Consider the following 144,179-nt stretch of genomic DNA (forward strand, 5'->3'; position numbering starts at 1 on the left):
CCAAAAAGTGAAACCCAGTGGACTTGAAAGTACCACTGGGGCTTCCCTGGTGGTGCAGTGGTTGAGAGTCCACCTGCCGATGCAGGGGACATGGGTTCGTGCCCCGGTCCAGGAAGATCCCACATGCCGTGGAGCGGCTATGCCCGTGAGCCATGGCCGCTGAGCCTGTGCGTCCAGAGCCTGTGCTCCGCAACAGGAGAGGCCACAACAGTGAGAGTCCCGCGTACCGCAAAAAAAAAAAAGTACCACTGATATTTAGGGAAGAAATACCTTGGGAAAGCAATAATTTTGTTTATTAATTCCTGGGTTATCCCCAGACCTATGCAAACATGGGTCTGATCCTAATTAGCATACCATAGACTTTAAGAAGTGTGCTAAGAAATAGATCTCTCATTAGGTCTCAGACTGATCACTGGGCTATACATATGCAGGATAGAAATGATAGCACTGCAAAGGCTTTGAAAACTGAACTGACATTGGAAACACAGCCTATACAAGGCTAAAATAATGATAAGCACTCTCATAGAATATAAATAAGACCCAAAGTCTCATAAATGTAATATTCAAAATGAACACAATAAAACAAAAATCACCTGGCACATGAAGAACCACAGATATTTCTACTCATATGGGAAAATGAAATCAAGAGATACCAACGAAAAATAACAGAGATGTTGGAATTATCTGGCAAGGACTTTAAGGCAGTATTGTAAGTAAAAATGCTCCAATGGGAAATTGCAAATGAACTTGAGTCAAATATTAAAATAGAAAGTATCAGCAAGATAATAGAATATATAAAGAAAAAAACACATATAGACATATACATACCTAACTTACATGCACCTAAATAAAATGAATAAAAAATGGACAGAACTGAAAGGAGAAATAGTTCATCAATAACTGGGGGAGGGGCTTCCCTGGTGGCGCAGTGGTTGCGAGTCCGCCTGCCGATGCAGGGGACACGGATTCGTGCCCCGGTCCGGGAAGATCCCACATGCCGCGGAGAGGCTGGGCCCGTTAGCCATGGCCACTGAGCCTGCGCGTCCGGAGCCTGTGCTCCACAACGGGAGAGGCCACAGCGGTGAGAGGCCCGCGTATCGCAAAAAAAAAAAAAAAAAAAAAAAAAAAAATAACTGGGGGAGACTTTATTACTCCACTATCAATAATAGACAAGTAGTCAAAAGATACACAAGGAAAGACTTAAGGAAACAACATAAACCAACAATCTGTATCTCACACTAACATATATCTTTAGAACATTCCACTGAACAGTTGCAGAATACACAATCATGTCAAATGCATAAGGAATGTTTGCCAGGATAGACCCATACTAGGCTTTAAAAGAAGCCTCAATTAATTTAAAAGAATTAAAGAGAATATTTTAATTTTAATAAAGTTCAGTTTATCTATTTTTTCTTTTATGTACCATGATTTGGTGTTGCATCTCAAAACTCATCACCAAAGTCATGCAGATTTTCTTCTTGATGATTCATAGTTTTCCATTTTACAGTTGTATCTCTGATCCAATTTGATTTAATTTTTATGTAATGTGTAAAGCTGCATATAGACATCCAAATTTTCCAGGACCATTTGTTGAAAAACAACTTTGAATATGAATTGCTTTTGTGTCTTTATCAAGATTTGTGTGGTGTGTACAAATGTAAGTCTACTTCTGAGCTCTCTTTTATGTTCTATTGATTTATATGTCTATTCTTTCATTAATGCCACATGGCCTTGATTATGGTCACTTTAGAGTAAGTTTTGAAATCAGTAGTATGAGCCCTCCAACTTTGTTCTTCTGTGTTATGTTGACTATTGTCAGAAGCTTTGACTTTACAAATTTGAGAATCAGCTGGTTGATGTATATATATTATTATTTTGCTAGGACTTTGATTGGAATTGCATTGAATCTGTATATCATTTGGAATCATTGATAATTTAACAATGTAGAGTCTTCCAATTAATGATCATGGAAAACATCTTTACCTATTCTTTAATATACTTCATTAGGATTTTGTTTTCTGCATGCATATTCTATACATATTTTATTAGATTTATATCCATGAATTACATTTTTATGCTAGTGTAAATGAATTTTGGAAATTTCAAATTCCAAATTCTCATTGCTGGTATGTAGGAAATCAATTGACTTTTTACTTCAGCCTTGTATCTTACAACTTTTATATACTCACTTATTCGTTTCAGACATTTATTTGCAAATTCAAGGGCTTTTTCATGTAGACAATTGTACTGTCTACAAAAAATAACAGCTTTTTCCCTTGTGTATGTTTGTATTGCTGTTTCTTATCTATTGCAGTAAGACTTTAAGTGCTACATTAAACACAAATAATAAAAGAGGAAATCCTTTCCTTGTTCCTGATGTTAGGGGGAAAGAATCCTGTGTCTTAGTTATAATAGTCGTTACAGGGTTTTTTAGGTGTTCTTTACCAAGTTGAGGACGTTCCACTTATTTAATTTTTGAAGAATCTTTGTCACAGATGGGTGTTGGATTTTGTCAAATGCTTTTTCTGTGTTAAGTGATACGATGAGATGATTTTTCTTCTTTAGCCTGGTAGACTGTTTTGATATTTGAATGTTAAACTAGCCTTTTTTAATGGAAATAAATTTCATTTGGTCATGGTATATAATTCTTTTTTATACAATGTTGGATTCAACTTTTTTCATATTTTGTTGAGGATTTTTATATGTATGTTCATGAGAGATACTGGTCTGCAGTATTCTTGTCTTGTAATGTTTTTCTTTGGTTTTGATCTTAGGGTAATGCTGACTTCATAGAATTAGTTAAGAAATGTTTCTTCTGCTTCCATTTTCTGAAAGAATTGTCGAGGAATTTCTTCCTTGAATGTTTGTCATAATTAACTAGTAAAACCTTCTTAGTCTGGTAATTTCTTTTTTGAAGGTTACTATTTATATTATCTTAAATTTTCTTAAACATGTTTTATGAACCAGAATATGGACTATCTTGGTGCATGTTCCTTGTGAACTTGAGTATAATGTATATTCTGCTTTGGTTGGGTGAAACACTGTATAAAAGTCAATTACATCAAATTTATTGATAACACTTTTCCAGTTATCATATCCCTTGTGATATTCTGCTGGCTTAATCTGTGAATTACTGACAGAAGGGTGTTTAAGTCTTTATATTATTGAATTTCTATATTTATTTTTTTACTCTATCAGTTTTACCGCATACATTTTGAAAACCTGTTAGGTATAGACATCTATAGAATCCTTATGTCTTCTTTGAAGGTGGCTTCTTTAACATTATGTAATGCTCATCTTTATCTTTGGTAATATTTCTTGTTTCAAAGTTTTCTTGTCTTAAATTACTATATACCTACTCCAGCATATCTTTACTTGGTGTCACTCTGATATATCTTTGTCTATCCCTTTACTTTTACCAATTGGAGTCTTTATATTTGAAGTGGATTTCTTTTACAAAATATACTATTGTCTCTAGTTTATATTTGTTTGTTCACTCATTTAACTTACAAAGTTTAATTGGTATATTTACATCATTTACGTTTTAAGTTTAGCTGATATTTAATCATTGTATTTCTTCCCCTCTTTTTTCCCTCTCTCTTTCTGCCATCTCTGATATTAATTAAGCATCTTATATGAGTGATTCCATTTTACCTCTTTTCAGAGTATATCAATTATACTTTAAAAAATTTTTAAATTTATTTCTCTAGAGTGTACAATGTACATTTTAAATGAATCTAAATCAACCTTCAAAAAAAAAACTATGCACCTTTCCATGTAGTATAGGTAACTTAGAGCATTCTCAATACTCCTTCCCATCCTTTGTGGCATTGCTGTCATGCACTTCACTTATCCATAGCCTATGATTACCCAGCATATTGTCACTGTAGGTACTTTGAGCAAACAGGTGTTTTTTAGATCAAATAAAAAATAAGATTTTGTTTTCCCTTCATTTCTTACTTCTCCAACACTCTTCTCTTTTTTATGTAGATTCAGGTTTAAACCTATACAATTTCCCTTCAGCATGAAGAACTTCTTTTAATTTTTCTTACAATATTGGTCTGGTGAGACATTCCCTCAGTTTACTTTGGCTGCACAAGTCTTTATTTCTCTATTTTGAATGATAATTTTTCTGGATATAGAATTCTAGTTTGGTGAGTTGGGTTTTTTATCAGTATTTTAAATATTTGACTCTTCTTTTTTATATGGTTTCTGATGAGAAGTCACTTAATTCTCATCTTTGTTTTTCTATAGGCAAGGCATTCTACCTACACCTCAAGCTTCCTTCAAAATGTTCTTTGTTTTGTATTTTCTGAAGATTGACTATAAACGCTTAGATCTGGATTTTTCTGGGGGGAGGGTGGAGTCTTTATTCTACTTGGAGTTCTCTGATCTTCCTGGATCTGTGATTTTTAAAACACCTGGATGAATTTTGGAAATGTCTTATCCACTATTACTTCAAATATTTTTTCTGCTCCATTTTCTCTTTCTACTGCTTCTGGTATTCCAATTATAATTATGTTAAACCTTTTGGAATTGTACCGCAATTCTTGGATCATTTGTCAAAATTACTACTTAAGTGTTTCTACAGTAAGGCCTATGACTTCATTGTCTTCTGCTTCACATTATCACCTCTCATCTGTTATATCTCTCTGGATGTACATTTCCAAACAGATTTCAAGGTGGCAATTTGCCTCATGACTCAGCTTTCTGATGGGTCAAAAAAAGTCATTGTTTTCCAGTTTGTCTAGGTTTTCTTTTTGTAAAGATGGGAGTCATAACTTCTAAACTCTTTACCTGGTTAGAGATGAAACAGGAAGTTCCCTCTCTGTTTATTCTCTGTCATATTTATCACAATCTAACAAGATGTGGATTTTATTTATTAATTATTAATTAATAGTCTTTTTCTCCAAATTGGCATGTAAGCTTCATGCAAGCAAGATTTTTTGTCTTTTTAAAAGATTGTTATTGATATATATTAAAGTTTAGAACACTATCAAACTCCCAGTATTACACAGTAATATTCCTGATTTAATGAGTTCATGTTCGTTATTTTAAAAATATAGACAAAAACTCTAAAGTGGTCAAAAATACTTCTTCCAATTAATTTTCTTTTCATATCCCCTTCATATGCCTTTATGTCCCCATAGCATTTCTACTTACTGGCAGCAATCCAAAGTAAGGGCAAACTTTCACAGAAAAGCTGTTGGTTTGATGGTGGATATTTCTGCGATAATTGATTTCAAGGATGAGAAATAGTTCTCATCTCACCTACAAATTTAGTAGATTAGTAGTAGTTGCTTAGAAGCCAGATATTAAGCTCAATGGAAAAAAGTTTCATAATCAATGAAATTTATTTTTCTACTTATTATTTAGAAAGAAAAGTTGTAGTACTTGCTCTGTACATGCCATCTCTGGCCAGTGGCACACAAACACCAATTAATCATTTTTAAATAGGTGGCAAAATGCTTTCCTTAGGCTGCTCTTAGATGTACTCTTTCTAATTTAGTCTAATTCCCAAAAATGTTTGTATAATTCATCTATTACTAAGTAATTATTTATTTACACAAATAATTTCAACTTAACTTTAGTTCTTTCTAGTGAAAGAAAACTCCTTTAATTTCCAGTAGCTAATAATCTTTCTACTAATATGAGTAACCTTAGTTCAGCCTAATTATATTTAACCCATATTGTCTACTAGCTTATATATATTAGAATTTTCCATTTGAGTCATCTTTCTATCAGCCTTATAATATCAGATGCACTAGGTTCAAATATAATCAACTTGAAATTTATTTGGATAGATTTGCTTTCTGGGAATTCAGATTCATATTAAGTGGTTGGAATTTAACATCTTTATTTTAGATGGTATGAACTTTCATATATTTGATGGTAAGAACTTTCAACAACTGGCACTCTGGAGTTATCAGAAATATTGCCACTTAAATTCCTAGGAAAGCCCACCAGATAGCATATCCAACTTAAAATAACAAGGTGGGTTTTGTCTTTTGTATCAGATCAATGTTAAATAAAGAGATTTTAAACATTGTGGTTTTTTTATATATATTGGTATAATACTTTCAATAAAATCATTGGGATAGAAAGCTTCTAAATTTAATTTTTAAGTCTAGAAGGTATTGAGGAAATTTTCTCTATTTTAATTGTGGAATGAAAAATTATGAGAATTTTCTCTCTCTTTGTAAAAGCCTTGACACAAAACCGTCTAGCTTTTGCTCACTGAGGTATTTATTACTTTTTGATGATTTTTTCTTTTTGAATGAAATGAAATTAATTAAAATTACTGATAACATTTTCAAAATTTGACAACCCTAAAATAACCTAGAGTTAAAATTCTAGGGAAATAAACATGTAATATCTGAACACAGGGTAGATTTGACTTGCTGAAAGATAGAGATGAAGCACAGGGAAGTACAACAGTATGCAGAGACATTGATATATTTGGACTGGATCCAGGTCTGTTCTAGAAATTCCATTATTTTTATCCCATAGAGTAGTTCAATATAATTGTTTGATATATTGTCCTTACTGTCCTTCAAAACCATGCCTTTTTGATACCTTGGGCTGGCATTAGAGGCTTGAGAATAAAACATGAAGTAAAATTAGATCTGTTTATCTGTTCTAAAATGCTTTAACACAATTAGCTATGTTATATCCCAGATTAAGAAGTTAGATTTTTTTTTTTAAATTTTAAAAGTCACTAGACTAGAGCTAATCTCTCTATCTTGTCTAGGGTAGAGCAAGACTTTCCTCTTCCCTTCTCTTGATTTGCTTTGCTTTGGTGCCATGGAGGTGTTAATTTTATTCCATCCAGTTTTAAAATATTAATTGTACCTGTCAAAAAATATTTCCTCCTGGAACTGGATGTTGTACATAAAGAAATGTCACATTGAAAGAAATGGAAGCATGAACTCTGAAAGCTTTAGTTAGCTAAATGAATATTGACTGGCTAATACTACATATAATGAACAAAGATTTAATAAGGTCTCAAGCAATAATATGAATTGCTCATCTCAGTTACCAATGTTTCATCACATCTTAAAAAGGTAAAGTTTAACTCTATTAAGATGGTCAGGATGATCTAAAAGTTATCTCTGACCTGTTTAGTTTACCAGATGGTAAATGACCAGAATAGAGTTAAATGTGCCGTTGTCTTCGTTGTATGGAGTTTGGGGTGATGACTAAAGTGCTAGAGTATAAGCATTCTAAACTATTTCCTATGCTGTACAAAGAAGAATCAAAGAAATTTGCATCATTAAATGATTAAATCCAACAATGGCATCATTGGTAAGATCATTCATGCAACATTCATTTAACAGTACTTTATGGAATATGTTATGTGTTTTAAGGAACAGGTCCAGGAAAGATAAGGGCAGGATTTACTGTGTTCCAAGGATTGTACTAAGCACTTTGCATGGACTATAGCATATTATCTTTAGAAGGAGCCCATGAGACAATCATTTTTATCACCCCCTTCCCAGGTGTAAAACATTGAGGCTCAGAGAGCTGAAGTAACTTGTCCCTTAGGGACACACAGTAAGTAAATGAGTAGACAAGATTTGGTTCAACCCAGGCATAATTACCCTCCTTCCTGCTCCCTACAACAATATACTACATTCCTACAAACATAATCAGAAGCAGATTGTTAAGGAGATATTTAAAGTATAGTTCCTCTACTATAGGTATTTAAATCTCCTTGTCCTGATTTATTTCTTTTGTTGTTGCTCATAGATAGAGACTGTGGTAGGCAGAATAATGGCTCCCCAAAGATGTTCTTGATCTAAGTAACAGAACCTGTGAATATGTTACCTTATGTGGTAAAAAGAAACTTTGCAGATGTGATTAAGTTAAGGATCTTGAAAGGGGAAGATTATCCTGGATTATCCCCATGAATTCAGTGTAATCACAAGGGTCCTTATAAGTGAAGAGGGAGGCAGGAGATTCAGAGTGATTGGATGTGAGAAGAATTCGACCAACTATTGCGGCTTTGAAATGGAGGAAAAGAACTATGAGTCAAGCAATACAAGCAGCCTCTAGAAGCTAGAAAAGGCAAGGCAACAAACAGAGTCTCTCCTACAGCCTCCATAAAAAACAATTCTGCCAACAGCTTGATTTTAGTCCCATACATGCCATTTCAACTTCTGACCCTCAGAACTGTAAGAAAATATCTTGTATTGTTTTAAGTCACAAAGTTTCTGGTAATGTGTTACAGTAGCAATAGGAAACTATCATATAAGCCCAAAGCAAAATATTTACAAAAAAATTCTTTCTTTCTTTTTCCTCCCTTCCTCTCTGCTCCCCGCTCCATATTTCATAAACGATTTGGACTATTTGCACAACACATATTCGGGTGAACTTCATTTATAACCAACCAACTTCTTTGAGAGATATTAAAAGTACCAGTTACTGCATTGACTTATTGCTTTGACTCCCCTCTACCTGTCTAATATTCCAGCTATTAGTTGGTTTAAGGCAAAGGATGGATATACATTACATTTTCCAATGCTGATTCTAATTGAATAGTGGTTTTATTTTTGAGTGCAAGCTTGAGAAAATTCTGAAGCCATGTTGAAACTTAGGAAAAAGCACTGTGATCAATTATCAATGTAAATATTTGCTATGAACCCAGGAGGAGAGAAATAATGCCATGTTTAGAAGTGGGAGAGACCTGGAAATGTCTTTAGAGATATGAAGGAGAACTGATTCATTGGGAACAGTCAGAGATCACAAAGAAGCTTGAAGGTATTGAGTAAATGCTGAGGGAAGAAATACCCAAAAGGAACAATCTTATTTCAAACATTTTTCTTGGGGGTCAACTTGGAATGACATTTCCTGGATCTCATAACTGCGTATGTCACAGTGAATTGAAATAATAGACTTTGATAGACTCACAGTGTTCTGGTGGACTGTAATCCATACACAGTAATAATTCCTTTGGCAAATGGAGATTTATAGACTACGCAAAGCCATGAATTGTTTTGCTCATCATTACGGTTGATAAAAGTACTCATAGCAACTTTTAGTAGCCTGACAAGTATCCCAAACTGAAAAGGCACCTGGCCAAGGGAAAACTGAGGGTTAAGTGGCATGATTATGAACTTTGGATTGTGTTTGATGAGCGCTAATTAAATATCAGATTAGAGACCTCCCTCCCTTATTTAAGAACAAATTACTTGAGAAAAATACTTGTTAGAATAATTTGTCAGATGTTCTCTTTTATCATTATAGCAATGCCTCAAAAGTAACTGTATGGAAAGATCAAAATTCTGGCTTTTGCTTTAAGTTCTCAATATACATTGACCAAGAGCAATACTTCCTATGTGTAAGAATGGTAGAGTCCATAGCTTTAGGGAATTTGATGGTCTAGAATGCATTTTTAAGCAACAGACATTTCTCCTCAACTATTAAACTCTTAAGTTTTCATTTTTATTTACATATAACTTAGATATTTCCTTGAATAATTTTTAATTATTGTTTTTATTAACTGAGATGGAAAAAACCCATTATCTAAGAATAGGAAGAGAAAAATCTCTTTTCAATTGATATATTTATCATTTTAACTGGGCATAGTTATAATTGTACACACTTGCCAAATGGATGTTTACAATTAAGTCTTCTTTACATTCGTTGTGACATTAACTTACTATGGCCAACTTAGCCTTTAAATCACGTGCTAATTTAATACTAGATATATACTGTAGTTGAAATAACTATAGTATATATCAACTAGTATCAAAATGTTGGTAGGTATAAAATAAAGTACCTCCTTTATGCAATTAAATCTACTGATTAGCAATCCATTCATGTTGGGTTTATGGCACACAGATTTGTCACCAATCAAATGAACAGTTGTCAGGTTAAAAAGAAAAAAAATGTTTTGAGTGTGGAAAAAATACAGAGATTCCTAATATATAATCATTGTTTAAGACAATATAAATGTCTGTGGTTAAGTGTAAGTAGGACATACACAGGGAAGTGGAAAGAGAGCAAAGTTTTAGGATTGATATACAGTGAATAGCCTTGCATGAAAAAATTAAGATTCTTCTGAACCTACCTTAAATAAAGCATCTGGCGCGTGATAGAGATGGATCACTTGTTCTCATAAATCTGGCATTTAAACTGAACTAGTTATGAATATTCGTGACAGAAAGATTTAGCCGTATGCCTCATCCCCCCACCAGTGACTGTATAATTAGTCTTTCCGTTAATCTTCATTACCATTGTCATCTTCCACCTTGTCCTTTGAAAACAAGATTGAAATAGAAGGATATCTCGAAATTCATATTGAGAAAAATGAGGGCTGTAAGCCATTCAAATGACAAAGGTGCTTGGAAGAGACAGCAAAAGTTATTTCATCTAATCTATAAATACACCAATGTTAAATTGATTAAAATTTCAAAGGAGATTTTGGTGCATGTTAATGCTGATGAATAGTCTATAGACAGCAAAGGGTAAGATGAAATGCAGGCTAGGAGGAAGCACTGAATTGTCTTTCACATTCCTTGTGCTCTGTCTTGTTCCTGCCCCTTGCCCTCCAACACAACTAGCTACCACTTCAATCTTATAGCACAAATGTGCTTCTGGAAAGGCATTTATGTGATAAGAACTAAGATCATGGATACGTTTTTAGAATGCCCTCATGAATTCTGTAAAAGAATAAGAGAGACAGATTGAAACTTATCCTTAAGAATTAAGTTCTCCATCACTGGGAAAGCAACTTCATTTAGGCACTATTGACTGGTATATCACCAGAAGTAGAAGTCCACTAATAGAAAAATAAAACAAATTATATTACTATTTATATAGCACCTACTAGGCATTATGATCATATGTTACCTGATTTTTCCCACAATCCTGCCCTATAGGTATTTGTCTCCTTTTTTTAGATGAGGATAAAGGTAGAATAATTTGCTCAGGGTAAGTGTAAGTTTGTGGTAGAACAGAACTTGAAACCATAGTGGTAAGATTTCAAGCAGAAGCTGTCAGATGGTCTCAAATACTTTTCAGGTGATTCAAGGTGATTCAAGGAGGGAGAAATGGTGCAGAGAAACATTAAGCTATATGGAGAAAAGCAAAAGTTAAAAGAGCAAAGAAATAGACTTGACAAGAAGGATATAGTGTCTTCTGAAGATTAGGTTCATTTTTACCTGAAATTAGGATGATAAGGCCCATTTTATTTATTTTAAAAACCTCTTTGGTTGCTCATCTGTCCAAGAACCCCAATTTTCTGTATACACAAGTTGCATTGGCTTTAGATCTTGACTGAAGTTATTGATAAAATATAATAGTTTCATCCACTTTTTCACCTTCAAAGACAGATAGCTTTTTTTAGGAAATCTTCTGAGTCCTTTACCTGGCCTGATGTGGAAAGGATCATGCCACTTTCATTGTTTGCAAAAGCACATGAACAGAAGCTTCATTGACATTCAACATGAAGTAATCTTCCCAGTGAAATTTAGAGAAGAGTCACCTTCCTGTCAATAATAGATTAAAGGAAGTTTTGTTTTCAATATTCCTGCATAACCTGAGCCACTTATTATTCGATGCATTCTTTTAAGACCAAGTATCTAAATCAAGCAAGAACATCTTGTATTGTCACCAAGTGATGAATTTATATGTGAAGGATAGAGTTGCTCTTTTGTTTTTCATTTATACATAAATAAATGCATTTTTCATCCTAGACATGAATTAATTCGTGCTTTTCTGTCCTAGACATCTACAACATGAAAAGAATGTAAATCCAGACCTATCGATATAATTAACATTGGAAACAGTAAGAGTTGGAAAAAAGAAATAGCCCGACAGTATATTTACGTACTTTAAATCCGTCATAAGCTAATGAAGTACATTTTGAATTAGAAGGATAAAGAAAACTCATTGGATTCCAGATTGGGTACTTTCTAGTTATGCTATGCTATCTTCCATGTTATCTTCCTGCCACTGTAAGCTGATACAACTGAAATAGGTAGTTAATTTCAACACACAAAAAATATGACATTTGAGGTACCCAATCTGGAAGAAATTGTTGCCTTCGTTTTTAGGTACTTCTTCTTTGTATGGTAGTGAAATTTCTTTTAATAAGATTCAAACATTAATTCATATCATTATGACAATAACAAAGAGCTTTGGCACCTTTTATTAGAGACATATATGGTTTGAAACTAAACAACAATGCAAAATCATAGCAGTGTGGGCTCTTTCAAAAGTCAGGTTCAGGGAAGCATTCAACCATTCCTTAAAATAATTTTAACTCAAACCCTGGACCACTTTAGAAAACCAGAAGAGTACATTAGGTGGAATTCAGATCAGGGGGAGTAAATAAAGGGTGCTCTATCATTCTCTCACCTTGAGGAAGATGCTGCCATTTGAGGCCCCATTGATTCCAGAGCTGGCTATAACCTCATTCTGGAGAGTATTTGATATCTTCCCTGGAATCATATTCACAAAAGTGTATTTTATTATTATGTTGTCAAGTTTTCTTAGAAAACTTGAAATAAAATTTATGTTTGTATTTGCTATACAATATTTTTAGGAACTAGTGTCTTATATATTAAGTCTGAGAAATTTAAATTCTTCCTCCTGTCTAATAAGGGCACATAACTTTGATTTCACTGCTGGAAACTTCAGATACAAATTTTAAGCAAGAATAATCATGTTAGATATGCAGAATCTTATCATCAACATATTTTTATAATCGTTTCCTTGGTTCTGATTTTTGTTTCTCTTTTACTTCATAATAAAAGTCTTTTCCTAGAAATCTGCTTCGAATACTCTGTGGGGAAAGGTGGGGTTATAAATAAATAGAAATTTAAAAATATGTATGGTGGGACTGCATATTATTGGATAGAAAGTTGTCCACTATTTTTCTATGAAGATGTTCCCACTAAAAAAAATTTAAAAAATAAAAGAACTTCTGTTTCAAGTAAGCATTCATATACCTGAGTACTAGAATTCTAAAGCTCATGCAACACAATAAATATTAATGATGAGATAAGAATTTGGGGGTCTGAGATTCTTGACCCCCAGAGTTAAATACACTGGTACAAGTGGATTTAGTCCTACTTAGCATGAACTGCCCAGTGTTTCCTTGCAGTTCAACTCTTGGGTCTTCTGTTTTCATGCTTCGGTTCCTTAAAACTTACCTACAACTCTTGCTGTGAAAAATAAACCAATTTTATTGTCATTTTTGTTTAAAACTGCAAATGACTTGTACTTAATAGTACAGTCTAGGTGGTGGAAAGATATTATAAAAGCCCAAATAAATAACTTCCATTTTGGGGAAGGAGAAAGAAAAACCTTGAGAATGTTGTGTAAAAAGTATGCAAGGACATAGAGTTGAGAGCATTAAAATTTGTTATTCAAAGATTAATTTACTAACATTAAGAAAGATATTTTATTATTGTGTTTTAGATCCATGCTTATTAAAACATTAAACATTGCCTTACCCATACTTTCAAGCTATAATTATATAGACTCACTAGAAATTTCCAGTTGAAAAAATAAAAGATTTCATTTAAGTCCAAGAAGATTTCTGGTTGTTTTTCAAAGCAGTGGGTTCCTTTTTCCTATTTAAAAATGGAAAACACTGCCTATGTTTTCTTTTCTCACGCATCTCTAAACTAACAATCATCTAAGACAGTAACGAGTGTGACCCATAAGAATTAAGTTGTACCCCTGAAAACCAGTCAGTTACGATCAGTATCTCACTGTTTCATAAACTGAATTTATATTCCTGTGAATTCTTGCCAGAGTTGAAAATTTCATATTATGAATTATTGCACCTATATGACCCATTTCCAAATGCCCCCAATGAGGAACACATAATCTCTCTACTTAACATGCATTAAAAAAACATAGATAAGAATTGTTATTAAATCTTTCACAGCTATGTCTTAAATTGAAATTATTTCCTTTAAAAAGAATAGTTAAATAGATGCAGAACAGAAAATTGGTTATCAGGGATTAGGGAAGGCAAGGAAGGTGTGATTGTAAAAGGGCAGCATGAGGAGTTCCTTTGTGATAAAGAAACAGCTCTGTACCTTGATTTCAGGGGTGGTTATAAGATATGTACACGTGGTAACATGCCATAGAACTATATATAAAAACATGCAAGAATGAGTGAATTCAAAAATTGCTGAAATCTGAGCAATACCTATCTATGGTCTGGTTTATTGAATTGTGCCAATCAGTTTCTGGTTTTGATAATGTACTATGGTTTTGGGAGATGTCAGGTTTGGAGAAAGATGGGTGATAAGGGACCAAGGACTTTTCTGCAATTTCATGTGAGTCTAAATTAGTTAAAAATCAAACATTTTTTTTAAAAAGCAATCAAATTAGCTGAAAGTGAGGCAGGTTTCATTGATTTTATTTTCAGAGTCACCTAATATATAACAAAAAGAAAATGAATTTATGTATCCAGCAGAAATAAATACATAAAGGAATCATGTTTAAGTATTTTTGAAATTGATTTCCTACATTTTGATTTTTATGCAATATTATAATTGCATAAAAGTTTATATTCAGTGTTTGCCATTATGTTATGACAGAAAATAGCATTTCCCATTTTCCTACTAATCTATGGATCTAGATGTGTGAGACCCCTTCAGATGTGACACCTAAAGAAAGTAAAAAGTATCTAGGCTCCATTCAACACTTTTTAAAAGGCTGCCTGGCTACTTTCACACCACCTTAGTGTATAATGGCAATTTATGGAGAGTCATTCCTGTCAAAATTCAACAGTGTCTTTTCTATGTACCTTAGGACAATAAGTAGGTAGCATCTATTGAGTACTTGTTATGTTAACAAGAACAGTGCTAAAATCTTTATAAATTGTCTAATTTAATATCCATTCTCACCTAATGAGTCAGGTTATTATCATTCCAGTTTTACAAGATTGTCCTAAATATGTCAGAAGCTTTCTTTCTAAACCTGGTACTGCTGGATACTGGTTTGAAAATTGTGTTTACTATTAATTTGTATCTACTGAAGTGTACACTTTGATCTTAGGGCCACATTGACAATTCTGAAATAGCCTCTTCTTCTCAGGCTAGCCACAATAAACTCACTTTTCAAAGTTCTCTAGGTTTAGCGCTAAATTCAACTCATCAAGTTCTTCCCAGTCATCAATGAACATAATACATCAGCCCAGTTTGCAGCTCATTCTCCCAGAAGAAAGTGCCAATGGTGTGTCAGCTCCCAGAGATGGGATATCCTGCATATACCAGTTAAAATTTCTGCTTTTGTACTAAGGGCTTAATGGGATTTGCATAATTGTCTTGATTTATGAAAAGCAATTTATTAATCCAGGCTTCAGGACATTAGTGATATTCCAGTTCAGTGTTGCATGATTAAGGCAGGTTTTGAAACACAAAACAAAAGAAACAAACACTCCTCTAAACTTTAAATGTACAGATTCTCAAAATTATAAAAGATGGTGATGAAGATGGTGATGATGATAATGATGATGATACACAAAGGATCAATTTTCTTTTGGTGAGGAATTTATTGCTTCACCTGTAGATTCTTTATGAATTAGGTTTTTGTGGTTTATTTGAAAGTACAACACAAAACATAGGGCAGCTAATTAAATTGTGCTGTTTCTTATTAATGTTTAACCTTAATTCATCTTTTCAAAGGTTAACTTTTCATAAGTTTTGCTCTTTAAAGTTCTCTGAAAGCCGAACTGTATGATTTACATTCCCACAGTAAATTCCTAGCACAGGGGGACCCAGTAAAATATGCAATAAATTGATGTTTGGAGACAAGGAGTGTAAATGATTTAAAAACAAACACTATAATATATCAAAACCATTCAAATTGTTACTTATGTTTAGAAAATTCTTTATTCACATTTCTATTGCTATATGTTTCTATATGGTATATTATGTTATGCATGATATATTCTATAAAATATTAAATATATTTATGTATGTATATGCATTCAACTGTCTCATCAAAATATTCAAACTTTTAATAAAGTTAAGTGTGATTAAAAATTAAAGTAGTAGGTTTAAAAAAATGGTATCTGGGTCAACTGCCTTTCAACAGACAAAACTGGCTATTATGTACTTATTTTTAAGAGGATTTTGGGAAGTTTCCAAATTTCTTAGTTTTATAAACTTCTATATAAATCAGCATAAAGGGGATAGATAGGGATGCAGAGAAAAATTGCCATGCAAATTATTCAACTGGGATCTAAATTTCTAAACAAATCAGCTGTCTCATCATTTTACATTGAGCCCCATTAAAAACAGTGCTACTACCTTAATTAACCCTTAGCCCTTAACCCTTAGTATTTATAAATACTTATAAATATTTATACTTATTAAGAAAGTATAAATACATACAGAAATGTATATGCAAGAAGTGAAAAGCACTTGGAATCCCAACACCTTGAGATAATTGCTATTAATATGTGGCATATACATAATGGCCCCAAGCTGGAAACAACCTAAATATCCATTAACTGGTGAATGGATAGATAAAATGTGGTATATCGATGTAATGGAATATTATTTAGCAATAAAAGAGAACAAAGAGTGACACCTTTTAAATCATGGTTGAATGTCAAAAACATGCTAAGAGAAAGAAACCAGAATAAAAGACCACATGCATGAGTCTATTTATATGAAAGGTCCAGAAAAGGGAAATTTATAGAGATAGAAAATAGATTGTCAACTGCCAGAGGCTGGGAATGGGAAGGGGAATTAATTGTAAATGGGCATAAGAGGTCTAACTGGGGGTATGAAATGTTCTAAAATGGATTTATGGTCATGGTTGCACTACCCGGTAAGTTATTAAAACCCTTGAATTGTATGCTTGAAATGGGTGAACTTTAGAATATGAAAAAACAAATCCCACTAAAGGTTGTTAAAAAATATGTGTTGGCATAACACTGTCCCAATTTTTTCTAATGAATATAATAAAAGGGATTGTAATCTACATTCTGACTTACAGTCTTTTTTTTATTGAGTATATATTATGGGCCTTTTTTATTTCAGCATGGAGCTATATCACCATTTTTGACAGACTATAATAATTTATTGTATGTGTACCATAATTCTTTTTCTAATTTTTCAACTTTAACATACATGTATGTGTGTGTATGTGTACATACCTTTACATATTTGGTTTGATTTTTTGCATAAACTAAATTCCTATAACTAGAAATTTTGAGTTTTGGTATGAAAATTATACATATAAATACATATGTAAGTATATATTATATCTGTCTATTTCTATCTATTTTTTATCTGTCAACAGATAATTCTCAGAAACATTGTACAAATTTATACTTTTATCTTTACATAATGAGAATACTCATTTACCCTTACCATTCACAGCAAATGGACATTATCACTCTTACTAATCCAAGTTAATATTTTGAACAATTTAACGATATTACTTTAATTGGTAGTAACTACATGGAGAGGTTAACATCTCTTCATCTATTATATGTTCATTTGTATTTCTTTTTCTTCGACTTGCCTGTTTGTTTACCTTGCTCATTTGTTTCAGTTGAGTTGTCTGTGTTTAATCTATTAGGTGATAAGATTTAGCTACTTAGTATTTGACTTTCACATATTTTGCAAATATTTTTTTTTAAATTTTTCTTTGATTTAAAAATTTTTATGCTTGTTTGTCATACAAAAGCTTTGCTTTTTTTTTTGTATTCAAACCTATAAAATTTTCTTTATTGGTTTTTCTTTTTGATGCTATGCTCATGAAATTCTCCCCTCCCCAAGATTATAAAAATAGTCACCTAAAATTTTTTTCAGTACTTCTTTGATTTTAATTTTCAACTTAAGTATTTAAATCACTTGTAATTCAGTTTGGTACTAGTAGTATGCTAAATATGCAGCTTTGCTTTTTATCCTTATGACTCCTCAGTTGAATCAGATTGAATAACCTGTTCATTTCCTAATCTAGTTTGAAGTTAGCACCACTCAGGAGTAACAGAAATGGATGGATTTCAGCCAATTTTGAAGAAATATATATATTTATGATAAATATTTGGCATAGTATTCTCATTCCTGACAGACGATTTTGCAGTCCTTAGTTTTTACATATCACCAAATCAATTAAAAATTGGGACAAGAACTGTTTCCTATTTGAAAGATGAATTAGGAACATTGTCCTTACAGATGTATTCTGACATAGTCAGCTAACTGAGAGGAGAGACACAATTCCCACTTCTGTTTGTTTGTTACTTCCCATAAAATTCTGTTTCATCATTGAGTGAATTCTCTCCATTTACTCCTCCTTCCTGGATAAAGTATTTTAAATTAAATTGAAACTTAAAAATCCCTATAAATTATGATAGATATAATAAAAATATAAATAGAAAATAAAATATTAGAATCACAGCACTTAAATATAGCATTTAGAGTATGCACGTGTTTCTATGATGTAAAATGTATCATAAAATATGTACAAATAGTTGAAGGTAAATTTTAAAGAAAATTTTGAAGAAAGCCCTTTCTTTCTAGTCCAGGGTAGGAAGCACCCTCGGCTTGAAATTATAAATGCTGATATTTATGGAGTGTTTTCCATTTGCTAGGCACTGTTTTAAGTAATTTATAAATGTTGAGTGCTTTGATTCTCACAATAACTCTATGATGAATCCACTGAAGCACCAAGAGCTTAGATAACTCACCCATGGCCTTGTAAAAGGAAGAGCCAAGATTCGCTCCAAGCAGTCGGTTCCCTAGTCCAAGCCTTAAGCACTATGCTGGCTCTCTCCAAAGACTCCAGTGATTTCCAGCTCAAAAGTCTTGTGCTCTCAGAGAAAGACAAATATCATATGATATCGCTTACATGTGGAATCTAAAATAATAGTACAAATGAACCTGTTTACAAAACAGAAATAGAGTCACAGACATAGAAAACAAACTTATGGTTATCAAGGGGGAACGGGGGGGAGGGATAAATTGGGAGATTGGGATTAACACATACACACTACTATATATAAAGTAGATAATTAACAAGAACCTACTGTAAAGCACAGGGAACTCTACTCAATACTCTATAATGACCTATAAGGGAATAGAATCTAAAAAAGAGTAGATATATGTATATGTATAACTGATTCACTTTGCTATACAGCAGAAACTAACACAACATTGTAAATCAACTATACTCCAATAAAAATTAATTTTAAAAAAACTTTTAAAAAAAGTCTTGTCCTCTCATACTGTCACCATCACAGATTTAGGTTTCAACTTTGATACAAAAGGTAAAATATAGACTGCTTTCTTCATAGAATAACTATGGGAATCAAACTGGATATACTGTTATATCAAAGCACAATGAAAAATGAGTTTTTATCAACATTACAAAAAATTTCCTGCTCATTTTTATTATTCATATAGAAACTTCAGACTGACTCTAGACTCCAGTTATATACACTTCATGGGATCATTCACCCATCATTCATTCAAATAAAAAATATATAACAAGCAGTTATTATGAGCCAGTCTATTTAAGTGTTCAGAATACATTGATGAACAAGGTAGTGAAGCTTCCTACTCTCATGGAGTGTCCAAGTGTTTTGGGGTAGGTCAGGAGGACTTTACAGAAAATAAGCAACATTTTAGGGGATGTAGAGCTCCAAGATGATGCTAATAACATTAGTCCAAAGGAAGTATAATTTTCTATACTTAACACCATGAAAATCAATTCAGCTGAAGAAACATTTCATGAAATCCTCTTCAGAATTAAAACCACATCGTGTTAGAAGGCAGAGTAATTCTCAAACATATGAAATCAGTTATTATTTTAATGTTATTACATCTCAAATCACTATTGATGGAAATTATATCAATCTACAAAAAGTGATTCTTAAGAATCAAACTCAGACTGAGTACTGTATAATATAAAGTGTATAATTCATTTTATTTTGGGCCTAGGTTTTTAAAAGCTAGCATTTGAAAACTAAGGTTTTGAGCCTTACTACTTAACCCAGGATACCCGCAACCAAGTACAAACTTTTACTTTCCAGTTTCTGGAAGAAGCACGCAACGGAACATCACCAAATACACAATTTAGCATTTTGTCAATACTTGAGAATTAAATACTAGAGTTAACTAATCTTAATAATTAGCCAGGAAAATCAGCAGAGCTTCCATCAAATGGAATAAACCAATAGGATTTGTTGTGCCAGGAGTTCTATTTTACCATGAGATCAGTAAGCCAGGACATTAATTTTAAGCTCAGTCTTTAGGTTTATTCTTGCTCTTGTCTTTTGGGTTGGGCTGTGTCCCAAAGCCAATGTGACCAGAAAAGGAAGAAGGTCGAAGTAGAAATCATGCTCCAAGGTGAATTGTAAGATGTGAGCAATTTTTAAAATATTAATATATTGTTAAGAGAGATCCTGCATGGTGGGTGATGAGTCTTTGCCCTTAGCCCTTGGCTTCCTTATTATAGTTTTTTGTATAATGCATTTATTTATGTACTTATTTTTTCATTTTTTTTAACCAGATACTAGCAGTAACATATTGGCACCAGAGCCTCATAAACAAAGTTAAGCTGTGAATTTCTAAATTTTAATATGAAACACATTTCACCAACTCACCTAAAACCACCCCCAAATCCCACCATAAGCCATCACTTGAACCAGATTAGCTGAGCCAGGTTCTTGCAAGATGCCAGATTTCTGCAGCTACCCTTTTCATATTCTCTGACCCTCAAATCTGAGTAAATTATATGCTTAGTTTGATATCGTAGCATTTTACACTTTCCTTGGTCTTGGCTTTTGGCATTTTCTACTAGAATGCCAATGCCCTCAGTAGTGTCTTTTTGTTTACCACTATATCACTATCTTACAGTAGGACTGATATAGAATGGGTATTAAGTAAATATTTACTTCATAAAATTTTAAAAAATACATATTTCTAGTAGTTAGATGAGTTATTTAGTAGATAAAATTACTGACAAATAAATTCAATCTGATAAAATGAGTAAGAGATTTCAGAATAGGAAGAACAACATTTGAAATGTTGGAGTTGTATGTACTCTGTTAATTTTCATAAAGTTTTGCAGTCACATGATGTATGGAATGCTGTTTAATGAATTAAAGTGCTTTCAACTTTAAAGGTGCAAAAATCCAATAAATATAATATTTACTAGGAAACTTAGACTGATATTGGCACTAATAGTTACTCCTCTACATATACACACACAGTGGAAACCTAGCATTCACAATTTCCAACCATTTCAATGAGGCTAAAAGTTTTAGGAGGAAGCTTTTCAGAGATGGAGCATGTAGAAACTTCATTCCTTGTCTTTTAATCAAAGGAAGGATATATTTCTAAAAGCTGTCCATCTGGTTCCTTTCATGAGCCCTGAATTTACGTGATAAAAAGCAGAAATATAATTAATATATTTTTTCAATAAGAGACAGTTTTAGGCATGTGCCTCAGCAATGAATTGTGAAAGCTTTGACACATCTAATTTTGAAATCTATGTCACCACCCTGGGAAAGGAGGAAGGAGAAGGCAGGGCCTCTGCAGCCTTTTGCTTCTGAGATGTTTTTAGTGATCTATAGCTGCAAACCAAGGGAAGAGAGTTTCCATTTTGCTCTTGAAAGATGTATCAAGCCCAATTGCCAACACATAGTCTTTCCTGTCACACATTTCACTGATTCTAAATCAGTGAAGGAGCTGTCTTCTGGCAGCATTACTGCATTTGAATCTCTTTCTTTCAAATCTAATCTACAGTTGCTGAACCAGGCAATCTGCATTCCAAAAAAAAGGCTGTGACTGTAATAACATTAGGCCACTAATATTTCCAATAAGTAGAGTGATGGAAAAAGAAACCTCTGTAGTGGAGGGAAAAGAAGTTGTGGGAGAACCCCATAGTATATTTTCAAAAGTGGAAAGTCTGGTGGGGGGACAAGCTCAGATTGTCAGTCTTTCAAGGTCAAATGCATTAATTTGATAGAAGTTCAGTCCACACTACCGGTTTGAGGCAGATTCATACAAAAAGAGAAAGATGTGTATAGTTGTTGGAAACTCAGGATCTCTGAATCATAAATACTAGATTCATTAATAATTTTTGCATGACAAACTACTTGATTTCAGCTAGCATTTTCTATAAATATTAGACATGGGTTGAATCGACCTAATGAAGTTCTTGTGATTAGTGCCTGAACTGCCACCTGGGAGGATATTACATGAAGAGGGCTTACCATTTGAGGGGTTTATTCTGGCTCCTTTTCCATAGATAATGGATGTCTATAAATTGAAAACTAATCATTCTTACTGTATAACCCTTCCCCTCTTGTCCAACATGGGTGCCCAGGATGCCAAGAATTTCAGGGTTGTGTTTTTGAATGTGATTGTGTTGGAAGTTTTCACATATACATATAAGGCACATAATGAACCTGAATCTTCTTCACCTGGTGGTATAGAATGGTACAAAACTTATGCAGATAACAACATTGTTAGAGTATGCTCATGGAAGGAATATGAATGTCATCTATGCCTACACAGCCATGCCAACTTCACATTGTGAGTTAATCAGAGTAATCCCAGTTGGACTTACCGACATGGGAAATGACTAGTGAAAGCAAGAAGGGGAGAACAAGAACAGGGACTGTTCACTTTTCCAATAATCTAATATACATTGTTGGTAATTAAAAAATGTTTGTGTAGAAACGTTCATGGAGTTAGCAGCTTATTTCCAGGTAATGGCAAGTTATTTTCTCATACAGCTTATAAGGTACATATCTAAGCAATCTTAGGCTCCAGTGCCCAGAGAAGGTTAACCGTCAGGTATGGAAAGAGACTTTTGAATATGTGCTACAGACCATCCAGAAAAGACACACATTCATAGAAATCTGAAACTAGTTAGCCTTTGGAAAGACAGACATTCATAGAAATCTGAAACTAGTTAGCCTTTGGCCAAGTGTAGGGAGAATTAATGCATAAAAAAAATAAGACATTGCTAAACACAAACTTATTTTACATATTAGTAAAGCTATCCTCTTGAAGAAATAGAAGGGTTTTTTTTTCTAATTTTTCCTAACGTTGTTTTAAAAATCTTTTTGAAAAATCAGATGTAGATTAACATATACATTCACATCAGTCCTCTGTCAACATGTGATCAGCTTTGTCTGTTTTGAAAGGCCTAACTCAGTCTTTTCCAAAATTGTCCAAACATAAACAGTACTTTAAATTCAATAAAAAAAAATATATTTGTTGGTTCCCATCCCATACATTTTGAAACTGAATCCCCCTGGAGGGGTGTGGGAATCTGTATTTTTTAAAAAAGAATCTCAAGTGATGTTCTCAGACATGTTCGGGAATCATAATCCCAAACTATTACCTGAACATAAACCCTTTCTGTGATATCTGTGAGCAGTCAGAATTCCACATATTAACTAAACCATATTTACTTTTCTGTATATTTCTCATTTTGAAGGCAATGTAGAGGGCTCATTCCTTCTAGGGAAGTAAGTGACAATCTGTGTTAATAATGATATTGTTGAAGACTGTCACAAATTCTGAATAATCTAAATTATTTGTGCAAATCACAAGAGGAATAATTTGGGTATTCTTTGGACTCACTATGTAATTTTTAGTAGATGTTCTAGTGACTTGCATTTCCCTGGTTAACCAAATTACATGAAAAATGGTAGATTAGATTGATGATCTGTCATCATATTTTAATAGCTCTTACTATACTTATGGAATATTTTTATAATCTTATGTTAATTACTAGCTATCCTATTCTTGGAAGAAAAGAGCTAAGAAAATGAGAACGAAGAATCATCTAGAGGTTTTGGTATTTAGTCAGAATCAGTCTGATGTTTGATCCAAACTGCCCTTATGATGGAAATACATTTATTTACTCTTATAAACAGATTTTAAAAAGTGGTAAGGTGGAATTTCTTCTTTCGATGAGCTATTTCCCAAACTAGCTTCATAATATAAAATTTTCCAACGTTGACTATATTTTCTTCCAAAAATTTATCTGGGTCAGTTACCACATGATGGAATTATTTACTCCTCAAGTCAGTGGTTAATTGAACACATGATTACAAATCTACTATGGGCTAAGACTGAGGGAAATAAGTCAGACTTGGTCTTTACCTCCCTGGAACTCATAGTAATGGTGAAGTCAGGGTGGAGCATAGGGTTTATTCCAGACTTGCAAAAGCCCAGAAACTAGAAAGAAAATGGTACTTTTACCTGATTCCCAGGGCCATGGATGGACACAGCTGCAGTTGCAGGAGAGAGCTGACCTAACTCCCTGCTCTCAGTGAGGGATGCTTCTCCTTGGACTGCACATCCCTGTTTATCACATATTCTTGTGGATGTCTCAGTCTTCCAGGTCGTTAGTTACCAGAACAAGCAGCCCTATCATGTTGTGCCCATCCCCCCATCCAGTGCTCCCACTTTTACATGCTCTCATCTCAGGGACCTCCAACCCACAAGAGCCATCCTTTTCAGGCCTGGATTCACAGGGACACAGCCTGTGCAGTTACACAAGGTCCCTACTCAGACACGCCTGATGCTTGGTTTAATGCTTTATTGTCACCATCTTGAAATTCTTAATAATTTTTAACCAAGGGGTCTTGCATTTTGTCTGGCCCTGCTAATTTTGTAACCCACCTTGATTACCCACTTTTGTCACTGCAACATTACATCCTTGTGACTTGCAGTCATTTCTGCTTCAACTTTTTAATTCAGCTTGAAACAGCTGGTCCAGTTTTTTGAAATCTTAGCAAAAATTTCACCTTCTCATAGATACTTTTAACCACCATTTCTTTCTTTTCTTTTTTGGGTCTTCCTTTTTTTTTTTTTCAGATCTAATTTTACCTATAAGTCCTGTTTTTCATACTTAACCACCATTTCTAAAAATTAAATCCTCTCTGCCCAGTTACCTCCATCCATGTCACTGCTTATTATCACTACAGCAACTATGACAGTATGGAACTATTTTATTTGTTTACTTATTTGTCTAATATAGGTATACTCCTTTCAGGAAGAAACCTTATTTTATCTTTTTTTCTTTCTTGCTTTCTTTTCTTCATTGAAGTAACATTGGTTTATAATATTGTTTCACACGTACAACATTGTATTTCTACTCCTGTATACCCTACAGCATGCTCACCACCAAAAATTTAATTTCCATCCATCACCTTATAGCTGATCCTCTTTACCTACTTCATCCTCCCCCACCCCTTCCCCTCTGGTAACCAGTACTGTTCTCGGTACCTATGTGTTTGTTTGTTTATTTATCTTGTTTGTTTGTTGTTTATATTCCACATATGAGTGAAATCACACAATATTTGTCTTCTTCTGTCTGACTTATTTCACTTAGCATAATACCCTCAAGGTCCATCCATATTTTTGCAAAAGGCAAGATTTCATCTTTTTTTCTTTTTTTAATTTGGTCTTATTCAATATTTTACCTCTATGTCTTATAACATTGAATCAATCAATAAGTGAATGTATGAAATTCATGAATCTGAAGCACAGGAAGCATGAGGGAGAGTGGTACAAGACAAAGCTTGTGAAATAAGGAAGGACCACGAGTTGGGGATGCTTGTCTTTATCCTCTCAAGGGAGAGAGATATAAGTTGAGGTGTAGAGATGTTTTTCCAATATACGAATGTTTGACGTTGCATTTCTATTTAAAACTGATTTTCCTGACAAAAATCTATTTCTCATTACAAGTCATTGTATAAACTGATATTTTACTTAAAGGAAAAAATAAGAATAATTGATATTTTTTAGTTTTTTGGACTTCAGAATATGTCAATACTCTCCTTAAAAGTGAAACAAACACTGTATTCCAAATATGTAGATAAAATAGACCAATTATCCTCAGTTTGGTACTACCTAACAAAATGTAGCTGCCATTTTGTTAATATTCCTATCTTTTTTTCAAGGGAGTATAAAAAGGAAGGAGAATTAATATCTAAATTAAAATCTCAAGGGTCATTGTGTATATTGCAAATGTTCAGGTCATTCAGCACATAAGACTGATAATGCAAAATTATACTATTTTTCTTGTGAACATCATTTTTTTTTCTGGGCATATATTCTTTTCACTGAAAAAAATTATATATTCAGTTAAAATGATCTTATAATCAAGTGAGTAGGTGTATAGAAATGTCAAATAGGAATGATAATATTTCCCACCTACCTGCCTTCACAGGATGCTGTGAGAATTGATATGAAAATGTCTTTGAAGTGTTTTGAACTGCTTAGAAGAAAGATATGATATAAATACAGAGCTGTATTTTTGGAATTATGATTCCAATGGCCTCTATGATAAATCCTATGATTTTAGAGTTAGAAGAGATACAGTCACCTTCTTGTCCTAACTCTTCACTATAGATTTGAAGCCCAGAGAGGTGAATATTTTTGGTGCCACTAACTATATAACAACTTATTTTTCAAACAAAATTAAACATTGATTCAGTGAACATTTAGCATTGATTTCATAGCTTTGGACATTGAAACAGGTGATGTCCTGGTAACTTAGTGCATTAGTTTGGTGGGCAGTCACAACAAGATACCACAGAAATTTATTAAACAACAGAAATTTGAACAACAGAAATTTATTTTTTCACAATTCTGGAGGCTAGAAGTCCAAGATCAAGGTGTTAGCAGGGTGGTGTTTCTTCTGAGGCCTCTTTCCTTAGTTTGTAGATGGCTGTCTTCTTGTGTTTTCACATCATCTTCCCTTTGTACCTGTTTGTATCCCAGTTTCCTTTTCTTATAAGGACACTGGTCATAATGAAGTAAGGCCCACCATAATGACTTTGTTTTAATTTAAGTACTTTTTTTAAGGCCCCATCTCCAAACACGGTCACATTCTGAGGTACTGGGGGTTGGCACTTTAACGTATAAATTTGGAGAAAACACAATTTAGCCCATAACACTCAGATACCTGTGTTTGGGCCTAGCATGAAGTCACTAACTAGTCATTCCATACACCCACATTTACAGCCTTTTAATGCTTCCATTGCTTTTTTTCAGATATGCTGATCTTCCTTCTGGTTCTGAAACATGCCCAGCACTTGCTCTCTTTGGTTCTTTGCACTCATCTTTGCCTGGTAGGTTCTTTTATAATCTCTTCATATCACTATGTGTCAGGTCTTAGCTTAATGCCATCTTCACAAAGATGTCTTTTTTTGGCCACATTATGTAAATCAGTCCTAGTGATATTGATTTTCTTATCTTATGTATCTTCTGAATAATCTATGAGGGAAAAAAAGCAACCTTGGATGCCTGGGAACTGATATGACATTTAAACCTAGACCTCAATCTCAATGTCATTACAAACTTATCTCCCTCTTACAGCTGAGCCATGTTGTTCTCCTGCAGAGCATGATGTCACAGAACATTCCCATCAGCAAAGTCATCGTGCACCCCACAGAATAACCACCATCTCCCCTCATTAAGTGAGTGACTAGAGCTTTTGAAAACCAGTTATAGCTATAACCTTGCCTTAATCTGCCTTCTCTGTAGGTAAGATTTATTGAAATAGCCAATCATAGACTTGTTCCTTCTTTATGACAACCCCCAATCTACCCCTAAATTCTCCCCAACATTACTCAACCAGAGCTCCAATCCTATGGTCAATTCTTTCTAATGCCCTTATTGAGACACACCACAGTTCCCAAGGTGTGTGTTCTCCCTCCTTGCAATGAGTGATAGATATAACTTGTTCAACTGCAGGTGTTCCTGGTAGTCTTTTGTTGGTCTATTTTCTAGATCATTACTGTCTGTCTTCCATGAAGGCATAAGCTACGTGAGGGAAGGAATCTGGGTTTGCCTCATCACATCTTCATTACTAGCACTGTTCACAACAATGTTCGCTGTACCCAGCACATAATAGGCACTCAGTTAGTATTGGATGAACAAATGAATTGGATGAACAAATGAATCAACCAACACCAGAATACTTATGACTATTTTATACCCTTTCAAGTGCCTCTGTTTAGAATGTTTTAGGGTCTTCATAGTGATATTAGGGATATATAAGAAGGAATATAGTCCCTAAGTAGGGAATGACATAGTGCAAATGGTATATGAGGAAGATCATTACTGTTGCTGGCAGCAGAAAAGAGTCCTGGGGAAGGGAATAGATATTATTGTGCTAGGTAATAATAGTAAGGTTTGGGGTGGACACTTGGATAAAGTGAGCAAATGGCCTTTTGAGAAATGTATCACACAGCAGTGTACCTTGAGAGTACATTAGTTATAAGGTACCAAGATAATAAGTTTGACAAAATACATTCAAGATTGTGAGTCTCCAGAATTTTTGTTTCAGTCATTGTTCTCATTAAGTATTCACTATTTGTACCTGAAATGGAGATCTATTAAAAAATGTCAATTGTTTTCTTAGTTATTGTAACCTTATCTTACACGCAGTAAGTTTTAATTCTAAATTTCAAATCTACTGATTCAATACTTTTAGGATAATCCTACAGAAATAGACTTTCTGAATTTTATAATTGGATTTTATTTTGCCCACAGAATTATACATTTTTGATTCCAAATATTGAAAGATGTGTATTATTTTATCGATTAGTATATTAATTAAATTTCTATGAGTAATAATAATGTGTATCTAGATGTTTCCAGTTACACATAATCCTGTTTCATGCTTCATGCAAAACAAAACAAGACCCTCTGATTACTAAATTTAGCAATGTATAATCCTATATAGAAATTACTGCTGAAGTAGTAAATAGTATTATATTTATGTTTTATAAGAATGAACAAAGACTCACTTATGAAGCATCTGCTTAGACTCCACTATTTTTTTTCTTTTAATTTGTGAGATCAAATTGTTTTAAGTGGCCAACAATTACAACTTGAAAGGGATACTTTGTTAATTATATTTCTCCTAATGTGGATATCCAAATGTTTCAATTCTAAATATGTAAGTTGAAAGTTTAATGCTAATTTTCTATGGTTTAAGTTTCTTGTGACTTTTCATCTATGAGCTATTGTACTTGATTTCACGTCTCTAACTCTTTTGAGTTCTGAGTTACACATCTAAATCTCTGGCAAAACATAGGCTTAAATTCCACTGCTCCTATCAGAAGGGAGACTTTATTTTATGGAGTGTGAACAGCTGTGCTAAACAGAGTTAATGTTAGAATTACCACTGAGAACAAAAGTGTGGAGCTTTTCACTGCTTAATTAAAAAAAATGTTTCAAGTGCCACCTTCAAAGTGTGACAAGGCAACAAAAGTAAGAAAAAAGAAACAGAGTAGAGAGTATATCTTCATGTTATTGGAAAACAATCTACCAGGAGGAGTTGGAATATACTACTGTGGGTCATCTCTTAGTAGAGTTTTGTTAATATATATCTGGGCATACAGCATGATGCACTTAAGTGTTTACTTATTTTTTTTAACAAGGTTTTTTCCTGGCTAGTTAGCTTACTGGTTCTCCCATTATTAAAAATTTGGAGGAGTGGAAAAAGAATTCTGGTGTGACTTTCACTTAAAGAGGCAAGCTTCAGGCAGCATCAAGGGTACACTCTAGTTCTGGCAGGAAGTGATCTTGAATGATGTTCATAGTCTCCAAGTCCTCTTGTTTTGAAACTAGCACAAAGAGCTCCTTAATATGGGAAAGAAAAAAGGGGGGTGGTGGAGGGAGATCTTTAGGACTGTCTCTTTGGTGAGTCTCCAGTGGAAGAAGCCTATTATTTATTTATTTTCACTGAAATATTAGGTGAGAATGGTTATAGTAGAGAAAGCTTGCTTTCTCTTATTTCTTTGAGAGTTAAGCATGGGGCATCCACGACCTAAATCTGGGCAGAAGGGACCAACTTTCCCCTTGACCCATGTTCTCCTTTCAGACCTCAGGTATTTTGGGGAAAGAACAACCAGTAGCCTTTACAGCTATGACTCAGAGTGTTTGTTAGAATGAAAGGCAAAAAATATTCATTATGATCTATTTAATCCAATTAAAAATATTGGTTTCAGGTCTTACATTTAGGTCTTTAGTCCATTTTAAATTTATTTTTTGAATATGGTGTGAGATAATGTTCTAATCTCATTGTATTACATGTAGCTGTCCAGTTTTCCCGGAACCACTTGTTGAAGTGACTCTGTTTTCTCCATTGTATATTCTTGCCTCCTTTGTCATGGATTAATTGACCGTAGGTGCACAGGTTTATTTCTGGGCTCTCTATTCTGTTTCATTGATCTATGTGTCTGTTTTTGAGACCTGAAACCATAAAACTCCTAGAAGAAAACTTAGGCAGAACACACTTTGACATAAATCATAGAAATTTTTTTTAGATCTGTCCCCTAAGGCAAAAAAAAAAAATAAAAACAAAAATAAACAAATGGGACCTAATTAAACGTTTTGCACAGCAAAGGAAACCATTGACAAAACAAAAAAGACAACCTACTGAATGGGAGAAAACATTTACAAGTGATATGACCAACAAGGGTTAATATCCAAAATATATACAGAGCTCATACAACTTGATAAAAAGAAAAAAGAGCAGAAGACTCGAATAGGCATTTTTCCAAAGAAGACATACAGATGGCCAACAGGCACCTGAAAAGATGCTCAACATCGCTAATTATTAGAGAAATGCAAATCAAAACCACAATGAGGTATCACCTCACACCAGTCAGAATGGCCGTCATTAAAAAGTCTACAAATAATAAGTGTTGGGGAGGGTGTGGAGAAAAGGGAACACTTGTGCATTGTTGGTTGGAATGTAAATTGGTGCAGCCACTATGGGAAACAGTAAGGAGGTTCCTCAAAAAACTAAAAACAGAACTATCATATGATCCAGAAATTCTACTCCTGGATAAATATTGGGAAAAAATGAAAACACTAATTCAAAATGATACTTGCACCCCCAGTGCTCATAGCAGCACTATATACAATAGCCAAGACATGGAAACAACCCAAATGCCCATCAACAGACAAATGGATAAAGAAGATGTGGTACATATATACAGTAGAATACTACTCATCCCCTCCCTTCTTATTTACTGATACCATTCTTGGAAATGGATTTTCCAACAAAATTAAATATGCATTTCTGAAGCATAGCCCATTAACCATTGGGCATCTTTTAAAATGCAGTCTTTTAAAATGTTCATGCTTATGATTAAAAAAAGAGACTAGATTCTTACTAAATAACATTTTCAGCTAAACATTTCATGATTCATGGATGTTCATCTCAATATTACTGATGTATTAGATCTGATGCATCTGTGTGCCTTTAGTTTGTTTCTTCAGTTCAACAGGATTTAATTTGATACTCCCTAATATGTTTCACACATAAGTTCTTTACCTATACTTTACAAAATGACAAAAGTAATCTCCTTTAGGCATAGTTCTCTGTATTGCATCACCAGAATTTGTACATTTTTTCCAGTATTTATGTGAGTTTTGGGATGGTTCTAAAAGCAAGAATATATAAGGAAGTTTGTCTATTCTGTCTTTCTGCTTCATCTAATACTTTTTAAGAAGTCTATTTGACAGTCTAATAGCAAATCAAATATTTTGGACACCTAGACTCAGCTAAAGTCTAGATACAAACCACATATCTGATAAGGGATTGATATTCAAAATATATGAGGAAGTCACACAACTCAGTAGTAAAAAAATGAATAGAGTTGACCCTTGAACAACACAGGGGCTGGGAGCACTGACCCTCCACACAGTCGAAAATCTGCATATAACTTATAGTAGTACTCCTTATATGCGACTTCTCCATATCCATGGTTTCAACAAATCTTGGATCCTATAAGTGTACCTACACAGTTCAAACTTGTGTTGTTCAAGTGTCAACCATAATCCAATTAAGAAGTGGGAAGAGGACCTGAATAGATATTTTTCCAAGGAAGATATTCAAATGACCAACAAGCACATGAAAAGGTGCTCAACATCACTAATTGTGAGGGAAATGCAAATCAAAACCACAATGAGGTATCACCTCACACTTGTTAGAATGGCCATCATCAGAAAATCTACAAACAACAAATGCTGGAGAGGGTGTGGAGAAAAGGGAACACTTGTGCACTGTTGGTGGGAATGTAAATTGGTATTGTCACTATGGAGAACGTTATGGAAATTTCTCAAAAAAATTAAAAATAGAGCTACCACATGATTCAGCAATCATATTCTGGGTATGTAACCAAGGTATATAAATCACTATCTCAAAGAGATGTATGCACCCTCATGGTCATTGCAGCATTATTTACAAGAGCCAAGATGTGGAAACAACCTAAGTGTCCATTGACAGATGAATGGATATAGAAAATGTGGCATACATGGTCACTGGAATATTATTCAGCCATAAAAAGAAGAATAACCTGCCATTTTCAATGAAACTTGACAGCATTATGCTAAATGAAATTAGTCAGATAGAGAAAGACAAATGCGATATCATTTACACATGGAATCTAAGAAAACCAAACTCAGAAACAGAGACAGATTGGTGGCTGCAGATGTAAGGGGGTGGGGTTAATGGGTGAAGGTGTCAAAAGGTACAAACGTCCAGTTATAATTTAAATAAGTTCTGGAGATAGAATGTACAGCATGATGATTATAGTTACCAATACTGTATTATATATTTGAAAGTTGCTAAGAGAACAGATCCTAAATATTCTCATCACAAGAAAAATATTGTAACTATGTGAGGTGATGGATGTGTTAACTAAACACGTGGTAATTATTTTGCAATATGTACATATATGAAAAAATTACGCTATACACCTTAAACTTATACAGTGTTATATGCCGACTATATCTCAATAAAGCTGGAAACAAAATTATGGTAATAACGTTTAGGACCATTTGGGGATTAAACAAAACCTTATATTGAATTAGCATATTGTGAGGAACTACAAAATGATATTTATTACTACATTTGACCCTTGAACAACACAGGGGTTAGGGGCACCAACCTTCTGAGCAAAAATCTTCGTAACAGCTTTATAGTTGGCCCTCCTTATCCATGGTTCTACATCTGTGGAGTTGACCAACCTCAGATAGCGCAGTGCTGTAGCAGGTACTTAGTAAAAAAAAATCTGCATATAAGTGGACCCATGCAGTTCAAACTCTTGTAATTCAAAGGCCAATATTGTTATTACACCTATATTTTCCATTACTTTAGAGGAATCTGATTTAAACAGTATAAATCATTCACATGAAGTCTCAAGATGCTTTATATAAACTAGATGGCAGAACAGGATGACGTTGGATCAAATTTCTAAGAACCATGTATTTCATTTTTTATGGCAATGGGACTAATCCTCTCAAACTTATAGCTCTTGATTTGTGTAACTAGGTCATTCCTATTGATTTTTGGAGAAAGAGTAACAAATGGGATTTGGTAGACTTTACAGAAATACATGCAAGGAGGAAGAAAAGGTATTTTTAAATCATAAAACATTTTATTGAGAAAGAGGCAAAGCTAAAGCCATACAAAAGCCAGCACTATCTCCCCTTTACAAATCACAAGCCTGGAGGAAAAGTATATCCTTGAAATGGAAGGGTCAGTTGCATCTTAAGTAGTATTAGACTATGTTAGTAGCCTAAAAGGTGTTTTCCCAAGGACATTTTGGCATGTCGTCCATGATTTTCACAGGCTTCTGATGTATTCTTGAAAACTCAAAGTTCTGTTCAGTATCTGATATTTGTAGTTGACTGTGTAAAAGATGAAGGCAAACCATTGGACTGATTTCCTCTTCCTTAGAGTTTTACAATATTCTATATTGAAGTGTGGTAATTCTACACGGAATACACTACTGCCTTAATTTCACTAAATGAATGTCCAGAAGGTTGAGAGCTCTTTCATCTTTAGCCTTCCTCCCTTTTCAGTCCACTCTTACACAGTGCCTTTCCTTCTATAACAACACCTGCCATGCCCCTTTCTGAGATTTTTAAAGGTAGACGTGATTAAGAGTAATTTGGAGCAGGTCTAGAAATGGCCTAGAGAAGTTCAGGATCAAGCTCTAGAATTAGCTGATTTTTTTGGCTGCCCTGGCAATGTGTGGGAAATCACTGTGTACTATAGAATTTTCTTTTTTATTCAAATACTTTGAGTTTATTACCTATCTTCCCATAGCTTCAGCCTTCTCTAATTATTTGTTCCCCATTTCAGTATATAGGATAGAATCTTATTCCTACTAAAATTATACTATGTATTTTATTAGTTATGAGGGAGCTAAGGTGGGAAGGTAGAAAACAATGCCAGTAGAGTAATAGTTTCATTAATAAGTAGGACTCAGTAATGAAAAACTTCTTTTCTGGAGAAAATTAGAAATCAGAAAACCAGTTTTCCATTCCAGCAACTGATGCTAAAAAGCTTTAGTCAGACTTGCCTTTAGAGTCCCTTCCAAATACCAGTGGAACTACTACCAAGCAGCTTAAGCAACCAAACTAAGGCGTTGCTGTCCCTGTGCTTGAAGATGCTCTGAATGTCACAGTGGGGCAGTAAAAAGATGTGTGGGTTAAGATCTAGTCTTTGTCACTCTATGATGTTGGGGAGTCATGTAGCTGATAGGTATCAATTTAGTCATTCTACAAGGAACATTTTAAATTAACAGCCCAATCAACACAATCCTTGAAAAATAATCAGATTTTTCCTTATTTACTTGGGGAGTAGAATTTTAAAAAACAAGAGAAAACAAAGGTCAGCCCTAGGTAAGTTAAAGCTTCAGGTAAAGAACTCTTTACACTGGAGGCAAATTATCAGGCCTCATGACTTCCTTAGGACCTGCCTGTTTATCTCAAACAATCTGTGCTCAGAGGTGTTTTTGTCATAAAGCTAAAATTGCAAAGTGCAACATTTTATATGACATAAGTTTTTCAGCTTTTTTTTTTACACGGGTGATTTCTTATATAATTGCTCAACTCGCAGGTAATTTGTAAATCAAGATATTACTATATAGCAACATAGGTAATAGGCCATCACAATAGAAATAAAATAGAGAAAGAGAGAGAGACTAATAAAATATAATTATATATTTTTTGTTATGGAAAGGCAATTTCTGCTTTCTATTGAAAATAAGTATAAAATTAGTAGTTAAATTTGATGATAAATGCTTCCTTAGATGCCTCATTTGTCCCTTATTATAAAAGTTATATGACCTTCAACAGAGATGTCAGGTTGCTGAAAAATACAAATAGTTTAAATATGTTTTTCATCAAACTGAAAATTTGTCTAAGGGGCCCTTTGAATGAGATGAAGCTGTTTGGGAGGATAATATATAAGTTTGCATTTAACAGTAAATAACATATAAAAATAAAATTCAGTGATTTCAGGGCTTAACTGCATTTATAATTAATGTTCTTACCCACGTAATTAAGTTAAAAAGATAGGTAGAAGATAAATGTGATGGGGAGAGCTGGAAAGAGAAAGACAAATGTAAATTTGTTTCAGAATATTTTATTTTCACCATGGTTATGGAATATTGCAAAGAGAATTATATCAATATGTTTATTCTGTTACTCAGGAACTGTAATTAATTTCACTTAAATGTAATTTCTTTTTATAATACATTTTCCAGTACATGGCTTTTTAATCTCAAAAAATACATTTTATTTGTAAACCGAAATGGTGATGGAGTTTGCTTTTCTTTCATTGTGATGGTTCAGAAACTTGAAATTACCTGATGGGTCTGACAATGAAGAGACAAGGAAGTAAACATTATCGTAGTTTCATTTTTCTGAAGTTTGCTTTCCTGATGTGTATTCTGATTCTTCTAGTTCTTAGCCCACTCACAGCTATAGAGAAGTGGCCATTTCCAATGAGTGGTCATTTGTGAAAGTACATTGTTTTGTGACAGGACAGTATGTGCTAGGACAGAGTCAATAGGTGGGGTGATAACTTCATTTATTGGCATATTATAGGTTTTGATGAAAAGTATGGGCAGTTGTGTAATCTGCAGTAGGAAATTAAAAGTAATTAGAGATTTAACAAAATTTTCATTGATGTGAATATTAAGGAAGTCAGAAAAGCCTCAGGTTATTTCTTTTTGTATTTATTATTATTATTATTTTGCAACGGTTAATATGTGTCTTTAGGTTTCTGACAGAAGGAAGACACTTACAAGGATCAGAAGGTAGTATTCCACCGGGGGAAATGTATTTTATACTCAGCAATAGAAATTCTACTTTCAGTTCTATGGAGAAAAAGGTTTACGTATTGATCCAACTGACCAGCTAGCGTGTATTTTTTGAAAGAAATTGAAAAACCTAAATATGGAATTCAGCTTTTGACTGTAGTGGGTAAACGGCTGCCACTAGGAACAAGTTAATTTTTTTTAAGTGGATTCATTTAAATAGAAAACAACCCTCACAGAATCTCTTTATTCTACATGGAGAATTAGTCATTGTGTTTTGCCTTTTGATGTGCTGTGGCAAAAAGGATCCACACATAAATTCCTCTTAGCTTTGCTAATGTTCTGTCAACTCTGGGACCTGCAGATGTAACCTATAGAGATAGTGCCGGCTCTTATTGCCAAAGTCTAGTTTTCCCTAAAAGCACACATCATGTTTCTATCTTCCACTCTTGGGTATTTCCTTTCTAGAAATGGCACCCTAATGAATATTAGACTAAAGTAATGGCATGGCAGTTAAAAATATATTGTTTCTTTTCAGATCTTCCGCTACAGAGACAAAGAGAGTGTGTCAATTTTCCTCCTTTTATTCTCACTTAAAAATTAATATTAGCTGAATCCCTGATAATCAGCACTCAGTCAAATAAACAAATAAACCAACAGGGAAATTATTTGTAAGATAAATGTGATCTAAACTGTCACTACGAAAAGCCAAAGCGGAATTCATTTTATGCAGACCTCAAGCAACTCAATTTCTGAAGGATGGCTTTAATGGTAGCCTTAACTAAAATGTATATTTTAACAAGGCATATTTACAGCACATAATAAATGTTTAAATTAGATTAATTAGTATGCATCGTTGAGGCTTTCTTACTGTTTAGAATTATTTGCCCTGCTGAAGTAGTAAATCTAGATGAGCTGAGCACTCAAATGATTCTAATAACAACACTTGGCATTTGTACAGTGCATTATATTTTCTAAGTACTTTATAATTACAATATTAATTAGTTAAGTGACATGTGATCTTGTGAAGAGGTCTGCATCTTATCCCCTTTCACAAATGAGGAAACTTTAAATGCAAAGGACAGTAATTCACATTGCAAGTAAATCAGGTTAAGATTAAAAAACGTTTTGTATGACTTGTGAATGTCTGATGCTGCATTTTACTAAGAACAATTTATTTCGATGTCATGTTCTTTGGATCAAGAGGTAAAGGTTTCATCCCATATACAGATTTTCAGAAAGCTAGCAGAATAAAGAAAGGATAGAAAAGAGAGAGTTCTTTAGTTTCCATTGCATTCTATCTCCTATACTAAACTTTCATTATATCCTTGAGGCTGAGTTGTTGAGCCTGGAACCTTGATGGTGAATTGGGTAGCCTCCTGGAGGACCCTTGGTCCCCTATCAGAGGAAGCGTCTGCTCTTTACTGAAGTATCTCTAGTGCTTCATGTCGGTGCAAAGGGGAACAATAACTTCAAAGGCTAATGAGGCTGGGAAATTCACTTAAGTGTCTTTGGTTTATAATCTCAATGCAAATTAAGTAGGGTTTCCAAAATATTATAGAATAATATGAGATTATTTTAAGCAAGCAACTTCAACAAGCATTAATTAATTATTTATGTTCTGTCTTCTAAGGGGAAACTCTAAAATTAATAGAACATGGCTTCTGTACTAAGAGACTTGGAGTTTAGTAGAAGGATATAAACATGTCAACAAATTAAAGCAATATGAAACAAATAGTTGTTAGGCACTTGTCACCCATCAGGCATGATTTTAAGGGATACAACAGTGAATAAAACAGGTAAAAACCCCTGCCTTCATCTAGCAGATATTCCAGTGAGTGAATAAAAAGTATTAAAGGTAGTGTGATAAAGAAGGGATAGAGTGCTTATAGATGAGGCATGCAAAAAGCGGTAGCCAATATTTACCTATCTGCAGGATATTGATGAATTGCCATTTGAATTTAATATTGTTAAATGAGTCAATGTTTATTTGAAAGCTATAAAGAAGAACTTTAGGGCAGCAGGGGGATTGGAGGATGGAGGGTGGTTGAAGTGACAAAGGGTTAGGTGTGGAGAAAATATACGAAGCCCAGAAAGTTTGGTGGACAAAGACTTGGACATATGAGAGTCTGGTAAACTGCAAGTAATTAGGCAAGGCTGGAACTTATGGTACATAGGCAGTTGGCTTCAAAGGTTAGTAGAAAAACTATGGACCCACATAATCTGGAAAATTAAGAACACGTTAATTATGGCTGTGTAGTATACTGGCAGAGAAGATGGCCAAGATGGAAGGTGCTGGCAGCTGCTTGGCTTGGTGGTGAAGGAGGATGAAGACACTAGTACTAGGTTAGGTGAGAAGAGCTCCCATCTTTACCTGACTTCAAAAAGGAAGCCTTAATTAATGTGCTCAGATAATAAAATAGAAAACCAAACAACAGCCACAGCTGCAAAAACCTTTCTAGTATTTTACCATTTATTTGATTCTTCCTCTTCTTTTCCCCTCCAATTACATGCATAGGGTGATCAACTGAGAATTACTGAAAGCAAAGCAAAGCCAACCAAAAACCCTTGAAATTCACAGGCTAACATCAAAAAAGATTCAAAATTAGGTAAATGGAATACCTTATACGAAATGGAATAAAATTCCAGGCTGTTTCACAAGTCTCCTTGTTTTACAGAGAAAACAATCAGGTTGTAGAAAGGTTGAGTGGGTCTCCAAGTCTTTACAGTATGGAGACCTCTTTAGTCAGACTTAACTATTTCAAATATTCACTGTGTCCACTAACAGACTATTAGAAATGTAATAACCTCTGTTTGTTGTTGTTGTTGTCATTATGGCTACCATTATTGCTCCAGCAACTACTCCAGTAGTTCAGAAACCACTATTTACTTTTACTTATATGTCTATCACCTAGTCCAAGTGAGTGTCACTTATTTGTTGAATGACTTGTAAACGTATTTCAAAACTTCCTGACAAAAAAGTACTGATGCTGAAAAGTACTGAAACTGATGCTAAGGGGAGATTAGCATCCAAATGAGGTTTTCTCTCCTTATATCTTACTTTTTGGAAGAACTGAGGGGGATTTATCAGAGAAGGAAAGCAAAACATTTTGGAGGAAATGAATTTTGAGGAGTGCTCACCTAAGCATTTGCTGTATCATTGTCCTCATGAGGAGGCAGTCTGTTTTAGTGTTTATCATTCTCTTAATCTGTGAAGTATATTTGCTTGTGAAATTTTTCAAACTACAAACCCCCAACCTCCTGTCTATAAATATCACCAAAATCTATGTGTACATGATTTTTACTCAAGTATTTTTTTTCCTTCCCAAATATAATAAAAATAACCAAAACAAGAACAAGAACATCATCGTCATCAACAACAAGGACAAACAACAAAGGGATTGATGAGTTGTATCAAATAACACAACATTTTTCCTTCTTTATATACCTTTGAGTAAGAAACAATTTGTCTGGATCTCACTTTTCTCTCATGTAAAAAAGAAGGGTACCAACTATCATCACTATTTTAATAATGTTCTTAGAATACTAGGCAATGCAATTAGACATGAGGAAATCATAATGTGACAATGTTGAATAAGAAAAAAATATTATTTTCAGATATTATGTATCTGAAAGGCCAACCTAGTTTACCATAAAACTATTAGAAACTTTAAGATAAAATATTAAGATTGCTCATTACAAAAGCAATACCAAAAGTTCATGGCTTTTCTATAAAAATAAAATGAAAAAACAAGAACCCATTTTTAATGGTAACATAAAAAATAAGTGCACTATGGGCTGAATTATGTCCCCCCAAATTCACATATTGAAGCTCTAACCTCCAGTGTGATTGTACTTGGAGTAGAGAAGTAATAATGTTTGAGTGAGATAACAGTAAAGAGTGCGGCCCTGATCCCTTAGAATTCCTGTCTTTAAAGGAGAGCCATCGGAGAATTTGCTCTCTCTGCTCTTTGAGGACACAGCAAGAAAGTAGCCATCTGCTAGCCAGGAAGACACCTCTCACCAGAAACTGAACCTTACTGGAATCTTGATCTTGGACTTCCCAGCCTTCAGAACTGTAAAAAAGTAAGTTTCAGTTGGTTGTGTAACTCAGTTCCCGGTTTTTTCAGGGCAGCTCAAGCTGACGAATAGAGATTTTGGTATTGAGAAGTGGAGGTGCTGCGGAGTCAAATACTTCAAAATGTGCAAGTAGCTTTGGAACTGTACAATAAGAAGAGGCTGAGACACATGCTATAAAAAGAGCCCACATTGGGGGCGTACTCCGGGGAGCTGGCGCTTTGGGCAGGGTTGCTTGGGCCGGCGAGGGCACAGGGCTCCAGGGCTTGGGGCTGGCCCCCGCCTCTCTGGGCAAGCGCGCGTGGCTGGCGTTTCTAAGGTGAGGCTGCCCACACCCGACCCTTTCCGGGGCAGAGGAAACACCTATGAACCCTTCGGCCTCCTTCCTGGCCTGACTCCAGAACACAGGGTCAGAAGTTGAGATTTCCACTGTCGAGGAGCAATGGAAAAGGGCTGCAGCTGCTCATTGGAGAACTGAAAGATTGAGACAGAGAGCTCAATGATATGGTTGTAGTACATCAAAGACAACTCCTTTCATAGGAAGAGGATCGGCAGAGAGTGTTGACTTTGGAAGAACGTTACAGCAAATTAGAAGGTCAGACATTCATTTAGCAGCATCTGTCATGTACTTGTACACACCAACACATTAAAAGGGCTCACGGGAAAGATAGAGAAGGAGCATTTCAACACAATCCCTGCTACCCTGGAGTTTATTTTAATTGAAGATAAGAGAACTTCATGAACACTTACGAACGAACAGACAAACACAATGTGAATTACAGTAGGGCAAGCAAAGTACTTAACTGTAGAAAGAGTGCTGGGACAGCTCCAGTCAACATGGAGTGTCAAGAGTGAACCTGAAGGAAATTAGTTTTGAGCTAGAATATGAATGAAGATGCCATAGAACTGGCCATTCCTCTTGAACTGACTCAAAGATTTTAAACTTTTGGTATTGAACTTGATCTCAAGTGCCTAAAACAGTCATCTTTTAAAATTATAGCAGTCTCAAAAATGGCTTACAAAAATTTCCTTTTGTACCATATTTTAACTCTCAGCCTTTTGGTGCTACCCTAAAGTCTGAATGTTCTATTGACACTGCATTAATACTAGAGTGTCCTAGAGGGGAAAATACTAGATCTGTTTAACAGAAAGATAATCATATATCCCCTTCTTTTTAACTTATTTTACACAAAGGATTCTGTAAATGTGACAACCTAAATATGAACAATTTTTCCATTTCTTTGATGACCATACCCACCCACATGTATATACGCATAAATGCAGTATTTAGTACAATTGTACATTAGATGGAATATAATATCTTATATAAATATCTTTTATATAAACATATGAAAGAGTAAAGATAACATTATATACAAGCATACCTTGTTTTATTGCACTTTGCAGATATTATGTTTTTTTAGAAATTGAAAGTTTGTGGCAAGCCTGCACTGAGCAAGTCTGTCGGCACCATTTTTCCAGCAACGTTTGCTCACTTTGTGTCTCTATGTCACATTTTGGTAATTTTGTAATATTTCAAGCTTTTTCATTATTATCATATTTGTTATGGTCATCTGTGATCAGTAATCTTTGGTGTTACTACTGTGACTCGCTGAAGGCTCAGATGATGGTTAGCATTTCTCAGCAATGAGGTATTTTTAAATTGAGATATTTAAATACAATACAATGGTATACACATTGTATTTTGGACATAATGCTATTGCATGCTTAATAGACTACAATATACTGTAAACATAACGTTTTTATGCACTTGGAAACCAAAATATTTGTGTGACTCACTTCATTGTGATATTCCTTTTATTGCAGTGGTTTGGAACTGAACCTGCAATATCTCCGAGGTCTGCCTGTATAACCATCAGTATCTGGTTTTAAAATGAGCAAGACATTTGAATAGGCATTTCATGGAAAACTGAATGGCCAATAAATGCACAAAAAAGTAAAAAAAAAAAATAGCCCACATTGCCTTTACCAGATTGTTAATAGAAATATGACATTAAAGGTCATTCTCATGAGGTCTCAGATAGGTACAAGGAACATGTTACTGGAAACTGTAGGAAAGGTGATACTTGTCACAAAGTGGTAAAGACATTTTGGTGAGGATGTGGAGAAATTGGAACACTTGGGCACTGTTGGTGTGAATTTAAAATGGTGCAGCTGCTATGAAAAAGAGTATGGCTGTTCTCAAAAAATTAAAAATATATTTACCATAAGATCCAACAATTCCAATTCTAGATATCTACCCAGTAGAGTTGAAAGCAGGGTCTCAAAGATATATTTGCACACCCATGTTCATTGCAGCACTATTCACAATAGCCAAAAGGTGGAAGCAACCAAAGTGTCCAATGATGGATGAATGAATAAACATAATGTGGTATATGCATACAATGGAATATTATTTAGCCATGAAAAGGAAGGAAATTCTGATCTATGCTGAAATATAGATGAAACTTGAGGACATTATACTAAGCTAAATAAGCCAGCCAAAATAAGACAAATACTGTGTGATGTCACATATGACGTACCTAGAATAGTCAAATTCATAGAGACAGAAAGTAGAATGATGGTTGCCAGAGACTGAGAAGAGGGAGGAATAAAGAATTATTTAATGAGTATAGAGTTTCAGCTTTGCAAGATGAAAAGAGTTCTGGAGACTGAATGCACAACAATGTGAATATACTTACTACTGAGCTCTACACTTAAGAATGTATAAGACCTGGTGGTCCAGTGGTTAGGACTCTGTGCTTCCACTGCAGGGGGCATGGGTTCGATCTCTAGTCAGGAGAAATAAGATCCCAAAAACCTCGCGGTGTAGCCAAAAAAAAAAAAAAAGAATGTTTAAGACGGTAAATTTATGTTATGTGATTTTACCACAATTTAAAAATTGTTTAAAAAGTTAAATAAAAGCAAGTTGCAGAATAAGAGCCATTTGTATAACACCATTTATACAAATAGATAAATCACAATTTAAAAATTGAATTAGGGCAGAAGAACTAACTAAGGATAAGAGAGAGAAGGAAAAATTAATTCTGTGTTTTATTTTTACCTTTGTTGTATTTTGGAATTTTGTCCACAAGCATTTATTATCTTTACTTTGAAAAAAATATTTAGAAAGGTAGATTGATATAGATAGGTAGACAGATAGGCACATGAATAGATGGATATATAGTTGGGATGGACCATATGAAATTGGTGATATTTGATCAGTTTTTTTGTTTTGTTTTTTTTTGTTTTTTTTTTGTTTGTTTGTTTTGTTTTCGGTACGCAGGCCGCTCACTGCTGTGGCCTCTCCCGCTGCGGAGCACAGGCTCCGGACGTGCAAGCTCAGCGGCCATGGCCCACGGGCGCAGCCGCTCCGCGGCACGTGGGACCCTCCCGGACAGGGGCACGAACCCGCGTCCCCTGCATCGGCAGGCGGACTCCCAACCACCGCGCCACCAGGGAAGCCCATTTGATCAGTTTTGATCCACAAAAATGGCAATCTCATACAATTCAATAATATACAGGAATCAGTAAAAGAAAACAAAAGTAGCTTAATTAATATTTATGATCCTTTCCAGTTTTAATTTTCTAAATCCCCAAAAAGATAGCTCTAAAAACGTATCAATTTAGTGTTAAAAAGTTAGAAGTCCACTGAGTTTTTGATATCATAACCCAAATTACTTCATTTGAAAATTTGCTTGCAAGTATTGGTGTTCGTGATGCATTTTAACTTATTGAATTTCTAAGGTTAGAATTTAGGCCTTACTGCATTGTTTATATATAATCCATTTATTGACTTAAATAATACAGACATATGTAGCATCTTAAAGAATATTTCTAGACAAGTCAACTTTGATTATCATAGAATGTTTTTCACATACTAATTATATCAAGAGAGAATATTTTAATGTCACAGAAGTGGAATTGCCCTTTTTGAATGCACATCAGTATAAAAGACACAGAACAGAAAAACCATGATTGTCAATGAGAAGAAGCTTATAGTGTTTGGTTCAAAAACCTTTCTTCACCTGTGATGAAGCTCACATTCCTTAGGCAGATGATGTATAGTAATAGTTGAAGCATATAATAAATATCCTTTCTTACTAATGTATTACATTTTATTAGCTAGATCAATATTGCTATAATTTCCACCCATTAGCATCTCATTGCTGTAAAGTACATAAAAATATTTACATTAACACTGATCAAAATTGCAACAGTGTGTATTAAAATATGAATGACATATAATCAGAATTTTCTGTTTCTACTGCCTCCAGTTATTTCTGACCCCAGATATGAAGTTCAAGTTTATACTTAATAGCACAATTATGTAAATCTGTAATTCTAACACTGAATTACAGCTGGTAATGATCAATAATTATATTTATGTATGATGTGAAGTTAATACTACCACCATAGATTAATGTAAACAACAAAATTATTTCTGCAGTCAAGAGCTAACAAATCATCATAAACAGAGAACTAAAACAATCTCTTCAGAGCCTAATTCCTCCAGCAGAGTAAACAGATTTTTTATTCCCAATGAATGTAAAGCCCCCAATTAAAAAGAACACAGCTCTACCAAAAATAACATGATGGCTGAGTATTTCACTACACTTTTTAATTCTTATTTCAGTCTTCAGAAAAGTGAAGATATCCTGAAGTATCTGATATGCCTTTTTTGAAGGACACTGGGACAAAGTGAAAGACAGAAATTCTAGAAAAATACAGCCAGCCAATTTAAAAAACAATTTGGAAAATATGTATACTTTTCTGTACATTACAGAGTTCAAGATCCTTCCATTAAAATAAAAAAGAAAAACCTTTGCAAATATATCAGGAAATTGTGTACAGCTGTTATGCCATTTGATCCTTTCTTTTTTTTTTTTTTTTTTTTTGCGGTACGCAGGCTTCTCACTGTTGTGGCCTCTCGCATTGCGGAGCACAGGCTCCGGACGCACAAGCCCAGCAGCCATGGCTCACGGGCCCAGCCGCTCCGCGGCACGTGGGATCTTCTCGGACCAGGGCACGAACCCGTGTCCCCAGCATCGGCAGGCGGACTCTCAACCGCTGCGCCACCAGGGAAGCCCCGATCCTTTCTTGAATTGATGCCATAGCTGAAGGAAACAAAAGCTTGAAATATGCCACATAAAATAAAGTTTAATTTTCAACAGTTAGGAATGACTGAACTAGAGAAAAGACATAGGAATCTTGCTTTACACCTTTGCATTGCTTAGTGTTGTGTAAATAGTAGAGGTGAGCCAGACTGGAATACAATGGAAAGAACTGAAGAATAACAGGTGCAGCATTGTAAAATTATTATGCTCCTTGCTAAGACTAAAGTCAATGTCATATTTTTTATTTCACCAACTAGGTTAAAAGAGGAGGAATTTGCTATAGGAAGGTAAGCATTTTACATCTGTTTTATTTAACATCATTCACTTATGTATGTTTTTAGCTAACATTCATGTGGGGCTTCCTGTGGGCCAGCCACTGTTCTAGGTAGTTTGTGTACGAGAACTTATTTATTTTCACAATTACTCTTTGAATTCGGTGTTATTAATATCATCATTTTATAGATGAGAAAACCAAGACACAGACGGATCCAAGCTCGTATAGTTAAAAAGTGGAGGAGGTAGGATTTAAACCAGTTTCACCTGCAACTAAAATCATGTTCTTTGTTTCGTATCACACTGCGTACTCAAAATTATCTGTATTATGCAGTGGAACTCTGTTAAAGTACAATTTTTGTCTTTGTAATTTAGCACAAGATAGAGTATTAAACATCACTCCACTTCAGGGTTTCTCATCTTTGGCATTACTGACATTTGGGGGTCAAGTGATTCTTTGTTTTGGAGACTGTCCTGTGCATTGTAGGATGTACAGCGTCATCCCTGACTTCTTCTCATTAGATGCCAAAAGCACTTTCCCACCGACTTGTGACAACCAAAATAGTCTTTAAGGAGAAAAATCACTCCCCCATAGAGAACCACTGAATCTTAGCCAAATCCTAACTACTGCATATAGTAAAACACATTTTTCGATACATTCTTTTCAATAACCTAGAACACTTGTCCCATGGAAGTCAGATATTATCTTTATTCCCAATCTACCTAGGAAACTTCACATCTTGATTCCATCAAGGATGAATTTGGGAAATGAAAACTGACAACAAGAATCAGTCATTTCCCTGTAAACAGCTTCTCATGATGATGTCTTGAGATGGAAGACCTCCCTGTCTTTTATGGATTCTCATCTCTGACATAGCTTATTTTTCACTTGTGACTATATTGACAATTCACATAGACATCAGAAAGGAGGTAATTTCTACTCCTCCTTACCTACTGACACAACTACTTTATAAATCCAAAGATTGCTTCTGAGATAAGTTAAAACCTATATTGTGAATGTATTTCTTTTCTTAATTTAGATGAAGTTCTGGTTTCTTTCAAAGGTCATTTTAACAGAATAATCCCATTCACTTTCATGCTATAGAAACTTCTCTTGGGTAGTAAGGAATTATTGGTTGAGAGCCTGAGTCTTTGTGAACAATCCTAGTTGCCTTTTTAACAAAGAGGATAAAGCAGAATGACTCTAAGCCTCCTTTCAGAGGTTCCTTGTGACATGGTGGTCTCCTCACACTGTGAATTTTCCCCCAGTGATCTGGGTTGATAGACTTACATTTCTTACCTGGTCCCTATAGGACATTTCAAGCAACTTAATCAAGGGTAAGCTTGTTCATTCTACCTTTTCAGTACAAAAATGTTTCAAAGAGTCTATTTCTTTTCTAACTTGAAAATACCTCTACATTTCTGCAAAGAAAGATTTGTTATTATTAATATCTTTATTCATATAAAGATTCCCATTTATCAGATAGCCAAGGTTTTTGAGACAAAGCTCTAACCTCAAATTTGCAAAATGGAACCCTGAGCCAGATTTTGCTCAGAGGAGGGTGTGTGCCTGAGTGTGAGTGTATGTGTGTATGACTAAGGTTGTTATTATTACATTATTTGCTAACATTTAAAGCTTTGGGAAATTTCTTAGAAAAATATGGATTTTAGGGGTTTTTTTTTGAAATAATTGGAGGATAAGAAAATAACAGATTTAGTTTTCCTATATGACAACCATCTGTCACAGCTAAGCAGCTGTCCTTTTCACAGGGGACATGTAAGCCTCAACATTCTCTACTGCCTTGCATCTTGCCAGTCTCACTCACTATGTGTCTTGCTAGTGTCTGTGGGAATTTGACTTTGTGACCTCTGCTCTAATCCCTGGAAGGAACAAGACAGAACTTAGTTCTCAGAGGACATAGAACTCCAAGGATGTACCATTTCCAGAACTTAAGAATAAGGTGAAGGGCTTCTCTGGTGGCGCAGTGGTTGAGAGTCCGCCTGCCGATGCAGGGGACAAGGGTTCGTGCCCCAGTCCGGGAAGATCCGACATGCCGCGGAGCAGCTGGGCCCGTGAGCCATGACCGCTGAGCCTGCGCGCCCGGAGCCTGTGCTCCGCAACGGGAGAGGCCACAACAGGGAGAGGCCCGCGTACCGCAAAAAAAAAAAAAAAAAAAAAAAAAAAAGAATAAGACGAAATATTAGGCTCAGAAAAATATCCAGAGACCAATGATCAGATCTGGGTTACAAATTATAATACTGCAACATTGTGATTTATAAGAAATATATATTTGGTCATTCAGATGTCCACATACATATTTCTCACATGAATTTTGTCTTCATCCATAGCTCCTGGCTCACTGCTCCCAAAACTCTTGGAATTTCCTGAGTGATAAGAGCAGTGGGAGCATCTTTTGTATAATATTTAGTCTCTGGTCCTCAGTTCCTGAAAATGATTCAGAGTCATAAAGACAAAGGGTTGTTATTCATAACAAGCCCCTAACCACCACAACTAGGTTTATGTTAATGAGGTGACCTTTGGAAAGCACCTAAGGATGGGGGCTGGTTGTCAGGTGAACCAATCACAGGGGCGTAGAACTTTTAGTCCCACACCTTGAGTTCTGGGGAGGAGAGAAGGCGCTAGAGGTTCATTCAATCACCAATGGCTAATGATCTAATCAATCATACCTGTGTAATGAAGCCTCCATAAAAACTCAAGAGGAGAGGGTTCTGGGAGTTTCCGCATTGGTGGAGGTGGTAGGAGAGTGGTGCGCCCAGAGAGGGCAAAGAAGCTCCTCACCCTTTCCCCATACCTTGCCCTGTGCATCTCTTCCATCTGGCTGTTCCTGAGTTATATCCTGTAATAAACCAGTAATCTGGTAAGTAAACGGGTTTCCTGAGTTGTGTGAGCCACTCTAGCAAATTAACGGAACCTAAGGGTTGAGTGAGGTTTGTGGGAACCTCTAATTTACAGCCAGTTGGTCAAAAGTTCAGGTAACAACCTGAACTTGAGACTGGCATCTGAAGTGAGTGTGTGTGCTGGGGACGTGGCAGGGAAGTTGGGGGGGGGTTGGGAGAGAGCAGTCTTGTGGGACTGAGCCCTCAACCTGTGGAATCTCTCCAGGTGGTTTCAGGATTGAATTAAATTTAGGGCTCTCGCTGGTGTCAGAATTGCTTGTTGGTGTGGGAAACACCCCCGACTCCTACGGTGGAAATTGGGTTCCAGAACCCTATTAAATATAAAAATCGTTAAGTCTGACTTTATGTAGAATTACCATGCCATTACCCTAGAGTAGGCATTATATCCTCCCCTTGATGAGAAATAGGAATTAACTTAACAAGTGGGGCAGTATTGATGGTTAAATTGGCCCAGATGTGCAGAATGGAAGTTTGCAGAAGGGTCTAATTTTGTCTTTCCATTATTGAACACAAAAAAATGTGGGCTATTTTGATAAAAATATATTGTATTTCTAGACTTTGTATATTGAGCTTCATTTTGGCCAAAGAATTGTATAAAAATATAAATTGTTCTACGATTCTCTAGTACATATAGTAGACCATATTCTCTGAGCTCCATGAAAGGAAAAAATATTTAAGGATTTACTAACAGAAGAGGAGGAGGCTATTAAAAATATCATTAACTTTACTTAGCTATACACCAGAATTTCACAGAAACTTAACAGTGGTTAAATAGTTTAATTTGGGATGGCAGACAATTAGAGGAAGCAGCTGATAGCTGGGAGACTGTAAATAGTCTGCAATGGGTATACATAGTTATATGACAAAATGCTTTGAATAAAATATAAGGGCACTTGATTATAAATAAAAAGTGACAATTAAGGGAGAAAGAAACTATGAGTCAAGGAGAGAATCTCCAATGCCACAATCAATCTATTACATTTTTCTCAATAGAAAAGCAGAAACTACAGAAACCTCTATTGTCACGATTGCATCAGTCACTTCATGAATCCCATTTTCAATGAAACTTTTGCAGAAATCCTAGTACATTATAGGAATATTTATTGTAAGTACATGGATACACTACCCACTATTCAGGATCAGAAATATTTATACCATGGTATCTTGGTTGATGATCTGTGTGAAGCTCAGACTAGACGTTGAACAATTGATGATAGGCCAAGCTTATTCTGCAATTAGCAAATCAGTTTGAGAACTAGAAGATTAAAATATGTGTAGAGGATAAAACCAAGCCTGCGCTATTCAAAGCAGAATGAGGACTTAGGTATTTGAGGACTTAAGTTTAAAAACTTCACCTATACCCAAATGGGGAAAGCTTGGTAGGTAGCCCCCAAGTCACAGGACATGTAGACTTCAAGATTTTATACTTCGTGGTATGTCAACCAATATCTATTACATTATATATATATTCTTAAATTATCTATTTAATCAATTCTTTATAGTTTAAGGTGTGCATTTTTGTATTTGTTTATTCATCCTATGGCCATTTTCAAGTACAGAATTAACTTTTTTTTTTGAGGCATTAAGGAAGAACCTTACTGGGTGAATCTGGGTGAATCTGACTGATATCTAAGGATTCCATTCTGGTGTATAGGCAGAGCAGACCAGGTCAGTGGCATCCCAGAGAAGGAGGTAGACAATAAATAGGACAGAGTTACAGGGCCTGGGTGAGGCAGAGACAGTAGTAGTTCAAAGACTGGATATCTTTACCATGGCTGCAGACCATGAAAATAGGGAGAAAATGTTCCTCAAGTTGTGTTTTAATAGTAGATATTTGAAAAAAGCCAGAACTAAGTTAGATGGTTCAAAACCCAAGTCATCAATCTGGGGGTCTACTGGGAGAGAAGAAGATGAGATACTATATCAACTCTCTATTCCTCATAACAAGCCAACCTTAGATTCTTTGGTTTAACACAGCAACGGTTTACTATCTATCATGAGTTTGGGAAATTCCTTTGCTGATTTTTGCCTCTTGGTTTCTCAGGTGATTTACATTTCACTGGAGAATCTGCTGGGCTAGAATGTCCAAGATGGCAGATGGTGTAGACTGTTGGCTGGGGAGCCTCAGTTCTTCATGGGCTGTTACCCTACAGGAGTCTAGATTGGCTCCTCACATGCCAGTCTCAGGGCAACATCACACAACTTGTACACAGCTTATTCAACTTCAATTCTGTCATATGTTATTCATTATAAAGCAAATCATAAAACTAGCCCAAATTCAGTGGGTAGGGAAATAGACTTCCTCTCTCTCCCTTTTTTTTTTTTTTTTTTTTTGGCCACACTGTGTGGCTTGTGGGATTTTAGTTCCCTGATCAGGGATCGAACCTGAGCTCTTGGCAGTGAGAGCGTGGAGTCCTAACCACTGGACCACCAGAGAATTTCCCCAGACTCCCTCTCTTTATGGGAGGAGTTGAAAAGAATCTGTGGACGTATAACAGCAACGACATTGAATCAGTACTGGGTGTTCAAACCAGGGACCTAAGAGCATTTTATCAGAGTTAGAGAATGGGAAAGTTTGGAGTAATTTTCAAGGCAAAATGTGGTTGCGCACAGGAAGAGTAAATGTTTGAAATGTTATTCCTGTGAATGTTTTGGATATATTTAAATATGTCTGTGGGGTGTACACAGCTACAGAACGAGGCCTAAATAGGAATTTTTCGGTGGTAGCATGATTTCATATATGTAACAGAAATATACATACATAAATAGTTGGAACAATTACTTCTTTATTTCTTTCACTATTACAAGCTTTTAAGTGCTCTGGTTACAAAATAACTCTGAACTCACACTGGACTTTGTGTCCTAAATCTATATAACCGGGGGTGTTTCCTACCAAATAATATTACATACTTTTCATTGAAAAGCAAACTCAGAACGATTGTTCTCTCAGGAGCAGAAGACACTTATGCATGGATCTCAGAACTCTAGGGAAATTTTTTCTTATATCTCAGAGTCAGTTTTATCTTGGATTATATCTAGTTATATCTTGATTTTTGTTTTCTAATTGCTGATCAAGAGGGCAGAAAGCAGAGGATCCAGTATTGTTCTGGTGGTGCTTTCAAGAAGAGAATCATAGTTCTAAGCCTTTCTTTTTTTGTGGCCTCTCCCGTTGCGGAGCACAGGCTCTGGATGCGCAGGCTCAGCGGCCATGGCTCACAGGCCCAGCCACTCCGCAGCATGTGGGATCCTCCCCGACCGGGGCACGAACCCGCGTCCCCTGCATCGGCAGGCAGACTCTCAACCACTGTGCCACCAGGGAAGCCTAGCCTTTCTTATTTTAAGTGAGTGTTAAACATGGATTTATATAACCATATGAATTAAGGAATGACTGGTTTGGTTTGGTATTTTGTATTGTCCACAACTGATTAGGTTTATCTTTATGTTATCATTAGATTACAATACAATGATCATGCATCACGCATAACTCAGAACCCTGAATACATTTAATGAATGGAAGTGATTATCCGAATTCACTCTTCAAATGTCTAGTGTATTCATAAGATAATTTAGATATTTTACCCAATGAGATCTTGACTTATTTTAATCTTCATTTGACTTCTTAATTATGGCAGATAATAGATCTAAATTACCTTCTTTAAATTAGATCAGAAAGATAAGATTAAATTGCACTTCTGACCAAAGTATCATTTTTCACTTACTGAAGAACAGCGTGAACAATGCCTACGCTTCCACTCATGTTAAATTCTAAGGTTTCCTCCACTGTGCAAAAGTGAGCTTTATTTCTCTTTTGTATTTTTTTGTAATAGCAAGTACACACCACTTCCTATATTTAATATGTACTTGCATCAGATTTAGGTTTAGTTGCATATTACACTGCTTCTAAATAATTGTGGGCTAGATAGTTAATTTTTGTCTAGTGTTTAAAATTCCCTGAGGTAGGCAGAACAGGGCTGGTCTGGCTGCTCCAAAGCTACTCGGGTATCGTGTTCCTTTTAGATCATCCCTCTCTCACTCCTAATGTGTGCCCATGGAATCCAAGGTAGCTAGTGGAACTCCAGTTGTCATATGTATGTTCTAGAAAACAGGATAAGGGAAGAAGAGATAAGGGATGACTCCCCTCTCTTCAAGTATATAATACTTAATTTTCATTTTACTGACTCAATCTCAGTCACATAGCTGCATCTGCAAAGGAAGTTGGGAAATGTAGTCTTTTAGCTGAGTGCATGGCAGTCCATCAAAACTTGGGATTCTGTTGGTAAAAAAGAGGCGAGGAATGGATATTGAGAGGCAATTATCAGTCTTTGCCACAGTACATTGTAAGAATTAATTGAACTGAAAAGAAATGATTATGTAGAGATTTTTGATGTGTGCTTTGAGACTCACTACTTGGCAAGGTGTTTGAAATCACCTAATACCTCATTATTTGGTACTTTGTGTCATTTAAAATGAAACCTGAATTTCAATTGCCAGAAGATGCTGTAAGCTCTTAAAGTATGAATTTATTTATCTTCAGTTTCTGCGCTGACTGCAACTGCTGCATCTTACCAGTGAACCCCATCTGATAGAAACACGTGTCTGATTTCTATTTTAGTCCTGGCATAGTAACTGTGAAAGACTTTGGTTGGCACTTAGTTATATTGCTAATATGTCACCTACTATTATTGCTACTGAATCAGCTTTTCTGTCACATCTCTTATCATGTAGCATATCTGTAATCCCCATAAGTAAGCTAGAATTATATCCTTTTCCAAAAATTTACACCTTAATTCTATGCCTAAGTATATACACCCCTACTGACTTGTGCATTTCACATTTTGTTTTCTATTTTCACTTAAATTCTAACACCATTATTTAAAAATTGTCAGACAATCAAGGCTGAAAAGAAGGAAATCCAGTAGAAAATTATACAGTTGGCAGTACTGTGTAAAAAATGGTAAAATTGTATATATTTATTACTTTAAAAAAATGAGATTTTTATTTTTGTTTGCTTTCTTTTGGTTCCTTAGAACATTAAATCCTACAATTTTTACCTGACTCAAAAATTTGTTCTTTGCTGCCATTAGTTAAAGCATTGTCAATATCCAGAAATCAGAATTTGGGTTTAACAATCAGAAATCAGGTTTAAACATTTCCTTACCAAAATGTTTTTCACAGGTCCTTGTGTTTGTTTATTACAGAACTTCCTAAGGCTATTTAATAATTATGATCATTTCATTTTTTATGTTTTTGAGTCATATTTCAGGTAGACAATCCCAATGGGCCAAATCCAACTTTCCTAGTTGATTCTTATTTAATTTCCATTTTCCATCCACCATATTGACCTGGGACTGTATTCTCCTCCTACAGTATCCATTTTTTTATTAATGTAAACTTTTAGTAAAGCATAAAATACATACAGAAAAGTAAAGTATCCTAAACGTATATCATGAATTTGTGCAAAGTGAACATACCTATTTGTAACCAGCCCCAAGATTAAGAATTAGAACTTTACTAGACCCCAGATTTGACTTGTATCTTTTTCTAGTCACTATTCTCCCTCTTGACTTATAGCACTGAATATTTGGAGTTACCTATTTTTGATCTTTATATAAATGTAATTATGCAGAACATAGAGTTTTGTGCCTGCCTTCTCTCATTTAGAAATTCATAGATTTTTTAAGATTCTCATTTTTAGATTCATAGATTTGTGTGTGTGTGTGTGTGTGTGTGGTGTAGTTCATTCATTGTCACTGCTGATTAACTTTCAGTTGTCTTTGCCTTATGAACAATCTTCTTATGATGTGCTTGGTATAGTTTCTTTGTAATTATTCTGCGTGGGATTCATAGCACTTCTCAAATCAATGGGTCAATGTCTTTTGTAAGTTTTGGAACATTTGCAGCCAGTATCTCTTCAAATATTCTTTACCTCCCATTCTCTCTCTCTCTCTCTCTTTTCCCTTCTTCTAGGAGTCCAGTTACATACATATTAGACTGTTTTCACTTGTCCCACATTTTTTATGCTTTTCATTGTCTTTAATGTATCTTTCCTTCCCCCTGCCTTTGTTCATCATTTCGATATAGTCTGCTGACCTGGACGTATCCTATTCTGTTGAACAGTTTTCTGCTATGTCTAACATGCTGTTGATACCATTTAATAGGTCCCTAATTTCAGATATTTTATTTTTCAGTTCTAGAATTTCCATTTCATTCTCTTTAAAGGTTTAATTCAGTGTTAAAATTTTCCCTCTTTTATCTTCATTTCCCTCATTCTCATGAATATATTTATCATAATTATTTTAGAACCTGTCCCTTAACTCTAATAATTAGATGATCTATGGACCTGAGTGGGTTTTTTTCTCCTTGTTGGTTTTCACGCACAGAGTTTTGTCTTTAGTGTGCCAAATAATTTTTGATTAAATGTCAAATATTATGTATAAAAGCTGTGGGGGCTGCAGCTGATGTTATCTTTCTTTAGAGCGGGTTCACTCTTTTCTTTGGTAGACAAAAGTAGTGAAAGCTGATCACCTGAGCGAATCAAGGACGTGTCGCTTTGATGCTGCATTGTAGCTCTGATATGGCTTGGCCTATCACTGGTTCATCCTGAGTTTCCAGTTGAGTGGATAGAGAAGACTTTGTGGCCCCATTCTCTTGGCAGATCTCATATTCTTTTATTCTGTGAGGTTGATAAAATCCTCAAACTACTTTTCAGAGATTTTATGCTTTAGCTTTTAGCCTCCTACTCCGTGCAGCCCCAGAATCTGGTCATTCTTTTGAGGTAAAACCCAGCCATATACTTAAGCCTCCCTTCCAAATCTTTATCAGAAGCTCTTTTGGTTTTTCTGTTTCCTAGAAGTAACTCTCTATTAGTCCAAAACCCTAATTCTCAGTCTCCTGTTGAAGCCTAGAATGGGCAAAGGTTCCGTGGTAAAAGCAGCTGCAAAAGTCAGTTCACTCACTCAAGATTCTCTCCTCCCTGAAGTTTTAGACCCTCCAGTTCTTGGTGCCTCAGCAGCTCTCCAGTGTCTTCAAACAAATGATTTGTGTGTTTTATCACTTTCTCCCAATTGTTCTCCGTGAGAACTTTGGACTGCTAGAAGCCACTGAATTCCACCTGATAGGATCTGGTTTTTACTAACTGATTTATTCACTTTACTTTAAATACTGTATTATACAGATAACTTGGAAATTTACCTCTCTACTTTTGTAGTTTGTTATTGATAAGCTTTAACTATCAAAGGTTTTAATGTGTCCTTATAGTATATATAGAGATGTATATCACTTTGTGAAATAAAACATATTAGAAAAAGATTGTCATAAAATATGTAATCCTAATAAAATGCATTTAAAATTCTTAAACTTTATTAAATCAATATATTCTATGAAATCTTTAAAATTAACATTTCAATGTATAAAATATATATGTATTACGAAAAAATTTTCAAAATCTTAGAAAAGTTTATCTGGCAGAATTGGGAGAGAGGGGAATAGGGAATATGTTGTGTGCTTTTTTCTCCTAATTTCTAATGTTATTTTATTTTTTAAATTTTTATCTGATTTACATTATATACTTGAATAATAAAATAGATTTTTTAGAACTTATGATAGATCTTACATTTTCTAATTTCTATCTATAGCTTTATTTCTTTGAGAAATCTCATGTATGCCTAATTCAACCACCAGTTATATAGGGATGGTTTCCAGCCCAGACAACACTGTTGGGCTCAAGACCTGTTCATAGAAAAGTCACCAAGTTATTGTGACTTAAATGTCATATGGGTACTTCAGACTCAGCTTTCTGAAAGGATTTCTACCCCATGACCCTCACTGCATCTGACATGCAGTAAGCACATACTATGTATTAACTGATTAAATGACATCCCCTCCTCTGCTCCAATTCAGAACCTTCTCCTTGCCAGCTGGTGGAGAATTCCTCAGGTTAGGTTTCCTATACTCTCATAATATCCTGTGCATAACTCTATCATAGCACTTATTATAGTATATTATACTATGGTAGACATTTGTCTGTCTCTTGTCTCTGAACATGAATTCCTTGAAACTACTATTACAGAGACAGTGTTTAACAAATATTTGAAGAAATGAAACTCTTGGAATATTTAACTGAAATTTTTAGGTTTAAAATTAAGATTTGCAAACCAAAGTATACAGATTTTGAGACATTTAATGAGAGCTTTCAAAAGGACATTAAACATACATATGTTTTGAATTCCTGCTAATTTTTTAACCAAAGTTCTTCAACAGATATTCATGGATAAGTGCCAGGCAGGGTCTTAAAAAAAGTGGTGATACATCAGTCAGCAAAACAGAAAATGACTGGTGCCTTCTGAAACCTGTAGTCTAGTGATAAGAGAAAACAGAAATTAAAAATAAATATAATAAATTTGTAAATTATATAATGAATTATAAGTAGAAAAGTGCTATAGATGTAAAGAAAAATTAGAGCAGGTTGAGGAGGATCAAGAGTTTTGGGGGAAGAAGTTCAGTTTGCAGTATTAAATGTGTTTCTTAGGCCACATTGTAAGATTTGAGCAAAGACTTGGAAGAAAAGTGTTTGTTTAATGAATATCTGCAGGAAGAATGGTCTGGATAAAGAAAATAACTAGAGCAATGGCCCCAAGCAGTTCCGTGGAGCTGGAGTGGCGTCAGCAAGAAAGAGGGAGAGTAATGTAAAATGGGATGAGAGGAAGCAAGCCCCAGTTCATGTTGGTAATTTTAGGCTGTTGTAAGGATCTTGGCTTTTACTCTAACTGAAATGGAGAGTCATTGCTGAGTTTTAACAGTGATAGGACATGATCACAACTACATTTTATAGAATTGCTCTGTTTTGCTGCACTATGAGTAAATTGTAGGGGAGAAGGGTATATGCTGGGAGATCTGCCATGATGATGAGAGGAAAAGGTGGTTTTGACTAGGATGGTAGCAGAGAGGTGAGAGGTGAGAGGTGGTTAGATCCTAGGTATTTGAAGGTGGAGCTGATGAGATTTGCAGATGGATTAAACATGGTTTTTGGCCTAAAGGATAGTGTTGTCATCAACTAGGGTCTAAAGGCTGTAGCTAGAACAGATTTGGGCAGAGAAGATCAGATTTGGACATATATTGGATTTGTGTATTAGACATGTACATGGCTTATGTCAGGTCATCAATTCAGGAGAGATATTTAACTTAGAAATATACATTTGCAAGTGTAAGCATATAGACACTATTTAAAGCCATGGAACAATGTGAGATCACCAAAGAATGGGGCCTAGATTGAAAAGAGGAGATCAAAGATTGAGTTCTGGGAATCATTCAAATTAAGAGGCTTAGGAGAAGAGGAAGAACCAGGAAAGGAGACAGAAGGAGGCATGAGGAGTAAAATAATGAGACTGTGGCCTGGAAATCAGGCGAAGGAAATGTCTCAAGGAAGAAAGAGTAATCAACTCTGGATTGCTGATAAGCCAAGTAGGACAGGGACTTGGAATTGACCAGTGGGTGTACTATTATGGAACTGTGATCAAAGAGAGGAATTTGGCAGTGGTGGTAGTGGTGGTCCAGACTAGGGTGGCATTAATAAAGTATAGGAAGGGAGGAATTAGACATAGAAAAGTCTGCTGAGGAGTTTTGCTGAAAAGGGAACAAAAAGATGAAAAAAAAGTCTTAAGATGTGAGAAATAATATTATCATAATCAGCATATTATTTCCCATATGCCAATGGAAGGTCTAGCAAAGAGTGTTATAGGATTAACTGAGGGGCAGAATTTCTGGTGCTATGCCTTTGAGTAGGGATGAAAGATGGGAACTTGTATGAAATTCAGACTTTCACTGAGAAAAGAGCTTGGGAATTGAATGAATGACATCAGGCAGGAAGGCAGAGCATGCAAGTATATGTACTGGGGAATGTGAAGGGTAGATTCTTTGGAGTTTCTTCTCTGCTTCAGTTTTTTTTTCAGTGAAGGAAAAAAAATGTCATCAGCTGGGTCAAGACAGGGAAGAGGATGCGGAGGTCTGAAGAGTGAGAAGATGTGAAATACTTGTCTAGGAGAATAGACATGTGAATGGACTAGAGACATATTTAATGATTATATGACATCATTAAGGCTGTAGGCTATGAACAGCAATATAAAGTGAGACCAGTCAGCATGATGGGGTGTTTTTCTCTAGTCAGATTCAGCTGTACGTATGTGGGAGCAGAGGAGGAAGAAATCTAGTTTTAACCAGAATCAAGAGAGCGGCAAAGGAATTAAAGGTATATGCAAGAAAATAATTATAATGCCTGACCATGGAGGCTTTTTCTTTTAAATTTCAAGTTAAAAAAAATCAAACAGACTTCTTATTTTTGTAAACCAAGATAATATTCTCTGGAAATGGAATGATGAAAATAATGTGTTCATTCATGATAATGTACCAAATAAAAATCTAACTTGAAAATTTAAGTTCAAATGTATTTATGAAGTTTCTTCATCTCTTTTTTAGAACTTCAATGAGATATCACCATTGACATTTCAGCATTTGATTATTCTGCGTGTATTCTCTGAATGGAAGAATTATTGACTACCAAGGTAAGTAAAGTAATGAAATTTAAAAACAAAGTCTCTGACTGTCCAGTCATTTAAAGTATCTCTTCTGGATAAGATAATATTTAAGGAAACTACTGGAATAGGAGAGAATAAAAAATAACACATTGAAGAGCACTGAATTCACTTCTAAATCTCATTTTCAGAATGGTTATTAACTATATACATATATATCTGTTATTTATCTTATGATTGAAATTACACTGAAAATCTAGAAAAAAATGAAAACTGCATATCTGATGAAGTACTACATCACTCAGATAAGTACAAAATAGTTTTCAGTGATCCTGGTCCTAGGAGAGGTAACACAAATGAATGTGTATATTCCTTTTGCAAATATACATTTTGTTGTCCATGAGGTATGGCCCATTATTTGAAGGAAAACATTTAATTTTTCTTTACTTTATTACATGTTACCTAATTGCTCCTTTCCCGTATGATTGGTTAGAAATTCTTTTCTATTTAAAGTAGCATACTTTGGGCACTAAACGAAGTCGATTTCAAAATAATTCTGTTGAATTGTCTCTTAATCTGACGTATATGAACATATTCATATTGTTGAAAAATGTTGCACTTGTGGGTGTGTACTTACACATAAACTTGTGGGTAGAGGTCTCTACCTTTTATAAGCTTCTCAAAGGGATATTTGATCCCCAATAAGAGTAGTGATAACTGCTACATGATACACGATAAAGGGGACACATTTATTCCTATGCTCTAAAGAGGAGTAATTCTAGCTCATCCTTATATCCATTACACAGAGTAAAAATTTGTAGTAGTAGTTCTCTTTTGCATGTAATGAAACTGGGTTACAAAAGGGACAGGTAGATGTACCCAAATCACCCAAAAGGCAACAGTGTCAAACACAAAAGCCACATCTAAAAAATTCCCTTTCCAATGGACTAACCAGGAGCATGCAGTTTTTCAGCTGTGAGCAATTGGCTACTGATAACCTTGTTCATTAACAAATCAAGTAGCTGTTCAGATCTGCAGAAAAGCCCCCATGTTGTCCTTAAATACTCCAGTACAAAGTCAGTGTAAACCAATTAAGTTACACGATGGGAAAAGCATCAGATGTGTAACTGATGATTCACTTAACCTCATCCCACTCTTCTTTTAGCTTTCAATAATCATCAACCTCCAGAAAATGATAAGCTTTTACATCAAACATGAATAAATATTCCAGGGTGAATTCTACTGTTTAAAGAGAAACACACATTTTAGGAATTTTTAATTTTTTTTCTGTGTGGCTACCTAAACTTTAATCATTTTTTTTACTCTTAAAAAATACTTTAAAATAGTAACTGGAAGTAATATATGGCCCAAAAGATTTTACTATTATGTTAGGAAATGCTGTTTGCACTTAAAAAAATTGTCCCATTATCAATGGAAAAAATGGTGAAGATATCACTTTTCAGATTATAATATTGTAATGAACCAAACTATCAAGATGTACTTAGTTCATGTAAGATTTGTAAAAAGAAATCTAAATTAGGATTGAAGGGAGTGTGGCAAATTTAACACATAAAATTATACATATTATTTACATTTTTCACATAAATGGAATAAAGCATATGGTCTACTGTTAGTTAACAGTTACTAACCTTTTTTAGTTAACAGTTACTAACCTTTGTAACTGTTAGTATTTTAGAAATAATTCAGTTCAAAACTCATTATGCAAGAGTTGAAATGATTTTACCCATATCTTTATAATTGCTTACTTATTTGGTAGTATCAAAATTGTGGCCAGTATTAATCTTAAAATCACAGAAATTTTGGAACTTCAAAGGACTCGCAAGGTCCTTGGATCCAACTTCTTTATTTTACTTCCTCAATAAAAACTCATTAGGAAAATAATCCTATTTTTCACATTCATTTCTCAAAGAAACACAGATTTCTATGCTCTGTCACCCAGCCCCACTCTCTCAATGAAAGGAATGACCTTGAATTGAACTGTAGGAAGTAAATGGAATAAAAGTTTACTGAAAAAGTTTAGTAAGGATACAGAAGATTGATGCGTATATTTGTGTTGGACACCCTTCCTTGTGCTGCATATTCAAAGTGATAGGATCATGTTATTTATTATATTTTTCAGATCATTTGCAATGTTAATTTATATGAGTTTGATATCGCTTTTGTCTCTTAGTTGTGTGTTATTCTGAGAAATCCCTGGGGAAGCAAAGGATTTATATGCTTTGTGTACACGTTCTGCAGACTAAGCACTCTGGCATAATTATTTTTGGCACTCACTAACTGATTAAAACATCCAATTTAACTCATGATCAGTAAGATTAAACCTTTTTAATATACCTCAAAAGTAAATTATCATTTACTACTCAAACATCCCTTTCTGCACATGTCCCCAATAAAGCCATTATTTTTCCGTTAATGTACCTTTTAATGAGGATTCCCTTTTATTTCTTCCTTTGGGCAAAACTGCCTTACCCTTTACAGAGAGGTAGGAACAAAGATGAGATGGAGGCTGACTAGATAAGTACATGGGTTTCTAATGTCATACCAATTACAAGTCTTTATTTTTGTTGTATTCCATAAGGAATTTGCTGTTCAAGAAAACATGTCCCTGATTTGAGTTTATTTGATGTATAGACAAATGGGAACAGTTAGAAGAAAATAATATTTGAAAAAAATCCTTTACCTGACTCGGGGAAAAAAACTGTCATCTTTTATTTAATTTTAAAGTAGTTATTTTTAAAAACTTAAGTGTTACATTTCAGTCTTGCAGTGAAACCCACTTAACAGAATACCCAAAACACTTTTCAATATTAGAATGATTTGAAGGGAAAAAATGTTCCCAAGAATTAAAAAAGCATAATATAATCCTACATTAGGATAATTGTAATTGGCAAGTCCTCTAACCTGCTGAGGACCCTTGCAGTGGTTTATCACTGTATTGAGAGAGGAGGAAAATAAAATGTAATAGATAACATGCATTGGTTAAGCTAGGGCCTCGTGGAGCTTTGAAACAGTCACAGGTGTAAGCACCTCCCTCACATGCTGAGGGAGGTACGGGGGAACTCAGATTAGTAGAATCCTCCTGTGTGGATGCTAGAGCGTTACTGTGTACAAATGTCTTGATTACTGCCTTTTATGCATAGGATTAACATCAGATGAAACAAGAATTATGGAGTAAGGCTTTAGATAGAAAATAGGTCAAGTCAATGCAATAAATATCCTGTCAGAATTTTGATCCAGATTTACAAATACTTCACCAGATTGCTAATAAGCCTGTAGCCCCGCATGTAAATATTTGAACAGTATGAAAAAGGCTTCTGAGTTAAACAAGACTACCATGCCCCAAATAGGTTGAACTACTGAAATGTTGTCATAAGCCAGGCAGAAGGGACACTTTTCTGGAATACGTGGTAGACAGACCCAAAACACTGCCAAAACTTTTCCCCTAAATTGTCAGGAAATCAAAATCTCAAAATGGTCTAAATCTAGCCATTGGTTACACAAATTCTAAGAGCTTGAAGAAGCAAGCTTACAAAAACTTTGCATAGATATCCGATTCTTGGATCTATAATAAGTGTTGGAGTCTTCTGGAAATACCAAGGAAAGAATTGGTCACTCCTAAAAATATCTTTAAAATGACCATATCCATAGGGTGGTCTCCACTCCAAGATATATTGTAGACGTGGGAATATCTTAAGGATCCACTAATAAATGTGATTTTTTTTTTATTAGGTGTGTTTGTGCCAGCACTCTAGACCTTAGGGGCCACACATTAGCATAAGTTCAGTGAGCATACATTTTCTCCATCTCCCCATTCCACATAAAATTAGAGAATAATTTACTGTTGAGGTATAAGATATGAATCCCTTTGTTAGTGTATTAGTTTCAACAGTTATTAAAACTTGTGTAAGACCTATCACATTTCCATTGTACCGTTGAAGGTAATATATGGTCTTTCTTCATTTTTTTTTCCTTTAACTTTTTGGCCAAATAAGAGACTAAAGGCTTCAAGTAAAACATTTTTTTAAAAAGTGAAAATGATAGTAATAAATGTTCTATTTTCTTTCTTCTGGTTCTACCAGCTATTCTACCAAATATCTAATATATTTACTTGATGCTAATTGATGAAATAATAATAGGCATCCTTTCCAAACAAGAAGTGAGTTCAATTACTGATTATACCATCTGTAAAAAGGGAGTATTCTATCACTTTCCAAGAGTGTGATTTATTTTTAACTAAGAATGAAAACTTAACTTTGAAAATGGGAGGGGTAAGTTTGTTGTGCTTAAACTTTCATAAATTGGCAACTTTTGGCACAGGTGCCAAAGATAGAACAAGAATAAATGTCTCAAGCCTTGGTTATTAGAGTTTGATCATAAGCGTTGTGGTGTAGAATTCATGGATTATTCATGTGTAATTACAGATAGCTATTGTGCTCCTTTAAATCATCCCTATGGCCCATTATGGTCCATAACAACTGAAATAGCAATTGTCATAGTAAGGTTTGGGCTCTGTCACAGAGTGTGGACTATAATCAATAATGATGAATGGTAAAATTTTACATCAAGCAGTCTAAAGTCTGGTTGGCTCCCTCCATAAATCTGTACAAACACCAAGCAGAGCAGCTGCAGGGTCTGGAAATTTAAAAGCCAACACTCACCTTACCCCCTACACACATTTACCTCTGTAAAAGTTAAAAAAAAAATAGGGAGGAAAGAAAAAAGGAAATGCTCAATATATCAATTCTAATAATCCACACGCTGTTTGAAGAATTTCCCTCTATTTAAATGGGAGTGAACCCTAGGTTGTTTTCAAGGTCAATTTGAGGTGAAAAGGGGGTCATCTAGAGGTCACTCAGGCTCCCATGCAGGTCAATAACGCCTCTTCACTTCCACAGCAGACAAGCCGCTCACACCCAATCAATCCACCAACGCTGCTGCTGCACCCAGCGTAATGAACAGTGAATAAATGTAGCCTATCATCACAAAACATGCTTTTTAAGTACCTTTCCTTTTCATGTAAAACCTCTCGCTGTCAAATTCTACATTCACTCATCCAGCAGTGAGTAGCAAAAGTGAGAAATCAGACTCTCATTGGGGTTGGTAAAAGGTCACAGCTGACAGACAAGGAGGTTAAACTGCCGAGTTAAAATACTGTTCATTACCCACTGCAGCTTTTTGCTAACTACACTTCTTTGTGTTAGAGTCAAGCAGTACATCAATATGCCCCTCCTCCTAATTTATTAGCAATTGTTGAATTGTATGGGGTGGGCGCTAAAAGGGAAATTGATGTCTTATAGGTGCATATATATGTATAAATTCTTTTGCTTTTGCAAACTTCGAATTCCTTATCTATTTTCATACTCAATACCCTATCCAGCATTGTGTCTACTTGAGATGCACCCTAGTTTTTAGGGAAACATGATTCCTAAGATCAGAAGAGACTGAGTAATCTGAATTCTAAAGGCACAGGATCAGTTGTTCGGAGACTTTTATAATTCACATTTTTTTCCTAAAAAGAATTGTATATAAGGCATTTTGATTTTTTCAATCAAAATTTTGATATGGGAAACTATAATTTACACCAAAACAAGCAAAAAAATGCATGTTAAATATACGTAATGTTTCAAATTGCAATTTATTAAAAATTGCAAGATAGTCTTTTGCTGACAAGGTTAGCACCTATCAAACACATAATGGAGTTCAGAATATAATCTGTTATTTTTTCAGGGAAGTGTGTAATACCTGCATTTTTTTCCATTAATTCTGATATAGTCAAAGGAGCCTTTAACAACAGTGAGTAATCGCAGGAGTGTAAGTGGAAATAGTACTTTTTCTGAATTCAGTTGACTAAATGAAATGGTTTGGTGTGAAATCTGATGGATTAGAATAATTTTCCAAAAATGAAATTTCATTCTTTGATTAATTAGTACGTAGGTGGAATTCCCTTTATTGAAATGCAGAGGCTTCGTATTTAAAGATCCCAGTATGAAAACAAGTCAGAGAGTATTCCAATACAAAATCACAAATCATGAATAAAATAAAGGTTTACTTACATGCTCTCTACAACAATAATTTGACTCAACAAAATTACCATTATCTATTTACATCTTTAAAAAATGCATTCTGAGATTTATTCTGGAAAAAAATATATCTTTTTTTTTACCCCCTCCTGTATGCCTTCTCTCTCAGTGGGACTGAAAATAAAATGTTATGACTTAAATCACAAGAGGCTAACATCATTTTTAGCAACAAGGGCTGCATAATTTCAAGACTATGAGTGAGTCGCTGACTTTAACTAAAATGTTTCAGTTCTCTGCGTATATAGGTACATAAATAATTCAGAATTAATCCCTGCAGAGGGGACAATGGGAATCGTAAATTATCCATGTGCCGTCCTCAACATTAGAGGCAATGAACCTATAGTAACAAACTATGAGTGTTACTCATTACATACATTTCACAGACACCTTAACCTTTTGAATATTAATTTCCCTCTGCAGCTTGTAGCTAGGCAGTATCATTTTTTTCATTTTCCTTCCCATTCCTCTTGCCTTCATTTCCTTCTCTCCTTTTCTCTTTTACAAAATCTCCCAAATCGTATGTAAGCCGCAGCTATTGAGTGGATGCATTGCAATACATTGATTTGTTACAGAAAGGCTGTTTCTTTTTTTTTTAAGCAGCATGTTTTTCTGTAAAAAATCCCTTAATATTATATGTAGCCCCTCTGTAGAATGTAAGGTGAGGTGTCACAGTCAGACTGTCCTTATGAAGATAAACGGGGTTGCAAATCTGGGCCAATCTGACTTCACTGGGGTTGACGGTGTCCCTTGAATTTCACAAAAATATATAGTAATTTTTTTAAACTAGGAAGATATTGCAGAATTGTCATAATTTTCATCCGAAGATGAAAATAAAGTTTTTAAAAAAGAAGTACAGTAGCTCCTAATTATAAAATTTATTAGGTCTTTAACTGTTAAATTAGGGAGCTTATTTTTTTAAAAAGACTTAATGAGCTATAACAGTGTGTATTCTCATTTTTGTCTCTAAATTACCCTCTCAGTTAAAAATACTCTGATAAGCTTTATAACTCTTATTTTGAAAGATATACAGAGAACAGAAAGATTTCTTTCTAGTCTAATTCATTATGCCCCATTCCTGTCTATTAGATAAGATCAATTGAAATGCTGATCATGAAAAATTTTTTTCATAAATAGAATTTATACAATAAATATAAATACATAATTGTGTGTGAGGATGTACCTAAATATCAACACACATGCTTATGTGTATTATACATACATACATACACATATATATATATATAAAATTATGTGAACAGAATTAGAAATCCCAGCAATAAGCTGAACTACATATACTATGAAGGGGGCCCACAGACATGGCTGGAGTGAAATGCAACAAAATTGTTTCCACACCAGGCTTTTCCAATATTTCATCACGCCCTTCCCCAGCATGGTTGCATGTCTTGTTCCCTCATCTCTTTCAGGTCTTCAATTACCTTTCTATACCTTCTATCAGTGCCCAATTTAAGATTACAAACCTACCAATACCAAAATCTTATTTTCTTTCCTTACTTTATCCATCTCTGACGCTCTTTTAACTCTAATATAATATATAGTGTGCTTATTTATATACTTATTGTCCTGGCTGGAAGTTCTTTGAGGGCAGGGAGTTTCATTAATTTTGTTCACTGCTATATCCTGAATGCCTGAGAGATAGTAAGAGCTCAATAAATATGTTGAAGAAATGAAACACAGTAGTACATTTGAGGTGTCAAGAACTATTTGAGACTCACTATAGTCCCAGTATGGCTGGATAATGGGACTAATTATGACATTAATCCAATGCAACACTGCCTTCTCTTTCTGTGTCATTCCCCCTCCCTGCCCAATATGTTAAATTTGGGCATCCACTGCCTTCAGACTCTCCCTGCAACTGCTTTTATTAAAGTGAAAACTTTCAGTAAAAGTCTAATATCATTCATTTACAAATTACATTGAACTTGTCAATTTGTCCTGCAAAATGCATTTGCATTCTAAGCTTTATCTCATATGATACAATTAATGGATTTGTTTTCTATTGAAATTTCCAGTATAGACAATGTTAGGTGAAATAATTTCTTTTTCATTTTGGTTTAGTGGATTCTCATTTTATTGATCTTTAATTCATGTTATTTAAATTCCTATTCTTTTCACCTACATATAAGGACAATTCTAAGGTTCATTTAAGTAAACTGGGAATTGCCTTACCACGAGCTGAGGTGGAGCTACCAGGCACACACACACTGGCTCTTTTTCACAGAGGGCAAAAACAATTCTCAGTATTTTGAATTTGGTAACAAATTATATTTTCTTATTAAAAAGCAGACATTTAAACCAAAAGTCCAAAGAGTTTTTGAAATTACTGAAGACCTGGGTTTAGCTTTTACTTAGGTAGTGGTATTAGTAGATGTGAAGAAAATCAAAGAAGAAACTTCACCTTAAAAACTTGGGCTATCTGCCCCCAGTCTTACCCCAGGAGAGAAATTTGTGGAACTGAGTTATATTTTATCCCATCATTTTGGCATCAATGATATTGATGTAAAATTAAGAAATCACAATTCATAAAAGTAACATATGGATACTTTTATAATCCAATTTTTATGAGTAAACCATCATTGAAGCTACAGCATATGATTAAACTGTTATTCTCCATATTTATGTGGAATCCTGAAAACAAAGACCCAGTAAATAAATGGCAGCCTTTCTAGACCAAGTTGTGAGTATGTTATTTGAGTATATCTTTTTTTTTTTTTGGTAATCCAATCTCTTTTCTATTCAGTTAGCAGAAGTGATCATCATTTAGTGACAAATGACAGTGTTGTCAGGAATGAATCTCAATAATTAATCACAGTTGTGTAAGAAGCATAACATTGTAATTTTCTATAAATGAACTTAGGTTCTACTTCAGTGTTTCACTTGGAAAATGATGTCAACCATTCAGGGTGCTCTCTACCCATGTCTGTTGGTAGAAGTCTATATTTCTGGGGCTTATGCAGTGGCCTAGCTTGGAGGTGGGGATAAGCATCTTGCATGCCATCGTTGCCATCACCTAAATTGGCATCTGCAGGGGCATCTATTTACCTAAAGAGTTTGCCTTTTAGACCAAGCACAGCCCACCTGTATCCCTCCCTTATGAACCTACATGGCTTCTTTTTCATAGTTGCTTTAATAATCTCCTAGATACAAAAGACATTGCAATTTTTTGCCTCTCTTTAGGGCCACAGGAAACTTCTCGCTGTTCCTCTGACTTACTGGAGCATAGTGTCAGGAACAAATAAGTACACACCCCACTGAGTCATCTTTACTCACCTCCTCCTGCACCATCTGTGCTGGTTGAGAGGGTAACACCAGGGTGGTATAGCTTTTCTGATTACTGTAGTACAATACATGTGAGCAGTGAGCACCAATCTTCTTTGTCCTTTGATTTCCCCAAACCCATTTGAACATCGTTCTCTGCTTGCCTTCCTCTTCTCTTATTACTCCCTTAAGAAGCAGGAGACTGGATCCTGATTGTAAAACAGAATTTTAGGATAGAATTGTTTAGGGTACTTGTGAAAATCCTGCATGGTGCCATACAAGTTTTTAGAAAGGACTATTGTAGAATTGGCATGTTTACACATCCAATCAGCTGTTAAGTTGAGTTATCTCTATGACAATGTGCTAACCCACAGTGAGATATGTAATGTATGGAACAGTTACTTCAGTTTGGAGCAGAAGAGAATAGAGCACATTTTCTTTCTGTAGGAAGTAATGAGAGCAGGGGGAAAAGCAGAACTCTTTGTGGCTTATTTCAGTATCCCCTTGAAGAGTGCAGAGTAGTGGGGGATGAATTTAAAGTGAGGAAACCAATTCAGAAGAGCTCTGAGGTACAACTTCCTGAGGTACTAGTTTTCTTGATTTTTAGTTTTCTTAGGGGGATTCATTTCTAAAGGTAGTCAGACTATGATTTAGCAGGGAGATAACTTCTTGTGAAACATGAATGTTGACCTCCTTATAAAATTATCCTCATTCTGCAGGGAAAGAAAGAAATTAGTGAACACATGTCCTGGTTATTCACTTTCATCATTTTTCCTTCTCAGACCCCAAATACATGGTTATACGTGCTGGGTGTCCATGTTTAATAACTTTCTTTAAAAGTTAGTTCATTAAGTTCAGAGCAAAAAGAGAGAACAGTTATAGGCAAAATGCTATTTAGTGACATTCCATAAATAAAAGATTAATATGGTTAAAACATCTTCACAATATATTTGAACTGAGTGAGCCTATTCAATCAGTTAAGTCTTGGAGGTAGACCTGAAGGGGTGAAAAATTACAGTATTATCAAATTATTAAACTTTTAATTCGCGTTTAAATCAACTACAGTTCTGTGAATTGGACAACCAGGGTAATTTGGAATATATAATGGAAACCATGTTGCCAAAAGACTCTGTGTGTAGTGTGGAATGAATGCACTGACTTTCTTGCCATTTTCAGTACTTTGCACACAGTATGTGCTAGGTAAATGCTTGCTGAACTACTTTAGAAAACCATCCCTCTCCATTCCCATAAGTGCCCATAAATTATTTCTTCCTGAAAGATTTTAGGTCAGGTTCTAGGACCTACCATCCTTAGCAATATAGTCTATTGGCTTAAAGCATAGTAATGTAATAATAAATAAAATAATGTAATAATCTGCAAATACCTAGCAGACAGTTAACATAATTAGCTATACATTGTTTTTTTTTCTGAAAACTATATGAATAGATAAAAGAAGGTGTCTAATGAGACCATGAAGCTACTAAGCATCTGAAGATAAAAGTGGTACCACAGAGATGAAAAATTATTTTTTAAAAATGCAGAGGCTAGTGACATCAATGAAGTGTTTATACTTATCTCTCAATTTTGTTATGCATTATTTTTCTTATTTATAAGCTAGACAATAACTGCCATCTACTACTTAAAATTTAAATGTTCATCCTGTGAAAATATCAGATGCAAAGCAAAGCTAGGTGATGTTTCCTCCAATGTATTGATTCATTCCTAATATTGATATATTGGAAATAATAATGTTACATATAATATTAAAACAACATTGTGATAATGTTATATGAAAATTTCTTAGTGAAAGTAACAAATATATGCATTCTTTTAAAAATCAAACTTAAAAATAAAGAACAAGCTAATCTAACTTTTAAATTTTTATAGTTGTGACATGCGACCACTGGGATATTTCTAGAAATGGTATTATATTTAACACCCATTTTTCCTTGTCCCACTTTACCCTTGTAATTTTTTGATGTACCATGATCAAACAGTGCGCCCAAGGTTATTGCTTCTCTGAGAGATGGTATTTCTGGGGATGACCTTATAATACTTTCAGACACATTATTGCTGCCAACATTTGGTGATAATGTGTAGAGAAAGGGCTAGGACTTAATTGTAGGAACTAGGCAAAACTATTGGAAAATGTTAAAGTTTAGAGGCCCCAGAAATTTAACTCCTCCATTTGTTGTGTATAGGTATGTATATACACATAAGCACACACACATATATATGTGACTCCAAGAAAGAAAATTTTCAGAGGTGAAGTACCACATATATACATGTATGCATACACACACACTCACACATATGTGTTTGTATAATTAATTCATTGAATGATTCCTACATAAAAGCTCCTGTATACATTGTGTGTGTCTCAAGATACTCAAAAACCTGAAAGTTCTCTACAATTTTAACACCAGTAATAACCCACCATGGTTAGTGTTGTAGGATATCCACATTATAAATTTTTTCTAGTGCCTGATTTCTGAAGGGCTCCACATGTCCTTCTAAATTTTCTTTAAAGCTCATGGATGGATTGAATGATTGAACCATATCTTAAAAGTTGCTGAGTCAACTAGAAAGAATGTGGTGAAGCAAAGATATTCATCTACTCAACATTTTCCAAAACAAGCCTTGGTTCAGAAAGTTGGAAAAGTAGCACACACACTGACTATTTGGGTATTTCTTCAGGGTGCCATTCAGTAGATAGAAGAAATCAAAGCTAATTTATTGAGTTAATGAAGGCCCCAAGATTAGATGAAATTTCAAGGAACAAGTTTGGATTAGAACAAATCCCTCAGGCTTAAATTAGGTAACAGTAATAGTCCATTTCCTTCATGGAATTAGACTACAAGTTCCTTTAGAGCTGTAATTTTATCTTCTTAATGTTATATCCTTGGCAGCCAGGATATAGTAGACATTCAATTCATATAAGCTGAATTGGTGAATGAATGAATGAATGATTGAAAAAAAGCAATTGAAAACCTTTTTCAGTTTATCATCACTGATAAACTGAAGTTATAAGTACTCAGTGGTTTTGCCTAGTGAAACACATTCTACTAGACAACATAATGTGAAATTAAAATGAATCAAGGTATAATAAAATAAATACAATATTTGTAAATGTTAATCATTAAAATAAATCTTTGCCTTAGAGGCAAGTATGAGTTAAATTAGTTGTATCTTTTCACAATGTTGTAATTCATATGACTCTCAAATGTTTCATTTATTAGGGGTAACACTTTTTTATTTTTCTTAATCTTTCTTTAAAGTTATGTTAAAATTAAAGAGTACCTTTTTATTCAAAGAAAACTCTAAATGAATAGAAAACTATTGTCTGGATATTCTGATGAAGGAGAATGAAAAAATATCTATGCTTGAATATTTGTAGTTATGTTAGATGAGCACAAGATAATTGTGTGCTTAAAAAGAATAAATCAAGTAAGCCCACTTGACTGGGACTTACATATTACATGGTTTTCCTTCTTAGAGGAAAAAAAACCCTTATGAACCACAGTCCAATTATTCAATTTTGCTTCCTAATTATGGAAACTACTCATTTCTTGGCCTCAAGCAATAGATGATACATCTCTGAAGGGTGACACAAAATCTGTCACCATCTATGGCTCATTTTAGTCAATGTAAATATTTTTGGAAAACAAAAATAAATAGTTTAGAAATTCCTGCCTTCACCGTGGTTGAGATATACATCATTCCTGATATGTGAACTCTGGTTCATATCCTCCTTTAGATAAGATTGTGGGGTATGCTTTTCTCCTCTAGGACAGTGAAAAACACAGAAAGACAGCAATTGGAACATGACTATAGACATGTTTTCTCATAATAAAAGCTGGTGTTTAAGCTATCAGTGAAATTAGAATTAAATTGGGCCAATAGCTCATGTTTTTAGAACTATCATTTAAGAAATTATATCCATTTCTCTCCTATATGCCACAAAAAGGATATTGCAAAGTAACAAATTGAGATAAATCTCCTTCCATACCTTCTCAAGTGTCCTCTGAAGGAGCTGAAGATTCAGAGACAAATTAAGCTCTTCAAAAAATGTGTTCTAATAGCTTTAAAGATTATAGAGAGGATTAATGAGATGGTATGTATGGAATGCTTGCCATGCAATCATGAAATTCCGTACTAAATATAGTTGCTCTTAAAATTACAAACAAGTTTCGTAGCAACCATCCCTTATAGGATGTGGAGTTCCTGGAATCAGCTATTGGATAGAATAACTTTATAATAATAAAGATTTGAAGAAACGTTTCCACTTTAACTTAAATATTTACCTAGAAAAGCTGGCCCACATATTTATTTACGGAGCAGCTGTTTTTGCCATTTTTGCTTCTTTTTCCAGTAGTTCTCATGAAAAGTTAGGGGCTTACTAACTTAACTCACGAAAATATATTAGTGTATTTTAAAGACAGCAATCACAAATCATGAGAATCATACTTCTTATTTAACTATGTAGACTACTTAAGGAGTATGAATTTAAAAGAAATTAGTGACAGCAAATTCTTATTTATTATTGTCGGTGGATAGTATTGAAAATAATTGAAAATAATTAAATTTCTAGAATTTTTTTTATCACCCTTCCTATATTAGTGAAAGAAACATTATTTTGTGAAATCAAGAAGGACAATATTTTGAGAATCATGTTTAATTTGAAAGCAGGGATTATTTGAAAGACAGAAATATGAGGTAAAGCTAACAATATTTAAGTAATTGGAACTCAGAAACAAATTCCTGGCTGGATCTTTTTAAAACCAGTAGAGCCACCTTTTTTCAAAATTTGAGATACCACCAAACTAAAGAGAGGACATGAATAAATACTATTCAAATAATTGTATTGCCTTATAATGAAGCATTCCACAATATAGCAATAGAAGAGATTCAAGGGCTAGAATGTTGACTTGTCAGATCACATGTTTTGTAGAGTATAAAGTACAATGACATATAATAATAAGCATCAAAATAATGAGGCAAATCTTAAATAAGAGGGTATGCATATGCAAATTAAATCATGTAGCATAATTCTGCCCACTAAATGTTAGTTGAATTGAACTTTTAATGTTTTATCATTAGGGAATATTTTAGGTCAATGAACTGATAGAATGACAATTTGATTTCCTGGATAAAGTTCCCTTATTATTTCCTTCTACTTTATACTTTAGGCAAACAAAACTTATTCAGCTGGAGGGGTGTCATGATAAGGAGAAAGATCATACTGTTAACATCAGTTGAATCATACAATAAATGGGTACATACGGGTACATTACAGTCTCTTGTTGTTTGTGTGTTCTGCCTTCATTTTATAGATAAAATTTATTACTACTTAACATATTCTGTCTCCTCCCACTAGATTGTGTATTCCATGGGAATAAGAACTTCATCCATTTTGTTCATTTCTGTATCCTCAGAACCTGGGATGTAGTAGGATTTAAATAAATATTTGTGGAATGAAATAATTGACATCAACATTCATATAGACATATTTATGAAAACTTTTATGCTCTTATATGAGTAGAAAAGATAGTGATATATATTACGCCCAATGTTTGCCATAGGATTGACTTAATAGATTGAAACATGAATGACTTAATAGATTTTTTTTAACAAAGAAAACATAGATACTATTCATAGGAAAATCGTAGACTAGCTATGTAAAGATTAGAGTAGGAGATAGAAAAGACACCCCAAACTAACAAGAAAGCGTTTTATTTTTTATAGAATTTCAGTTGGCTAATATGGTTGTATGACCAAAATTGTAGACTTATTTCTAGAATATGTGGCTCCTGGGTGTGGTAGTTCTGTAAAGACCAGCAGGATAATTTTCTTTTTAAAATAGAGCCAAGGATTACATTTAGTGTAGGTATTCCATGTGAGAATAAGATACTTTTTTAGATTTGAAGGGGAAAAAGTAATGCCTAAAGAGACAGAAGGGTTTGGGATGCTAGATGGTAAAACTTACTTTGTTTTAAGTACTTATAATATACAAAAGACCACTTTCATATTTTAGCTTACTATTTATATCATTGATATTTAATACTCATTTGTAAATAACAACAGATTACATATTAATAAATACCTTTCTAATGGATGAATTTCTGGTGCTTTTTGGGATGACTGTGTTTTCTTTGTCAGTATTTAGAATGCCATCAGATAATCTTGTTAGAACTTTGACAATAAGGAATGAGACTCCGTAAATTCAGCTTATAGCTGTGACTAAACTTCCATATTCTCATCTCACTTCACTTAATAATTAAAAGAAATCAAACTTACTTTACTTCAAAAAATGTGGGTTGCTTAGAAACTCCTCTAGAATTGGTTTCACAGAATAGATATCTTGGCTAATAGTAAAGGTGCAGTGCTGATTTTACTGTATGGAAGTTTTTGATTTCTTGAAATTGGGCTCCAGTTAAAGAACTTTGAAAGTGCCCATCAAATGCTAAGAGTCTCCTAAAAATGAGAAGTTTCAAGTGATGTTCTATGAAAGAAAGACATTAGGCTAATTTTTCCACTAAATGTAACTAATTCTTTGCATTAAATTAATCAGATAGTTTGCTGTCATGAAGAGATATCCAAAATGATAAATTGGAGGTGATAACACAGTATGCAGGCACAGAATCCTGTCTTATACTGACATTGAGCATAAGCAAATTTGAAATGGTAATTATTAGTTCTTTCCTTCAATTGTCTGAGCATCTAGACTGAAAGTGATATTTTTCCCTTAGTTATTTTGACAAATCACTCAATTCTTTTTTTCATTCTGAACGTAATTCTCATATAAGCAAATTTGTGAAACTTTCTATAACCATTATTCAACTGTAATTTAGCCTCCATAACTGGGGAAAGATGCCATTTTAGAATCGATATCATCATGATACATCCATTTGATCCATACTTTTAAAATCCCATGCATAGTTAATATAATTGTTCTAGATTTTTGTTTTCTTATGCTGCATAAGTGTCCTAAAGGTCTATGGAACTCAAGCACCCACCCCCCTTTGTCAACACACACATTCTAGCTTAAAATAGCTGCATGATTTCTTTAATTCACAGATCATTATTGTTATTATTTGTTCAGATACTGTTTATACCCAATTTAGAATTTACATTTCATACATAGCTACTTGGGCATCAATTTCAACCTTCAAAGCTGTTAGCAGAAATACATAGATCTTTGAAAACATTGGGAACAACCAATTGATGGGAGCATTCTATGCTGATTTTCAGTATTTGACACAAATTTAGCTGACAGTTACTTTAATTAAAAAAATAAAATACTAGAGTAGAAAGTTATTCACCAGGAGGTAAGTGAAGACTACCAGGAATCAGCTAATGACTTGTTCTTACATTAGACTGAACCTAGGTCAGAAAGGTAAGAAAGGTAAGCATCTAGCTATTATACGGCCAACTTTATATCATTCAAGTCAAGCTTGAAAAAGCAGGTTTCAGATGTTGACTTTTGCTTTCCCCAGATATATGTGATCTTTGGAGGAGAAAAAGACAGCTTTAGGCCCTTGGTGCTGGCATTTTCATGTCTTTCTCAATACCGCAACCATGCTGTGTCCTTTGGAGATGCTCTTTTACTGGACTGTTCCCCAATGAAACTGGGTCTTGAAGTGTCAATGGTATCAAGAGAGATCATAGGGTACCCCTCTAAATCTGCCTCTGGTTGATGTCAGTCCTGCTAGCCCTGTGGATTCTGGTCATAGCTGCCAACTTTCTCTTTGAAACTTCTTCCTTTCATTATGTTTAGGTGCCTCTCAAGTCACCGAGCTTTGGTCCAGACTCAAAATCAAATTTCTTTTTTCTCGTCTCTCCCTGACTGATCTCAGAGATATTACAAAGTGCATTAAATCTCCAAAGAGAGACAGCACTTAAAAGTGCTATTTCACTTTTGTGTTAACTCACAAAAGTCAGTATCTCTGACTGATCACATATGAAAGAACCCTTAAAAAGAACAGTATCACATTAAAAAAATTAAAGCATTTTAAACTGCTCTTTGGGGGTCTATCTTCTTTTAGACACTTCAACCTGATATAATGGTGGGGGTAGGTGGGTGGAAACTTGGTCTAAAAAATAATGATTAGCAAATTTAGGAAATTCTTTAAGTTTGGCTGGATACTTTTTGCTTTGTCAGTACTACTGTCAGTGTGCGTATTTCACCTCTCATTTGACCAATTCAAATTTCTCTATATAAAGTTCTGTTTTGGAAAAATTGGCTTCCTTTTTTTACCCCTTGGATAAAAAGTAGTCATAATGATAATACTGAAGGTAGGCACAGAATTCTGTGTTTTCATAAATATAAAATTGAGTACTGTTTTAGAAAAGGTATGCCATCTTAAAAAAAAGTTAAGAAAACTAAAAATTAAATGCTGGGGAGATTTTATTAAAGAAAGGAAAGTAGATCATGTTTGATAGTACATGGGAATGATGTCATAGTTGTGATTATTACTTACTTTGCTTGCAGAGAAAAGGGTATTAACTTTAACATATTTACCAAGAAGGTTGGATATCTTGTCAAGTAGATAGAATAAAGCTCAGAAAAATTAATCTGATCCGAACTTCCCCAAATAGTATTTCTTTGTAACACTTACATTGTAAGAATGGAATCCATATGTCTTTAACTAGCTCTTATAGAATAGCATGGAATACCCAGGAAAGGTGTGTGATTAGTAACCTTTCTATTCTATCAATGGAAAATTGAATAATTCTCAGTCTCATATACCATTAAGAATCTTCAATGACTGGAAAGTCACATGTAGATTTGATTTTTATAAAATATTTCTTACGACAAATTTTCCAAACTAGGCATGAGAAATTGAAGAACATTTTATTTGATTTTTAACTTTTGGGAATGCATTGTGTGTATGTGTGTGAATGTGTGTGTAATTTTCATTTTCTGGCCTTTGTGAAGGTGAGCATACTAAGACTAGAGGGAATGTGGAGATTCGATTTTGGAGTAACTAGTACATTTAATGTGAGAAAACACTGCTAAAGTATTGTTGCCTCTCAACAAAGATTATACTAAGTATCGTCTTCCACATGGGAAAGGCAAACCATAACTACAAAATAGTCCTTCTTCAGTAGTTTTCATGACTGGTGTCAAATTGATATTTCTTTTTTTCCCCTTGAGTGTGAAACAACTGCTAGAACCCTTTATACTTTAAACCTTGAGGCAAATGCATATAAGTATTTTTATCTTACAGAGTAATTAACTTTTAAGCTTTTTATGCTATTGGATGGAATAGATATTATATGTAAGTCTAAGAACATTCGTGGCGCTTACTAAGTTTTTATATATTTACATAGTGTGAGGGTTTAGTTCATGATTCAGTTTGCTCCAAGTCAGAGAAGTTGACATTTTGATTTTGATTTTCACGTATTGAAATGTTCTAAATTCCATTTTCTAGCTGGTTTGTTTGCATTGAATTTTTTAGATGAACAAGAGTGCACCTCATTGACCGGCTTTCCAAATTTTTAAATAAGGTAAATTTGACGTCAAACTCAATCTGTATTCTTCTTTTTTTAAAGAAAATTTATTTGACAGAGAGCATAATGGAGCACAAATATTAGTACCTCATGTTATAGTTCAATTACAGTATCAGTGCCCACTAAATAAATAGTTAACATCATTGGACAAATAATTTATATGGCTTATAAATGGAAAAAATATTCACATAGTATGCTGTTTAAAACTTATGGATAAAACTTACCTATATGATGACCATAATGTTAGAAAAAGAAATAAATAGCTCTAAAGTTATATCATTCAAAACTGGCAGACTAAGTCTTCAATCTGAAAGATTCATAAAATAAAATGTATTTCTATAGGATTGTCCTCTTGGTTATTCTAAAAAAGAATATATCTTACATATTATCTAAGATAAGTCTTCTTGAATTAAATATGTTTCATAAAATACGTATTTTAATTTTTGAAGAAGTAATAGTTACATTTTTCAGATATATTGTGTGAACTAATGTGAGCTTATGCTTCTAGCAAAACAGCTATTCTCATCAAAATCAACATGGGAAGAGCTAACATATTTTGAGCAATTGTTACTTGTCAGACACTGTTTATGCACTGATAAGTATAAATTTATTTAATATAACGATCTGTGTGGTAAATACCACTATGAGATCATTTTGAACATAAAGAAACTGGGGTATAGATTCGTAAAAAATTTTCCCAATTACGCAGCTCATATAGATTGGATTTAGAACTTAGGCCCTTAACTAATGATAGGTATTACATATCAAGTGTTTGTGGAATGTCTCCTCTCTGTCCTGGATGTTTATCTCCTTTAGTTTGTGTTGCTTCTCCAGAGAAAAAATATTGAGATGAACTTGAAAATTTTAGTTTATCGTCTGGGATTTCTATTATCTTTCCTAAACAAGATACAGGCAAATGAAAAACTGATTTTATAGTTTGTTTTGTCTTTGTTGTTTATTTTATTTCATCAAGATTTTTGGTCCTATGTTGACATAACTTAAGCAACTTAAATAGAGGCTAACATACCCTAGAGAGAAAAGCAAGGTTGGTTGTATATACTTCATAACTATGTGTATTTGTTCTCTAAGAAGTTTTTTTAAAGCTTTTCTTAAGATATCCCTGAAAAACATGTTAGAAGATGTTTTAGTTGGGAAGCTATGACAAAATATATGAAATGTTGGGATGATCAACTTAAATTATTACTTACACTCTTAATATTTATTGTCACACAAGCATAGTGTATTATGCCCTATAAGAAAAAGAGGGAAAAAGCATTGTTTTATTATTTCAGTTTAGAAATCTACAAAGGAAGAAGTTAGGCCTGACTAAAGCTAAAGATGAACATCAGCTCTAGGGGGGAAAAGTGCTGAAATGAACAAAAGTTTTTATCAGGTAGTGCATTAAGTTTTATGCAGTAAACTAATTAACTAAAAAAAAAAAAAAAAAAGCAATTTACACAGATGCCCTGTCAAACACTACAGGGGAAGCACAGATGGGACACTATCAAGTAGCATAATGCTCTAGTACTCATTTATAAAATCTGCATAATTCTTCCAAACATCTGAAGCCCTGTAAAGAAACACATGCTAAATTTAAAAAATATATATATTGCTCTAAATTCAAACACTCTTTTACATGCTGCAATATATTTGAGTGGGTGAAGTGCTATTTGTGGGTAGTATTTGCCTCACATTTAGTAAAGTTTAGAAATGGAAACAAATGTACACATACAGGGAATTCCCTTGAATAAGCAATATATCTGCCCAATATTTTGATGTACAATGTATTTCCAGTATATTGCTCTTCCTAATTGGATGAACATAGGATAGCTTGAGTAGTTGAACAATTCACTTGTTTAAAGAGAGGTGTAAAATTCAGAAAACTTTATCTACACTGCAGGAGAGATTTATTTTCTCCTTTTAAATTATTTTGTTTTTCAGGCTTCAAAAGCCTCATTTTATTTAATTCATTTTATTTAATTCATACTGATGTTACTTGTGTTATAATGGTTTTTGGCCTGATGTTGGAAGCAAAAGTACCTAAATTTAATAATCACTGCTAACTGCACTCATGCATTTTCCTCTAATGATATTAGTGGGCAAATTTATATTGTTTTGCTTTTTGCTGATCTTTTAAAGATGTATTTTTGAAAATGACTCGAGTGCCCTGAGCAGTATATAAAACAAACATTAACTAAATGTCTGACTTCTCTTTCTCTGACTTAACGCCTTATCATCTTTCCTGCCAAGATTCTTGATGTTCCTTTATGATTTTATTCTTTTGCTTTTTTGTTTGTTTGTTTTCTTAATGGTATACGCCAACACAAGAAAAGCAAGAAGTGAAGTTGGGGGTTAGGGTTGGGGGCTAGGAATGAAAAGCCTCCATGAGCATTGCTTTATTTTTTTCCCGAATCTCTCTGCTACCTCTATTTAAGACATACAATATGCAATCTCATTGCCTTTGACCTTACTGGTTTCCTTTTCAAATGGGTACTAATAATTAACACAGAGCCATTGAGTGATGTGACTATATTCTTCGTTGCATTGTTGAACATGCTAAATAATTTAAAAAGCACAGAAGACTCTCTCATGCTTGGTGGGGGAGGTAAAACCATACCCATTTGGAGGGGGCAGGGGGCTGAGGGTCTTTGCTTTTTTGTTTCTATTGAATGCTTTTCGGCTGTACAGCTGGAAAGGGCATTCCTATAGGACTTTAAAGGCAAAGTAGAAAAATGACATAAAAGCCTTGCTTGGATTTGATTGATGCACTCTCATATTTGAAGTTCACTCAGAGCTTTGTGCTAGAAGGCCTGGGTCACTCTATCCAGCACTCTAATGAGACTGTGTGTGAACACTTCCAGCTTTGTAGGCCTTGCTTTAATCAGAGATTGGAAAACACTCCTGACTGATAGGCTCCAGAATCAGACCTAAACAGAAAATAACATGCTCGATTTGGCCTCTGAAGGTGGGTTGAGCAAATCTTTGTGATGTATTGGAGCATTTGCTGAGTGCAAGTGCACGTGGGGTGGTTCCTATTTCTGTCGGCAAATACAAATTTTTCACTCAGCAGGCGTAATCAGAGCTAACTCGAGAGGAGAAATAACAAAAACTCAACAGCCCTTAGCAACTCAGCATGGCATAGAGGGATTTAAGACTTTAGCATTTTATCTCCATCAGTATGAAAATGTATGAGGAAATCTGAACTTTGAAAGTGCAAATAAACACGTTTGACACATTGCAAGCCATCGATTTCACTGGGTCTTTTGCCGGGCAATTTCAATTCTTTTTTTTTAAATCAATTCTTTATCAATTTCACTTTAGATTTTCAAATTTCATAAAAACGTATTTCCTAGTTTGCACCTTTTAACTAACTGACTCATTCAGATGAGCAAAGAATAATGTAAGTAGCACCTCCCAATGGGTTACTAATAAACAATGAGAATCTGAAGTCTAAAATTTTGTGCTGAATGGCAAAAGATAGTGTCATTCACTGATAGGAAATGACATTCTCCTCACTCTTCATGAGAACTACTAGAAATCCCCAACAACAACCATACACAGACGCCTGAGTCAGAGATCCTTTTGAAATTCACTTATGGAACTTTCTTATAAACAATGCAATCATGAAAATAACCAGTAAAGGTTAAGTAGCTTAGAGTGTTATTTTCACCAGCTGCACAAAGCATGTATACTCACTGCTTTGTTTACATAATTTTGACATAAGTTCTCATTATTTTGTAACTTTCTTGTCTTTATTAATGTCATTTCCTAGAAGCAGTACAATATCAAAACCTGAGATTAATATTGAACCCCATGTCCCTTTATCATCATGTCCAAATAATGAGCTCCTTCTTAGAGCACTATATACCAATGTTATTCAAGCATCTATGGTGCTAAGGTTATATTAGTAAGATAACCACGTATTTTATCATCCAAATTTATATACTTTTAGAATGAAAGAGCACTATTATTAACAAGGCCAGAGAACAGACAAATTGTGGATTGTTCCAGGAAAACCAAGACATATGGTATCCTACCTATAGGAAACTTTCTTTGAGTAACATGGAAGTCTTAATAAATCTTGTGATGACAATTTTTCCATAACACAAATTTTACCTAGCATTTTTTGCATGGCTAGGAGTCTCCAGTCAACTTTGTTTCCAACAGCAGTCTAAACGTATTTGGCTCTATGTTTTATAGATTTTTTTTAACAATTAAAATTTTAGATGTACTTGGGTTTGAGAATCGTAAGGAAATGTTAAGAACTGGCAGATATAGGCTACACCTTTTTTCTCTTAATATTTGGCTTGACTCCTGGAAGGACTACAGGGATATAAGTGGTTAAAGAGATAGTAATTTTGTTCTGAGTTCAGGGCACTGAAAATATTTCCTTCATCAGAAAAGTGGGCATTAGACATCCAAATCAAGAGCAGGAAATTAACAGAATTCCACACTCCACATCCTGACTCATGCTGTAACCCCATCTCATGTACTTTCTTCCTCAACCACTAGGGAGGTTTATTATGAAAAAAAAAGAGTCTGCCAGATCACAGGATTCTGCACCCAAACTTGTAAAGGAACTAGGGATGTACTCCTGTCAAAACTATAAATCTTGGGGTCAATATTCTAGGTAAATCTCTACTTTCACTATTGCCAAGATATTCTCACCTTTTCCCTCAGTCTGTTTTTCAGAATACAGGTGAATTATTTGGTACAAATTAAATTCCTCCCCTTCTGTCTCTCCCTCTGCAGCAAAGCTTAAAAATAATAAACCTGGAATGAGAGAATCTAATAGGCTATCTAATTCCTTTGACTTTTATATTAAACAACTTGCATAAATGTTTGCATATATCTCATAAAATAATAGTTTATTGAATGAGTAAATAAATAGGACTAAATTAAAAGGTTAATGCAAACATTTCCATATATACCTATGTGAATAATTATACAAACACAAGTTTGTAAATATTTGTTTCGAAAGTGCTTTTTTTTGTTCAATATTGCCATTTATTTTAAAATTGGAAAAAAAGATTGTAAGTTATTAAGTATTTTCTCTGCAGTTCATCAGTCGGCAAGTATTTATGAATCTAAGTATGCTACAATTGTTCTTATTTTTGGACATTTTTGCCTTATGTAATTTTATGTAAAATATATATAATCTTCTTTTAACTTGGAAATTACTAGTAAAACTGAAATGGTTACAAAAGAGTCATATTCTCAGTAAAATGAGAAAACCTGATTGCATGTCAAAATATCATCCTGGTGTTTAAGATTACGGAGAATATATAGCTGGATAAACTTGTTTATGTCATGTGCTTCCTTATGGTATCATTTCCTTATATTTGGGGTTGTAGTCAGTCAGCTCAGATAAACCCAGTGAATAATAAACAGTGAAATCATTTGGTATATTTAATATATTGCTTATAACCTTGACTACCTTTTTTCCCTTTTCTATCACATCCAATCTAAGACTAACCTCTGTCCATGCTACCTTCTAAACAGCTGCCCAATAGGGCTGCTTTTCTCTATAAACCTGTCACTGATTTCGATTAAACCACACTCATCTCTCCCACACGAACTGTTTGCCTTCAGTTTTGTCGCTCTTCAATCCGTTTTCCACATTGTGAAGGACAAGCTTTCTAAAATGCAAATCTTTGATCATTCCCCTGCTTACAATTGTTTGACAGCTCTGCACTACTCCCAGATAAAGCTGGACTCTAACGTGGCTAACAAATTCCTTTATATCCGGCCCGGCCATTGCTCACATACTACTCTCTCCCACCATTCCCTCCCTTGCGTTCTCTTGCTCATTTTCCCTTAAACATTCTTTCCTTTCAACCCCTCCCTCTTTCTTTCTATAGTAATTTAATTCTTTTCAGCCATTCATGCCTGTTTTGCCACTTCCCCTCAAAATCTTTTTTGATTTCTGAAATCTGGGTAAGGTTTCTTCCTATGTACACCAATAATAGCCTGCTTTTACTTTATCATATTTGTCCATTTACTTATCAGAACCCCTGCTACATTGCAAACTTCATAATAGTACTCACCTTTCTTGTCTGGTTCACAATAAGTCAGAGTTAAATATAGTTAAATATGGTACATGTAGGTGTTCAGTATAGTTTTTGATTGATGGGTCAATTGATGGATTGGTTGATTGAAACATGAACCTCTATGAGAACAAGTTGATATTAAAGACATATACATTCCTATCTTGTTAACCACATTTCCTAACACAATTCTATGTAGCTATCTGGCTTCAATTATATGAAGTACTTTTAAAAAAAATCCATCATTTGATTTCAAATCTTCCTCAATTGGTCTTTGTTATTTTTCCCCTTTATAAATATATTCTTACCTCTCTCTCTCTCATTCTGGTCCTGTCTGGGTTTCAAAGTAAAATATATCATCAGTAGGACACAGAACAAACAGCAGGTCATTTCCATGAAATGTTGAAAATGAATTCTAAAACCCTTGAAGGAAGAATGTTGACATGGATTTCCATGCTGTATTGGTAGTCATTAGCAGAGATATTTACATTGATGCATTCTTCTAAGTAAGGAAAAAAACAAACTTTATCAAAAATTATTGAGTCTTCACTGTCAAGTGAATATAATACTCACTTAGCTATTAATTTTCTATTAAACTATTTTTAAGATCAGGCATCATACTTTATCTTCTCTCACTCATACTTCTAGGTCTGAATCTTATTTTATGTGTCTGAATGACGTTTAGACATTTAATGATGATTTAGTTGTAAATATTTTCCTCCCTGCAATTGTGACACAATACAGTTAAAAGAGGAACATATTTAATGTATAATAAATAAATGAAACTCATAAAATGAATATAAATATCACAGATTTGCTTCTTTTTCTTCTAATTGTTTTCAAATTCCTAAAATATGAAATGGAAATGGAAGAAATAAAACAAGATTGAATTTACTTAGCTTATAAAGCATAAAGTTAGAATTAGAGAAAATATCTAAACCTAGGTCAATTTAACTAAGAAAATTTTTAAAAATCCAAGATTTAAAAGAAATGAGTCACTTGAAATATAAATAAAAGAAATATTGGAAAATACATTTGATCAGACAGATCAAGCACCAAACAGATCAAGGGACTTGAGAGAAGTCTGGTTCATGTTGGATGTAATTTCCAAGTGTATTATGTTTACTCACAGTCCCAATGCCCTTTTTCTTGGCTACCTACTTTTTGACCAGATTTAAGGAATTAAAATGTTTCAATAAATTAATTAATACAGGGAACCTAGAAGCATCTCCTAACATATGACAATTTTTTTTCCTGTGATGGGACCACAAATGTTAACTAAACATTTCTCCTGTGTGAGCAAAATAGCTCTAGTCCTGACAATACAAGGGGAAAGTTACATTTACTGCCCTAGAGGGCCAGACCAGCAACCTCAAAATATATTTTACTGCATAGCCCAATAGTTGGCTTTCGTGATATGAAACTGTAGAAGCTTACAATTAGTATTTTTAATCCAAGCTCCCTCTGCTTTATTATTTAACTATATAAATAAAAAATGTTTAAGTAAATATTGCTATCCAGGACTGTGGGAGATACCTACTAGCCTTAAACAAACCTCTGGGGAATAACACCCCTGGAATCAGGAGAGAACTTTAAAGATCTGGTCACCACAGTTCTAGGAAATCTCCTGGAAAGCAAAAATAAATCCACCTTTTAATGTACCAGGAAAAACAATTGTATTAAACCACATTGTTTTATTTGTGTAAATAAAATAATTTTAGGAAAAGTCAGGTTTTGATCAGTTACATCATCCACATACAGTTTATTCACTAAAATCAAGTGCTGCTTCTTTTCGTTGTCAAGTTCTGACACAATGAAAGTCATTCTAGAGGTGTTTTTAAAAGTGCTTTATATTTTTGGTAAATAAATAATTTTCTTATAGCATTAATAGGTACATAGTTGGAAAATGTCCCAAACTATTTTAGTTTTAAACTAAAAGTTCAAGATGTTTCCAAAGGTCAGACTAATTGTGGTTGAATTATCCCTTTTTTTAAAAAAAGCACGACTCTTCAGTAAGTAACATAAACATCATATCAGAGGTTGCTCATGTGGGTTAATGAAATAGTTTATTACAAATAGAACTTGCTCTTTTGTTGGTAAAGAAGTAGACGTTGAGATCAGAGAAAATTAATGTTGTTTTTCAGGACTTTGGTTAATCCCCTTTTATTTATTTGTTTTTTCACTTTGGAAAATACAGTTTGTTCTTTTAAGTCAATAGGCTTATCTACTGCGTTGTAACGTAATACAGAAAAAATAAACTAATAAATGAAAGGGCTGCTTACACTTTTTTTTTTTTTTACTAAAATTCTACTAAATCTTTCTACTAAAATATTCTACTGGCTTTCAAGATACATTTTAAGATTTGTCAGGCTCAGGCAAATTGTGGAAAGCAAATAGATTATGGTTATAGAAGATAAAAATGTGTAAGAGGTAAAATAGAACTTACAGTCATTAAACTAGAGAGAAGAGAAACTGAAATAAGTCTTTTTCTTTTCAAAGAAAATAATCTCAGTGTTTTTAAATCAAGAGGAAAAAAGGCAAAGGTCTAACTGCCATGTAAACTCATTTTAAATGTCATGTCTTATTAGAACCTAATAATCAGAGTGCCTATTTCCCCCTTTTGCTTGAGCCATCAAATTTGTCAAAATTTTATGATAATTCATTCCGTCATTCCTTAGACATTTAAATGACAGACAGTCATAGTAAAGGGGAAAAAGCCTCTGTAATCCTACTCCTCCTGTTAAAACTGCCTCCAGAGGGGTTTTTAAAATATTCCATATCATGGCGTGAGCAGCAGCTAAACTTCTCAATTCTACTTATGATTCCCTGCCTTTCTGGAAGATGACAGTAAATTGGCCACCTACCATTCTTGACCTTTTGGCTTCTGAACCATGGCTGACCAAGTCTTAGCTTGACTTGTCTAAGTCAGTAGCTCTAGTATCACTCTCATCCTCTCCCAAAGGGTCTGAAGCTTTCTGTCTCCTGAACGGGTAAGCTCCCCCTCTAGTGTTCGCTGCTCATCAAATTATTCCTCCAACAAATAAAACAGAACTGCCGAGTTTTTGGTTCCTCGTAGAAGGACATAGCTTGGAGTGACAATTATAAATGTTTGTAATAGCACAAAGAGGAAAATATAAGTATAAATTCTACATTAAAAAAAAAAGTGTTCTTTCCTTTTGAGCATCTTGAAGGCATCCCAGCTGTTTGGCTGTGGAATTCAAGGAAATGCTGCTTGTGCTACCTTGCACCGGAATGCATGGCTGAGGAGAATGAGCTTGGATGCTCTAAGATGACCTGGTTAAAAAAAAATTATCCTTTTGTGTTAGGAAGTTTGAAGCCTGGTTATTAATAAGTGACTTTCCATTGAAAACTGACAGCCAGGACCTCCTTATTTGCAGACCAATTACCAGTCAAGGAGTAGGATTGGCGAGTGTGGAGGGTTAGAGGCTCCAGCACTTTATTTTTCCAAGAATTTTGAGGAAGACCAGTAAAATAATTAAATCCTCTCTATTTGATGTTACAAAGAACCTGGGTAAATAAGGTCCTATACACTAAAAGGCTAACCCTCACAATAGCTGACACAGAACTACGGAAAAAAAATACAATGGATATTGGTGATAGTTTTAAAGTATGTTGGGCTCAAAGGTTAAAAGTTCAGCCACTTCATTAAAACTAGTGTTGAAGCTTCAGTGAGACATAAACCAGAATTTATCATGCAGTTGAAAGTAAGAGAAAAGAAAAACAAAGGAAGAAAGATCAAGCAAAAGAAGGAAAAAAGTAAAATAAAAATCTGGAAGAGTCCTGAGAGGCTAAAGCTCCAGTTGGTTACCAAACTAAAATTTGGAAGGCTGTTTTATCTTCAACTATGGTACATAATTTTAAACTAAAACAAACAAGCAAGAAACAGAAAAAAACACAATATTCTTCAAAGAAGGCAAAAAGATTTTTACTATTTAAGTGATTGGATCAAAGTATGTTTCAAAGGATAATATGTCTTGGAATAGGTTATATAATTTATTTAAGACTCAGATTGGAAATAATATGACCACATTAAATTAGCTTTGGCTATAATCTTCTGAATTTGGGGGAATAATTTAAGCCCTCAACCAACATTTCTCTTAATATCAGTGGTTCTATAAACATGGTTAGATAATTTTATTCTTGTGTTATAAATTAATATGCACTTCTTACTGACAATACTAAGCTTCTTAAAATGATGATAAAAAAGGGGAACCTCCTAAACTCAAGGGAGGAACTTCCTTTTAAAGTATTTTGTTTTCATATTACTTCATGATCAAAATTATTACTATTATCATCATTATCATTAAGCAGGTATCAAGCACCTACAATTTATATAAATATACATCCTATAAGAATCCAACTTGCATTTCGTTTTGGTGTTGAATTACTCTATTTTGGTCTAATAAAGATGTTAAAATATCTTCTAGAGTAAAATAAACCTTTCCTTAAAAATATTCCTTATTTTGTTGCTATTTTCCTCTTGTTCATTTAACACTAGATTGCTTAATACAAGAAGAAGAATGCCTTCAAGCCCTGCAATGTTAGACCACCTTAAGTTTTTCCTATTTTCAATTTTCCTGTTTCTGTTTTATTAAATCCTATTTTAGTGCTCTCTTTTAAAGCTGACTTAAGGCTCTTAAAAAGATCATCATTCATGAACTGGTGGGGTGAGGTGACTAAGGCCTGTCTTTGATGAACAGGATGCCCTTTGAAAGTTTAAAGGACTAATATGGTCCATGGGTACATTCAGTTTTGAACTTCTTAGATGAGACTGACAACACATAGGATGATCATTTTCACTGAGTTTAGGGTTTTCCAGGTGGACAACTCTGCTCTAAACTGGACTGAGATCACACACACTTCTCTCTGAACAGTTGTTTGATAGGAGTATCCCTCAATCACACGTCTCATACTAGGTTGCATTATGAGACACAGCATGAATTGAAGGCCAGCACAAATATAAATACCACCTTCTTTAGTTTTTTTTTTTTTTTTTTTTTTTTTTTTTAAGATGGTTCTCTGAACCATTGGTTCAGGCAAACTTGAAACCATCAGTAAAATTCCAAAGTAAATAGAGTACCATACATAACAGGAAAATTGAATTTTATGAAATTTTCATAGTTCAAGTTTCTAGTTGTACAAAATTTGCATCAAAATTTCTAGCATGAAGGAGGTCATGAGTTATATCAGCTTGGCTAATTTAATTGCTAAAGATTATGCAGCTTTGCAAAGGACAGATGAAGGGGCTCCTATCCATCAAAGTGGTTATAGGAAAACAAACACACAGAAAGACAAGGGCAACAACAAAAATAAAAGCCCAGAATAAATTTAACTACACAGAACCCAAGTGTCCTTGTAATTAAGACTGATTTATAATAGGATTATAAAATATAAGAACCGTAAGGGATTTTAGAGATGATCTCATCTACTTTTCTCATTTGCCAAATCTCAGGCCCAGGAAAACTTAGTAAAATAAGTTGCTTGTTTACTACCATGTTCTCTACAAAATAGAGAACAAAGCATGGGATCTTCACCTTTGGGTTTCACTTGCAGTTGCTCTTTTCACCTAGTGAGCTTCAGCCATGCCCTGAAGGTTGGTAGGGATGCTTTTATTGAAATAGAAAGAAAGAGACATTTTTGGAAAGTTTGGAATAGATGTAAGTTATTCAAGGAGATAGTAAATATCTAGGGAGGAGAGAAGTTAGAAAAGGCACTTGTTACACTCTTAAAACTCATGATCTTTACTGAAAGAACAACTAACAAGATACAATTTGTTATTAAAACTGGGAATTAAAGAACAAATGATGACTGAATGAAGACCATATACTTCTTTTCAACAAATATATTGGAAAATTTATCAAGGTATTTAATTTCATGGTAGTTCTCTATAATAAATCTTCAGTCCTAGGCCCTAGCAAATGCATAAATATAATACTTATGAATTATAGTGAAAACTTTGATCAAGGGGGCTCATTTATTTTCAGAAGAAATTATACATTTGTTGATTAGTTAATTAACAGCAATATCAATGATGATGAGACAAGAGTATACTGTTCAATGGCTTTTTAAAAATAATAGCAAATTAAAAAGAGAGAAAGAGCAGAAACTAACACACCATTGTAAAGCAATTATACCCCAATAAAGATGTTAAAAAAAAAAAAAGAGAGAAAAGGTGGAAGTTTTGAAAGCAATGAAAAAGTCTAGATTTAGTTAAAAGAAAATGGTCATAAGAAGTATAGATGACACCTTTCAGAGTTTGAAGTCAGTAGGGAAATAAACAGATGTTTATTTGTAGGGAGAAGTGTCTTCAAAAGGTGGTTTAATGTTCTCATTGTGCTGCTGAACTAAGTAAGAAATGAACTACATGAACTAAATAAGAAACAGAAACATTGTTGGCATTTACATTTAAAACAAAACTCATGGATTACAGGTTGTTCTTTAGTATGAGAACAAAGAATGCGTACATTAAACATGAATCAAATTGCCTAGAATCAAATGTAATTAGTGTAAGTTGCTAGTCCACATGGTAAATAAGTTATTGTGGAAATATTAGAACTTGATTATTTTGATCATCCTATAAAACTTCTATTTATTAAGAATTCAATTTATTAATTGTCTCCATTTGGAGGTTTTCTCTGACATCCATGTCTTCCATTGCTCCCTTCTTCCTTGCTCTGGGCTTTATTTGTAATTCTGGGCTTTATTTAGATACTAACCTTTTCCACACTCTGCCTCAACTGTTGATTTCCTCACCTTATTTAGCCAGAAAATACCCAAGGGCAGTGATTATAGCTTTCTTTTCTGCATCTACAGCACCCTGTTTTCAGTGTCTGGCACATAGTACACACTCAATAGAAAACGATTTCATGAATGAAATTGTTGGTGTAAGGATTAGAATGAAAGACAACTGTGGCTTCAAGTCTGCATTCTACAGACTACTCATTATTTTGTGGATACAGCAGTAATGTTTCCATGAGAGTAAACATTTTTTTTTCACAGTGAAGTGATATATTACAAATTGGAACCACAGATGGTAATTGTGACTCTTAACTTCAATTCTAATATTATATAATAATTGTAAAACTTCTTTGCTCTAGCATGTCAAAATTAAATCCTTTTAACAAGTGTCTCTCCAAATACTATATGATAATAACTCAAGCACTTTAACCTCATTATATTTTCAGTGTTTATTATCCATTCATGCCATTATTTCAGTGAGTATTTCAGGAATGCCCTGGCAGCATAGTAGTAAGTAAACTTTCTTCTCCTTGTGAAGTTTACCTACTAGGATAAGAGGCAGATGATAAACACACCAATAGATGTGGCAAAAGTGCAATGGAAGAAAAGAATAACAGATTATAGGAGTTACAGAATGCTAGGTTGGAATGTGCTTGAAGGTCACCAAGACTCTGCCTTTGTTGTCCAACAATATGTGAAATTGTTCCTCCTTAACTTTTTCTAGAGGTTTAATCCAAGGATACCATGGTTGAAATTTGTACTTCCAACATGTTTTCAAATCTAAATTGAATGCTCCTCATATTGCAATGGCCTGAGTATTCTGTTGTTGGTTATTCTCTAGACATATTCAGGACAACTTAGTTTGTAGCAGAAATTATTACTTTAATAAGATTTGAGAAAGATGGGGGAAATGCCCAGGATATATTATAAAATAAGATTCTTTGAGAAACAAATGGAAAAATGAAGAAAGTAGTTAAGGGGGTATAGGAGGTCCCCAGGAATCATTAGGAAGAATAGAGAAGACAATCTGTTACAAAACTTATACCTTCAGCAAGATATCAGGTAAATTGGGCAGGAGTTAAAACATAATATTATGCACATATGTGTACAAATTGACCTAATGGAAGGAGTAGAAAGTGATAATGGTTGCAAATAAGTCACTCTACTTCCAGTAAATTCTATAAACCTTAGACTGGAAATATGGTAGATGGTGTTTAAGTAGGAATTAAAAGAAAGAGAACCAACCATGAAATGATTATAGAGACATAGTATTTCAGAGATGAAATAGATCTTAGAAGGACATTTATATAAACTTTTTACAGTTGAAACTGAATTGAGGGAACTATTAAGTGCAGACCACCTTGCAAGAGAGAAGATGTAGATAATTCTACACAATATAGATGTTAACATAAGCTTAGCTCCTTTGCTTACTTCTCTTATACCTGATATCACATCTTACGAATGTGAACTTCTTGATTGTAGGAGTTATCTCTCACATACCACTAAAATCTTGCTGTTTAGTACAGAGCCTGGTATAATGGTTCTATTATAAATACTTGATTACTGCCTTGCTTGCTGAATAAATAAACAAATGAATGATGAATGAATATATGGCTGACTCTGTGCAGACTATGATAAGTCAAAAAGCCAAACAACACAGCACCTGATAAAACTTGACTTAATTTTTAGAAATTTTTTTCTCTCAAACTTTTAAGAAATAATGAAAAGAATTCAGTTCAATCTTAATTAAAAATAAAGTCAAAATTATTGAGTGCAAAGCGTGTGCCAAACCACTTTCTTGTATTAGATTGATTCCCATGATAACCCCCCAAGACCTATATAATCCTTGATGAGAAAAAAATGTAACCAGGTCTAAGGGAAATTACATAAATTGCCCAAAGTAACACAGCTGATAAACAGCAAAATTAGATTTGAATACAACTCTGGATGACTGCACAGCCAATGCCCAATGCCTTTCTGTTCTTCCATTCTCCCTTCCAGCGAAATATGGGTTGGAGAAGTGGTGTTTAAAAACCTAGGAGAGCGTAATGTTAACTTAGAACTTATAACTACTATGGATAGGAACACTGAATATAGTTTAATCTATACCCTAAACTTCAGGGAAACACATTTCAAAAATGTTGGGAGAAAAAAGGCCTAATTCCATGGTCATCCATTTTAAAATGGAAGATGGCTCCAGTGTTGTAAAAGACTCTGAAACATGAAATTAACAGTAAAATCACTTAACTGCCTTCTTCTTCTAAATCTGGGCTTTGTCACTTCCTAGTGTATGATCTTGGGGACATGACTTCTCTGCATATCATTTTCCTAATTTGTAAAACAATGATGACAGCAATACTTTTCTTTATGAAGTTGGAGGATTACATGAGATGCGATTGTAAAGAAAAGTGTTTAGAATAACGGGGGCACATAATTGACATTTAATGAATGTTAGCTATTATACTGAAGAAATGTGAGTATCCCAATGGTTTTGTGATAAAAGATACAAGATCAAACAAATAGCAGCCGAGAAGGGAGGAAGTCAAGACAGCATGGAATAAAATTTAGTGGAACCAATTGGAACTGAAAAATCAGTTCTCCTTAGGGAGAAGGTTGAAGTAGCAGCCTAAATTCTGAAGAATACAGACTTCCCTGGTGGCACAGTGGTTAAGAATCTGCCTGCCAATGCAGGGAACACGGGTTCGAGCACTGGTCCAGGAAGATCCCACATGCCACGGAGCAACAAAGCCCCTGCGCCACAACTACTGAACCTGTGCTCTAGAGCCCATGAGCCACAACTACTAAGCCTGTGTGTCACAACTTCTGAAGCCCGTGCACCTATAGCCCGTGCTCCATAACAAAGAGAAGCCACTGCAATGAGAAGCCCATGCACCACAAGGAAGAGCAGCTTCCACTCGCTGCAACTAGAGAAAGCCCATGCGCAGCAATGAAGACCCAGTGCAGCCATAAATAAATAAATAAATTCAGAAGAATAAAGTGAATCTGCAAAAGTTGAATGCAATCTGCCTCGGCTCTGGGTGGCATGAGTGGTGTGGTCTGAGTGACCACAGGCTTTTCAGAGAATGAACACATCAGGAATCAAAAAGAGGTTAATAAAGAAGTTAAAATCTAGGGAAAACTGACTATGGCTCCAAGATTAAATTGGATAGAAATAAATGTAAAGGCCTGAATTTAGGCTCAAAATGTCAAAATAATATGGAAACAATTGCCATTACCTTGGAATGGCAAATTTGTTTATTGATTGAAAATTATCTTTATTTCCTTTATAATACTTGTCACTAATATTATTTTGTGTATTTTTACTTGTGCGTTTGTCTATAAGTTACTAGAATGCATGTTTCCAGATAGCAGGGAGCTAATGCATCCTGTCCACAGATGCCCACAATGTGCTTTGGCACAGTGACTGACACATAGCAGGCACTCCAGAAACATGTTAAAACAATCTTTAAAATAAATCCCCTTCACCTTACCATTTTGGGAAAGTGTCTTAACCCTTCTAAGCGCCTGAGTCTTCATCTCCAAAACTGTTATAATAAATGAGATAATGTACGTAAAGTACTTGGCCTGATGCAGCTTCTCGTAAATGCTAATTTTACTCTTCCTGTCCAGTGCTGTTGTGTAGAGGATAAATCCTATACTCTGTAGAAGCATATCCTGGTATGAAATGACACAGGTCTGATCTTCTTTAAATACCGTGTTTCATAGACTACATAATCTTTTATATATTTTATCTTTGCTAGAAACCCCTAAATTATTTTGCAATGAAAGTTGCTATTTACACTATATCTTTAGTAAAATATTGATTAAAAAAACAAAGAAATTAAATTACATTAAATTATATTAAATTCAATAAGCATTTATTGAGCTTTATTACATTATATAAAGATAATACCATCTCTATCTTCAAAGACTGTGTATGGTCTAGCTGGGTGGACTTAAATAACTGTATTGCAAGGAATATATAAAAAATGTAAAGAGGATCTGGAGTCAGCACTGTTTTCAGTAGGTGATTTTTTCTTTTTACAAAGTTGGTATTGAACTCTTGGAGACATCAATTTTAATACTAATAATTGTGTGCTTAGAGTTTTCTTTGGTTAGACAAAAGCACTACAGAGCAGTAAAGCGAATCACAAAGGGTTATTTAGCTGTTCTATTTTTTTTAACTTCAAATGAAAACAATTATATTTGAGACGTGCATTTAAGAAATGGGTGAATCATAAGGTCAAATTATCTTTAAAACAGAATCAAATGACCATTGAAATCTCTTATGAAAGACATTTGGCTTAGGAAAATTGTTTTCTTTTACTTGAGACTCAGCATTTATACATTTGCTGTTTTAAAATTACTTCTAAAGATTATCTCTGTATTATAATGGAATTGTTGTGCAAATATGGCTTAATACATAGAATGAGAGCTATTGTGGTGTCCTTTAGGGTTCCATCACAACCCGTAAATAGGCTCTCAGGTCTCTGCACAGTCTGCCCTCTGGTGCCCCAGGTCTGTGCTGCCATAGTCACATTCTCCAGCTTATCAGTCCTGAAATAAAAAGCATATTCTGAGCTCAGAAAGAGACTTGATAGATGCAGCCTAAATTCAAGTTAAGAAAATCAAATACTATCAAAGGCAGATTTTGAAGGAAGCTTTATACCGTTAAAAGGCAGAACAAAAAATAAAATATCTTAAAATGCCAGTTGAGCATTGTTCTAACTATCAGGAAAAAAGGCATGATATGGCAGAAAGATTTTCAATATACCACATTAAACTTTCTCCAAGAATTATAAGGTGATTTTAGAATTTCTAAAGCTGAGTGTCTATTGGAAAAATGATCTGTATAATCAATACACTTAGTAATGAATGCAGTGTTCATTATTTTACAGATTCCTTCTTAGGAAAAAATAGTTATAGCCAAGTATACTTTTTCTTCTCATAGATATTTTAAAAAATTAAGCAAGATTCAAACAAAGTCTACCTACTGACCCTATGCTACATACAAAATATTTTTTGAGCTTGGTTGCCAAAACTCTTACACTTTAAATAATCATAGGAAATAAATTCTAGGAAAGGAACAGCATATATTGAAATTATAAAATATGGTTTAGAGTTCATAAGTTTCATGATGAAAATTTATTTTGCAATTTAAACAAGCTGCCAGATTTTATGAAAGACATCTTCATATTCCAGATTGATATTTAAAATGTGATCGGTCTACAATCTTATTTTAACCTGAAATGATCAAAATCAGGCTATTTAATACTTCATGAGTTGTAATTCATTAAAGAAGATGATTAAATTCAGAATCCACTAGTTGAATATGCGACAGTAGCTGTCATTTTGTGGTGTTAACAGTTTATGATAAACATCTTTTCACATACAGAACATTACCTGGTTAGCACAATACAAAATGAATAGCAAAGTTTTGTGTATTGCAGAAGAATAGTTGGCATACTTTTTTGTAAAAAAAAAAAAAAAGTATAGCATTGGAAAACCCATGAATCTGAAAATTGTGCATTAATTAAAGTATTATAAATTCATTTGTTATGGGGAAAGTAGACTTATGGTTGATTTTAATGTTGAGCTATACTGAATTGCTTGCACAATAGCACACATGTCTTTGATGATACCACCTCAGAAATAAATCATTTTAAGCAGCAACGGCAGCAATTATAGAAGGATGTCAGGTTACAAAAACTGAGCAATTAGACAAAAATTTTACCAGGGCATGATTCAGTGTAGGTATGATTTTTAATATTAATTTCTGTTATATCTCTTTATAATAAAATATTTTTTAATCTCTCTCAAGAACTCTCTAGTTTAACTAAATCCTCCCACCAGATATGCAAACTAGAGCCACGCTAGTCATTTTGGAATTGTGAAAAAAAAGGAGGTAATAACGTGTTGTGTTAAACTCTACTGTTCCAATTCATTTCAATGAGAATCAGTCAATAAAAAGTCCTTGTTTCAGCAAAGGCGAGAGAAGAAACAAAAGGACTTAATGAAATGATCTGTTTACAAAATGCTAAGTGAGGGTTCTATGAGAAAACAGCATTAAATCCAATTTTGGTTTCCTAATGCAATTTAGGAAATCTCATATGCTCCCAGATTTTGCTTGTCATTTTTTTTTTTTAACGGACTGAGGCATGTAGCCATTTTTTTCTTTTCTTAATGTTAAAAATTTAAAAAAAAGCTATTTAACTTTCTTTCTCTTCAACTTTGCTACAGCATTTCTAAATAGCCCAGAGGAGATAAATCAACGCCTGAACTGTAACCTTACACTTATATACTTGTTAAATGGCTTTTTTACAGTCTGTTATTGCTAGAAATTGGATTGCTTTTAAACTAATGCTGTCTGGCGGGCAAAAGTGAGTGAAACCGCAAAGCCTGGAGGAACACTAATTACTTGTTTTAATTAGCAGCAACTTTCACTAGAGTATAATCTCCCTACAGGCCACTGTTCCGTAAGTGTGAAAAAAAATCATGTAGGAACAAACTGATAATCTCTTACTTGCCCCTAAATGAGAGCAGAACTCTTCTTCTAGTGTAGACGGATCATCCTGTACAGGCCTCCAAATCCGGCGGCAATAGGGCCTACCAGGCTAGGCTACCCAATTCAAAGATCTTTAGCAATCAGTTGTACAATAGAGCCTCTTACTTTATGCTTCTACATCATAAAAGTGGTCCTTTTGTTACATTTCCATCCTGAAAAGGGTCTTAATCCCTTTCTTTTCAGACAGTCTATGGCAAATTCCATGGGGACATCCCATTCGCCACAAGGACTGAAATGACCCACTCGGAAAGCAGCATGCAAAGCTTTGAGCCTTTTTCCCCCTGCCACTCTCCAGAGAACATTAAATGGTACTTTTCATTCCCCTCACCATAGGGGGAAACCCCTTAATGATGACAGAGAAAGAAAAATTCCATCACACTGTCCTATGATACCATTCTGCTGTCAGGCAGGCGTTTCCCTGGTCAGAGAATCAAACATGGCTTCCAGCAGGTGGATGGTGCTCAAGGTCACAGGCAGCCAAATGCAGAGGTTACACGCGGAGGAAGCACAGGTTCCCACAGCAAATTAAGTCATCTGTGAAGCCTTCTCATTTCCCAGTGACTAAATTTATGACTGCTCTAAAGGGTCATCGTTGCTTGCATGCACATGTGCTTTAATGAAAGCATCTGAGAGTTTAGAAGAGTGGGATCATCATCCCAATTAAAACATGCATACATGAGCTACACGTTTAAAGAAAATGAGCGAAATATTCAAATGGGTTTATGTAACTCTTTTATCACATACGAAAAAGATAAAACTTCATCATTTTTAATAATGTAAAAGTAAAGACTTCAATAGTTCATTGAACATGGGAATATTTCTAAAGTAAAGGTGGAGGTATTGGGAAATAGCAACATTTTTCCTTGATACGAAAAATTATTTTAACTTTTGCTTTAAAGATATTTTAAAAAACACAATATTATAGTTGAGTAAAGCTATTATAAATCTTGATTACTATGCTATGGGTTCCCATAGCATTTGAAATATGCATTTCATTTAAAAAAACTGAAGCTGACTTTAAATGATTTTTTTATACCATAAAAATATGAAACAGTAAATTTGTAGGTTCCATTGGATTTAATAACCTGTACTTGATTAATTTACTTCAAATTAAAAATAGTTTTTTCATAGATTTCTGCCAGTATTTAATTTTTTTATTTAAAATACATTTTAAATAAGGTAGTTCCTGTTCAAAAGATAAGATTGAATAGAATCTATTCCATTTTACACAAATGACTTGGAGAATTGTCTAATAAACTTACACAAGTGTTGAAATTTCCAACTGTAAATGGTGATGTCATTATAAACATTCCTTTGATCTGATTATGCTATTTTTTAAAAAACTTAGACATTTGTTAAATATTTGTCAATTTTCTGGATTAATAGTTAAGGAATACCTTAATTTAAAAGTCCACCATCCCTTTACAGGTATAACTTCTTGCAAAGTTATTTGTATATTATCACATATCACTGGGAAATATTATATATATATAATTTTATATGGTAATATATACACTTCATTTATCTCATACTCAAGGATATAAAAATCTCTGAATTATAAAAATCACCTTAAAAATAAAACCAAACTCAAAACCAAGCACACCAACTCTAGAATACAACGTATATTTTATTTTGCCATTATTATATCACTCAAGTGGTAATATTTGCCTATGTTTGATTATTTAAAATATCAAGGTAAAAAACCCTCCAAAATGCTTATACTATATCTTTCCTTTGTTACTGTAGAAGAGTTCTCTCCAGGAACTTTATTTTAGCTTGCATAAAGGTACCTTTAGTTACTGTTTTGTGAAAAGTGAAACTTCACAAAGCACTTATACAAAATTATTGAATCCTAGGCCTGCAGTTTGTTTTCTTCAGTGGTAGGCTTGTGGTTGGGTTGTGTCAGAGTCCAGCTTGCGGAGGGTTGGGGGGATGGTGTGCATGAGATGGCAAAAAGAGACCTGAATGAGTAAAAGTAAACATCCAGAATAAAGGAGCAGTTGAAAGGGGCTTTGTGAGCAGGGGTGTTGTAGGAGAGGAGAATGAGTGAGGGTGGGGCTGTCCCACTCTTTGTTTCCCGTCACAGCGGTGTGTCTGAGGACCTGCATTGTGTCATGAATGAACTGACCATCTCTCAAACAGGCTAAGAGTCACCCCCATAAGCACATTTAAACCATCAAGCCTAAATATTTAGAGTGATTTGGGGCTCTTTTTTCATTAATCGGCTACCTACCTACACTGCCTCGATTTTCTGTACGCTGTTTCTCCCTAATACTTTTTATAAGACACATTCTGAAATTCCTGGGCAAAAGCTATGCGCGGGAATGGATGCTGTTTAAGTTTTAAGAGAAATGGTTTATTTTGTAAGACATATGTGCTATATAGAGAACCTGCACATCAAGTGAGATGCAAAATCAAACACAATTTATCTCTCTTTTCAAGTTTTAATTTCTAGGCAGAATATGTTTTTGAGTGCAGTTTTACTTTATTTTCTCTTCTATGGGAAAAGGATACCCATGTTTGAAGAGGTATCTTTCAGAATCTATACACCACAGGAGAAGAAAGTTGACAAGTACAGGTTGGAAAAAGAAAAGAAATAAAAAGGAAACATAGTTTTTATCCCCTCACTAAATATCAAGGTATTTGTGTTTTATAATCCTGAAGATTCTCTAGGTAGGTGTCTTGATGGGAAGTAAAACTTGAAAGTCCACGAGGGACTCAATCACAATTTCCAAGTGTCATTTAAATTCCATTATTAACTTTTTCAGTATCGTGACTGGTGGTTAGCCTCTTAGGGAAACACCATTAATAAAATGACTTAATTTAATTACTGAAAATCCAAGTATGGAATATACGTGTACTTTATCATTATTTATATTTCTGTATGTACATATATATACGTAAATAGCTATACCTTATTTGATAAGGTCTTATGTAAAGGGTAAATTTTTCTTCTAAGGTAACAAGTGATAAAACTATAAGGATTTTTTATTATTGACCTTTAAAGCAAATACTTATTCCTGACTCAAAGCACCTTCACCAATTATGTATAAAGCAAAACTTTGAAGGTGCAGGTATACTTACTATTTTGATGATTTATTTCTTTATCTTTGGAAACATTTGTCTTTGATTTTAAAACATAAATGCCAAAACAAAAATAATCTTATATTTGAGAAGGTGTGATAATATAAATAAATATTTTAATTTTAAGTACTTATAGCTTTCCAGTATTTGCATTCTGGATACACAATTGTGTTCAAATTGTGAAAATTAATTAGGCTAATATTTGTTATTTGTTCCCTCTCAGTATGTATATTTATTTCAGTGAATATCCTATTTAAAATTTTAAATAATTCCCAGAATCATAGGGTTCCAGAAATTACCTTAGAAATTGTTTAATATAGATTTCCCACCAGGTTACTTTTTTTTTTTTTGAATGGACAATTTTAAACCCAAATGTAGTCTTATGGGGTTGAAACCTCTGGCTGCCCTTTTATGGCATTTTCAAAAAGGTTATAAATAATAAACATGAAAGAACTCTGTAAACCAAAATGCAAATCGTAATTATAAAGAATTTTTGTTTTATAAAGATTAATCAGTTACTTAAGACAAGTTTGCTTGCCTCCAAGAACTCAAAATATAAGAAAAAAGAAGTTAGATATGTTCATAAGTAAGTGCTAATTCTTCTGATTGAAATACAAAGAACTCTGAAGTATCTTTGATAAATTCTTACTATGTGTCAGTTATTACTTTAAGAGTTTTACCTGAATAATATCATTTATCTTTCACAACAGCCCTATGAAATAGTTACTATTATTCCTACTTTACAGATGGAGAAACTAAAGCCCTTTAAAAGTCAAAAACATAAAGTTAGTGGGTTTTTTAATTTAATTTTTAAAATTTTATATTGGAGTATAGTTGATTTACAATATTGTATTAGTTTCAGGTATGCAGCAAAGTGATTCAGTTATACATATACATATATCCATTCTTTTTCAGATTCTTTTTCCATATACATTATTACAGAATATTGAGTAGAGTTCTCTGTGCTATACAGTAGGTCCTTGTTGATTACATGTTTTATATATAGTGGTGTGTATATGTTAATCCCAAACTCCTAATTTATCCCTTCCCCCCCACCATTCCCCTTTGGTAACCAAAAGTTTGTTTTTGAAGGTTATGAATCTGTTTCTGTTTTGTAAATAAGTTCATTTGTATCTTTTTTTTTTTTTAGATTCCACATATAAGTGATATCATATGATATTTGTCTTTCTCTGTCTGACTTACTTCACTTAGTATGATAATCTTTAGGTCCATCCATGTTGCTACAAATGGCATTATTTCATTCTTTTTATGGCTGAGTAATATTCCATTGTATATATATACCACATCTTCTTTATCCACTCCTCTGTCGATGGACATTTATGTTGCTTCCATGTCTTGGCTATTGTAAATAGTGCTGCAGTGAACATCCGGGTGCATGATCTTTTCAAATTATGGTTTACTCTGGATATAATAGTAAGTGTTGAAGAATGTATTTGAATGAAGACAGTCTGACTCTGGAATCTATGCTTTTATCCACTACTAGAGACTAAAATACTCTGTAAGTCTCCCCAAGAGTGTGCAAGCACATGTGGTGCTCTTAACTCCTCCAGATGAAATACATGACATAACTGAATATGAATTGAACAATGATAGAGTTCACAATGGTTTTTTCCAAGTTGTTATTTATGACTTGAAATGACTTTTCATACAGAAATGCTATTATAAATATACTTCCTAGATTACAAATATCTGTTTAATTCATGATTAGGTTTTTCTGTACTAAACTTGTTGATCAAATTTTCTGTGCTTTATGATTTATGAAGTACTCATTATTTAATATCCATTTATTGAGTATGTGCTCTATGCCACATCAGAATATTGTACCATGATTATTAGGCACACATATTCTAACAGAAGAAATGTGGAATTTTTAAATGGATTGTTATAAGTCCTATAGTAAATATACTTTCATAGTATTCTAGGAGTATAGTAGAGATTAGCTTTGTTCTGACTGGTGGATTTGAGGAAGACTTCAAATTACAAGTGTTACTGGTATTTAATTTGGAACCTAAAGGATGAATAGGATTTGATGGGAACCCAAAAGATGAATAGGATTTGATGGGTAGAGAGGAAGAGATGTTTCTTCTGGAATGTTCCAGAGAACATTGTATGTTCTGTGGAATATACATTATTTGTTATGTATTATATATTATGTAAGATAAGTAAAAAATAAAATTATGTATTTTTTAATGAACTATGACTGTTAAACAATTTTTAATCATTTTTTATGACCCTTAAGCTTAGGGCTATAATTTCTGATTCTTGTTTATCCAGAACTCAATTAGCACAATATTGGAGAATGTTATTATTGTTGAGATTTTACTACACGGTTACAAGTTCTTTAACACTTCTCAATGGAGAGATGGGATCAATTTCCTTTCCCTTTCAATCTGGGTGGCCATGTGGCTACTATGGACATTAAGGTATGCTGGAAATGACACTATAGGACTTCTGAAGCTAGTTCATAAAAGGCCATGGTGCTTGTCTTGTTTGCTGGAACAGAACACTTTCTCTTGGAGCCATGAGCGACCATATAAAATGTTTGACTAGAAACCATATATTTTGAAAATTAGTCAAGTAAGAGACATAACTCTATTAAAATGAGGGAAAAAAAGTCTGACTAACCAGAGGCCTCTATGTTAGAAGGATTCAGTCAAGTTTCCCAACTACGCCCTGCCTTCCCTCTATCCATCCCCACCAAGATGCTAGAAATGTGAGTGGAGCCACTTTTGATTCTAATGTCCAGCCCATCCTCCATTCATGCCACATTGGGGAAAAAAAGTAGTCATCCTGATCCCCAAGATCATAAGGTATAATAAAGCAGTCGTTATTTTAAGTCACTAAGGTATGAGATAATTTGTTACCCAACACTACATAGCCAGAACAAACTAGAATGAACGTGTTCAAAATTATCTTACATATGTTAAAAGTACTTGACTTTATATATATCTCTAACTGCATTCTCATTCCTCTCTTTCCTTTACTAGAATTCTTGAATGAATGAATTAAAAAATGAAATTAAGGATACAGCTTTAACATTAAATAAATAAAACAATTATAATAAATTGTGATAACTACTATGAAGTAACTTTAGAAAGTGTTATAAAAAACAAATATTAGGAGAATCTACTACTAATCTATACATTAGTTACTCAGGGACAGTTTCTCTTCAGAAGTGAGATGAATGATGGGAAGGGGAAAGAAGGAGAAAATTAAAAGAATAAACTTTCCAGGAAGAAAGAACAGCTATGTTGCAAGTCAGTGAAATTGGAAAAAGCATGGAATATTCTAGAAACTGAAGGAAAAAGAAACAGTCACTACAGCTGAAACATAAGAAGCTAATAGGAAAATAACTCAAAATGACTTTGGCAGTGTGGCTCAAGATTCATTATTATAGAGGAAAATTTCTTTTAAAGAGTTTGGATTTAATCTCAAATTCAATGGGAAGCTATGTAAATTCTTTATAGGTATTAGCTATTATTATTTCTATTCATATTATACAATATCAGATGTCTTTCTACTAAAACGTTATATTTACAATACTGATATAGCATTGAACTTTTAATATTTTTTCTTTGTAGAAATTAATTTTGAATTCTTCTCAAACTAAAAGCATGTTCTCAGCAGAAAGAATAATGCCATTTCTCCCTACAATTTGTCCCCAAACGGTAACTCCTAGGCAGGCTCTACAAGGTACAGTGGTACAGGTTGTTACGTGGAAGAAGAAAAAGGGCTCAAGGGGAATATGGAGTAAAGGTTCCATCTTTTCCCAACATTGTAATAAAATACATTTCCAATGGCCATAGTGAAGGTTAAGGCAGTACTTATGGCAGTTGCAAGACTTAAGTAAAATAATCCATGTGTTTCACTTGTGACATGATATAGCACATAGTAATAAAGTGTTAGTTATCATTGTTATATTTGAGATGTAAAATTATGTCAAGGAAACATTTCTTCTGAAATGATGTAAAGGATGCTTGTGAGGTCAAGATTCACAAGTTGAGTATCCAGTAGTGCCCATTGTCAGCAGTAGCAATTTAGTTAGAGAGGCTAGCTTTTCATTTATAAGCTATGTGTAATATACCAGGCTGTCACTGAATAAAGTCATTATTTTGAGAGTAAGTTAATTAACTAATTTTATAAATAAACCCAGACAAAAATTTTATTCCTTAAAAAGGGAGTTTTTGCTGATTTCTCACATATCTCACTCCGCAGTGAGACCATTTAGGATCACTTCACATAAACTTGGGTAGTTAATATAATCTAATAAGGTCAAAGAGGTATAGACTGTTCTTTCTCCTTTTCCTTTCTCACCGAAACGCGCCATAGGTATAAGAATGTAGCCAGTTACTCCCCAAACCAGTTTCCTTTCTCTGTCTCTTCCCTTACATGCATCCAGATACAGAGGACTCCCTGGGGAAAGGTAAACCATGAGATGGAGGGAGCCTGGTTCCCTAAATCACCATGTGAGAGCTCTCTAGCCGAACACTAACTTTGAGCTGTTATGTCAACAAGAAACAGACAGCTTGCCCATTAAGCCATTCGTTGAGATTTTGGGATTGTATGTTTTAGCTGTTGGAGTAACTTGATTAATATAACCACATATACTCCGGACACCCCAGGAAATGCCATTCTCTCAAGAGATAAGCTTATTATTTTTTAAAGAATCACTTAAAATTACCATCTTTCCCTCCAAAGAAGCTCTCTCCTTTAGTTGTCTATTTCTTTTAATAGTAACACTACTTTTCCAGTCTCTTAAGCTCAAAATTGTGGTATTTTCATTGGCTGTCTTGCCCCTCATATATAATTGGTTGCCATCTCCAGTACAGTTTGAATTCTCAATGATTCTTACATCTAGCCCTTCTTTAGCTGATATAGCAGTTTAGACCTTTAGCCTCTTTCTTTGATCATTATTTAAGCAATTCAACTATAGTTTATTTCGTTCTCAATACATGCCCAGCATTGAGCTAGGGAATATATCAGAGTCCAGCCAGGAGAAAAAAAAGCACAGTAATTTGAATAGGGAAAATTCAATATGAAGAGTTAACTAGCAAAAAAAAAGGCTAAAAAAGGACTCTAAGGCTAGCGAAAAAGCAGATGCAGAGAGCAACTACTTTACCTAGGGCCAAGGGAGGGTGAAGAAGAAGGAACTAAGACCTTAGAAGAATAATTCCTCCAAATGCAAAGATTCAGAGCTTCTGGGAGAAAGCGTGATTGCCACAGAAACACAGAGCCTGCCGGTGCTTAGGAAATCTGCAGTAGTGAGAAGCGGGTCCAGCTGGCCCCTAAGAATGACCCATATGGGAGCTGAGAAACCCGCTCAAGGGTGGGGTGGGTTGTACCTCATCCTTAGGAATGTTCCCTTGAGTGACTGAGAAACCTGCTGGAGGAGGCCATCAGGCCAGAGAGGGTCCCCACAAAAGGTTTGTCAAGTGGTCAAGAAAACTGCTGGAGTGTGTGAGTGGGCCAGTCCCTAAGAAAGGTCTGGTTTTTAGTTTTACTGTGTTCCTCCAGGGCCCTCTCTTAAAAAAACTTTGCATCAAGTCAGCTGGCAAAGGAGAAACATTTGCAAGGTCCAGCCATAGCATTACCAAGCTGGGCAAAAGAATGGATTTGGAGCTGAGAAGCATTACTATGATAACTGGCACAGGGAATCAGAATAACAACAAAGTCTCCATATTTCATTAACTCAGAAAGTACTTGTGCTGAGATAAAAGTAGATGTGGATGAGTGATATGATAGGATATATAAAATGTTCCTAGGAATATAGAGAAGGTCACTTAATCCATCCTAGGGAATGGGAGGAATGATCATGGAAGAGCTGATGCTTCGGCTGAATTGCAAAGAATGAGTAGGTATTAGCTAGCTGGGGCATGGGTGAAGAGGAGAGAACTTTTCAGACAGAGGAAATAGCAAGCACAAAGGCTAAGAGTGAACTAGAACATTGTTCACATGATGAATTATAAATTATATAAATTGCAAACTATGGCAAAAAAATACCTTTTTTTGGTAAGCATAGGTTAGGTCACTAATTTGTCTTCTTTGTTTTTTTCAATGTTATTCTGAGATGCTTGAATTTTTATCCTGAAGACATTGAAGAGTAACTGAGGATTAGAAAGAGTTGGTGGGTTTAGGGGTGGGGTCAAGGTCAGAATCACAGTACAAAAATTCCATTGCCAGGGTGAACTTGATGTAAGTTCTACAAGGATTGATATCTCGATTCACTGGTGAAACCCAAATGCCTGTAATAGTACCTGGGACATAGCAAAGGCTCAACAACTATTTGCTGAATAAATGAATGAATGAGTGAGTAATAGTTCATTTTAAAGTCGGTAACTAATTTGACTTGAGTTAGAAGTGATTGAGTATTCAGTTACAGAAGTTTAGGAGCCAGATAAATATCAGTCTTCAGCTCAAGAGTGTGTTCTGAAAGGAAATTTAATTTGGGGAATTGCCAAGATACAGGCAGCATTTGAAATTTTGATTTTAGATAAAATCATTTAAGGAAAGTGTAATGGAATGCTATGAAAAGAAGAAATGACAGAACTTAGGAAACATCAATAATTATGATAGGAGTAGAGAAAAAGAAGTCAGAAGTAAGATTGAGAAATAACTAAAGATTTTTGGACAAGAGCTTGAGAGTGAGGTAGCTTGAAGAAAAGAAGAGAGAGGGAAGATCAAGAAAGAAGCAGCAGTCAATAGTTTCAAATGCAGCATAAGAGTCAAGTAAGATAAGAAAAGTAAGCTTAATATCTTTTTTTTTTTTTTTTTTTTTTTTTTTTTTTTTGCGGTATGCGGGCCCCTCACTGTTGGCGGCCTCTCCTGTTGCGGAGCACAGGCTCCGGACGCGCAGGCTCAGCGGCCATGGCTCACGGGCCCAGCCGCTCCGCGGCATGTGGGATCCTCCCGGACCGGGGCACGAACTGCGCCACCAGGGAAGCCCAGCTTAATATCTTTGTATCTGGCTTTCTCTCCATAAGCCTATGAAATAACTCTCTGTGAGCCTTACTAAAGTCTAGTTCTAATCGTTTAACTCCCTCTTTAAAAACTCACTGATTCCTCTCTGCCCTCAAGTAAATTTCAAGAACAATCAACAAGGCCCAACCTTCAGGACAGGTGTGACTTCTACTTTGAATCCCATTGTATTTCACTGGGACTTACAATCAACATTTTTATTAATGTTTGTATATGTTTCTTATCACATCTATAATCACTCTCAACTGGACTGTAAGTTTTCTGAGAACAGGAACTGTGTCTTACTCTTTATGTTTCTGCAGATTTAGTGTGATACTTAAATTTTTTAAGTAAAATATATTAAATATTCACCATATTCTGAAAATTGAACTAGATTGCCTTTTGTTGTTATACTATTAATTAACATTAAAGCTTGTAAGTTAGGTATAATATTACCATTTTGCCTGCTCAGTGGACTTAAAATTCCTTTCCAAATTACTATCATGTAGAAAACTGGGATTTCAAACCAGGGCTGTATGGTGATAAGGCTGTGAAATGCTTTTTTCCACATTGCACTGCATTGTAGATGGAAGGACACCAAAAAATTTTTTTATAATTAAATTGCTTTGAATTGATCTTGACCTTGGAAATGGTTTCCAACTGTATTAGTAGAGTTCTTTGCTTTATCTTATTGCCTATTATTTTAATTTTATGCTTTGGATAATGACATTGAAAGCAGAGGCGGGGGATAGAGGGATAACGAGTTGTAGATGACAGGATTAGGATTTTGAATGATCCTGACATGTTGCAATGATGGGTTCGCATACATGAGCTGAAATTCACCAGGAAGGGTTCTGGAGGGTGTGTTAGTGTGGGGGAGGCGCAGAGGTGAAAGGGCAGTTAGGATGGTTTTAAGTGGTCCAGGAGAAAAGAAATGTGGACTTGAACTGCGTTAATGGGAATGGATGTGAGTGACACAGAGCACTTAGAATCTATATACTGGGACAAGTGAATGGCTGCACGAAGGAGAAAGAAAGATTCGAATAGGACTTTAAATATTTGCGCCTGAATAACCCAGGAAGGGTGAAGACATTGGCATAGACAGAGGGGGTCAGAAGGAGGACCTGGATTGGGGGTGGAAGGAGAGGAAGCAAGTGATTTCAACTTTATGTATGCAAATTATTCAAGTGGTCATAAAACATTTTCTTTTTGAAAATTGGGACACTGTTGACTCGTCAGTTAACTCTTTATTTTATGCAAGGTATTGAAACTATTCTTGAGTTTAAAAGCTACATAGTATTTTTTTTAACATCTTTATTGGAGTATAATTGCTTTACAATGGTGTGTTAGTTTCTGCTGTATAACAAAGTGAATCAGCTATATGTATACATATATCCCCTCCCTCTTGCGTCTCCCTCCTGCCTTCCATATCCCACCCATCTAGGTGGTCACAAAGCACCGAGTTGATCTCCCTGTGCTATGTGGCTGCTTCCCACTAGCTATCTAGTTTACATTTGGTAGTGTATATATGTCAATTCTACTCTCTCACTTCATCCCAGCTTAACCTCGCCCCTCCCCATGTCCTCAAGTCTATTCTCTACATCTGCATTTTTATTCCTGTCTTGCCCCTAGGTTCATCAGAAGCTTTTTTTTTTTTTTTTTTAAGATTCCATATATATGCATTAGCATACGGTATTTGTTTTTCTCTTTCTGACTTACTTCACTCTGTAAGACAGACTCTACGTCCATCCACCTCACTACAAATAACTCAATTTCGTTTCTTTTTATGGCTGGGTAATATTCCATTGTATATATATGCCACATCTTCTTTATCCATTCATCTGTTGATGGGCATTTAGGTTGCTTCCATGACCTGGCTATTGTAAATAGTGCTACAGAACATTGTGGTACATTACTCTTTTTGAATTATGGTTTTCTCAGGGTATATGCCCAGTAGTGGGATTGCTGGGTCGTATGGTAGTTCTACTTTTAGTTTTTGAAGGAACCTCCATATTGTTCTCCATAGTGGCTGTATCAATCTACATTCCCACCAACAGTGCAAGAGGGTTCCCTTTTCTCCACACCCTCTCCAGCATTTGTTGTTTGTAGATTTTCTGACAATGCCCATTCTAACTGGTTTGAGATGATACCTCACTGTAGACTTGATTTTCATTTATCTAATAATTAGTGATGTTGAGCAGCTTTTCATGTGCCTCTTGGCCATCTGTATATCTTCTTTGAAGAAATGTCTCTTTAGGTCTTCTGCCCATTTTTGGATTGGGTTGTTTGCTTTTTGATATTGAGTTGCATGAGCTGCTTGTATATTTTGGAGATTAATCCTTTGTCAGTTGTTTTGTTTGCAAATACTTTCTCGCATTCTGAGGGTTGTCTTTTCATCTTATTTATGGTTTCCTTTGCTGTGCAACAGCTTTTAAGTTTCATTAGGTCCCATTTGTTTATTTTTGTTCTTATTTCCGTTTCTCTAGGAGGTGGGTCAAAAAGGATCTTGCTGGGATTTATGTCATAGAGTGTTCTGCCTATATTTTCCTCTAAGAGTCTGAGAGTGTGTGGCCTTACATTTAGGTCTTTAATCCATTTTGAGTTTATTTTTGTGTATGGTGTTAGGGAGTGTTCTAATTTCATTCTTTTACATGTAGCTGTCCAGTTTTCCCAGCACAACTTACTGAAGAGGCTGTCTTTTCTCCATTGTATATTCTTGACTCCTTTAACAAAGATAAGGTGACCATATGTGCATAGGTTTATCTCTGGGCTTTCTATCCTGTTCCACTGATATATATTTCTGTGTTTGTGCCAGTACCATACTGTCTTGATTACTGTAGCTTTGTAGTATATTCTGAAGTCAGGGAGCCTGATTCCTCCAGCTCCGTTTTTCTTTCTCAAGATTGCTTTGGCTATTCGGGGTCTTTTGTGTTTCCATACAAATTGTGAAATTTTTTGTTCTAGTTCTGTGAAAAATGCTATTGATAGTTTGATAGGGATTGCCTTGAATCTGTAGATTGCTTTGGGTAATATAGTCATTTTCACAATGTTGATTCTTCCAATCCCAAAACATGGTATATCTCTCCATCTGTTTGTATTGTCTTTGATTTCTTTCATCAGTGTCTTATAGTTTTCTGCATACAGGTCTTTTGTCTCCTTAGGCAGTTTACTCCAAGATATTTTATTCTTTTTGTTGCAGTGGTAAATGGGAGTGTTTCCTTAATTTCTCTTTCAGATTTTTAGTTGTTAGTGTATAGGAATGCAAGAGATTTTTGTGCATCAGTTTGGTGTTCTGCTACTTTACCAAATTCATCGATTAGCTCTAGTTGTCCTCTGTTAGCATCTTTAGGACTCTCTATGTTTAGTATCGTGTCACTTGCAAACAGTGATAGTCTTACTTCTTCTATTCTGATTTGGATTCCCTTATTTTTTCTTCTTCTCTGATTGCTGCTCCTAAAACTTCCAAAACTATGTTGAATAATAGTGGTGAGAGTGGGCAACCTTGTCCTTTTCCTGATCTTAGAGGAAATGTGTTCAATTTTTCACCATTGAGAACGATATTGGCTGATTTTTAATCACAGTTTCAATGTCAGTGCTTGTGATTGGTCTGTTCATATTTTCTATTTCTTCCAGGTTCAGTCTTGGAAAGTTGTACTTTTCTAAGAATTTGTCCATTTCTTCCAGGTTGTCCATTTTATTGGCATAGAGTTGCTTGTAGTAATCTCTCGTGATCCTTTGTATTTCTGCAGTGTCAGTTATTACTTCCTTTTTATTTCTAATTCTGTTGAGTTGAGTCTTTTCCTCTTCTCCCTTATTTTTCTTGATGAGTTTGGCTAATGGTTTATCAATTTTGTTTATCTTCTCAAAGAACCAGCTTTTAGCTTTATTCATCTTTGCTATTGTTTCCTTCATTTCTTTTCGATTTATTTCTGATCTGAATGTTACGATTTCTTTCCTTCTGCTAACTGGGGGTTATTTTTATTATTATTTCTCTAATTGCTTTATTTGTCAGTTAAGTTGTTTATTTGAGATGGTTCTTGTTTCTTGAGGTAGGATTTTATTGCTATAAAGTTCCCTGTTAGAACTGCTTTTGCTGCATCCCATAGGTTTTGGGTCATCGTGTTTTCATTGTCATTTGTTTCTAGGTATTTTTTGATTTCCTTTTTGATTTCTTCAGTGATCTCTTGGTTATTTAATAGCGTGTTGTTAGCCTCCATGTGTTTGTATTTTTTACAGTTTTTTTTTTTCCAGTAATTGATATCTAGTCTCATAGCGTTGTGGTCAGAAAAGATATTTGATATGATTTCCATTTTCTTAAAATTACCAAGGCTTGATTTGTGACCCAAGATATGACCTGTCCTGGAGAATGTTTCATGAGCACTTGAGAAGAAAGTATATTCTGTTGTTTTTGGATGGAATGTGCTATAAATATCAATTAAGTCCATCTTGTCTAATGTGTCATCTAAAGCTTGTGTCCTTATTTATTTTCATTTTGGATGAGCTGTCCATTGGTGAATGTGGGGTTAAAGTCCCCTACTATGATTGTGTTACTGTTGATTTCCCCTATTATGGCTGTTAGCATTTGCCTTATGTACTGAGGTGCTCCTATATTGGGTGCATAAATATTTACAATTGTTAATATCTTCTTCTTGGATTGATCCCTTGATCATTATGTAGTGTCCTTCTTTGTCTCTTGTAATAGTCTTTATTTTAAAGTCTATTTTGTCTGATATGAGGATTGCTACTCCAGCTTTGTTTTGATTTCCATTTGCATTGAATATTTTTTCCATTCCCTCACTTTCAGTCTGTATGTGTCCCTAGGTCTGAAGTGGGTCTCTTGTAGACAACATATATACAGGTCTTGTTTTTGTATCCATTCAGCCAATCTGTGTCTTTTGATTGGAGTATTTAATCCATTTACATTTAAGGTATTATCAATATGAAGGTTCCTATTACTATTTTCTTAATTGTTTTCAGTTTGTTATTGTATGTCTTTTTCTTCTCTTGTAACTCCTGCCTAGAGAAGTTACTTTAACATTTGTTGTAAAGCTGGTTTGGTGGTGCTGAATTCTCTTAACTTTTGCTTGTCTGTAAAGGTTTTAATTTCTCTGTCGAATCTGAATGAGATCCTTGCTGGGTAGAGTAATCTTGGTTGCACATTTTTCCCTTTCATCACTTTAAATATGTCCTACCACTCCCTTCTGGCTTGCAGAGTTTCTGTTGAAAGATCAGCTCTTAACCTTACGGGGATTCCCTTGTATGTTATTTGTTGCTTTTCCCTTGCTGCTTTTAATATTTTTTTCTTTGTATTTAATTCTTGATAGTTTGATTAATATGTGTCTTGGCGTGTTTCTCCTTGGATAAATCCTGTATGGGACTCTCTGTGCTTCGTGTACTTGATTATTTTCTTTACCATGTTAGTGAATTTTTCAACTATAATTTCTTCCAGTATTTTCTCAGACCCTTTCTTTTTCTCTTCGTCTTCTGGGACCCCTATTATTCAAATGGTGGTGTGCTTGATGTTGTCCCAGAGGTCTCTGAGACTGTCCTCAATTCTTTTCATTCTTTTTTCTTTATTCTACTCCATGACAGTTATTTCCACTGTTACCTTCCAGGTCACTTATCCATTCTTCTGGCTCAGTTAGTCTGCTATTGATTCCTTCTAAAGTATTTTTAATTTCATTTATTGTGTTGTTCATCTTTGTTTGTTTGCTGTTTAGTTCTTCCAGCTCCTTGTTAAATGTTTCTTGTATTTTCTCCATTTTATTTCCAAGATTTTGGATATCTTTACTGTCATTAGTCTGAATTCTTTTTCAAGTAGACTGCCCATTTCATCTTCATTTCTTTGGTCTTGTGGCTTTTTACCTTGCTCCTTCATTTGCTGCATATTTCTCTGTCTTCCCATTTTATTTAACTTACTGTGTTTGGGGTCTCCTTTTCACAGGTTGCAGGTTTTTAGTTCCCATTTTTTTTGGTGTCTGCCCCCAGCGTTTTGGTGTCTGCCCCCAGTTGGTTCAGTGGCTTGTGTTGGCTTCCTGGTGGAGGGGACCAGCGCCTTTGTTTTGGTGGTTGGGCCTGGATCTTGTCTTTCTGGTGGGCAGGGCTGCAGCTGGTGGTGTGTTTTGGGTTGTCTGTGAACTTAGTATGATATTAGGCAGCCTCTCTGCTAATGGGTGGGGTTGTGTTTCTGTCTTGCTAGTTGTTTGGCATGGGGCGTCCGCACTGAAGCTTGCCGGTTGTTGAGTGGGGCTGGGTATTAGTGTTGAGACGGAGATCTCTGGGAGAGTGCCACCAATTGATATTGTGTGGGGCCATAAGTCTCTGGTGGTCCAAAGTCCTGGACTCAGCTCTCCCATCTTGGAGGCTCAGGCCTGACACCTGGCTGGAGCACCAAAACCCTACCAGTCACATAGCTTTCTACATTGTCAGACTGGCTTCTGTTCAGGGTTTCCAAGGTGCTATTCTTCTGAGAGTCATTCTAATCTCTGCTCTTCTCCATTCCTTCTGAAAATTATGAACCAGGATCTAATCTAGGTCTATGGATTTCAGTAGTAAAAAAACAGTCAAAAATGTCTGGGTTCATGGAGTTTATACTTCTTGTAACCCGAGTCTCACAGGGAACATGGACTGCTTCTTGGTATTTTCTAACCCAGGTGTTTTCTACTCTGAGGATTTCAGTGAAAGATCCCAGGAAAGTGCACCCCTATACCTCTGCAAATTGATTTTATTGAGTTTCCAGGAAATGGGATACTCCTATGTGTTAGCTGTGTGACTTTTTTTTTTAATGGATGGCACAAATCTTTCCTTTGCTGTAAGGATGAATGCTATTATCATTGTTTTTAAAAAGTGCTCCAGGAATTTCTTCTCTCTGGAATTCCTTTTAACATAAACTCAGACCTAGATTTTTGTTTTAGGGGATAAAATTTTCAACATGTACTTAAAGCTGGTCTTGCTAAAGCTGGGCCACCTGCAGCAGCGACTTATTCCAGCCCCTCTTCCATAAAGCAACCTCCCAGATTTAAATATACCCCGGGAGGAAAACATGTTCCCTCCCTGCAACTGTTCTGTGAACCCACAGCTCCAGGCTTTTTCTTAAAAGATGCTGACCCATGCCGGTGAAGGCCTTTAAAAACAGGTAATCTCAGGGCTTCCCTGGTGGCGCAGTGGTTGAGAGTCCGCCTGCTGCTGCAGAAAACACGGGTTCGTGCCCCGGTCCGGGAAGATCCCACATGCCGCGGAGCGGCTGGGCCTGTGAGCCATGGCCACTGAGCCTGCGCGTCCGGAGCCTGTGCTCTGCAACGGGAGAGGCCACAGCAGTGAGAGGCCCGTGTACCACAAAAAAACAAAACAAAACAAAACAAAACAGGTAATCTCAGGTACAGGTGGTAGAAGTATATTTTGCTACACACTTCCTTTATAATAGGCCTTAGTGTGTAGCAGAGCAAATCTTCCAACATTGTTTTTCTTCTCCAAAACACCTGTGATTAGTTTGGGCCCTTTGCATATTATGGAGTTAAATAGTCAACTTCTGCAGAGAGAGTTGAATGCCTAGGAGCCTGGAATTCCAGTGCCTGGAATCCTATGCTTGGAGGCACTCTTTTGAGTTGAGATATTATCTTCAAGAGACCCTCTCCTCACAGCTAGCACCCAGTCAGCACTTGTCTCACCCGTCCCCCTGCAAAGAAACTTGGAGGCCAACTTCACAGTCTCGGAACCCTGCTACTTGGAGAGCTGCTTAGAGAGCAGCTCTGCTGCGCCAGCCACTGCCAGGAGGCTGGTATTTCCGCTACATAGTATTGAGCAAATACTTTGTGTCAGCAGCAAAACAGGGTGCATTGTGTGCGTCATCTTACTTAATTGCCATAACTTGCCTGGAAAGTCCATAACAGCTGACGAGACTGAAGCTGGCAACTAGAAAAGACAACTTAAAATAGCCAGAGACATTTCTTAAGACATCCAGGGGCATTTGTGGAAATCACTAAGGTTCATATTAAATTCATTATTAAATCTTACATTAAATAAAACTGAACTCTTTTTGTAACATTTCCACCTAATATGAACCAGTAGTTAAGCCCTGTTTTCATCTCACTGGACTTGTTACGTGACTTTGTTTCCCATTTTGTCCCAACTTTGGCATTTACCCATGGGCTGAATCTATTTGTTCTTGACTTCCTTGCTTAGAATGAGCTGTAGTGTCTGAACTAAAATTCTGAGTCTGACCCATCTGGCCACCCCTAGCTGGTCTTATCCCACCCCTGTGCAAAAAGGAGCTTGGATATCATCTGACAGATATGTCTTCTGGAAACTCTCCCACTCTCTCTGGGCTTTCTTGGATTATTGTTTGAACTAGCTGTTGAAGGCTGAGTGGGAGTTTCATGAGTGAATAAGAGAGGAAGGATATTCCAGATAGCAGAAACAGCATGTTCAAAGGAAAATGCAGGGAGGCACAGCAGACAGAGGTAACTGTCTCAATGATATTTGTTATACTCAGTATAAAGAGTCTTCACAGTAGAGGTTGAAGATGAAGACTAAAAGATGAGTAATTCTATATTTCACTTTCATCTCCCCAAAGCAAGTGCTTCTCCCTTTTTTGCTTATCTTTATACATCATGCATAGCTAAAATAAACTTGCCTTTTTCCAGTATTATCCTTAAAACTTTATCTCGTCTTTGACTTTCTCTTCTTGGTGTTGGTCATAGAGGTCTATGACATATTTTACTTGTAATTCTTAGCTCATCAAAACAAACCTTATGGTTTCTTGAGATAGTCTTGTTTATTTCTTAATTGGTTTGGCTTTTTTTTTTGTTTCGTTTAACTGTTCTGCCCTTAAGAGTCTTCTCTGGGGGAGTTGAAGGATGGAATTCTAGATACCAGATCATACCTGCACTTCTGCCTATATTTTATTTTATACATAGTTTTCCTAAAAATCTAAGATACATGTCTGTCTAAGAATCTCCAACAGACAATTTTTACACTTTTATGAACTCCTAGATGTCATATAGCAGTTAATTGTTAGTTGTGTCTTCCCAATATTTAGTTTTTCTTCATTTCCTGATTAATAAACTCTACAAATTTTACCAGGATACAGAATAAAGACCACGTTTCTCATGTTCCTGGCCTAAAATATGGCCAATTGGATATAAGTAGAGATTACGTCTATATAGGAAGTGTTCTAATAGGAGAGTGATATGAAGTTTTCCTTTAATGAGGATGAAGTGGTTGGAGCACTTGGACTATGCTGAAGAGGACCACATCAGAAAAGCAGTAGCAATAATAATGGCCAGCAGTATTTGTAGTATTTACTATGTACCAGGAATTAGTTTTTACATTTTGCATATGTATGCTTCACGACAATCATATGAGGTAGGAATCTAAGTTTCCTCATCCCTAAATAATACTTAAGAGCAGGAATCACGTAGTCACATTGCCTGGGCTGGTGTTTGATGCTGCATTTCACAGTTTTATTACCTTACTTTACAAGAGTTAAGAACAGCACCTGGACATGAGAAGCACTCATTAAATGTTAGCTACTATTAGTTTTGAATAATTATTACAAATTACTATCCATAGTTCCAATTAACAGTGCCCATTAAAATAATTTATAGTGAGTAGTTATAAATCTATTTGTAGATGTAGATGTGGAGGTAGAGAGAGAGATGAAATGACTTGCCAAAGATTAAACACCTAGAAAGTGGTGAAGTTGGGTTCTATATCCATGTTCTTAACCTGTTGTGTTTTGAATGAAGGGCTGAAAGGAGCCTGGGATCTGCAATAATTTGTGTATTGCTACATTAACCCTGGATTTTGCTACACTGGCCTCTGGATTTTTTCAGCAATGAATCAAATCTCATGCACTAAAGCGGTTCATCTGGGTTTTCTCTTACATGCAGCCAGACTTAATTCTACCTGTATATTGTCTTAATTTCTCCCAAGGCCGTTGCCACTTTCAGATCATTATGCAATTCTTCCTTATAGATCAAAGTCAAGTTCAGAGTAACAATTCTTATTGCCCCTTGCATCTTCTGTGAGAAAAGTTATCAGCAACAGTAGCGAAGAATTTTACGTTCACAGGACTTTTAAGTTTCATGGAGTTGGTGACCCCACAGATAAGTCGATAGGTGAAGGCCCCACAGCTACCATCAGCCTCTTCCCCCAGGGCTATGTCACTTATTGCCTGGATTAGGAGATCATCATTCACATTCTCTGTATGCTCAGGCATTCAGTGGTACACTTCTACTAGAGCAGTACTAGAATCTCTCTTTTTATTTTCAACCAGTCTCAGTCTCTATCTTCATGATCTTCTCTCTTCCTGATCGTGAAGCTTAATAGAAATACATATCTTTGTATCTATTTGTACTAGATTATGTCCAATTCTTCTTGTTGCTAAACTCATGATTTTAAGAACAAAGCTTTTTTAAGAACTGGTGGACCTCTTTATTTAACACAAACACTTCACCAATTCTGCGGGGGTTGCCTAATGGAAATATGGTAGGATATGAGTTTTGTTTTTCAATATTAGCACTTAGGACCTGTCAAAATTGTTAATTGTTTAGTATAAAATGGCATAAGTAAAAACTAGGATGAAATAATGAATAAATTAGTGAAGTTTAAACTAACAAATTTAGAAGTGTAGTAGAATCTAATAAAACATTTTCTATTTGTTTTATCTGACATTGCTATTGGATAATATTTAGTTGTAGTATAGAAATTCATCTATAGTTCTTAACATTTTATACCATTTCAACGATCTGGCTAGAAATAGAAACTCACATTAACACATTTTGATACTTTGCTTTTTTACTTAATTTTGTTTTTTTTTAACTCAGAAATGAGAACTAGGAAATCCATAATCAGTGCTTGAGCATAAGGAGGAAAATAAAAAATTACATGGTGTAAATTTTAGACTGGAGTAACCAAGTGGAATATCTTTGAAAACTGCTCCATCTCTTGGTACTACCTCTTAAGCAGTCAACTACAAGGATGATTTGATTTAAACTAGAATCTTCTCAGATATACTCTGAGGTGTAACACTAACACACTAAAGTAAATACCACAAAACATCCTTTGCCTTTGAAACATAACTGCTGTCATAATGACCATCTGCTGGCTGTAGGTTTCGAACATCCAGTGACCTTTGACATTTATGACAAATTATGTACCAAAGTGCTAGTGACACCTTGTTAAAATGAAGCCAGAGGCCCTCAAGTTCTCAACCCCTCTTGTCTTTAAAAAGGCATGGGTTAAACGGCGGCAAGAGGCAGCTTGGACAGAAAACACACATGGCAACAGCTAAAATGAAATGAAATCCTAATCCTGTACACTTTCGACTTGTGCAGCTAGCTTCACTGCAATGTGCTTTCAACCATTAAACTACCTTAACCTTCAGAAGAGCAAAACCAGTTAAAACTGACTGAAAATTTGCACATCACCACACAAGATTTGATTGATTCTTATTTGAAAATTGCGTGGAGAACAGTCGCTTACTGTAATATTTTTAACCAACAAAATATGTTTCTCAGTCACCTCTGGTGCACAGTGAAATTGATGCCGTATAAAAGCAATGTGAAGAACACTTTTCAAAGTCACAAAGTTAGTCTAGCCACAAAATACAGTAGTACCAGTTGGATTTAGACAGAGTAGGCTATGTTGTAAAAGGTTTTTAAAAATGCATGATCCCAGTTCCAGAGATACATACTAATTTTACATATAGGGGATAAAACGAGGTTAGTTAGTACTTATAAAAACTCTATCTGTATGTTTTTGTAAGCAGTAATTATTTTACTGCTATTGTCATAAATATCATGAAAATAATGTACAAAAAATTAAGTTATAAAATACAATTTCTTTATAGAAAAAACAACGCAATGCATTTTAAATTTATGATCTTGTGACACAAGGTAATGGTCTGAGGACAAGACTTACTCTTAGTTAACCTAGTAATTGTTAAACTTATGAGACAAACTGTACAAGAAAATGTATATAATGCCACATAATGGGATGTCATAAGAATGTTGACATACTGTGAAATATTAAGACATTTCTCAAACCTTTAGGAAAATTCGAACTCCTTAGCATTCAACTTCTCAGCTGTGTTTGTTGACTGATTAATATAAAAGAGGCTGTGTTATCTTTGGCTTTAAAAAAATAGAAACTGAGCCAAGGAAACCACAGAAAATGAGAACATATACTTAACGATGAAAAAATCTACATCGTACCCTCATGCTTATCTAAAAAGCAGTTTACCTATTTTTTTAAGAAATGATTAGGCTTTCACAGCTGTGTTTTGTTGGAGATGTTATTTACAGTTTTGAGATTTGCTTTAGATAAAATGCTAACTTGTCTAAAGGAGAATTTATGACCATTGGAAAACTAACTTATGATGAGGTTTTACGTTTTGTGTGTGGGGTTATAAAGTTTTCATTTAACGTGTTTGAATTTCCAAATTGGATTATATGATAAGTGAAATGAATTCTAGAAATACACAATCACCATGGTTCTTCTGTGTGTGTTTTAGAAACTGTATCAGACAATTATTTTTCTTACCTTTTATCTAGAGTACTTTCAGAGGGCATGGGCCACAGATTTAGATATTGCACCATTCTCTCCTATTAGAATATTACAAATCATGGGTACCTGTGTAAAATATGCACATAAGTATATGAATATGTTTGCATCTATGTATATATATTATATTTATAACTTCATCATCTTTTATTTGAATATTCTAATTGACATTTCAGAGACAAAATTTGGTCTTAAGCAAAATTTGCCTGCAATATATTTCTGGTTCCTTTCTGCCTTTGCATTTCAGCAGATTCTTTCACCCTCATCCAGTGCCTTTGTTTGTTCTTTTTGCCCCCAAAAGGACCACCACTTCCCTTTCCCCACACTCCCCCCTCAAAATTGGCAGTGATGTTACAGTCCCCAGAATATAGGGAAATTTAGATTTCTCTTCTGGTAATTAACAAAATAATACCAATGAACACAGTATCACTGTAAGATTTTTTTCTATGGAATGTTAGATATGGAACCTTAGAGACCATATTATCCAGTGTTGCTTTTTTTAATAAATAGATTTTTTAATTAATTTAAACATTAAATTAATTAATGGAACTCCTTTTACATTGCCTAAGATATCTCTGCTTGAAGTGGAAGTGAGAAGCCAAGAGCCCTAATTGCTCATCTTGACTTCCTCCCCCCAAACTTCTCTGGAGTTAACTGTAGCTTGTAAAGAATTCCATGAATAGAGTTTGAAAAGCCTTATGTAGCCCAACAACACAGACACAAAACTAAGTCTAAGAGAAGTGAAGTGACTCTAGCTTTTGTCTGAAATGTCCCTCCTTAATCAATGTCTTCATATTTGAAAACCCTTTTCATGGGACACTGCTCTGTCATGACCTAAATGACATCTCCTACATAGTCATCATATGCTATTTTTTTGCCATGCTCTCAGTCTTTAAATAATACTCTACTGAAATTTTTTGTGTATCCCATGGGGACAGATACCATTTACCTCATTTTATATCTAGCACCTGTGTCTGACCATAGCAGGTACTCATTAAATGTTAACATAAATCAGTATTTTCTTTAGAGTTGATGAGTTATTTCATGGCTTAATACTAGCAGAAACAAAACAAAACAAAAAAACTAAACTAAAATGAGCAGTTCTCCAATCTTATTGCAAGACTTTATTATGTGATTTTGTTTTAGACTCTTCTCTAATAAGACTGTGTATTAAGACCTCTATCTCAGTACTCAAAACAAATGAAAATTATGAGAATTTCAGATACAAAAAAAAAATTATTATACCCACGCTAAAGAAGTTTTGTTGTATCTTGCTTTGTAGCTAAATTTGTCTAACATTTGTGATGGCTACAACTATATTTTTCACTGCATGTATACTTTCTACATGTGTACATACATGTTTTCCTACATGCACACTTCCCGATCTTAGTCCTGGCTGGTGGATAAGGATGTTCACCTTCTCCTCACTTGCTGCAACTGGCTGCTTCTTGTTTTGCACCAAGTATGTCTCTTCCACCCACACCCAGTACTTTATAGTTTCACTCTATATCCATTAGCTCAGTATCACAGAGAAGAAATTGTGGTGCTCTAGGACTGTCTGAAATGGAATGGGTTACTATAAAATATAAATATTCAGTGGGTTATTATAAAATATAAATATTCAGTGGGTTCTAGTAGAAGGTGGACTGTCTTGTTTTCTAGATGTTCAGGAATGAATTTACTCATCAAGCCATGGACCAAACACATGTCCCCACTATTAAATATACCAGTATAGTCACATCCACATCAAAAAGCTCTGCCTTCCCCTGTTAAAACTCTGTTCTCCTAATGTAACATTCTGCACTTGTTCCTAAAGAAATGCCTCCTCACCTACTCAAAGACATCACCTTAGCAATTCTCCCTCTATGTTCTGTATCTTCTATGTTTCTTCCCACTATACATACACAATGTAACATCCTCCATCTTTAAAACAAATCACTCCCTAGAGCTCTCTCACTGATTATCTCTGTCTACTTACCACCACGGCACTTTTCTCCTCTGCCTTGCAGCAAAACTCCCAGAAATAGATTCTATATGCATCTCAACTTCCTCCCTTTCCTTTCCTCCTATTTTCTCTTGAATCAATGCCAGTCAGGCTTTTTGTTATTCTGAAACTCAAAATTATCTTGCCAAAGGATAGGAGACTGGAGCATTTATAATCCTGAGTCCTGTCTTCTCATTATTGAGAATTGCCTGTGGTGTCCTTGATTCTATACACCACCACAAGGGCTGAGTGAGTTTTTTCATTTTGGAAAAAATACCTTGAGGCAGTTAAGCAGAAAAACTTGGGAGATTGTTAGCATGGACTGGAACTGTCTACCACAGTTTCAGCAGAGCCTGGAGATTGACCAAGGGGATATGGAGCACAGGACACACAAAATGTCTGCTTTGACATTTTCCCTGTTTGTTCCATCTTATTCTCTTTTTATGAATCCTCCTCATTTTCCTAACCTTTAAATTGTCATGCCCAGGAGTTAAAGCTTAGACCTTTCTCTTTTTTAAACTACATTTACTACTCATCTGACCTTATACAGTCCAGTTACTTTGAAATCATGTGTATAATGTTTAACTTTTTATTTACCTCTTTCCTGAATTTTAGACCAATACATGAGGTACCTTCACAATATCTCTACTTGAATGTTAGTTCAAAACCAAACTCTTGACATAAATTTACCATAAAACCAAGTAGTTCCCCTCGGAGGAATCTACCCACGAGAAATAAAAACATATGTTTTTACAAAGACTTGTACGTGAATGTTCAAAACTGCATTATTTTTAATAGCCCCAAAGTAGGAAAAAACCCAACTGGTAACATATCCATTCAATGAAATACTATTCAGCAATTAAAAGGGACAACGTATGCTATAACATAAATGAATCTCAAAGCATAGATCTAAGTAAAAGAAACCAGACACAAAAACCTATACGTTGTATGATTCCATTCACATGTAATGTCCAGAATAGACAAATCTACCAAACAGAAAGTAGTTTTCACCACTTTCCGACTAAGAATATTCTAATCATAGGGACTCTGAGCTTGCTTTACCTGCACCTAGAAAAATTTTCCTCCGAATATCTTGTTCTCCCATTTTATTTAGCTTTCTGCCCAAATGACAGATATTCATAGGGGCCTTTTCTGATCAACCAATCTCAAACAGCTCTTGCAATCCACCATTCTCAGATCTCATTTGGTTTTGCTTACCTTCTTAGCTCTTATCACAAATGGGCATAAACTATGTTTGTTTTGTCTGTATCTATCAATAAAGTAGAGACGGGGAATTTACCTCTTGACATGTCTGTATGAGAAGGGACTGGAAGAGCACTTGGCAGATAATAAGTAATCAAGAAATTCAGTCATCCATCCATCTGTCCATCAGTTTGTTCATTCTTCCATTCAACATTTTTCCTTTTAAAAGTTCTAGATCTCATATCACGTGTAATGACACTGTCGGTGTATCAAATAGTGTATTTTTAGAAGGCAAGTGGAAAAAGAGAAGCCAGGGTATGATGAAGTTAACAGAGACAAATTGACAGACAGAAATAGATATGTGTCTGTAGACTAACAGTAGCAGGATAAGTTGGATGGAAGCATGGTTGCTGAGTCTGTGTCCCTGGGTGACAAGCCTACCCACCGAACTGGAGTTCAGGAGAAAGGTTAAGTTGAGAGACAGGACTTGGGACTCATCTGCCTAGGGGTGATAGTTAAAACTGTTGTATCCTGAGTTATTGTCAGCAGCTGCTCCTACACACTTGGGAACTCTCCATTAACATTTAAACTGACTGTCAAGTCCATAATTTTGTCCTCTCTCTTCCATCAGTTGCCTTCTTCCTTTTAAAATGTTGAAGTCCTCCCTGTCCACTGGCACATTTACCATTGCCAACCACTAGTTCTCCAGTATTTTCCATTTTCAAAATCATTTCACTTTATTATCCAGGCTTACTCCATCTTACTTTTCCCCTTCATTCCTCTACTTCCTTAACATATTATCTCATTTCAGCCATCTTCAATGGGAGAACTCTGATTGCCATCTGTGGTCAAAACCACCCTTCTTCACTTCTGATTAGCACCCTCTATGTCTCAATGTCTAATAACCTGCTCAGTGGGTAGCATGATTTCCCTGCAATAGAATTTTACTAGAATTGAACTTCTGTTTCTTTAAAAATATTTAGAGTTTGTACTTGCTTGAAAAAGTTTGAACCTGAGAGAATTCAAACAAGCTGAAAAAATTATTTCTAGAATCTTATAAAAAATTAAGAAAGATACAGGTAATTGTGGACATGGACACAAATTAGTCTTTTAATCAATAAATATATTTTGATTCTTAACTAAAATAAACAAGGTTCGATGTAACTGCATACCTGTTGAATTTATAATCTTATTGAAACAAGAAAAGAAAACTTGGGAGTTTGAAGAAGGATAATAAAAAGGTAAGAAGTAGGTTCTAACTTAATAAAAAAAGTTAAAGACAAGACATGGAGAATTAAGAGAAAAGGAAAAATGGCCATTTAGGAAAGGTAAGAATAATCAGAAATGTAGCAAGCATAAAAGGTCTGTCATTCTCATTGTAGGAGTGTGCTATTACCAAAGCATGACAGTTTTAAAGTACAATAAAAGAAAAAAAATTACATAGAAATCATCACGATCAAATTTTTAAAAATGTATTAGTGATATAGAATATTAATGTCATTCATGTGAGAAAAAATAAAAGCATTTCCAATAATTATCAGGATGTGAAATATCAGTTATATAACTACCTAAATCTTTAGGTAAATGATTTTGATATGTACACAAGGATATCTAAACAACACATGCAAGATTAGTAAGAAAATCATCAGGAATAACAGCTAGTGCTTTATGAAAGCGTTAGTAGAGCTCGCTCGAGGGCTTAATATCACTTTGGCCCAATTTGATAATTTGATGGAGGTTTCAAAGGTAAACAATTATATATAACATGTTTCTATCATATATAATTATGTAACTATATATTATATCACATTGTCAAAGCATAATTTTATACTAAAAATATCTTACACAACTTATATTTGTCTATGCCTATAAAGTTTAGAAAATATATTTATCATTATTTTTACTTCATCGGTGAGGAAAACACAATTAAGAAATATTAAGCAACTTCCAGATCACATAGTGGATATTAAAACAAGGTCTTAGTGAATCCCCAAACCAATGCTCTTTCTACTGCAGTATATTGCCTCCCTCTATATGTGAATCAAAATGAGGATATAATTTACATGTATTAATTGTCTTTATATCTCAGAATATAGCCTGTGATTACACTTCAAAATCCACTTTAGAAAACCGGTTTAATTGGGCTAAAATTTGTGAATTTGGGTGTCTGCTGTTAAAAGGCAAATATTGGTAAAATGATAAGACATGGTTATCATTGGCTATAAAATTCCCTAGCCCAAAGTAATCTATCACATCAATATCTATCGGTGACAAAAAGAAAGAAGGAAAAGTCTGGAAAATCTGGCCCTCCCTGGAAAGCAAAGCTCAGAAAGAAACCCCTCCTGCCAGGGCTCTTTGTATGGATGGTGGTGGGGAGGAGAGGGCCTTGAGCTCCTTAGCTAAGGAAACAGGGACCAAAATGGGAAAGGAAGTGTGAATCCATCAAAAGCAAATTTCTTGAATTTCTTACAGTGCCTTGGATTTGGTGCTTTATACTAGGGCATTAAACCAAAATTCAACCCAGTACACTAGCATACTTCATTATTTCGATCATGCATATGTGTTCACATATTAAACTCTTTGAAATCAGAATGTGTATTACATTTAATATGATAAGAGAGCATTGCATCTTAGTTAATTGGCAGCATTTTTATTTCTTAGTAGTGGTGTATCTTACAACTGATGGCACCTTAGACTTAATGAAGGACTGTAAGTGAGGTTCATCTGAGAATCAAAAGAAAATGTGTATGAGTCTATTCTTACGTCTTCCACGGAGGCTCAGCATCACTTCCAGTGCAAATCCTATTCTGATCTAAATTTTATTAGTCTTTAACCACAAGACTAATATCTTATAAGTGTATCATTCAAGTTCCTTATCTGTTCCATTTCTCTATGAAGATGGTGTGATGTTAATTGAAAAAAAAAAGTTAAAATATTCCATTTATATGAGCAGTATATATAAAAGCTATGAAATCTTCATGGCATTTAAAACAGAATTTTAAAAATCTCATAGGATTCAGAATACTTTTACTTTTTAATGAATTTTCAAATTTTGCAAGATGTTTGATTTTTGGAAGCATCTGTAGTCAAACGAAATATTTTAACTAAGTAGCTGGTCTGAGATGTAAAGACTGAGTTCAATCTAAAAGAAAGTCTTCAGTCTAATAAATTGAGTGCTGGTTAAACTCTGAAAGCGAAAGCTCTGAGCTGTATGTTTCTAGCTGGATTCTCAGTTTTTGTTTTGTTTTTTAATAAGGCATAGTTTCCCATGCAGTAACATATGGTTTCAATATTTGAGCATTCTCAGCCATTTTCCCCATATGTTTGTTGTAATCGACTAACCACACATGGCCAAATTCTGCCCTTAGATGAGCACAGAGAACGCTCACTGGGGTCGAAGAAAACAAGCACATTTCATGCAGCAACCTATGGTCCTCAAACCAGGCTCCTGTCACTATTTGCACAATAATGAATAGTGCAAATGAATAATTATTAATACATTTTAGAAATGACTCTGGTTTCAGAAGCTCTTTTGTTCTGAGAATCTCTGAGATGAGCTGTTTGACAAAGGAGCTGTTGAAAGACTTGAGGAAAGTTGTGTGCAATGATGTGCATGCATTGAGTTGGGGAATGGGGAGCATCAAAATCATTTTTAATGTGATTTTAATTTAATGTGATTTTAATGTGTCAGTAACCCAAGACATGATTTACTTATTTCATTCATTCTACAATTTAGCACTCATCTAGGCACTGAGTATACATTGTCTGTTCTCAGGGAGCTCCCATTCTAGGAACATAATACTGACAGTAAACAAATAAATTAATAAATAAGCCAGGAAGTTTATATAAGTGCAATAAAGATTATAAAACTGAATAATGTTAGAGTGATGGGAATATTTTTGCAAGGGTAGTTAGAGAAAGTCTTCTTTTGGAAGAAGTGCTATTTGACCTGAGACCACATCGATGAGGACGAGCCAGCCGTGTGAAATCTGCAGTGGAAATCAGGATATACCAGACAAGAGGAAGACCCTAAGGCTTGGACAACCTCATGATTCTGGAGGGAGGTAGGATAGAAAATATAGGCAGGGACCAGACCATGCAGGTTCAGGTAGACCACGATAAGTTTTGTGGATATTAGTTTAAGCACACTGGAGTATTTTAGGCAAAAGAATGAAGCAAACTGATTTACTTACACATTTGTATTTAAATAAACCATTAGATTTGCTTTGCCAGCAACTGACCACCACAACAGTAACTATTGAGGATAGCAATGGAAAATACAGAGAATTCTACTATTTGATGGGAATGAAAATTGTGACACTAGCAAGGATATTTCAAGACACTGAAAATCTGAGACATGATTTTGGTTTTCTGGGATAGAATTTCTCTAGGCATAAGGTCCTTGACTACTTACACACAATCTAAGAAGAAATCTTCCTGTGAGCTTTAAAGGGAAAAGTAAGACATAGAATGATCTACATGTGAACCTCACACAATTAACATAAACATACTTCCATCTATGATAATAATTAGGAAAATTTGGATGAATGGTATCGTGATAATAGAATTTTTTTGACGGGTAAGGATTTTTGAAAATAGAAAAAATGATTCATTTGGAAATCACTTTATGATTTCATAAAGTGGTTTCCCAAATTGAAGTTTAGCGGATACATATACAATAAATCTTCCACCAACCCTGTGCAATTTCAATTTGGATCATTTTTTTATTCACTTTAAATGTAATATACTGACACTTATACATCAGTATTAAGGGTATTATAATTCTTTGAAGGAGGTTTAGTTTTCAAAATAGCAAAAGAAAATTTTTTGACATATAAGAATGTAATTACCCAGCATCTAATCTACCCTCTTTTGTTCTCTAAGATGATGGTAAAGTAAAATCATAGAAAATAAAACTAAACATTTGGAAACATTTAACAAATATTTGCAGAGAGATTTATTTTCCAAATATCTACCGTGTATTTTTAGGTTTTAGGGTCCTCACTAAGTTCCATGGCACTTTCAAATAGTTATTTATGTTCAGTGACATATAGAGATTTATATCAAACCAAGATTGCTTTGATCCAGAAATCTATAATCTGATAAATGTAGGATGATGGAACTTTGTCTAGAGATTTTGAGAGGGCATGGATTTTCTAACTAAATTTGTAGGTAAATAGAGGAATTGTCTGTTTATTGGCTACATTGATAAGATAGGTGAATATATGCTGTGTTAACACAACAATCCCAAGTTTCCATGGCTCAGAACAACAAAGTTCTATTGCTTCCTTATGCTCCATGTGGTTGGCAGGAAGGTTTTGCTTTTCATAGTCATTGGGGCATCTGGGTTGATGGAGGTGACTTGATTTTGTTTCTATCTTTTTATTAATATAAAAATTATACAACATGAACTCCACTGTGTTTTTTAGGATATTTTCAATATTTGCAACCGTCATCACTATCTAAGATATACTGTATCTGTTAACAGTGACTCCGAATTCCGCCTCTCCTACGCCCAGGCAAATGTTAATCAACTTCTGTCTCTATGGAGTTGCCTATTCTGGACATTTCATATAAGTAGGGTCACACAATAGGTAGTCTTTTGTGACTGGTTTCTTTCACTTAGCATAATATTTTAAAGTTTCATCCACATTGTAGCATGTATCATCACTTCATTCCTTTTTATTGTCAAATAATATTTCCTTATATAGGTATCCCACATTTGTTTATCCATTAATCAGTTGATGGACATTTGGATTATTTCCACTTTTTGGATATTGTTTTAAATTTTATTGAGGTATAGTTGATTTACAATGTTGTGTTAATTTCTTCTGTACAGCCAAGTGACTAATTTATACATATATATATTCTTTTTCATATTCTTTTCCATTATGGTTTGTCACAGGATATTTAATATTGTTCCCTGTGCTATACAGTAGGACCTTGTTGTTATCCATCCTCTATATAATAATTTGCCTCTGCTAATCACAAATTCTCATTCTTCCCCTCTCCTACCTCCCCTTCCCCTTGGCAACCACAAGTCTGCTCTCTATGTCTGTTTTTGTTTCATAGATATGTTGACTTGTATTTTAGAGTCCACATATAAGTGATATCATATGGTATTTGTCTTTCTCTTTCTGATTTACTTCACTTAGTATGAATAATCTCTAGGTCCATCCATGTTGCTGCAAATGGCATTGTTTCATTGTTTTTGATGGTTGAGCAATGTTCCATTGTGTATGTGTGTGTGTGTGTGTGTGTGTGTGTGTGTGTGTGTATATATATATATATATATATATATATAAAAGATGTGATATATATGTGTGTGTGTGTATATATATCCCACATCTTTTTTATCCACTCATCTGTTGAGGGACATTTAGGTTTTGTCCATGTCTTGGCTGTTGTAAATAGTGCTGCTAAGAACATAGGGGTACATGTACCTTTTCAAATTATATTTTTGTCTGCGTATATGCCCAGGAGTGGGATTGCTGGATCATATGGCAACTGCATTTTTATTTTTTTGATGACCCTCCACACTGTTTTCTGTAGTGGCTGTACCAATTTAACATTCCCACCAACAGCGTAGGAGTGTACCCTTTTCTCCACACTCCCTCTATCATTTATTATTTGTAGGCATTTTAATGACGGCTATTCTGACTGGTGTGAGGTGATACCTTATTGTAGTTATGATTTGCATTTCTCTAATAATTAGCAACACTGAACATCTTTTCATGTACGTTTTGGCCATCTGTATGTTGTCTTTGGAGAAATGTCTATTTAGGTCTTCTACTTTTTGGATATTATGAATAATCCTACTATGAACATTTGTGTACAAGTTTTGTGTGAACATGTTTTCAATTCTTTTGGGCGTATACCTAAAGGTGGAATATCTGTGGCATATGGTATCTCTATGTTTAACTTTTTGAGAAATTGCCAAATTGTTTTTAACAGCTGCACCATTTTATATTCCCACCAGCAATGTATGTGACTCCAACTTCGCTACATCCTCACCAACACTTGTTATATTTTCTCTATTCTTTTTTTAATGGATATCCTTGTGGTGTCAAGTGGTATCTCACTGTGGTTTTGACTTACATTTCTATAATGATGAATGATGTTGTGCACATTCTTCGATGTTGTGTTTATTGTCCATTTGTATATCTTCAGTGGAAAACTGTCTATTCAAGTCCTTTGCCCATTTTGTAATTGAGTTATTTCTCTTTTTGTTGTAAGAGTTATTTTTATATTCTGGATACTAGCTGCTTATAAGATATATAAATTGCAAATATTTTTATCAATTCTGTGGTTGTCTTTTTATTTTATCAATAGTGTCTTCTGAAGCACAATGTTTTTATATTTAGAAAAAACCCAGGTTATCTATTTTTTCATTTGTAGCTTTTGGTTTTGGTGTCATACCTAGGAAATCTTTGACAAATCCAAGATCATGTGAATTTACACCTATGAGTCCTTCTAAGATTTTTAGAGTATTAGCTCTTACATTTATGTTTGTGATTCTTTCTGAGTTAATTTTTGTATATTGTGTGAGGGGTCCAAATTCTTTCTTCTGCATGTGGATAGTCAGCTTTCCCAAAACTATTTGTTGAAAATATTATAATCCCCCACTGAACACTCTTGGTTGAACTTTTGTCAAAAATCAGTTGACTATAGATGAATGGGTTTATCTCTCAACTCTCAATTATTTTCCCTTGATTTATATGTCTAGCTTTGTGCCAGTATCACATTGTATTGATTTGCTACTACTACTAGCTAGTAGCTACTACTAGCTTTGTAGTAAGTTTTAAAATAGGGAAATGTGAGTCCTCCAACATTATTCTTATTTTTCAAGATTGCTTTTGCTATCTGGGGTCCCTTGCATTTCTTATAAATTTTAGAATGAGTTTGTCCTTTTCTGTAAAAAAGAACTTTCATCAGTATTGCATTAAATCTGTACATCAATTGGGGAGTATTGCCACTTTAATGATACTAAGTCTTCAATCCATTAACAGAGGATGTCTTTCTATGTATTTAACTCTTCTTTAATTTATTTAAATATGTTTTATAGTTTTCAGCATACAAATCTTACACTTATTTGGTTGAAATTTTTTCCTAGTTATATTATTCCTTTTGATGCTATTGAAAATAAAATTGTTTTCTTAATTTCATTTTCAGATTGTTCATAGCTAACATGTAGAAATACAATTGAATTTTTGTATATTAATGTTGTATCCTTCAAATTTGCTGAACTCATTTACCAGCTCTGATTATATGTCTATGTGTGTATTCTTTAGTATTTTTTATGTATGTAAGATAATGCCACCTGCAAGTAGTTTTACTTCTTCCTTTCCAAACTTGATAATTTTTAAAAATTTCTTCTTGCTTAAATGCCCTGGCTAGTAATCCTATACAGTGCTGAATAAGAGTAAAAAGAACAGATATCCTTGTCTGCTTATCTTAGAGAGAAAGTTTTCAGTCTTTCATCATTAAGTATGATGTTAGATGTGGATTTTTCAGAGATGTCCTTTATAAGGTTGAGGATGTTTTTTTCCGTTCTTGTTTGTTGAGTATTTTTATTACAAAAGTGTGTTGTATTTTGTCAAATGCTTCTTCTGTGTCTATTGAGATGATCTTTGTTTCTTTATTCTATTAGTATGATATATGACAATAATTGATTTTAATATGCTCAAGAAATCTTGCATTCCCGGAATACATCCTACCTGGTAATTGTATATCATGCTTTTTTAAATACTGCTGAATTCCATTGGTTAGTATTTTATCTATATTCATAAAAATGTTGATTTATAATTTTCTTTCCTTATTATATCTTTTTCTGACTTTAGAATTAGGCTAACACTGGCCTCATAGAATAAGTTAAGAAGCATTTATTTTCTGTTTTTTGGAGGAGTTTGAAAAGGATTGGTATCAATTCTTTTATAAATATTTGGTGTAATACACCAATGAAGACACCTGGCCCTGGACTTTTCTTTGTTAGAAATTTTTCCATTACTAGCTCAATCTCTTTAGGTCTATCCAGATTTTCTATTTCTTCTTGAATCAGTTTTGGTAGGTTGTGTGTTTCTAAGAATTTGTGCATTTCATCCAGTTTACCTAATTTTTGAAATATAATTATTCATATTATCCCATTATAATTCTTTTTATTTATGTAAAGTGAGAAGTAATGTCATTATTATAATTCCTGATTTTAATAGTCTTCTCTTTTTTCTTCATCAGTCTATTTATAGATCTATTTGTTTTTACTGATTTATTTTTCTATTTCTTTAATTCCCTATTTCAGCTATTTCTCTTCAAGTCTATTTCCTTCCTTCTTCTTGCTTTGGGTTTAGTTTTCTCCTCTTTTTCCAGTTACTTAAGATGGAAAATTGATTTATAATCTTTTCCTTTATTAAATTAGGCATTTAGATCTAGATCTAGATCATTTTTCTTTAAGGACTGCTTTTGCTGTGTCCCACAAGTTTTGCTATCTTGTGTTTTTATTTTCATTCATGTCAAGTATTTTCTAATCTCTCTTGTGATTTCTTCTTTACTTATTTGTTATTTAGGAGTATGTTGTTTAATTTCCACATACTTGTGAATTTTCCAGCTTAAATGATCAACCCAGTAGTTATCAAGGATACTGAAAAGCCTTTTATACAGTAAACATCTTCAAAGTGGGCAAAGCAGCAAGACCCGTAGAACCCTGGCAAGACCCTGTCCAACCCCACTACTACCATCCTGCATCATCTTTATTTTGTCCCTATACCCTGTGAAAGTATTTGAGGAGAAGGATAAAAGTGACGATGGTGTCTACTCTAATTTCTCTGTCAAATGTCCCTACAGGCAGGAGAACACATTCTCAAATAGCTCTACCTCAATTCCAGCTTATCCTTTGTTCTCCCACCTTCCCAGCTCCATCCCCTGCTGTCTGGACATGGTGGATGAAGAGAATAAAACATAAGTATGGGCTATTTTAAAAGGGTAGAGTGGTTGAGTAGAAAAATTTTAGTCTTTTTTTCTCTCCATCGTCATGGCATGTGATAGTAAGACCTTCCTTCATAAACTAGTGAGGACCATGAGAAGTAGGTAAATGTCCCATTTCTAAAGATTTTCAAAAAGATAAAGTTCCAGATTAATTTTTAATTTTCTTTTATTGTTTCATTGTTTAACATGGAAATAGCAAGAAAGCTCTACCCTTATTTTCCTTTAAAAAAGCAGTTCATGGGAACATCAGTTTTGCAAAGGAACCAACCATCATTTCCATGATCTCTTCAATATATGTTCTTTCCACTAACACTGATAGTTCAATATTTTGCTGTCACAAAGCAGCATAAATAACACTGATGATGATTCTATTGAGAAAGTCCCCAGGGTACGAAAGTTAAACCTAGTTAACTTAGCACATCTTTCTGTGTGCCACACATGCCCTGAGCATATAGTTAGTAAATTACTCAGAATCTGTACTTTCCTGTCTTAATATTTTAAATGCATATGAGTTGTGTATATGTTTTTTTTAAAGAAACTCCTGTTTTAGTGAAATAAAAAATGAATGGCAACCTAGAAGACCTCATAATCCATTATGCAAACATTTTCATTAAAACTTTTATGATAGTTTCTGTGCAATAAGTTTCCATGCTCAGGTCCAACTATCCCTGCAACATGGTTCCAGCATGAAGCACTGAAGTGACATCTTTAATATTTGACCTAAGGAAAAGGATAAGGCATATGAAAAGTGTTATCTCTTAACATATATTTAATATAGTTTATAGTCTAAGCTACTTGTACAGATATCATGAACTTAATAAATGACATTAAGTTATTTTTCAGTTTTTAATAGACACTCTTGAGGGGTCAATAGTTTCCGGAGTCTACACAAATTATTGTTACTCATAGGTGTGGATATACCCATGATATAAGACTTGAAAGGGTTGATAAAAAATTCATGAAGAGGGCAAAAACCCTGCCCCACAATTGAACTAAATCAAAAGTTGATGTGCTCCTACATGCTAGTAATGATTGCAAAGGCTTAGTGTGTGCCTCATGTAATGGACATAGTGAGTTAATCCTCTAGACAGGGCAGAAAGCCTGCATAACTTTTTAGTACATAGTATGGTGCTTTGTACCCAATAGACAATAACTGAATACTGTGCTTGACTACAAAAGAAATTGAAATATAAGGAAATATAACACTAGACAAGCAAATTTCTTGTTTAAATTTCTTTAGCCACTAAGAAACAAACACAAATCTCCATCATTCTTGCTATGCCAGGCTTTACAGTAGTGCTTTCATAATATTTTATAGATAGAACCACATTAAAACATCTGTATTTAAGGAGCAAACAAGGGAAAACAGCCAGGCAAAATTCCGAGAATAGAAATGACCAAAGTAGTTTGGGAAAAGTGTAGTATTCAGAGAAGCCACTGGGTGAGGAGTAGGCAGGGGTAGGAATATTTTTTGAGAATGGTAAAGTCCTTTTTAGTGTCAACTTATGCCAGGGTCAAATAAGAGAATGACTGAAAATTATCCGTGTGCAGCACTAGTGACAACAATTTTGGTAGAGTGATAGAAGTGGTAAGAGAGAAAAAAGAGGACCCAGGATAAGTATATGCTGGATGTCAGCAGGTCAAAGGAGTTAACTCACAATGGTTTCTGTTTTCTCTGCTGAGTGGGAGGGAAGGTTGTCTCCTGGGAGTGAGGGTAAGTGTTTCGGAGAGATGAGAGTGAGTTTGAAATAGTTGCTGTGAAGAATGGGTGAGAGAGCTGACCAGGCAGCCCTGTGAACCTCATTGGGCTTGCAGACCATGACCGTAGAAGGTCATAAATGTTTTAGTGGAGAACCAGGTACTGCTGTGAAGTTTCCTCTTACTCTCTGGGTTTCTTTTGAAGATAAGGACTATATCTTAGGTTTCTAACCTCAGCAGATAACATAATGCCTGAATTCTATATAATGATCTATAATTATTTACTGTGTAATGAAATGCTGACCTATGTCATAAGATGTCAACAGCACCTATTGACTTATTCATGGACATCAACAGATAAACTTCCTTGTTTTCTGTCTATGCCAACTATGTCCCCAAACTCTCACACTATAGTTCTCCCTTCTAATCCCTCTTTCTCTGTGGCCCAGTATTTTCCCAGTCAAGTGATGGTGATCATAGAATACCAGGCATCTATCAAATTTAGTAATTGCAAAATCTTTCCAATGGAGATTCTTGGCATCATGGCTGTATTAGGGAAAAATCCAGAAAAGAGAAAAGCCTACTTGTATAATGAAATGTTCTTCTTGATCCTCATTTCCAAACTGATTTCCATCACAGAAATATACTATTCCTTAATGGTAAGCAATAGTTTCAGTTTCAGTTCATACAATCAGTATCTTTAGTGTTAGATCAACAGTATTAGAACTCTATATTTTGTGCTAACCAAATAGAAAAGCATCCTATTTCCTTTGTACTATAAAACTCTAGATAGAGTTAATTCACAGCTAAAACTTGAATTAAAACTCTAAACTGGTTCAGTGAAAGACAACCAATGATCAAGAACATTGTCTCTCATTAGCTCTGTTTTCTTAATACCTTGTGATGACTTTTGTTCCCATGTGTATGGTTAGAAGTAAACAATGATGATTATAAAAAAAAAGAAAGAAAGAAAGAGTCTGGGATTGTATTCTACATAGACTAATGTGAAGGAATCGAGTTGAATGCATGATGGCCAATCTCAGCCATGTCATAGGATAGCTGGAACAAGATATATTTCACATCAATTCAAAATAATTTCTGTGCTTTTCCATTCATTTTAGCTGTATTGAAGAAGGGGACAGGCTGGGACTCAGGAAGATCACATAGCTGATGGCTTTCAAAATGAGACTGTATGTGATGTATAAGAACATCAGGCCTTCGTTCTAAATTGTGCAGGCACTAGTCTTCATTTAAAAAGTATGCTAGAAAAAATATTGCCTGATCACAGCCATGTTTTAAGATCTTCAATGCTTGTCTATGATTAGGGGGTGAAATGGCTTTAAATTTTTTTTTTTTTTTAGAAATTCTGGCTTTTCTGTGAAGATCAGCCTCTTCCTAAGCTGCATCAACTTCAAATATTCTGCTGGCAGTGTCTGCACAAGAGGCTGCTAGGCTTCAGTCTGCTCGGGCCCTGGGATTCTACAGGGTCTAGAATCCTATGGTGCATGTCTATTCATTTCAAATAGTTTTCAAAAATAGAAAAAATGTGAGAGGATGAATGCTTAATATTAAATGAAAGGGATCTTGTGCTACAAAGCACACATTCTGCCTCTGTTGTATAGAATCCTAATTTTGAGGTTGAAATTTATATTCTTAATGTAATTTCAAAGTGGAACATAGCTTTTAAAACAGGAAAACAATAAAGGTGGCCATGCATAGCTTACAGATATGGCTGTGCTGGTAACGCCTGCACCATGGTGTCAGGGTTCTCCATGCATAGGTTACCTTTAAAGCCAGTCAGGATACCAAGGTAAGTATTAAAGCACTTGAACCATACTCTGAGAAAATAAGGAGCAAGCGAGGGAGATGCCTGTGAGTTTTGTATAAACATTTCTCATATTGAGATTCCATTTCTCATTTTGTTTCTGCCTGGGTTCTCCAGGCACTCTACATAATGTTAATTATATCTTACAACTCCAGGATATCATTAAGAATATGTGAAATCCTCATTTATATTATTTTCAATTTGCATGTATTCTTATATATCTTTTGGACTTGAAAAATTATAAAAAGGTAAAAAATCAAAAAGTCAAAACAAAAATTTCCTTATGAATCTCAATGATAAACATGGAATATGTACTTGGTGGTACCCTGTACCCACTAAATAGAATTGGTGCTTATAGCTACATGTGTTTTACTTTCCAGGCTATAAGATAGAAGGCCATTAATGGATTTCTAGTTTCAAACAAGGCATCTTTAGTTAGAAAATGCAAATGAAAATTTTAGTAACCAGTCCTCTAGCACGATACTTGCCTTACATGTGAGAGGTGGTTTTGGAAATCAGTCACATCAACTTTCATTTTCCTTACCTGGACAATATTTTCAAATGCATTAACTTCTAATATAGGTTATTAAGTGTATGACAAATCTGAATATCCATTGTGCATTTAATTTCATATTTTAATATTTTTATCCACTTACACGAAGAAACAGAAGTAGAATACTTTATTTTAGGGTCAATTATACCATATTGATAAATGAAAATGACACTGTACCTTATTATTATCATTAATAAAACCATTCCTTCAATGGGAAACTTCTATCTTTTTTACCGAAGGCACAAGCTTTTCCTTACCAGTGTATATCATGTGTCTTCTTTCAGGAAACAACAGATAAATGAAAAAAGAAAGAGAAACAGTTTACACCATAACTTTTACCATTGTCTTCCACCTCCCGCCCTCCCTCCCTCCTGCCCACAAGGAAAAATAAAAAAATTATTTGAACTTGCCGGAAAGAGTTTGCTGTGACTAATTGCCTTTCTGGTGTGTGTGTGCCACACTTCATTTTATGATTAAGATTTCTGACTCAAGAAATTGTCAGCAAAAGACAATATATCAAAGTTTAAATATCAGTAATAAAACAGTACAGGAGATATTCTGTGACTACTTAGAACTGAAAGCGTTTTATTGAAAAAGGTTTGTTTTCTTTGGCAGCCTTCCATGACCTCCTACTGTTGACAAAACTAGCAGCCTGTCCTGTTTGAAGTGTAACTGCCAGCAGAAGCTGCTGCTTCAGAGCACTTACAGGATTTATCTCTAATATTTTCATCGAACACACTCGCGATACACCTTACATAATCTTTAAATTATAGGAAAATGCTAGAAGGGTGTTCTGCAAGTCACAGTCTGAAGTCAGGGGGGAGATTTATGGCTCTTTCCAGTCGACATTTGTGACTGACCTACAGCACACCAGGGCTGCTATTTCCCTTTCCTGATTCATGATAAGTGCAGCTGCCTCCAAATAAGCCCCCCGAGCCCATTAATGCTTAGTCCATTCCCTTATGGTAAATATGCACATCTCCAGTCTCACTTTTTAATGTTCAGCTGTGATGAAGTTGAATAGAAAACCAGGTTGCCTTAGCTTACTTGAAACCCTTTGCCAAGTAAGTGCCTTGCCATCAAAGCGTGGGTGCCCCAAAGTCCATCTTACCTCTGGCTCTAATTAAGGTGATGCTTTCCAGTCTAGTTTACTCACAAAAAAATTGCAAAATCGTTTTCCCCTTGCAACCTGGGTTTTAAGGTCCTGGACTGTGATGCCTTCCATTTTTCGCTGCCAGCACCCTATCTAATTAACAAAATTGCATCAAGATTGATATGAAGGTAAATATTAAAGGCACAAAAGGGAAGGGGAAGCAAATTATTTAAAATGTCAGAAAAGCCAAGACATTCATCTTCCCTGCCGCAATTTGTTTTTCATTAATAAAATATACATTGTTTTCCACTCGGAAAAGTTATTAGTGGCAACACAGTCTGCATGAAGCTTTGTCTCTTCCAAAATGAAGTCTTTGTTTAGACATTGGTGATGGGGGTTTTGTGTCATTGTCTAATCTGTCAGATTAGATGAGCAAGTGTATTTAGGGGTGTAAAGATGTGCAGCCACACCTGCTGTGCAAAGCTGTGAATTCACAACTCTTCTGACTATTAAAATGTGTTATGCTGGGAGCTCTTTTGTTGTAATAAAACTGTTGGTGGTTGCGTGTTTGAAGTGGCGCAAGTGTCAGGCCTTATTACAATCATAATAATCACACCAAAAGTAACCTCATATTTTGACTATTTAATGTTAATGTGGAACAAATTAAAGGCTAAGCACCTAATAGATTCGGAGATGTTAAATTGATTTTGCACTCAAATTTTTCTAAGGAAAAACAGAAGTCCATTAATGAAATAATATTCACGGTCCAGAAAAAACTATAGTCATCTGAAGAAGAGTTTTGAAATAATATAGGAAGCAGACAAAGGATACACAACAAAATATGAAGCCAATGTTGTGACAATAAAATTATTGTCAGGAGAATGCTATTAAATGTGATCCTTAAAGAATGCCAATTATAATTTCTTTATTTGTTGATGTCTGTGCTCGTCATATGAACATACTATGATATTTTATTCCCTCAGCTAAATATTGGATTGTGCCTAAGCAGAGATAATGCTTTCTATTTATCCCTAATTATAAGGCCAGTTTTTTTTTTTTTTTGCAGGTTCTATTATTTTACCGTGCTAAAATGTGGCTACATTTAATAATCTTTTATAACAAAGCAAAACAAGATAATATTAGCTGCCTCACTTATTAACTCACCATGCACTTTCTAAAACCTATTTTTCTACCTAATTTGTCATTTTATCATGTTTTTCCCCCCTTTGGCATATTGGTGTTCTTTAAAGGATGTCTAAGAAATCTATAGGAATTTCTTTAGTGTAAGTTAGCAGGGTATTGGCTGAAGAAAAAGAAATTTTTTCTTCAGTATTCTAAAAAATTTTAAAAGGGAATGGAAAAAAGAAAAGAACAAAATGCTAAGCCTAAAGAGCCTCTGTTGTCACTTTTATAACACTAAGCAGCTTGTGGCAGGTTTAATAGACCCTAATCTAGAGAGGCCTTTTTAGAGACCTTAGACCTGTATGGCCTCATTAATTCAAACTGTACGTGACAGTTCAGAGGTGTCCTAAACCAGCCATTACGTGCATAAACAGGCTCGGATGCCAGCGTGGCACGTACACTGTCCTCAGATCAGAATTTGTCATCCTCGATGACTATGATTAGAGAAAACCTCTAAAACAGAAGAATTTTTTTCCTCTATAAATACTAATGAAGTCTGATCATGAGGTCTAGTTCATTCCCTTCCAAAATAGACTTTAAAATATTTTAACACTAACCTAGAAGAAGATAATGCAAACTTAACAGAGAAAAGGTACTGGTTAAAAATAATTGAAAGATATTGGCCTCCTTCAACTCTCCCCAAATTGTCATTTTATGGAGACTCAGGCATACAATTAGGTCGTTCTCATTTGACAATCATCACCATGCTGAGACCTGGATCTCATACGTGTAACATCTGGATTGTCCTGCAGATGTAGCAGGGTGACAGCTTCACACATTCCTTGAAAAGAGGCGTCCACACACTGACAGTTACTCATCATTCAGAAAAAGAAAAAAAAAAAGGATGAAATGAAAGAAAGATTTTCCTCCTGACTCTTAATTTAGGCTAATCTATGTAAATACATTATCTAATAACAACCGGCACAAGAACAGTTTTCCTGCACAATTGGAAATTGCAGCTGGTCCAAATTATAACAAGAAATATTTTACCTTGTGATGAAAAAGGGAAAAAGTTTTACTGAAGGCCAAACTTTATATAAGAAAGGAAATAAAGAGTACTTGAAGATTTGATTTAATTTAATTAACTTTGTAATAATCTTAAATTACTTCTTTTTTAATCCTTATATAAATGCCCAATAAAGACTTTGAATGTGAAAATGTTAAAATAATACGTAAACCTAGTATTTTAATTAAATCAACACTAAACTAATTTCTAGCCATTACTTGTTGAAAGAAGTCTTTTTGATAACAGGATTGTTCATCCTAAAGCTTTATAAAGTAATATATATATATATATATATAAATATGTGAAAATTAATACATACACATGTATTTTTCTTTTTAAGCTGAAATTTTCTGCAAACCTGTAATGTTTATTTTATACTTAGTCTTCCTAACAACATTGGTGTTTTAATCGCTTACGTTTTCCTCAGAACCTTGTGCCCTTGTTTTCCAGGCCAATTTTATTCTGGATAAGCAAAATATTGACTCTGTTTAAAACTTTCCTGCACAGATGACATATTTTAAAAAGGCAGATATACAAAGACTGGTTTCCATTTCCTGAAATTAATGAAAGTCACTGTATGCAATGGATCTTTAGGTGAGAAAATACATTATTTTATGGAAGATATTAAAAAATGTTATGCAGACTTCTCTTGCTCTGTAGTATATCCAATCCAGCTACAAAGATTCAATACTCTGACTTACATTTTTACGTGCTGGATTAGTCTTTATATTTGTTTTGATAGAAAAGCAGGCAACAGCCTATTTCATGGACAATAAATTCAAGATAGTAATGATGAGATAGTATTGCCTCAGCTAAGTACACTCAGATTGGAGGGTCACATATTTGACCTCGATCTAGTATGGTCCTTAATGAATCTATATACTTGATTAGGGTTACTGTCTTTTTATGGCTCAAAATAGCTTTGCATGGAAAACTAGCTCATTTTAAGTGGAGCTGAAAGAATCATTTTGCTTCCAACCCATCTCTAAAACTTTTCCAAAGACTTTTAAATGCTTGCTTTAAAATTCTAACGTCCCAGAAAGCTGTCCTTCCCCTTGCCAATTCTGGTTTTGTTTCACAACCTTCACTGCATATGGAAAAAATTCTTCTCTGCCACCTTTTAATGGTATGAAAAATTCTATTTTTCAAATAATCAGTGTAATTCTGAGATATTGCATTAAAGCCCTAGTCTTGCAGAATTTTTCATGTCTTCCTTACCTATCCTGTTTCACAAAAGAGAACTGAAGAATTGATGTTGGCATGTCATGTTGAGAAATTTGTTTAAGTAACAGTAAAAGGCAATCAACAGTAAGGATTAGAACTTGGAGCCATTATATGTCTTTTGTTCTATTTTGTGTGCTTTGTTCCCTTTATTCATTCATTTTTATTAGTATTCTGTCAGCTTCAAAGTAAATGGGATTTTTATAGGGTCCAGTCCCAGATATTACCATTAATGTTCTGGTTAGCATGCACTGCACCTTCTTCATTATGCAATGGTCTTTTACAGTCTCCCCGCTTCCTCGGAGTAGCTCTCTCCTTATCTGTGCTTCCAACTCCATCTGTCTGTCTCTCTGCTTCTCTCACTGCATCGCTCACTCTTAATTCAGGGAAGTGATTTCTTACCTCTTGTCACTCTCTTTCTTTCTTCCACTCACTCTCAATCAGAACTCGTTTCCTGATTCCGTGACTGCTCTGGACTCATGTATCTCCCTCACTCCCTTCCTCTTTCAGAATCATGATCGAGATTCTTTCTATCCTCTTCTTCTTTTTTTAAAAATGCAGCTTCTGAAAGCCTTCTTTTCTTTCTTTATCTTCTTCTACCTTTCAGGACTTGGAATGTAGACAAAATTAGACAGTAAAATACTGATTTCACATTACTAGGTACACTCCTGAAGAAATAAATATTTTCTAAAAGTTTCTAAAAGTATGAAATGGTAGGCTTCCATGCTCTCACTCATTAACAAATGTAGTGGACGTTTTAAATCAAGGGTATTTGGAGATGAAATGGTTACTTCTTAGGTGTGAGTTATTGTCTCTAACAATGACCAAAAAAATGAGAATACAAATAGACAGGTTGTTCATACTTCCAGTTGTGTTTCCTAGTGTTGGACTCAGGCCTGAATCTGGAAAGAGCAAAAGTGTTTGGATTTTAAGTCTTTTATATACCACTTCATATGCTTAGATTGCTTTTATATTGTTACTCCTCCACATTCTAAAATGTGTTGGTTACACATTCTTTTTAATATATGATCTTGGTTGGATGTATTTACACCGGAATTACAGTGCCAGAATAGTTAAGTCATTCTAACAATATCAGAAATTTCGTGTGGAATTCAATAGTTACAAGGATTTTTAAAATAGCATTATATATCCCTAAGCCCTTCACAGTGAATACAGTGGAAAGGTCAACCTGTTTTTCCTAAGTTTTAAAGGTAAAACAAAAATGCAATTTAAAAAGAGGCAACTGCATCTATTTTAGACCTTCTTTCTCACTTGGGTTACGAACAAGGTAAATTTTCAGTCACACACCACCAAAAGTAAGCATCACAGAAATGACCATTTTAATATATACTTTATTTCCATATCATTCCAATTTTGAATGGGAATTCTTTAGTAATTCTCTCAAGTGAATGCTGCCTTAAAAGAAAAATACCTCTATTGGCATAGAAATCTCCAAATACTAATGAAAGTGAAAAAGACTAGGAAAAACCAACAAACTTTAGGGGAAAATAAACCTCAGAGTTAAAAATAAATTGAGGACACTAGAGCAATCTCTACTATCTCTGTAACATAATTTGTAAATTAATTTTTTTCCTCAGTAAGATAATGACACAAGTGCTCTTCCATTAGTTACTAGGAAAAAAAAAAGCTGAATGATATAAATGTAATTCAAAAGGAAATACATTGATTTTTTTTTTTGCTCCATGTAATTGTCACATAAGTAGGCCATAAGCTATGATGTAGGCAACACCCACAGCTTATTGGAAGCAAGCTTGCATTTCCATAGTCCATTTTCACATACCCTAATAAACAGAATAAAATATTTAACATGACGGTAAAACTCAGTTCTCTCCCACCTCTTCTTGACAATTCCGTAGCTCAATATCCTGTACATTTTTGCTTGAGAGGATGAAGTTTTTTTGTTTTTTTCCTCCAGTAGTATTAATCTATTTTTCTGTCTTAGCAGGGATACATTAACCAGGACGAACTCTGAACACGTTTTTATTTCTTACCATAGAAAATACAGCTAGATAGCTCATTAAAATGTATCAGTGAATAATAACCTCTTCCTTTAAATTAACTAATATCTAAGTTTAATGAAGCTCCATTTATAGTGATTTTCTGGCTGAAGTGCTCTTCTCTCTGCCTAATTATGTGCACGGCTTTCAGACAACAAGGCGTGTCTTTAACATTAGATAAGAACCTGAGCTTTTATCTCAATCAATAGTCTTTAGCCTTTGAACTCCTGTCAGAGGAAGACCAGTCCGTCATGTTCAGTTCTACCTGATCTCTTTTTCTTCTTGATGCACGCTGCCATTTACAAAAGAAACACACACACACACTCACGCATGCTCACACACACCCATGCACACACCTAAGATATAAGCAGGCAAAGTGTTTAGATTATTTGCCTGTCTGTGTGTGTGTGTACGTGCATGCGCACAAGCATGTGTGGACAGGATCCTTTATAGCTGTAAAGATGTGTGACTGTAATGATGATGTTAAAATTTTCTTGTTTCCTTTCACTGGGCTTTGTGTATCTCAAA

This window comes from Delphinus delphis, chromosome 3, assembly GCF_949987515.2.
Source record: "Delphinus delphis chromosome 3, mDelDel1.2, whole genome shotgun sequence".
Classification (NCBI taxonomy): domain Eukaryota; kingdom Metazoa; phylum Chordata; class Mammalia; order Artiodactyla; family Delphinidae; genus Delphinus; species Delphinus delphis.